Source organism: Trachypithecus francoisi, unplaced genomic scaffold, assembly GCF_009764315.1.
Source record: "Trachypithecus francoisi isolate TF-2019V2 unplaced genomic scaffold, Tfra_2.0 Lachesis_group3, whole genome shotgun sequence".
Lineage (NCBI taxonomy): Eukaryota > Metazoa > Chordata > Mammalia > Primates > Cercopithecidae > Trachypithecus > Trachypithecus francoisi.
In genome coordinates, this window is record NW_022681468.1 from 102,189,789 (window position 1) to 102,311,684 (window position 121,896).

At 37.4% G+C, this 121,896-nt stretch overlaps 1 long non-coding RNA gene across 1 annotated transcript; it reads left to right on the forward strand.

Annotated features, from left to right (window-relative positions):
* Nucleotides 1–57,750: 57,750 nt before the first annotated feature.
* Nucleotides 57,751–112,774, forward strand: LOC117070257. The gene is made up of 3 exons (XR_004431846.1): nucleotides 57,751–57,835; nucleotides 111,814–111,928; nucleotides 112,481–112,774. It is a non-coding gene; the product is annotated as an uncharacterized LOC117070257 (long non-coding RNA).
* Nucleotides 112,775–121,896: the final 9,122 nt, after the last annotated feature.

The window sequence follows — 121,896 nt, forward strand, 5'->3', positions numbered from 1 at the left end:
GGAACAGCCATTGCAAACTCCTGGGCATGTCCAAGGCCCAGTGAGAAGGTGCATTTGGAAACACAAGAGAGAAAGGTTTCATGGCTAGCCAGCCAGGTTAAATCAGAGACCGCTGAGGAGACTTCTGGTAACATGTGTTGCAGCTAGACCATCTTTTGTATCATTGATATAACAAGCACTCTCAACCTTCTTATAGGACAAAAACTTCTAATTTGAAGCTTCTTAAGTGTGGGTTTGTGTGCGTGTGTGTTTAAGCCATTCATATATATTTTTATATATACGCACACATACACATATATAGGAAGCTTGCCAAACCCTAACTGTTACTATTTGTAGACATCTTATTACACCTATTTGATACAGCATCTATCATACTGAGAACATGGAGCTACCTGGGCAAAAACATTACATGCATATGGGGTATAGCATAGCCACATCTAAGCAAGTACTTCTGTAGAGCAGTCCATCATAATTAAGTGAGTTGTCTTCGAGTCTGAGAAGGCATGTGGTTTCTTTGACCAGAGATTCAGGGAGACCTTTCTCAAGAAGTAAGCTTTATCAAGCTATTCAATATTCCATGAAACATTGCGTTCTAGTCAAAGTGCCCAGTGTCCCTCGACCACCTCATTTCCTTTCCCATGAGGTCTACTCTGCCCAGAATGCTTTTCCTCTGGCCTTTCTTTCCTTATCACAAAGACTACCTGGGAAGTATCTGTTCATCCTCCAGGAAGAAGTTCTTATCATCTATTCTGCAGCAAGCACAGCCTGTGGCTTCTTTCTCTTTGCTCCTTCAGCATTCTGCTCCCGGCCTCCTTTGTAGCACAAGTGATATTTCATCATTGCTGTGTATATTTGCACAGGTCTTTGCCTTTTACCGCATTGTGAGCTCCTTAAGGACACATAATGACAGTTGATTTATTTCTGCATCTACAGACTGGACCCAGTATCTAATGCACAGTAGACTCTTAATAAATGTACATTTAACATATGTGTGAATGAGTTCTACGAGTTCAAATCTATTATGTTGGTACACATGCGAACTAACATTTAGAACATCTATGGACAAAATTTCCATGTTGAAAATCAAGAAGCTGAACTCTGATATCAGTAACACTTTATGTGAAGTTTTTCATTGGGATTAAAAACATATATCATTTTATGGTGCTTCACTTTATTGTTCTTCACAGATGCTGTTTTTTTCATTTTTACCAACTGAAGATTTGTGGCAACCTCACATCAAGCAACTCTGTCGACACCATTTTTCCAACAGCACGAGTTCACTTCTTGTCTGTGTCATATTTTGATAATTCTTGCAATATTTCAAACTTATTATTATTATTACTATTATAACTGTTGTAGTGGTCTGTGATCAGTGATCTCTGCTATTATTATTATGGTTTGGGGCACCATCAATCATGCCCACATAAGATGTCAGACTTAATCGATTAATGTTGAGTGTATTCTGATAGCTCCACCAACCAGTCATTTCCCCTTCTCTCTCCCTCCACCAGCAAAAAGATTACAACTTGCTGAAAGCTTAGATAATCTTTAGCATTTTTCAGCAATAAAGTATTGTTAATTAAGAAATGTACATTATTTAGGTATAATGCTATTGCACACTTAATAGGCTACATTTATATGTACTGGGAAACCAAAAAGTTCCTGTGACTTGCTTCATTACCATATTCACTTTATTGCGGTTTTCTGGAAACAAACCCACAATATCTCAAAAGTATGCCCGTATATATAAAGCAAACCTTCCTGGGTCTCACCCAACATGAACTGGATTTGCACTGAACCATTTTTTATTATGCAGGTAACAGGTCCTGGTAACAAAAATAATCATTCCCATTCAGAAGATGAGATTTCTATATCCGTGAAATAAAGTACCTTAACAAAGATGCACCCATTCCTTTAATTATTCCACACATGTTTACTGAGCTTCAGGCACTGTTAGATACATCAGTGAAATAAAAGACCAAAACCTCTGTCCTTATAGAGCTTGCATTCCATTAGTAGTTGACAAAAAATAATTCATTGATTTAGCAATACAGCAGAAACAGCAGGATCAGTGATACAAGGGATTCTGGAGCAGGTTTGAGTATTAATAGGGTTGTCTGGGTGGGCCTAATTAAGAGAGGTAAGCTTTGAACAAAGATTTAAAGGAGTAGAGACCTCATAAGAGACCTCAGCCCAGCAGGATCACCTCTGAACTGGAATCTCCTGTAGCAAGGACCCCAGGAAATCAACCTGAATAGCTGAGCAAACCCAACAAACATTCCTGGCACCGTTTGTTAAGTTCTAGCACCAGTAGCCTGCAGAAATGGCATCCATAAAATATTCTAATAGGATAGTCATCTCTAAGATGAATCTGGTCTATGCATTTTAAAGATAAAATGTTTCCATCACCATGGTGCTTTGAAATTATTTTTAAAGAGCAAGGAAATGGGCCAATTTGGATGTGTTTAAAATGGAACATGTTTACATCACCTTATATGTTACCTACCCTTTAACAGTGTATTCTGTGCCTATACCAGGGGTACAGTTGTGTCCCCACCACCTTGTGGAATAAATGGGCTGAATAAATGCTACTGGTAAAAGGCTCAGTGATGATAGATTCATGGCAAGTTCCCTGGAGGTAGCTGTGCTTAATATTGGCTGATGTTTCCTTACTTTGCCAGTGCCTATCAGACTTTGCCATTTGAAGAAAATTGACTTGGGCAGAGCTATCATTATTATTAATATTATTTTATTCTTGCCAGAAACTGCCATTTCAAAGTGTGTTCTTTTCTGGACTGAAAAACAAAATAATGAGCCTGTATTTTTATTTCCTGGGAGGCCACATTCATTTGCATTCATTTACAGTTTAGACTCTCCAGGTCCTATAATTTGCACAATGCTTCTAGAGCCAGGCATATGATCACAGAAGGGAAGAAGCGAGTCCCCAGATTGCAAGATGCCTAGGTTGTGCTTATGTTGGCTCAGGGGTCCTAGTGCTTTCAGCACCATATCCATGTATGTATGGGTTGAGACATTTTATAGAGAGAGATTTGCGTCCTAGCTATTGTGCTAAATCTCTGATGGGTCTGAGCCTGTCTGCTGATAAGTCTGTTTGCACAGGCCAAGCACCATAAATGCTCTCTGTTGAAGAATCAATCAGGTCCCTGACTTGTCATTTTTTTTCTTTTGTGGTTGTAACACCAATTTGCATGTATACAGCACTGTTAGATAAGTGGTCCCCGGGACAAACCTGATTAGTGATAAAGAGTGACTTTGTGACAAGACACTATTTCTAGTGTTTGACTCCATCTACTCTTAAGCATCCGGACCTCTAGCCCACCTAACTCTAGGAACCTGCAAGGAAATCTCATAGATATTTCCAGCCTTCCAGCTGCTGTGTCTCATGTTGTTCCCTTCTCTGCTATTTCCTGTCATGATTTATATCAGCTGCTTAAACCATCAGAGCATCCACAACAGACAGGGCTGGTTTCTGTTCTGGTTTCCTATTGCTACCTAACAAACACACTAAAACTTAGTGGCTTAAAACAAGGACCATTTTATTTGCCCATGATTCTAGTTTGTGAGCTGGGCTCAGCTGGTCTTGCCAGTGATCACTCCTGTGACTGCATTCAGCTGGCAGGTCGTTTGGGAGCTGGGATGCCAGTAAGGCTGGGCATCTTCTTCTGTTCCTCTAATCTCAGAGCTTCTCCCATTCCATATGAAGTGTCCACTTTGTATCTCCATGTGCTCTCAACAGTAGTATGACTGGACTTCTTAGAAGACTCAAGATTCCCAAGAGCACAAAATAGTGGCTTCTAGGCATTCATAAGACTTAGACCCAGGACTAGCACAGCGTCATTTCCAACACATTCTATTTGTTAAAACAAATCGCAGGCTGAGAACAGATTCCAGAGAAGGGTCAGGATTAGGGTGAGGCAAATAAGGTGCCTTGGACACATCTCTAAGTGGATCCGTGTATGTGGATCTCACTTATATTCTGTGCCATAGGCACCTAGCTGGTCTTACTCTAGTCCAGGTCCTGCCGAAGAAAAAGCGACAAGGGCATGAATCTCAGCAGCCAGGATTTACTGGGGACCATCAGGGTGACAATATAACATAATCTGGTTTATAATGATTCCTATTCTTTCCAGATGAACAATATTCTCACTCCCTACCCCACAAAAGCTGAAAAGTATGACCCTATTTTAACGTTATGCTTGGGCTTGAGGTCTAGGATATTGTCTTCTAAATCAGAATCAGCGTGGATGAGGTTCATTGTCTGTTTTTCCTCAGGGTCAACCAAATGAGTATACATCTTCTCAATCTAAGGGCCTGTAAAGTTATCTTACACACCCCAGGGTATAACACAGAAGTAGACATAGAAGTAGAATAACTGCAATGGACATGAACATGCAAAAAGTAGTTTAAAAAATAAAAAAAAGATGCATTTCAGTCACTGGTTTGCAGAAATTCTGTAATCTACCAGGGCACATAGCATCAATTTTTTATTCCAGGTCAAAAAATATTCCTTGATTAAGGCTCAATTTTAGTCCTTGGAAAATGTGTGTGTGTGTGTGTGTGTGTGGTGTGTGTGTGTGTGTGTGTGTGTGTGTGTTGGCTCTGCTCTTTGCATCATCCTTTTAAAATCAAATTGGCATGTGTTTTGTACCTAAGTGGTTTTCTCATCCTACTGCCTGTCTGTAGGTGTCCAGAAACCTGTTATTATTTTGAACTGTCCTTGGTCTTTTTAGTTCAAGCTGCTAGTGCTTCCATCAATATAATTATATTTACAAACTTTGTAAGTTTTCTATGAGTCATATCGCTGTTTACTTCATCAGACAAAAACCACACCTTCAATTATCTTCAAGAGAAGTCACACTCTACTTGGGGCTGCTGTGATATAATGCCCTTCAGATTCTTAGAAGTCTTTTGGCCTGAATTCATAAGGCACCCCATTAAACTCTTCTGAGGTCCTATCACAGGATTTACAGTTGCTTTCTCATTTCATATTGACCTGACCCTGAGGCCGTCTTTTACTGACAGAACCCTAGATTTGGTCCTTGCCCTGAGGCTAATTCTTATTTTGAGAATCTTTATTTGCTGGAGAAGCTGGGTATGAGAAAGTGTTTAATTTTCCATACTATCAAATTCAAATTTGGGTTTTCTTTTCTCCAGCTTCTAATAATACTTGAAAACTGAACAGCTTATCTCTTAGTTCATCTCTATCTGTATATTATGAAACAGACAAACACAACTGGTGCTCATACCATTCAGCCTAGACATCTCCTTAGCTAGAGGTACAAACTCACTGAGTAAATTTTCTGTTTTCTAAGTCCATGGTTCTCAACCTTTTTGGCACCAGGGACTGATTTCATGAAAGACAACTTTTCCATGGACGGGGTGGTGGCGAGGATGTAGTTTTGAGGTGAAACTGTTCTACCTCAGATTCTTACACAGTAGATTCTCATAAGAAGCTTGCAACCTGGATCCCTCGCATGTGCAGTTCACAATAGACTTTGTGCTCCTATGAGAATCTAATGCCCTGGCTGATTTGATAGGAGACAGAGCTCAGGCAGGAATGCTTGCTTGCCCTCTGCTCACCTCCTGCTGTGTGGCCCAGTTCCTAACAGGCCACAGATCAGTACCAGTCCACAGCCTGGGGGTCAGGGATCCCTGTTCTAAGTCACCTAAGATGACAGTGTTTCCAAATATTCTGCCATTACGTAACATGAATCATCTTTTCTCCAACCTTTATTTACAATTTTGTACTAGTTCATTTTCTGTTACTTATAACAGAATACCTGAAACTGGGTAATATGCAAAGAAAATAAATATATTTCTTATACTTACAGAGGCTGAGAATTCTGAGACTGAGAGACTGCATCGAGTGAGAGTCTTCTTGTTGATCGGGACTGTCTGAAGAATCCAAAGGCAGCACAGGATGTCACATGATGGGGGGCTGAGTGTACTATCTCAGGTCTCTCTTTCTCTTCTTATGAAGCTACCAGTTTGTCTCCCATGATAACCCATTAATCCATAAGTGGATTGATGAGGTCAGGACCCTCATGATACAACCACATCTTAAAAGATTCCACTTTTCAATACAGCCACATTGGGGATTAAGCTTCCAACACAGGAAATCTGGGAGACACATTCAAACCATAGCAAATTTACTAATGCCTTTCTAGCACCCAGTCACAAGCTTCTTATTGCCCTTTAGGTACCTATTCTCCACTCAATCCCAATGGCAATGTCACATATATTCGATATTTGTTATGGCAGCACCTCATGTACAGGTACCAATTTAAGTTTTAGATATCTATTACTGCATAACAGAGAACTCCAAAACATAGTGACTTAAAACAACGGTAGTTTATTTTCTCATACCCTGTGCATCAGCAATTTTCACAGGGTTCAGTTTGGCAATTCTATTATTTTATAAGGTTTTGGCTTGAGTCATTCACTTGACTACAGTCAGCTAGTGTCTGGGCTAGTGTAAAGATACAAGAAGGCATTTGGATAGCTAATTTCTCCAGCACCATGTTTGATTCTATTCTCTATCTAATTGCATTGACACCTTTGTCACACTCAATAAACTATATTGTCTTATTGATCTAAGTGTTTATATATATAATATATATATATATATATTTTTTTTTTTTTTTTTTTTTTTTTTTTTTGAGACGGAGTCTCGCTCTGTCGCCCAGGCTGGAGTGCAGTGGCCGGATCTCAGCTCACTGCAAGCTCCGCCTCCCGGGTTTACGCCATTCTCCTGCCTCAGCCTCCCGAGTAGCCAGGACTACAGGCGCCCGCCACCTCGCCCGGCTAGTTTTTTGTATTTTTTAGTAGAGACGGGTTTTCACCATGTTAGCCAGGATGGTCTCGATCTCCTGACCTCGTGATCCGCCCGTCTCGGCCTCTCAAAGTGCTGGGATTACAGGCTTGAGCCACCGCGCCCGGCCTAAGTGTTTATATTTTAACAATACCATACTGTTAAAGTTGGTTTCTTATAGACAGCACTATAGCAGTGACTTTTTCATATCTAGTCTGATAATCTCAATATTTTGATTAAAGTGTTTAAACTCTTTACATTTAATGTAAATATTAATATGACCAGATTTCAATTGGTTATCATGCTATTTCTTTTTTATTCTCTCATCATTTATAATATAGTCCTTTTCTCCTCTTGTATTGAATAATTTTGTGTTACTTGAATATATTTTTCTATTCCAACTTATGTCCACTCTTGGCTTATTATATTTATCTGATTTTTAATTTAATTTTATAGTTATTGCTCTATGATTTAAAATGTCCATTTTTAACTTATTGCATGCTACCTGTAAAAATATTATACAACATCCTATAGCGTGTAAGAAACATACGACAGTATGCTTCCATATTTCCCACCTGACCTTTGTGCTATTGTTAGCATACCTTTCATTTCTATATGTTAGGAACCTCATGATACATAGTTATTATTTTTACTTTAGATGTTAAAATATTATTTAAATAAAGTTTGTAAACGTGAAATAGACTTTTATGTCGACCCACATACTATCATTTCTAACACTCTATTGTTTTCTATATCCAAGTTTTCATGTGGTATAATTTTTCTTTGGTATGAAGAACTGCTCTAAACATTTCTTGACTACAGGACTGCTAGTAATGCTTATTGTCAGAAAAAATCATCATTTCATGTTCATTTTTGAAGAATATTTTCATTATCTACAGAATTTTATCTTTGCAATTACTTTTCCTTCCAATACCTAAAGGCTGCTGGTCCTTTATCATCTGGCTTGCTTTGTTTCTGACAAGATGCCTACATTCATTTTTATTTTTGTTTTCCTACACATAATATGGCATTTCCCCCTCCTAGCTGTTTTTATTTTCTTTTTATTACTGACTTAAGACATTTGGTAATGATTTGCTTTGGTGTCACATTTTTTTTTTTTTTCATTTTTCTTCCTCAGGATTTGTCAGGCTTCTTGAATAAAGAAATACATACTTTTCACAGATTTGAAATTTTTAAATAATTTCTCTAATATTTTCCTGTTCATTCTGCTTCTTTTCTAAGAATCCAATTAAGCATGTTAGACCTCAATAATGTCTGCAGTTCACTGCTGTTGTGTCCAGTTTTTCAGTGTTTCTTCCCTCTGTGCACTTCAATTTCCTCTGTTCTGTTTTCAAGTAGACTGGTCTTTTTCTCTGCCGTGTTTATTTTTTGCTAATTCCATCTCTTGCTGAACTTTTAATTTCAGATAACATATTTTTGAGTTCTGGAGTTTTAACAAAAATGTTGTTCACTTGTTTACTCAAAATTTCCTTCTTATTCTCCTCTTAATTTTTGAACGTATAACAGCATTTTAAAAGTGCTTACATGCTATTTCAATCATCAGTTGTGTTTAAATCTGTTTCTGTTGACTGATTTTTCTTCTGATAATAATAGTTCACATTTTCCTGCCTCTTCACTTGTCCAATATTTTTTACTTGATCTACTATTATGAATGTTACATTGTTGAGTATTTGGATTTTGTTGTTTACCTTTGAAGAGCATTGCAGTTTGTTTTGACAGTTAAATTTCTTGTGGATCAGCTTGTCATTTCCAAGGCTTGTGTTTAACCTTTGTTAATGTGGATTTGGATTAGCCTTTGTTCCAAGGCTAGTTTAGCCTCACTGCTTCAGTAACCTACTTGGATCTCTACTGAATGTGTTCAGAATTCAATGTCTCTCACTGTATTCATCAGTTTTCAAACTGCTATAAAGAAATACCCAAGACTGGGTAATTTATAAAGGAAAGAGGTTTTAATTGACTCACAGTTTCACAGAGCTGTGGAGGTCTCAGGAAACTTACAACCATGGCAGAAGGCAAAAGGGCAGCAGGCACCTTCTTTACAAGGCAGCAGGAAAAGAGAGTGCAAGCAAAGGAGGAACTGCCAAACACTCATACACCCAACAGATCTCGTGAGAACTCACTGGCTGTCATGAGAACGAGCATGGAAGAATCTACCCCCATGATCTAGTCACCCCTCCCTCCCCTATCAGGTCCCTCAGCACAGTTTGGGAAGAGAGTTGGGTGGGGACACAGGGCCAACCCTTATCACTCACTGTGGCTATTAGGAACTTGAATGTCTCCCAGCCCTGTAAGAAATCTGGAAATTGTTCTTTTTAGGTTTCATAGAAGATTACTCTTTCCCTATAGAGAATAATATTTAGCCAGAGACTCAAAAGGGCCCCTGCAGTTTTCTGTACCTCTCCCTATGAGTAATCCCTTGCTCTCTGGTGCTTTACTTTCACCTATTCTAGTTACCCCCGGCTTCCCAAGATTTTTTCTCTGTCTTTTCTTGTCAGCAAAACCTTCAGACTCTGATTTAATTTCTTCTTCCTTTGCTATGGTCAAGAAATGGACTCTAGGCAGAAAACTGGGATAATTATTTAGACCTGCTCCTTAGTCTCCATTTTCTTAGGGATCACAGTTTTATCCTACCTGTTGTCCAATGTCTGAAAAATATATGTGTGTATAGATGCATGTATGTATGTATATGTATGCAGTATGCCATTTTAAGTTTTTTCTCATTGCCATCTGTGTGTATTTTAAAAGATATTTTCTGAGTGGTTTCAGTAGGAATTACAATTAACATCACAAATGTGCAACAAATTAATCTGAATGATACAAATATAGATTCAAAGTTTCAATAAAAACTATGCTTGTATACAGCTCCCCCTGCCCCCAATTTATGTTATTTTTGTGGCAAGTTGCATCTTTAAATAGGATGTATCCATTAACATAGATTTATATTGTTTTATGCATTTAAATCATATAAAAATGAAGTTATCAAAAACTAAAAATATAATAATGTCGGCTTTTATCCTTATGCGATTATCTTTACCAATATTTATCATTTATACATATAGCTTTGATTTTCTGTCTGATATTCTTTAATTTGAGCCAAAGTACTCTAATTAGGATTTCTTATAGGGCAGATCTACCAGCAATGAACTCCTTTAGCTTTTGTTTATCTGATTATAAGATTTTTGAATGTGTAGATAGTCTTTTATCAAATTTTAGAGTTTCTTCAAATATTCTTTTCTCTCCTATTTCCCTTTCATCTCCTTCTGGAATTCTCATTATGTGTATGTTTTTATGCCTAATGGTATCCACAAAATCCTTAGGCTCTGTTCATTTTTCTTCATTTCTATTTTTCTTCTGTTCCTCAGACTGAGTATTTTAAATTGTTCTACCCTCATTTTCTCTGATTATCTTTTCTGTTTGCTCTAATCTGCTATTAGTATCCTTTAGTGAGTTTTTACTTCAGTTATTATATCTTCAGCTTTAAAATTTCTGTTTTTTTATAATTTCTATCTCTTGGTATTTTTTATTTATTCGTATATAATTATTCTGGTTTCCTGTAGCTCTTTAAGGTGTTGAATTACAGTTATTTTTCTAGTAAATTAATGACCACTTTCTCAGAATCATTCCTATAAATTTCTTCTGTGAATAGACCACACTTTCTTGTTTCATGCTTCGTCATTTTTGTTGAAAACAGACATTTTTAATATTAGAGTGTGATAACTCTGGAAATCAGACTTTTCCCCTTCCTCTGCAATTGTATTAGTTTCTTGTTGTAGGCTGTAGCCACTTGTTTAGTAATTTTGCTGAACTAATTTTGTATTGTATATTCTTCTTCATGTGTGATCTCCAAAGTCTCCATTCATTTAGTTTGTATTCAGTAAGTGTTTTGGCAGATACTTCCTTACATGCCAGGAACGTCAACCTCCAAAATAAGAAAATAATTGACAAAAAAAAGAGGAGGAAATATAAATTTTGATAATAATAATACATTTATCCCGGCCTTTGCAAGATAGGAACAGCTCAGCCTTCCAACATCAGATTAATTTCACTTTATTCTGCAAAAAGAATGTACTATTCTCCGACCTCTGTCTTCCATGTTTTGAAGCTTATGTTTGAAGCTATTACTTTGTGTTAATGATTCTTAGTTCACAATCTTAAAAACAAAACGGACTGCAAATCTGTGTCTTTTATGGCAAAGAAAGAAACAGGTGGTGTTATATTTATTACCCCTTCAAAAGGAATAGCCAATGTATTATTTGCAGATTGGCTATGTGCCGGGTCACTCCTTCGATGTTTAGCCTTAGTTTTCACTTCCTGCTTGTTTCAAGCCTAGTGATCAGCCCTCAGTGAAAGTTTAGGGTTTTCCCAGGTCTTTTCTGAGCATGTATCATGTCGTTGACATATGTGTACCTTTCTAAATCCTTCAGTATACACAGGTGTCTTTGAGTAGCTTACCTTCACAAAGAATCTCTCTTCTGAGGTTTTTCACTCATGCTTTGGGTATTCTCCTGTATGCTTCAGGCATAATCTTTTGCCCCAGGTGACTGTGGCTTGTTCAGTTGATTTACAATGTTCTCAAGGATTGCATGCTGTTTTTCCACCCTGTGTGAGTTCCAGATTAGACAAAACAATCGCAAGCAACTTGTGTCAATTCTTCCAGCAGCCCCCAGACAGGTTAGAACAAACACAATTCTTTGCAAATGAGGTGTGTAATACTCCCTCCAGAATCAGGAAATGAGGTTCTGGGAAAGTGGGCTGCTGTCTTCAAAATCACTGCCAAACTGGAGAAGAGGTAGAGCAAGGGTAAGTAAAAATGCTATGTAACTTTACTACCATTTTTAAATGGCCTTTTTCTTGATTCAGCATTTGCTTGGTTATTGAAATTCTTTTATCGATTTCCAGGGTTCTGACAGTTAATTCTGACAATTTTGCTTGATTTTTCTGTTTCTGTTTGAAGAATGAATTGTTACAGTTGCCTACTCCCCCACTTTTGCTGACATCATCTCTATTTTTAATTATTTGTTTTCTGGACATTATAGTAGACAACAAAAGAGAAATAGAGATGAAATACAGAACAAAACCCCCTGCAATTCTTTCCTGATCCCGGAATGCACTTTGCAATGGGCAACAACATGAACTTTTACAAATTCAAATGTGAAATCCAGGTAAAGGTGTCCTGAAGGGATTTGTGGTCATGCTGTTGCTAGACTTGAATACTTTCGTTCCTTTTACATATCTCCATTCTAATGAGAAGACCCTACCTTTTCATTATTAGTGTGCCAATCTTAGCAACAGAAAGAAGACTAAAAATAATTTTGTCCCTGCAGTGTAGCAATGTGCCCAATAAATGTATTTGTTTGGATCCTCAGATAATTAATTTTGGCATTATGTGTTCATTATTCATCCATTGATTAATTTACTCAATATATAAACTCTCTCTCTCTCTCTCTCTATATATATATATATAATCTATATATATTTGTATATATGTATCTACATGTGACTAGGGGCTGTTGCATTGGACAGCATAGATCTAGCTGGTTTCTTGAGCTGTTATTTTGGGCATTACCAGTGGTACAGTGAGAAAAATTGATGTTTTATACTTAAAATAATTTGTTTCTATACTATACTACATATGATACAATCTATAGTGTAAACTGCACAGTTCTTGAACACACACATATATATGTGTGTGTGTTGTCATTTAAGTGTGTATCATTTTATTCATTAGTGGTATGCATAAATGAAAAAAAAAAAATCCCTGACCTCATGGAGCTTATATTTTAATGGTGGAAGAATTTTTAAAGTATGTAAATAAATAAATAAAAGTATGTTAATAAACGCATATTACAAATATATATTATATAATATGCAAATACAGGCTATATAGGATTTTAGTTTTTAAACCATACAGTAAGGTTAGAAGATTTTGGTAGTGATGCCAATGAGAAAGGGTTATAATTTTAAGAGAATGATGAGATTAGTCTTTATGGAGAGGTGATGTTTAAGAAATATATCAAATATGGTAAAGGAAGTAAGCAAAGAGTGGTTCAGATAAAGATTCAGTCAATGCAAAGGCTTCAAAGTGGGACTTGACATATACGAACCACAAGAAAGATATTGTGTGGAGTGAGCAAGGAGAGGCATAGTGAGAAATAATCAGAAGGATTTTTAGAAGCCAGATGCTGTTGGCCACTATGAGTCATTTTAAAGACATTAGCTATCTCACACTTTGGTTGAGTGATCTCTCACTCAGGAATCATTAGAATATTTTGAAAAGGGGAGTGATATGATTTGACTTAGATTTTAAAAGAATCGTTATGGCTACTGAGTCAAGAATAATCTCTGGGGTAAAAAGGACATAAACATGAATTTTCTGTATCTCCTTCCCACTAAATTATCCTGTCACCTTGTCCTGCTGCACCTTTCTGGAGTTTCTAAAGAGGAATTACATGCCGTGATATGACATCTTTAAGTTTTATATCCAATTCTCCTAAATTCTGATCAACAAATTCTACTGGTCTAGTTTTCAAGACAGTGAATATCAACGTCATTTTATGGCCTATTGTCTTCCCAGTCCAGCGTGGACAAGATTCATTGTCCTTTTCCTTGATGCAGTCTGATTCACAGTGTCTCTGCACTTCCAGTACCTATTTTCATTATTAGTTACGATTCTTTCACTTGCAAACAACTTAATAAAAATAAAGAATTATTTTATATTTACAGTCATATTTCACCAAAACCAAGGGCAGAAATGAAGCCAAGCTCTGGAGAGTGCTGGAATCAGAATCCGTAAAGCCACTGGGAATGCACCCAATCTTTTAAGAAAGTGAATATGATTGACCCAGCTTGGATCAGGTCTATCTTGATTAATCGTTTGTGTCCAACTGGACAGTCACATTGTACAAGGGTAGCCATAAGGGGCCCCCTTGTGGAAGGAGGTGAGATATTTTCAGAAAACATAAAATGGTTCAAGAACTGTGCAGTTTATACTATAGATTATATCATATATAGTATAGTATAGAAACAACTTATTTTAAGTATAAAATATTAATATTTCTGACTGTGCCACTTGGTGAATGCCCAAAACAACAGCTCAAGAAACCAGCTAGATCTGTGCTGTCCAATGCAATACTCCCTAGCCACATGTAGCTATTGAACACACTTGAGATGAGACTAGTCCAAATCAAGATGGACAATCAGTACAAAATACACATTTGATTATGAAGACCAAGCACAAAAACAGAACATAAAATGTCTCAATATTTTTTATTAAATACATGTCTGGATACACTGCATAAAATAAAATGTATCCTTGATATATATATAATTTTTTTACTTTTTTAATGTGACTACTAGAGCATTTAAAATTACATATTTTACTCACATTATATTTCCACTGGACAACACTGAGCTAGATTCATAGTACATTTTAACACTGAATGAACAGCATATAAAATATATGCGAATATGTTGAGATGTATACATGATATATAAGCCAATGTTCTTTTAAGTTTCCCTTGGAATCCTTTAATCATATTCATGCATTTGTCTCCAGCTTCTGTGAACTTTGCTTCTAATGACTTGTATCTGCAATGCTCTTCACATAACTGTCTCTTGGCTAGGAGAGCCACCTTTTCCTGCATACCTTAGAGCTCACACCCCTCCAGGGCAGATTGTAGCCAGTGGCTGACTTATAGATCAAGAATGCCCAGCTCCTGTGCTTTGAGTTTTGATGAACTGTGAGGTGCAAACTATACTCCAGAGTTCCCCACAGGATCAGCTAGAGATTAGACTTTGCCTGAAATTGCACCCTTGTTAACTTCTTCCCCTTCCCTGTCTTACTTTCTCCATTCTTTTACCACTTTATCCTGGGAGTGCTACCTTAAACTATTTAGGTTGGTGCAGAAATAATTGTGGCTTTTGCCACTAACAGTGAAGGCAAAACTCCAATTACTTTTGCAACAACCTAGTACTTGCACATGAATCTTTGTCTCAGGCTTTGCTTCTGGAGAACTAAAAAAGGCACTTGGTAATTTTCTTTAAGTGGCAGCTTGGACAGATTTTTGTGATAAGGCTATGATTCCTGATGAGCCATATTCTCTCCCATGCTGCAAAGAGTGTTTCCTCAGAGGCACAGAGTCCACAGAAATCTACAACTGCAGAGTTTTAATCAATATCTCAGTTTTCAAAGAAGGAAAAATAATAAATGGATATGGCACTGAAGGACAGTGTGTAATTGTGAAAGTCTTTTCTTTGGTTACTGATAAAAGTAATTTTATTCCAGAGAAGACCAAATTTATCTCAAAAATCTCCTTTGGCTCAGAGGAGAGTATGTTTGGATTGTTCCTTAAAAGTCATGTGGAGACATGTACAAGGCATGAGTGGTGTACAATGGTACATCTTTGAGCAATTAGCTAAGTACCCTAGGACTTGCCAGAACTATCTGTCAGATTAAATATGGAACAATGCCCAGCTTCAACTCTGGCAAAAATAAAACAAAGCCAAAAAAAAAAAGAAGTTAAAAACAATGTAATAAACCATGCTAAACTAAGTACAAAAAAATGGAAAGTATTGAAAAAGAATAAAGCTTTAGTAAAGAGGCTGAAGGGCAAAAAGAAAAAATACAACAAATATTAAAAGTCCATTTCTTTTCTCATGTTAAAGAAAATGTTATTTGACATGAAGATCACATTTTTTATTTGTACTTAACGCTGGTCTGTGTTATCTTAATACAATAAGGGAGCCACATATTTATTCCTATTTGCTGTAAATGTATATTTTCCATGAGAAATATCTCTCTAAAATTCTGTTAATATGTCTCCTTTTTCCGATTTTGTCATTGACTAATCTTCCATTTTGTAATTATGGTTACATCAGGGTATCAAAGATGTTGGTTTAAAAAACTGAGAGAAAAAATGAGACAAAATATCAGTGATTTCAGGATATGTTTGAAAAGTTGCCTTTTTCTATACACAAAGCTGACACATAAAAAGATAAGGGAAGGTTGAATTTGTTCTGGCTTACAGAAAGCCCAAGGTATTGTAGTCAGAACTGAAGAAGTAGGCAAATATGTTTGCCTAAAAATGAAAAATGCTTTTTTTAAATAACAGCAAATATTTGCCTTCAGCTGAGAGCAAATCGATGTCACTCGTCTCTGAAGTAGTGTTGGTTGTATCAGAAATATCAGGACCTATGATGCCACCTCTGTCATTCCTCAGCTCAGCAGCAACATCCTACCAGAGCGTAGACTTGTATGGACTGAGTGAGAGGCTGTGGCTTGTTTCAAGTAGAGTAATAGAGTTCAAATACACTGATAACTGGGAAAAACAGACCCAGTGAAGGAATTGGGATAGTTTTCCAATGGAGAAAAAAGTGGATTTTATTCATAAGGAAGTAGTAAATTGGTAAATTTGCCCAATATAGTTAGCAAGGCAATATCACAAATAAATTTATTTAGAAAAAGATGGGGGAAAGTGCTCAAGGAAGCTTAACATGTGTCCTTAAACCACCAGAAATAAATTTACTGGGCTTACTTGCAATTACATTGTTTTCTCTACTCTTTCCTTAGTTACTTGCTATGTTGGCAAAACTCACTTTGATTATTCTTATATGTTAAACATCAATGATATTGTTAGTGATGTAATCTACGGCCAAGCACAGAGTTGTAAATAGAATGAGAGAATAGAATAATAAAATCTGCTTTTATTACTACTTTTCAATAAGAAATACTTATCTGTTCAAGCTGCCCCAGTAGAAATAAAAATTATATCTAAGAATTTGGTTCTTATAACCATTGGGTATTTAAATATTGATATTTAGGCCGGGCGTGGTGGCTCAAGCCTGTAATCCTAGCACTTTGGGAGGCCGAGACGGGCGGATCACGAGGTCAGGAGATCGAGACCATCCTGACTAACACGGTGAAACCCCGTCTCTACTAAAAACTACAAAAAACTAGCCGGGCGAGGTGGCGGCGCCTGTAGTCCCAGCTACTCGGGAGGCTGAGGCAGGAGAATGGCGTGAACCCGGGAGGCGGAGCTTGCAGTGAGCTGAGATCCGGCCACAGCACTCCAGCCTGGGTGACAGCGCGAGACTCCGTCTCAAAAAAAATAAATAAATAAATAAATAAATAAATAAATAAATAAATAAATAAATATTGATATTTAAATTTGAGTTTCACTCAGGGTTAAGGATAGAATCGGCTGTTATTTATTGTTTTTAATCTCTTCTATTAATTAACCTTGTATGCATATGTCTACCATAAGATTTCTGAATCCTTGCATACTGTGCTAAAATGTCATGGGTGTACAGTAGACACATAAAGTAATAGGGGTAATAGTGACTTCAACTACAGCCATGAATGAGCTGTTCAGTATAAGCAATTTTTCCAGATACCTGAAGTTTAGTTCAAGTATCCAACATTTTAATTGTAATAATCCTGCTTAGATGTATTTCAAAAATATAGATATTTCTTTCATTTATCCTTAGGCAAAAAGAATCAATGAAATTTCACTTTTACTTCATTATTCAGAATTTTCTTTATATATCTTAATTAATATCCTAGTAGCCATCAAGGGATGAAGGGTTGTTTGCCTTTGCAACAAAATACCCAGAACTGTTATGCATTTTTGTTTTGTGGCTTTTGTATGTGCATGTGTTTGCATGTATACATGTGTGTGTGCATGTGCATCTTATACTATGTCTCCCTCCATTTATTAGCTATTGTGAGTTATGAAATCAGATATTTGAGGGCAAAGATTATATTCTAGAGAAATACAAACATAGAAAAACATTAAAATTCTTGTTTCCCTACAGATTATCTTTTTGACATTAAAAAATAAATATTCTCTAAACCTTAGTTTCCTCATTATAAAGTGGACATATAACTATAGTCATCTCATAGGGTTTGTAGGAGGACAAAATAAGAAATTATACATAAGTATCAAAGAAGGGGTAGTGGTCATTACTATTCCTAATGTTGCTGTCATTGTTGTTATTATTATTATTATTATTATATTATTATTATAAATAAAGTGCTGGTCCTTTGAAGGAGAATCTAAGAACAATGCAAAGAATAAAGTATTAGCATATCAAAGCATGCATGAACTAGGGACATTGTGCTTGGTGATTAGATTTACTTTCTTCTTGATTACTAGTTTTGGTCCATGTTTAAATTGATGGATGCTCCGGAAAGTGATCCCTGGATAAATGAATTGTATCAGTATTACGTAAAGGATATTGAGACCCTGATGCTAAAAAACCACTCACGGCTCTTTGAACCGAAAAAAGGAGGCACGATTTCAAATATGGAAGCTGCCTTGGTAAGAGACATTTTAATGCTTGAGTAGAAAACTACCTATGTGAAGTACCTTTGCGATTCTTTCATTCATTTAGTTAATGTATATTTACTGAGTGTTAGTTCTGTCCTGTTCTAGGTTCAGAGAACTATGAACCAAATAGGTGGAGTCTATCTTTATGAAGATTGTCTGTCCTTATGTTTTTTTATGGAGGGAGATATACTAGATAAGGGAGTGCAGGGATGATGAAGCAACATTTTCCATAAGACATGCACAACATCTTACAGGTTTCAGTTATTTCCTCACAGAGCCAGGAGGAACTGGGCACATGGCATGAACTTCAATACGTGCTCATTTGAAGGGAGCCTCTTCAAGTGTCTAAAACTCTGAGAAGGAATAAGAAGTATATTAATTATTATGCTTGAAGCTGTGTAACTTCTGGTTTGTGCCACATGTTTAGGAAATTGACCTTTTAGAGATATGAAATTCATTTTCCTCATCTATGGATTATAAACAATTATACTTAAATTTAGATTAGAGATGTAAGCGATATTCCTACTCTTCAACCAGAATGTGAGAATGTGAGGGCATGAATTCTTATTTACTGCTTTATTCCCATTACACTGAATAGGACCTGATACTTAGAAAATTCTCAATTTTTTTTAATGAATAGATGATTTAAAAATATAAAGTCGTTAGGTAAATTCCAAGAATTAATATTATTGATATTATCATTGCTACACTTAAAGTATTATTGTTTACACATGAAATTAATCTTTAAAAGTTCTATATGAAATTTTCCACTTGAATAAATTTAATTCAACTGACTTAGTAAGCACGTTTGAGTCTATACGGATCAGATATCCTATTTTGATACAGATACAAAAGCGAACAGGAAATACAATGCCTCTGCTTGCATTATAGTTATATTATAATAGAGCTTACAAAATATTTCCATTATTTTTCCAATAGAAAGACATTCTCATCGAGAAATCTCACAACTTACTGCATTGAATTTTATAAGGTTGATCAATAAGCAAATGGCACTGAGATTTCTCACTTTCCAGTTAATATTAAAACAGAAGTTATTAGAGAAAATGGAGACATTCCTCTTTTTTTTCTTTTGACCATCCATTTATATATTTTTTAATTTTTTTATTATTTTATTTTAAGTTTGGGGTGTGTGTGTGCGCAGGATGTGCAGGTTTGTTACATAGGTAAATGTGTGCCATGGTGGTTTGCTGCACAGATCATCCCATTACCTAGGGATTAAGCCCAGCAGCCTTAGTTATATTCTTCCTAGGGCTTGCCCTCCCAACCCCGAGAGGCCCCAGTGTGTGTTGTTCCCCCTGATGTATCTATGTGTTCTCAAAGTTCAACTCCCACTTGTAAGTGAGAACATGTGGTGTTTGACTTTCTGTTCCTGCATTAGTTTGCTGAGGATAATGGCTTCCAACTCCATTCGTGTCTGTGCAAATGACATAATCTCCTTCTATTTTATGGCTGCATAGTATTCCATGGTGTATATGTACCATATTTTCTTTCTCCAGTCTATCATCAGTGGGCATTTAGGTTGATTCCATGTCTTTGCTATTGTGAATAGTGCTGCCATGAACATAAACATGCATGTATCTTTACAATAGAAGGATGTATATAATACAGATACATCTATATAATGTATTATATAATACATAATACATCTATATAATAGAATGATTTATATGCCTCTGGGTAATGGGATTGCTTGGTCAAATGGTATTTCTGCCTCTGTCTTGGAGGAATCACCACATTGTCTTCCAAAGTGTTTTAACTAATTTACATTCCACCAACAGTGTAAAAGCACTTCTTTATTTTCTGCAATCTTGCCAGCATCTGTTGTTTTTTAACTTTTTAATAATACCCATTCTAACTGGTGTGAGATGATATCTCATTGTGGTTTTGACTTCCATTTCTCTAATGATCAGTGATGTTGAGCTATTTTTCATATGTTTATTAGCCACATGTATGTCTTTTTATTTACTTTTTTAAAATTTGTATATGTTATTGAGGAACAGGTGGTATTTGGTTACATGAGTAAGTTCTTTGGTGGTGATTTGTGAGATTTTGGTGCACCCATCACCCAAGCAGTATGTACTGTACCCTGTTTGTAGTCTTTTATCTCTCAACCCTTTCCCAGCTTTTTCCCCTGAGTCTCCAAAGTCCATTGTGTCATTCTTATGTTTTTGCATCCTCATAGCTTAACTTCCGCTTATGAATGTGAACATATGATGTTTGGTTTTCCATTCCTGAGTTACTTCACTTCGAAACATAGTCCCCAATCTCCTCCAGGTTGCTGTGAATACCATTAATTCATTCGTTTTTATGACTGAGTAGTATTCCATCATGTAGACCATTAGCAAGATTAACCCAGAAAACCACAGTTTCTTTATCCACTTATCAATTGATGGGCATTTGAGTTGGGTCCACATTTTTGCAATTGAAAATTGTGCTGCTATAAGCATGCATGTACAAGTATCTTTTTTGTATAATGACTTCTTTTCCTCTGGGTAGATTACCAGTAGTGGGATTGCTGGATCAAATGGTAGCTCTACTTTTAGTTCTTTAAGGAATTTTCACACTGTTTTTCATAGTGATTGTACTAGTTTACATTCCCACCAGCAGTGTAGAAGTGTTCCCTGTTGACCACATCCATGACAACATCTACTATTTTTTTGATTTTTTGATTATGACCATTCTTGCAGGAGTAAAGTGACATCGTATTGTGGTTTTGATTTGCACTTCCCTGATCATTAGTCATGTTGAGCATTTTTTCCTATTTGTTGGCCATTTGTATATCTTCTTTCAAGAATTGTCTATTCATGTTCTTAGCCCACATTTTGATGGGATTGTTTGTTTTTTTCTTGTTGATTTGTTTGAGTTCATTGTAGATTCTGGGTATTAGTCCTTTGCTGTAAGGACAGTTAGATGTACAGATCATGAAGATTTTTTCCTACTCTGTAGGTTGTCTGTTTACTCTGCTACTGTTCCTTTTGCCATGCAAAAGCTCTTTAGTTTAACTAAGTCCCAGCAATTTATCTTTGTTATTATTGCATTTGTGTTTGGGTTCTTGGTCATGAAATCCTTCCCTAAACCGATGTCTATAAGAGTTTTTCCAATGTTATCTTCTAGAATTTTAATTTTTAGGTCTTAGATTTAAGTCCTTAATCAATCTTGAGTTGATTTTTGTATAAGGTGACAGATGAGGATCCAGTTTTATTCTCCTACATGTGGCTAGCCAATTGTCCCAGCACCATTTGTTGAAAAGAGTGTCTTTCCCCATTTTATGTTTTTGTTTGCTTTGTTGATGACCAGTTAGTTGTAAGTATCTGGGTTCATTTCTGGGTTCTCTACTCTGTCTCATTAGTCTATGTGCCTATTTTTATACCAGTACCATGTTTTCTTGGTGACTATGGCCTTATTGTATAGTTTGAAATCAGGTAGTGGGATGCCTCCAGATTTGTTCTCTTTGCTTAGTCTTGCTTTGCTTGCTTTGGCTATTTGGACTCTTTTTTGGTTCCATATGAATTTTAAATTTTTTTTTACTAATTTTGTGAAGAATGATGGTGGTATCTTGATGGGTATTGCACTGAATTTGTAGATTGCTTTTGGTAGTATGGTCATTTTCACAATATTGATTCTACCCATCCATGAGAATGGGATGTGTTTCCATTTGTTTGTGTCATCTATGATTTATTTCAGCAATGTCTCGCAGTTTTCCTTGTAGAGGTCTTTGACTTCCTTGGTTAGGCATATTCCTAAGTTTTTTCATTTTTGTTTTTTGTTTTTGTTTTGCAACTATTATAAAGGGGGTTGAGTTCTTGATTTAATTTTCAGCTTGGTAACTGTTGGTGTATAGAAGAGCTACTGATTTGTGTACCTTAATTTTGTATCTGGAAACTTTGCTGAATTCTTTTATCAGTTCTAGGAGCTTTCTGGAGGAATCTTTAGAGTTTTCTAGGTAAACAATCATATCATCAGCAAACAGCAAAAGTTTGACTCCCTCTTTACCAGTTTGGATGCCCTTTATTTCTTTCTCTTATCTAATTTCTCTGGCTAGGATGTCCAGTACTATGTTGAAGAGGAGTGGTGAGAGTGGCCATCATTGACTTGTTCCAGTTCTCAGAGGGAATGCTTTCAACTTTTCCCCATTCAGCATTATATTGGCTGTGGGTTTGTCATAAATGGCTTTTGTTATATTGAGGTATGTCCCTCGTATGTCAATTTTGCTGAGAGTTTTAGTCATAAAGGGATGCTGGATTTTGTCAAATGCTTTTTCTGTATCTATCGAGATGATCATGTGCTTTTTGGTTTTATTTCTGTTTATGTGGTATATCACATTTATTGACTTGCCTATGTGAAACCATCCATGCATCCTTTGAATGAAACCCACTTGTCATGGTGAATTATCTTTTTGATATGTTGTTGGATTCAGTTAACTAGTATTTTGTTGAGGATTTTAGCATCTGTGTTCATCAGGGATATTGGTCTGTAGTTTTCTTTTTTGATTAGGTCCTGGTTTTGGTATTAGGGTGATACTGGCTTCATAGAATGATTTAGGGAAGGTTCTCTCTTTCTCTATCTTGTGGAATAGTGTCAATAGGATTGGTACCAATTATTCTTTGAATGTCTAGTAGAATTCTGCTGTGAATACGTCTGGGAATCTGTCTGGTAATTTTGCTGGTAATTTTTAAATTACAATTTCAATATTGCTGCTTGTTATTTGCCTGTTTAGGATATCTAATTTTTCCTGAGTTATGCTAGGAGTGTTGTATCTTTCCAGGAATTTATCCATTTCTTCTAGGTTTTCTAATTTATGCATGTAAAGATGTTCATAGTAGCTTTGAATGATCTTTTCTATTTCTGTGGTGTTGGTTGTAATAGCTCCTGTTTTGTTTCTTTTTGAACTAATTTGGATTTTCTCTCTTCTTTTCTGGGTTAATCTTGCTAATGGTCTATACATTTTATTTATCTTTTCAAAGAACCAAATTTTTGTTTCATTTGTCTTTTAAATTTTTGTTGTTTTTGTTTGTTTCATTTACTTCTGCTCTGATATTGATTATTTCCTTTCTTCTTCTAGGTTTGGGTTTGGTTTGTTCTTCTTTCAGTAGTTACTTGAGGTGTGAACTTAGATTGCCTGTTTGTGCTCTTTTAGACTTTTTGATGTAGGCATTTAGGGCTATGAAACTTCCTCTTAGAACCACCTTTGCTGTGTCCCAGAGGTTTTGATAGGTTGTGTCACTATTGCCGTTCAGTTCAAATAATTTTTTAATTTTCATTTTGATTTCATGTTTGACCCAATGATATTCAGGAGCAGGTTATTTAATATCCATGTATTTGCATGGTTTTAAAGGTTCCTTTTGGAGTTAATTTCCAGTTTTATTATGCTGTGGTCTGAGAGAGTGCTTGATATAATTTCAATTTTCTTAAATTTATTGAAGCTCATTTTGTGGTCTATCATATGGTCTATCTTGAAGGTCCATATGCTGTTTAATAGAATATATATTCTGTAGTTGTTGGATGGAATGTTCTATATACATATCTGTTAAGTCCATTTGTTCTAGGGTATAGATTAAATCCATTGTTTCTTTGTTGACTTTTGTCTTGATGACCTGACTAGTGATGTCAGTGGAGTATTAAAGTCCCCCACTATTATTGTGTTGCTATCTCATTTCTTAGGTCTATTAGTAATTGTTTCATAAATTTGGGAGCTCCAGTGTTAGGTGCATATAATTTAGAATTGAGATATTTCCCTGTTGGACAAGACCTTTTATCATTACATAATGTCCTCCTTTGTCTTTTTTAACCACTGTTGCTTTAAAGTTTGTTTTTTCTTAAATAACTATAGCTACTCCTACTCACTTTTGCTGTCCATTTGTATGATGTGTCTTTTTCTACCCCTTTACCTTAAGTGTGTGTGAGTCCTTATGTGTTAAATGAGTTTCTTGAGGGCAGCAGATAGTTGATTGGTGAATTCTTATTCATTCTGTAATTCTGTATCTTTAAGTAGAGCATTTAGGTAATTTACATTCAATGTTAATATTGGAATGTGAGGTACCATTCCATTCATCGTGCTATTTGTTGCCTGTGTACCTTGGTTTTTCATTCATCTTGTATAACCTGATGACAATGTGTCTAAATGATGATCTTTTTGTGATGAATTTCCCAGGTGTTCTTTGACTTCTTGTATTCGGATGTCTAGGTCTCTAGCAAGTCCAGAGAAGTTTTCTTCAATTATTTCCCCAAATATGTTTTCCAAACTTTTAGATATCTCTTCTTCCTCAGGAACACTGATTATTTTTAAGTTTGGTCATTTAATATAATCTCAGACTTCTTGGAAGCTTTGTTCGTATTTTCTTATTCTTTTTTCTTTGTCTTCGTTGGATTGGGTTAATTCAAAGACTTCTCTGATTAGCTTAATAACTAATGTCCTGAATTGTTTTTCAGGTAAATCAGGGAGTTCCTCTTGGTTTGGGTCCATTGCTGGTGAGCTAGTGTGATTTTTGGGGAATGTTAAATAACTTCGTGTTGTCATATTACCAGAGGTGGTTTTTTGGCTCCTTCTCATTTGGGTAGGCTCTGCCAGAGGGAAGGTCTAGGGCTGAACACTGTTGTTCAGATTCTTTTTGTCCCGTTCAGATTCTTTTGTCCCATGGGGTGTTCCCTTGATGTAGTACTCTCCCCCTTTTCCTATGGATGTGGCTTCCTGAGAGCCTAGCTGTAGTGATTGTTATCTTTCTTCTGGATCTAGCCACCCAGGAAGTCTACCAGGCTCTAGGCCTATACTGGGGGTTTTCTGCACAGAGTCCTGTGATGTGAACCATCTGTGGGTCTTTCAGCTGTGGTTACCAACACAGTATTTGGCATGTCTCCCAGGTCCTTCTGGAGCAATTTGTCTCCTTCATGGATCTGTGGGTCCTCTCAGGTTTCCTGATTTATTCCTGCAGTCATTCTGGAGCAGAAATTCGTAATGCAAGTCTCCATATGCTGCTCTGTCTGTCCAAGTTAGAGCTGCAATCTAGTCCTGCCTCCTGTCTGCCATTATTCCCTAGGAGTTGAAAACATATGTCTTCTTTTGAGAAGTGTCTGTTCATGTGCTTTGCTCATGTTTTAATGGAGTTGTATTTTTTTTCTGGTAAATTTGCTTAAGTTCCTTATACACTCTGGATATTAGGCCTTACCCACATGAATAGATTGCAAAAATTTTCTCCTATTTTGTAGGTTGTCTGTTCACTCTGATGAGAGTTTCTTTTGTTGTGCAGAAGTTCTTTAGTTTAGTTAGATTCCATATGTCAATTTTTGTTTCTGTTGCAATTGTATTTGTGCTTTTGTCATGAAATCTTTGCCCATGCCAATTCTTTAAACCATCTTGAGTTAATGTTTCTATATGGTGTAAGGAAGAGGTCCAGTTTTAATTTTCTGCATATGGCTAGTCAGTTCTTCCACCACCATTTATTAAATAGGGAATCCTTTCCCCATTGTTTGATTTGACAGGTTTGTCAAAGATCAGATGGTTGTAGGTCTTATTTCTGAGTTCTTCCATTAGTTTATATGTCTGGTCTTTTACCAGTACCATGCTGTTTTGGTTACTGTTTGGTTTGTAGTATAGTTTGAAGCCAGGCAGCAAAATGCCTTCAGCTTTGTTCTTTTTGCTTAGGATTGTCTTGGCTATGTGGCCTCTTTTTTGGTTTCATATGAATTTTAAAATAGTTTTTTTTTTTTTTTCCAATTCTGTGAAAAATGTCAATGGTAGTTTAATGGGAATAGCATTGAATCTATAAATTACTTTCGGCAATATGGCCATTTTCACAATATTGAGTCTTCTTATCCATGAGTATGGAATTTTTTTTGTTTATGTCCTCTCTGATTTCTTCAAGCAGTGGTTTGTAGTTCTCCTTAAAAAAATCTTTCACATCCCTTGTTAGCTGTATTCCCCAGTATTTTGTCCTTTTTGTGGCAATTGTGAATGAGAATTCATTCATGATTTGACTCTCTGCTTGCCTGTTTTTAGTGCATAGGAATGCTAGCAAGTTTTGCACATTTATTTTGTATCCCAAGACTTTGCTGAAGTTACTTATTAGCTTAAGAAGCTTGTGGGTGGAGACAATGGAGTTTTCTAGATATAAGATCATGATATCTGCAAACAAAGATAATTTGACTTCCTCTCTTCTTATTTAAATACTCTTTAGTTCTTTCTCTTGCCTGATTGCCCTGGCCAGAATATCCAGTACTGTGTTGAATAGGAGTGGTAAAAGAGGAAATCCTTTTCTTGTGCTGGTTTCCAGGGGAATGCTTTCAGCTTTTGCCTATTCAGTGTGCCTATTCAGTGTGATATTGGCTGTGGGTTTGCTATATATGGCTCTTATTATTTTGAGGCAAGTTCCTTCAATAACTAGTTTATTGAGAGTTTTTAACATGAGGGGATGTTGAATTTTATCAAAGGCTTTGTCTGCATCTAATGAAATAATCATGTGGTTTTTGTCTTTGGTTCTGTTTATGTGATCAATGACATTCAGTATAAATGATACCAGCTCTTCTTTGTACCTCTGGTAGAATTCAGCTGTAAATTCTTCTGGTCCTGGGCTTCTCTTGATTGGTAGGCTATCTATTACTCCCTCAATATCAGAACTTATTATTGGTCTCTTCAGGGATTCAATTTCTTCCTGTTTCAATCTTGGGTGGGTGGGTGTGTCCAGGAATTTATTCATTTTATCTAGATTTTCTAGTTTATATGCATAGAGGTGTTTATAGTATTCTCTGATGGCTGTTTGTATTTCTGTGGGGTCAGTGGTGATAACCTCCTTATCATTTCTGATTTCTTTGATTCTTCTCTTTTCTTCTTTATTAGTCTAGCTGGTGACATATCTATTTTATTACTTTTTTCAACAAACAGGCTCCTGAATTTGTTGATTTTTGAATTTTGAAGGTTTCTGTCTCCATCAGTTCAGCTCTGATCTTGGTTATTTATTGTCTTTTGTAAGGTTTGGGATTTGTTTGCTCTGGATCCTCTTGTTCTTTTAGTTCTGATGTTAGGTTGTTAACTCGAGACCTTTCTAGTTTTTTAATGTGGGCATTTAGTGCTATAAATTTCCCTCTTAGCATTGCTTTAGCTGCATCCCAGAGATTCTGGTACATTGGCTCTTTATTCTCATTAGTTTCAAAGAACTTCTTGATTTCTGCCTTAAGTTGATTGTTACCCAAGAGTCATTCAGGAGCAGGTTGTTCAATTTCCATGTAGTTACATAGTTTTGAGTGAATTTCTTAATCTTGCATTCTAATTTGATTGCATTGTGGTCTGACAGACTGTTTGTTATGACTTCAGTTCTTTTGCATTTGCTGAGGAGTGTTTTACTTCCAATTACTGATAAATTTTAGAGTAAGTGCAATGTGGAGATGAGAAGAATGTATATTCTGTTGTTTTGGGTGGAGAGTTCTGTTGATATCTATCGGGTCCACTTGATCCAGAGCTGAGTTCAGGTTCTGAGTATCTTTGTTAATTTTCTTCCTCGATGATCTGTCTAATAATGTCAGTGGGGTGTTAAAGTCAACCACTATTTTTGTGTGAAAGTCTAAGTCTTTTTGTAGGTCACTAAGGACTTGCTTTATGAATTTGGGTGCTCATGTATTGGGTGCATATAGATTTAGGATAGCTAGTTCTTGTTGAATTGAACCCTTTACCATTATGTAATGTCCTTATTTGTCTTTTTTTCTTTTTCTTTTTTTTATCTTTGTTGGTTTAAAGTCTCTTTTGTCGGAAACAAGGATTGCAATCACTGCTTTTCTCTGTTTTCCATTTGGTAAACTTTCCTCCATACCTTTATTCTGAGCCTATGTGTTTATTTTGCATGTGAGATGAGTCTCTTGAAGACAGCATACCAATGGGTCTTGCTTCATTATCCAGCTTGTGATTCTGTGTCTTTTAATTGGGACATTTTGACTATTTACATTTAATCTTTGTATTGTTATATGTGAATTTGATCTTGTCATCGTGATGCTAGCTAGTTATTTTACAGACTTGTTTATGTGGTTGCTTCATAGTGTCACTGATCTGTGTATTTCAGTGTACTTTTGTAATGACTGGTAACAGTTTTTGCTTTCCATATTTAGTGCTTCCTTCAGGAGCTCTTACAAGGCAGGCCAGGTAGTGATGAATTCCCCTGGCATTTGCTTGTCCAAAGCAGATCTTATACTTCCTTTTCTTATAAAGCTTAGTTTGACCAGATATAAAATTCTGGGTTGGAAATACTTTTTTAAAGAATGATGAATATTGGCCCCTAATATCTTCTGGCTTGTAGAATTTCTTCTGAGAAGTCCACTGTTAGTCTGATGGGCTTCCCTTTGTAGGTGACCTGGCATTTCTCTGGCTGCTCTTAATATTTTTTCTTTCATTTTGACCTTAGAGAATCTGATAATTATGCATCTTGGGGTTGATCTTCTCAGGGAATAACTTACTTGAGCTCTCTGCAAGTCCAGAATTTGAATGTTGGTCTGTCTTGCTAGGTTGAAGTAGTTCTGAATGATATCCTGAAGTATGTTTTCCAACTTGGTTTGATCCTACTCATCTCGTTCAGGTACCCCAATCCATTGTAGGTACAGTGTCTTCACATAACCCCCTTTTTCTCAGAGGTTTTGTTCATTCCTTTTCATTCTTTTTCTCTGTTCTTATCTGCCTGTCTTATTTTAGAATGATATTCAAGCTCTGAGATTCTGCTATTGATACTTGTGATTGCATTGTAAATTTCTTGTGTTATGTTTTTCAGCTCCATTAAGTTGGTTATATTCATCTGAAAACTGACTGTCCTGGCTATCAGCTTTTGTATTGTTTTATGATGATTCTTAGCTTCTTTACATTGGGTTACAATATGCTCCTTTAGCACAACAAAGTTCATTATTACCCACCTTCTGAAACCTACTTCTGTCAATTTAGCCATCTCAGCCTCAGTCCAGTTCTGTGCCCTTCCTGGAGAGATGTTGCAGTAATTTTGAGGAGATAAGGCACTCTGGCTTTTTGAGTTTTCAGGGTTTTTGTGTTGATTCTTTCTCATCTTTGTGGGGTTAACTACCTTCCATCTTTGAAGCTGCTGACCCTGGAATGGGGTTTTTGTGGGGTGGTTTTGTTGATGTTTTTGGTGTTTTCTGTCTGTTTTTCTTTTAACAGTCAAGCTACTCTTCTGTAGGACTGCTGCAGTTTGCTAGGCTTTCACTGCTGACCCTAGTTGCCTTGGTTTTTCGTGTACCTCGAAGTATTATCAGTGAAGGCTGCAAACCAGCAAAGATTGTAGCCTGCTTCTTCCTCTGGAAGCTCAGTCCCAGGGAAGTACTGACATGTTGCCAGCCCAAATTGTACCTAAAGGAGGTGGCTGGAGACCTCTGTTGAGGAGTCTCATCCAGTCTGGAGAAATGGAATCAGGGACCTGCTTTAAGAAGCTGTCTGGCTGTTTTTCGGTAGCAGAGCTGTGCTGTGTTGTGGGGGACCCTTCCTCATCTGGGCTGTCTGGACTCTCCAGAGCTGCCAGGCTGGAACAACTGAATCAACCAGACCACAGAATAGCAGCCACCCCTCTCACCAGGAACTTGGTCCTTCTCAGGCTGACTTCAGCCTATTGCCATTGGCTGGCTAGAATTCCAAGCCAGTGGGTCTTGTCTTGTGAGGTGTTTTGGAAGTGGGGCCTGCAGAATGATGCTGCTCAGCTCCCTGGATTTAGCTCTCCTCCTAGGGGTATGTAGGGATAGATCTCTCACCTTGCCAGAAATTCTGGGTCCAGAGTATAAAAAACTCCTGGGTCTTTGTATGTGCCCCAGCAGCTGCTCTGCAGGGACTTCACACAGCTCTCAAGGCCCTGGTGGTATGGACTTAGAAGGGGATCTCTGATCTGCTGGTTGCAAAGATCTGTGGTAGAAGTGTGATTTCCCAGGTGGGATCACACAATCACTCACCACTTCCCTTGGCTGGGGGTGGTGGTTCCTTTGGCACTGTGCCACTCCTACGTGGGCCATCACCCCATCCTGCTTTTTTTCATTCTCTGTGGGTTGAGATGTTTGCCTAATCAGTCCAATGTGAGAACCTGGATATTTCAGTTGAAGGTGCTGAATGCACTCACCATTAACATTTCTCTCCATGAGTGTTGCAGACTGTAGCTGCTTTTAACTGGCTGTCTTGGCCCAGTCCAAGGCTTTCTTTTATAATGTCCTCAGTTTATAGATGAGAAAATAAAAGCCTGAGAGATAACTATTTTGTTGAGACTTCCTTTGTTGGGAACACCTTTCCACCTCTTCTCAGCCTGGCAAGCCCCCACTCATTCTTCAAGGCACAGCTCAAATGTCCCTTTGTCTGAGAAGATCATCCCTAACTCTTCCAGGATAAGTCAGTTGCTAAGCCTGCACTTAATTCTTGTCTCTATTATAGCAATCAGAACAATGATCTGAAATATGGCTGAACATAAAAATCACCTGGGACACTTATTAAAAATCCTGATTCCTGGGCCTTGTCAGTCCTAATGGGTCAGATTCTCCTTAGGGTTACCTGAGAGTTTGTGTTTTAAATAAGAATCGGAGGGGACTCTCATGATCACGTGATATGGAAAGCATTAAATTAAACTAGCATTCAGCTAGGATGGTTCTGGCTGCAAGTAAGTAAAAATTTATTTCAGACTGGGTTAAGCAATGAAGTCATTTATTAGCTCAGATAACATTAAGTCCACAGGCAGAGCAAGAAGTCTTCAGTTTGCTTAAACCAGCTGCTTATTTGTATCACCTATGACACAGTATCCTTTCCATGCTCTACTCTGCAGTTGGCAGATTTAACATCATTCTAAGGTAGTTAGATTCTAAGTCATTCTAAGGTCATCTAACGGCATTAGATGACCTCTTCAGCCCAAGAGGACATTTTTCCCATAAGTGTTTAAAATTACTCCTAATGTTTTAATTTTCAATTTAGCTTAGACTAAAAGCTCGATCCCTGAATTCATCAATAGCAGGGGTCTGGGGTGGTGGAATGAAGGACAAAATAACTATAATTGGCTAAGAATAATCAACTATGGTAAATAAGCCATAAAATGCTTTAGGAGATAAACAGATTTATTTATGTACATCTGGTTCCCTCCACTAAACCAGTTTTAACTAAAGTCAAGAATCATGTTGTATATATTTTTATATCTGTAACTCCTAGCACAGTAGGCACTCAGTGTTTACTGAATGAATGTTGTAATGAATCACATAGCTTGGTGGAGCTGAACTGGTAGACCCAAGTGGTTTGACTCCCATATCCTTGTCCTTACCTATACACATGGTATATTAGTCAGGGTTTTCCATAGAATAAGCCAATAAGATAGATAGAAAAATAGGTAGATATATAGACAGACAGATTAGATAGATAGATAGATAGATAGATAGATAGATAGATAGATAGATAGATAATAGATAGATAGATAGATAATAGATAGATAGATAGATAGATAATAGATAGATAGATAGACAGAAAGAAAGAAAGATAAGAGACTTATTAGGGGAATTGGCTCCCATGATTATGGAGGCTAAGATGTCTCATCAAAGGCTGTCTGCAAGGTGGAGAACCAGAGAAGCCAGTAACAGGGCTTAGAATAAGTCCAAAGGCCTAAGAACTAAAGAAACTGATGGTGTAATTCTCAGTCCAAGACCAAAGACTTGAGAGGCCTGGGAGGCTAAGGGTGCAAGTTTCAGAGTTCAAAGCTTGAAGAACCTGGATTTCTGATGTCCAAGGACAGGAGAAGAAGAGTGTCCCTTTCCTGAAAAGAGAAAGAGAGAATTGATGCTTTTTCCACCTGTTTGTTCCATCAGGGCCCCAAGCTGATTGAATCATGTCCATTCACACTGAGCATAAATCTTCCCCACTCAGTCCACCAACTCACAAAACAATCTTCTCTTAAAATACCCTCAGAGATACACCCAGAAACAATGCTTCACCGGCCATCTAGGCAGCCCTCTATTCAGTGAAGTCTACACCTAACATTAATCATCAAGTATGGTTACAGAGAGGAGTTTCTTTAAGCAAGCTTCTAATGTAGGCGAAGGAGGGACATAGAAATAGTATTCAGGGCAGGCCTCCTTGTTCAGTTATTCCCCCACTAAGCCTGGCAGTACAAGTGATAAAAGAACTTCTCTGTTTAAAATGTTCAGGAATAAAATTCACTAAAATATCAGGGTACTCATCTGTACCTCTTCCTTCTGATTCTGCCTTTGTAATGGACTTTATAATCACGTATCTGTTAATCCGAACACTTCTTAAGAGGTAATCATAGTAACTCGTCTAGATCTAATGTTGTAGAGAAACATTTTATGGCCGTAGGATACATTTTCATCCAAGTTATTAAAGCCCAATTACATCATGTTTTCTTCCAAGGAATGCCAAGTACTTGAGGGACAATATTGCAGTCACTCTCACTTGTGTCTTGGAAATAATTACACAGATATAGCAGATAAAGTCCTCTGCACTTCCTCTCAATGAAATGGAAAATTGTACTTACTTGCCTAAGATCACACAATATAATTAAGAGATGGAAAAATTGGGATGATAATGCAATTTTTCTCTTTTGCGTTAGCTAATACACATAGCCTTCTTTATGAAAACATTAGACATATATATTGTGCTTTTGATTAAGAAACCATCATACTGCATGGTCAAGGGAGGTAATGAAACTTAAGACTTTCTAAATAACATTCCTGGGCTATATCATGATTCATATCACAATTGTCAGCCTTAAACCAAGCAGTGTGCTGGAATTAATACAAGCAATAATAATAATAGAGTTTATCATTTATTATTATTGATTATAATTTGGGTACATTAAAGGTATTTTTTGATAATTCATATCAACCCTATAAGTTGGACTCTATTTTGCTTTTTAGAGATCTGATACTCAGAGACTACTAAGATGTAGAAGGATGTACAGCTAGGAAAGGGTAGCTCCCAGCATCAAATCAAGTGTGTCTATGTTCAAAGCCCATGACTTCTCTGCTACCCCATGCTGCTCTGGAATAGTTGAGTTGGGAATTCAGCATAACTCCACTTTGTTAAATTTAAACAAGTCATTAATGTCTCACTGAGTGAACTTATTTAAACGAGTACAATATTTTCCCCTCCAAATTCTGCAGTCGGGTAACCTCATGTAACTCTTCTAGAAGGCATGTGTAAAATGAGGGGCAAGCACTTGTAACCAACTGGACCCAGATCAAGTGTCTAATAATTGTCACAAGATCACCTGCATGGGTCTTGGAACCCTTCCTACTTATTTATTCAACCAGAATAAATCTTCAGGAGTCTTGTAAAAAATAAAAAATTAAAATTAAAAAGAACTTCAAAAACAAAATAAAAAATAGTTTATTCTTTTGCTCTAATGAGGTTAAGTATTTTTAGCATTGTTAAAAAGATTTGAGCCACCTCCAAACAGCAGCAATTTCAGCTTTAGTTGCTGAAAATAAACCAGGACCCCAGTAAGCACACAGCTTTAAAGCTCCATAAAGCCCCAGACTTGGGATGTGCTCAATGCCAATGGAAAATTCAATGAAAAATAACAAAGAGACCAGGGCTGGCTTCGTTTCATCCAGCCTCCCTGTCTTGCCAGACCTTTCAGATAACAGAGCAGGCATATTTAAATTTGAAAGTTTTTTATGATTATTTAATAAAATGAGGATGAAGTAAGCAAATAACTGTTGAGAAGTAACATTTAATTTCCAAGAGTGCCCTGAGAGACATATCATGGAGTGAAGCCATTGCAATTACCTGGAAACTGATTGTCAGAAATGTTAAACTGATTCAGGCTACAGGAAAATACTCAACAGTATTATGAAGTAGATATCAGTAGCCCTGGTCAGAAAATAAGCATTGTTGTAACTGCATCCAGGACAAGGTTGAAGATTTGAAATTCCAAGTCAAAAACAAAATATTCAGCCAATTATCTCTCAACTCAGAAACTTACAGCATCAAAGTACAAAGCTGGAAAGAGATTTTTGAGATGCCCTCAAGGGCAATCATCTCTCTCTAGGTAAGGATATATCTCAGCCATACGGAACTGATGGGTTTTGATGGGTATTTAATTTCCGGTTTCACTTTTTATTTAGCTTCTAGCTCCCTATCTAGTTTGCTGTACTGCTCCAGATGCCAAAAATAATTTTTTTTTATTGACCACACTGGACATATTTAGGATAGGATTTAAAAGTGGCTCCTCCTCCATTTAGCACCAATACTATAATGGAGAAAAGGGCAGGATGCAGCCCAGATCACACTCAGTATTCCTTCCCTTACCACTCAGTTCCCCATCATTCTATTTGCATCAGTGGTACATAAGTTCCTCTCACCAGCTGACTGTGAACATTTCCTTCTAGTAAAATGATTGTGTCTTAGTTAATGTTGTATCTTTACCCTTTTCCCCACTAAACCATACATTCAGTAATTGAGGTTAAATATATTTTCTTAAACATTTACAAGTATAATCCTTTGTATTTTACCCTCCAATGTAGGCAAGTACCCCAGAAAAAAAATACAGAAATGAGAAAAATGAAGGAATTAGCTTTATGTTACTACATTCTTGGTTGGGTTTTTTTGTTTTTGTTTTTGTTTTTTTTTTACCTTGTTTGGGTGGAATAATGAGCAGATAAGCAAGTGTGTGTGTGTGTGTGTGTGTGTATAAATTTGTGTATACACACACACATATACACACAAAAGTACTATAAGAAACTAACACGAAGGGTCACCTTGATTTAGCACAGCATACCTGAGCCTATTCTCCTTCTTAGCATTTATATTTCTAAATAGTTATCTCTATTAAAAATTAGAGATAGTAGCCTCCTTTTATAAACCTCAACAGAGGAAAAATAAGTTGGCTATTTTTTTCTTAGGTTTCATGGTGAGATAGCTCTATGGAAAGTAAATGGAATACATACCAGCTTGTTCTCATCTTCAAAACTTTGATGACTCTTTTTATATATTTTCTGCAAAGTAATTAAAGTCCAATTAATTAGAAAAATATACACAATGGGCATTCTGAATATAATATATCCAATGGAAGCAACTTTTATTATCTTAAACAAGTAGCTAAGCCAATGTTGCAAGTTTAAATTTTGAGCTCCTAAGCAAATATCTCAGATAATACACTCTTGCACTTTGTTGACTACAAAATAAACTCCTCTCCAGTGGAGAGCTATCTCACCTCCTTTGGGAATCCATTACAGTGCAGTCAGTTTGGATAGCATGCTGGTATATCCCTTTTTCCTATAATGTCCATACCCACAAACATACTGAAAATGCAATATTTTTAAATGGACAGTAGAAGCTGACCACTGACAGGAATCCAAGGGGAATATTTTAGTGACATACAGAATTACCAAGTAATTTATCTGTTCTTTAAATTTGGACATTCACTTCCTAAGTGTACATAAATTTAGCCGTTGTTACATAATGTTCCCCCTTTCCCCCCATTCATATTCTACTTGTAAATAATGCTGGCCTCTATTACCATTTCATATTCTCAATGGATCAACACAGTGAAGGTTTATTTTCTATTCACTCCCTAGTCCAAATTTAGATAATGTGGGAGTGGGCCTCTTCTCTGTGCAACCATTCAGGGACTCAGGCTCCTCCCATGTGGTAATCTCCTTTAATACAGTTAGGGGTTGTCCTGACATCACCTAGCTGGCAGATGGGAAGAAGGGAGTGAAAAAAAAAAGGCAGGTTCTTATGTAACTTCTGCCACTGAACTGCAAGTGACAAATCACTTTCATTCATTATCTATGGCAAGAACGGCTGACATGGTCTCTCAAATATATGAGAGAAGTTCACAAAATTTAGTTTATCTGCACTTACAAGAAGAGAAAAAAATGGTTTGGTGAGCATTTAGCCAGACTCTGCTGCATTTTCTAGGCTTTGTCTCTGTTTGATCTTTTTATCTTTTGATAGATGTATTAGTCAGGATTTTCCAGAGACAGAATCAATAGGATAGATGGATAGATAGATGAACAGACAGGTAGGTGGGTAGGTAAGTAGGTAGGCAGACAGATAGATGACAGATAGATAGATTGATTGATAGGAGATTTATTAGGGGCTTGGCTTATGTCATTATGGAGGTTGAGGAGTCCCGTGATAGGCTATTTTCAAGCTGGAGAACCAGGGCAGCTGTAGCATAGCTTAGTCCAAGTCCCAAAGCCTCAGAACCAGGGAAGGCAATGGTGTAATTCTCAGTCTAAGGCTGAAGGCCTGAGAACCCAGGATGGGGAGCAGGAGGGTGGTGCAAGTTGTGAAGTTCAAAGGCCAGAGAACCTGTAGTTGTGTGGTCCAAGGGCAGGAGAAAAAGAGTGTCCCAGCTCCAGCAGAAAGAGTAAATTCACCTTTCTTTTGCCTTTTTCTTCTGCATGAGCCCTTAGCTGATTGAATGCACCCATCCATGTTGGGTGGTGTATTAGTTCATTTTCACCCTACTGATAAAGACATACCTGAGACTGGGCCATTCACAAAAGAGAGGGGTTTAATGGATTTACAGTTCCACATGGCTGGGGTGGCCTGACAATCATGGCAGAAGGCAAGGAGGAGCAAGTCACATCTTACATGGAAGGCAGTAGGTGAAGAGAGTTTGTGCAGGGAAACTCCTTATAAAACCATCAGGTCTCATGCAACTTATTCACTATCATGAGACCAGCAGGGGAAATACTTGCCCCCTTGATTCAATTGTCTCCCACTGGGTTCCTCCCACAGCACATACCAATTCATGATGAGATGTGGGTGGGGACACAGCCAAACCATATCATTCTGCCCCGGCACCTCCCAAATCTTATGTCCTCACATTTCAAAACTAATCATGCCTTCCCAACAGTCCCCCAAAGTCTTAACTCATTTCAGTATTAACTCAGTAGTGCACAGTCAAAGTTTCGTCCAAGACAAGGCAAGTCCCTTCTGCATATAAGCCTGTAAAATCAAAAGCAAATTAGTTATTTCCTAGATACAATAGGGGTGTAAGCATTGGGTAAATGAGAGAAATTGGCCAAAATGAAGGGGCTACAGGCCCCATGCAAGGCCAAAATCCAATGGGGCAGTCAAATCTTAAAGCTCTAGAATGAGCTCCTTTGACACCATGTCTCACATCTAGGTCACTCTGATGCAAGGAGTGGGCTCCCACTTCCTTGGGAAGCTCTGTCCCTGTGGCTTCACAGGGTAGAGCCTCCCTCCCAGCTGCTTTCATGGGCTGGCATTGAGTGTCTGTGGTTTTTCCAGGTGCACGGGGCAAGCTGTCAGTGTTTTTATCATTCTGGGGGCTGGAGTCTGGTGGGCCTCTTCTCACAGCTCCACTAGGCAGTACCCCAGTGAGGACTCTGTATGAGGACTCCGATCCCACATTTATCTTCTGCGCTGCCCTAGCAGAGGTTCTGCATGAGGCCCTGCCCCTGCAGCAAACTTCTGCCTGGGAATCCAGGCATTTCCATACATTATCTGAAATCTAGGCAGAGGTTCCCAAACCTCAATTCTTAACTTCTGTGCACCCACAGGCTCAAGACCATGTGAAAGCTGCCAAGGCCTGGGGCTTCCACCCTCTGCAGCAATAGCCTGAGCTGTACATTGGCCCCTTTTAGTCATGGCTGGAGTAGGTGGAATGCAGGGCACCGAGTCCCAAGACTGCACATAGCACAGGGACCCTGTACTGGGTCCATGAAACCATTTTTTCCTCCTAAAGTACCTCTGTACCTGTGATGGGAGGAGCTGCTCCAGAGGTCTCTGACATGCTCTGGAGACATTTTCCCCATTGTCTTGGTGATTAACATTCAGCTCCTTGTTACTTGTGCAAATTTCCATAGCTGGCTTGAGTTTTTCCTCAGAAAATAGCATTTTCTTTTCTATCACATTGTCAGGCTGCAAATTTTCCAAATTTTGTGCTGTTTCCCTTTTAAAACTGAATGCTTTTAACAGCACCCAAGTCATCTCTTGAATGCTTTCCTGCTTAGAAATTTCTTCTGCCAGATACCCTAAATCATCTCTTTGAAGTTATTGTTCCACAAATCTCTAGGGCAGGGGCAAAGTGCCATCAATCTCTTAGCTAAAACATAACAAAAGTCATCTTTGCTCCAGTTCCCATCAAGTTCCTCCTCCCCATCTGAGATCACCTCAGCCTGGATTTCATTGTCCATATCATTATCAGCATTTTGGTCGAAGCCATTCAACAAGTCTCCAGGGAGTTTAAACTTTCCCACATTTTTCTGTCCTCTTCTGAGCCCTCCAAACTGTTCCAACTCCTGCCTGTTACCAAGTTCCAAATTTGCTTCCAAATGTTGGGTATCTACAGCAGTGTTCCACTCTACTGGTACCAATTTATTGTATTAGTCCATATTCATACTGCTGATAACGTCATACCTGAGACTGGAAAGAAAAAAGTTTAATGGACTTACAGTTCCATATGGCTGGGGAAGCCTCACAATCATGGCAGGAGGCAAGGAGGAACAAGTCATGTCTTACATGGATGGTGGCAGTCAAAGAGAGCTTGAGCAGGGAAACTCCTTCTTATTAAACCATCAGGTCTCATAAGACATATTCATTGTCATGAGAACAGCGTGGGAAAGACCTGCCCCCATGATTCAATCACCTCCCACTGGGTCCCTCCCACAACACACGGGAATTCTAGAGGAGATCTGGGTAGGGACAGAGCCAAACCATATCAGGTAGAAGCAGATCTTCCTTACCCGGTCTACTAATTCAAATGCCAGTTTTTTCTGGAAGCACTCTCACAGACATACTTGGAAATAATGCTTTACCAGCTATCTGCATATTTCTTAATCCAGTCAAGTTGACACCTAAAATTAACCATCACACCTTCCCTCCTTCACTCACCAGACAAACCTAGCTTGAGCAATGAATAATCCAAATTTTCTTCTTTATGACTTCCATTATTTCTCCTTATAAAGGCTGCAGAGATTCAGTTTCAGATTCAACAAATATCATTCAGAGTCCACTATCATGGCAGGTTGTTACAAGGAATTGCCATATACATTAGGCTATTTAATATAGAAACAAGCATTGTAATGCCAGCGCTAAGATGAGAAATCTGAGGCCCAGGAACTGACTAAGCATACACAGAAGTAATCCGTAGAGTCAGCATTCCCATTTGCTCCTGTGATGGATTCACTTATATATCTAACTGAACTGATTTCTTCCACCAGCAAACATTTTATATCTTTTTGGTGCCCAATTATTTTCTTTTATTATTATTATTATTATTATTATTATTATTATACTTTAAGTTCTAGGATACATGTGCACAACGTGCAGGTTTGTTACATATGTATACATGTGCCATGTTGGTGTGCTGCGCCCATTAGCTGGTCACTTACATTAGGTGTATCTCCTAATGCTATCCCTTCCCCCTCTGCCCACTCCACGACAGGCCCCAGTGTGTGATGTTCCCCTTCCCAAGTCCAAGTGATCTCATTGTTCAGTTCCCACCTATGAGTGAGAACATGCGGTGTTTGGTTTTTTGTCCTTGTGATAGTTTGCTGAGAATGATGGTTTCCAACTTCATGTCCCTACAAAGGACATGAATGCATCCTTTTTTATGGCTGCATGGTATTCCATGGTGTATATGTGCCACGTTTTCTTAATTCAGTGTATCATTGATGGACATTGGGGTTGGTTCCAAGTCTTTGCTATTGTGAATAGTGCTGCAATACACATACATGTGCATGTGTCTTTATAGCAGCATGATTTATAATTCTTTGGGTATATACCCAGTAATGGGATGGCTGGGTCAAACGGTATTTCTAGTTCTAGGTCCTTGAGGAATGGCCACAGTGTCTTCCACAATGGTTGAACTAGTTTACAGTGCCACCAATAGTGTAAAAGTGTTCCTATTTCTCCACATCCTCTCCAGCACCTGTTGTTTTCTGATCTTTTAATGATCGCCATTCTAACTGGTGTGAGATGGTATATCATTTGTGGTTTTGACTTGCACTTCTCTGATGGCCAGTGATGATGAGCATTTTTTCATGTGTCTGTTGACTGCATAAATGTCTTCTTTTGAGAAATGTCTGTTCATATCCTTTGCCCACTTTTTGATGGGGTTGTTTGGTTTTCTTCTTGTAAATTTGTTTGAGTTCTTTATAGATTCTGGATATTAGCCCTTTGTCAGATGAGTAGATTGCAAAAATTTTCTCCCATTCTGTAGGTTGCCTGTTCACTCTGATGGTAGTTTTTTTTGCTGTGCAGAAGCCCTTTGGTTTAATTAGGTCCCATTTGTCAATTTTGGCTTTTGTTGCCATTGCTTTTGGTGTTTTAGACATGAAGTCCTTGCCCATGCCTATGTCCTGAATGGTATTACCTAGGTTTTCTTCTAGGGTTTTTATGGTTTTAGGTCTAACATTTAAGTCTTTAATCCACCTTGAATTAATTTTTGTATAAGTTGTAAGGAAGGGATCCAGTTTCAGCTTTCCACGTATGGCTAGCCAGTTTCCCAGCACCATATATTAAATAGGGAATCCTTTCCCCATTTCTTGTTTTTATCAGGGTTGTCAAAGATCAGATGATTGTAGATGTGTGGTATTATTTCTGAGGGCTCTGTTCTGTTCCATTGATCTATATCTCTGTTTTGTTACCAGTACCATGCTGTTTTGGTTACTGTAACCTTGTAGTATAGTTTGAAGTTAGGTAACGTGATGTCTTCAGCTTTGTTCTTTTGGCTTAGGATTGACTTGGCAATGTGGGCTCTTTTTTGGTTCCATATAAACTTTAAAGTAGTTTTTTCAAATTCTCTGAAGAAAGCTTGATGGGGATCGCATTGAATCTATAAATTACTTTGGGCAGTATGTCCATTTTCACGATATTGATTCTTCCTATCCATGAGCATGGAATGTTCTTCCATTTGTTTGTGTCCTCTTTTATTTCACTGAGCAGTGGTTCGTAGTTATCTTTGAAGAGGTCCTTCATATCCCTTGTAAGTTGGATTCCTAGGTATTTTCTTCTCTTTGTAGCAATTGTGAATGGGAGTTCACTCATGATTTGGCTCTGTGTTTGTTATTGGTGTATAAGAATGCTTGTGATTTTTACACATTGATTTTGTACCCTGAGACTTTGCTGAAGTTGCTTATCAGCTTAAGGAAATTTTGGGTTGAGATGATCAAGTTTTCTAAATATACAATCATGTCATCTGCAAACAGGAACAATTTGACTTCCTCTTTTCCTAACTGAATACCCTTTATTTCTTTCTTCTGCCTGATTGCCCTGGCCAGACCTTCCAACACTATGTTGAATAGGTGTGGTGAGAGAGGGCATCCCTGTCTTCTGCCAGTTTTCAAAGGGAATGTTTCCAGTTTTTGCCCCTTCAGTATGATATTGGCTATGGGTTTGTCATAAATAGCTCTTATTATTTTAAGATACATCCCATCAATACCGAATTTATTGAGAGTTTTTAGCATGAAGGGCTGTTGAATTTTGTCAAAGGCCTTTTTGGCATCTATTGAGATAACTGTGTGGTTTTTGTGTTTGGTTTTGTTTATATGCTGGATTATGTTTATTGATTTGCATACGTTGAACCAGCCTTGCATCCTAGGGATGAAGCTGACTTGATCATGGTGGATAAGCTTTTTGATGTGCTGCTGGATTTGGTTTGCCAGTATTTTATTGAAGATTTTTGCATCAATGTTCATCAGGGATATGATCTAAAATTCTCTTTTTTTATTATGTCTCTGCCAGGCTTTGGTATCAGGATGATGCTGGTCTCATAAAATGACTTAGGGAGGATTCTATCTTTATCTATTGATTGGAATAGTTTCAGAAGGAATGGTACCAGCTCCTCCTTGTACCTCTGGTAGAATTCTTCTGTGAATTCGTCTGGTCCTGGACTTTTTTTGGTTGGTAGGCTATTAATTATTGCCTCAATTTCTGAACCTGTTATTGGTCTGTTCAGGGATTCAACTTCTTCCTGGTTTAGTCTTGAGATGGTGTATGTGTCCAGGAACTTATCCATTTCTTCTAGATTTCTACTTTATTTCCATAGAGGTGTTTATAGTATTCTCTGATGGTAGGTTGTATTTCTGTGGGATCGGTGGTGATATCCCCTTTTTCATTTTTTATTGCATCTATTTGATTCTTCTCTCTTTTCTTCTTTACTAGTCTTGCTAGAGGTCCATCAATTTTGTTGATCTTTTCAAAAAACCAGGATTCATTGGATTTTTTTGAAGGGTTTTTTTGTGTCTCTATCTCCTTCAGTTCTGCTCTGATCTTAGTTATTTCTTGCCTTCTGCCAGCTTTTGAATGTGTTTGTTCTTGCTTCTCTAGTGCTTTTAATTGTGATGTTAGGGTATCAATTTTAGATCTTTCCTGCTTTCTCTTGTGGGTATTTAGTGCTATAAATTTCCCTCTACACTAACTGCTTGAAATGTCTCCCAGAGATTCTGGTATGTTGTGTCTTTGTTCTCATTGGTTTCAAAGAACATCTTTATTTCTGCCTTCATTTCATTATGTACCCAGTAGTCATTCTGGAGCAGATTGTTCAGTCTCCATGTAGTTGAGCAGTTTTGAGTAAGTTTCTTAATCCTGAGTTCTAGTTTGATTGCAATGTGGTCTGAGAGACAGTTTGTTATAATTTCTGTTCTTTTACATTTACTGAGGGGTGCTTTACTTCCAACTATGTGGTCAATTTTGGAATAAGTGCGATGTGGTGCTGAGAAGAATGTATATTCTGTTGATTTGGAGTGAAGAGTTCTGTAGATGTCTATTAGGTCCACTTGGTGCAGAGCTGAGTTCAATTCCTGGATATTCTTGTTAACTTTCTGTTTTGTTGATCTGTCTAATGTTGACAGTGGGGTGTTAAAGTCTCCCATTATTATTGTGTGAGAGTCTACGTCTCTTTGTAGGTCTCTAAGGACTTGTTTTATTATCTGGGTGCTCCTGTATTGGGTGCTTATATATTTAGGATAGTCTGCTCTTCTTGTTGAATTGATCCCTTTACCCTTATATAATGGCCTTCTTTGTCTCTTTTGATCTTTGTTGCTTTGAAGTCTGTTTTATCAGAGACTAGGATTGCAACCCCTGCCTTTTTTTGTTTCCATTTGATTGTTAGATCTTCCTCCATCCCTTTATTTTGAGCCTATGTGTGTCTCTGCATGTGAGGTGGGTCTCCTCAATACAGCACACTGATGGGTCTTGACTCTTTATCCAATTTTCCAGTCTGTGTCTTTGAATTGGAGCATTTAGCCCATTTACATTTAAGGTTAATATTGTTATGTGTGAATGTGATCCTGTCGTTATGATGTTAGCTGGTTATTTTGCTCGTTAGTTGACGCAGTTTCTTCCTACGATCGATGGTCTTTACAATTTGGCATGTTTTTGCAGTGGCTGCTACCGGTTGTTCCTTTCCATATTTAGTGCTTCCTTCAGGAGCTCTTGTAGAACAGGCCTGGTGGTGACAAAATCTCTCAGCATTTGCTTGTCTGTAAAGAATTTTATTTCTCCTTCACTTATGAAGCTTAGTTTGGCTGGATATGAAATTCCGGGTTGAAAATTCTTTTCTTTAAGAATGTTGAATATTGGCCTCCACTGTCTTCTGGCTTGTAGAGTTTCTGCCAGGAGATCCACTGTTAGTCTGATGGGCTTCCCTTTGTGGGTAACCCAACCTTCTTCTCAGCTGCCCTTGACATTTTTTCCTTCATTTCAGCTTTGGTGAATCTGACAATTATGTGTCTTGGAGTTGCTCTTCTCAAAGAGTATCTTTGTGGCATTCTCTGTATTTCCTGAATTTGAATGTTGGCCTGCCTCACTAGGTTGGGGAAGTTCTCCTGGATAATATCCTGCAGAGTGTTTTCCAACTTGGTTCCATTCTCCCTGTCACTTTCAGGTATACCAGTCAGACGTAGATTTGGTCTTTTCACATAGTCCCATATTTCTTGGAGGCATTGTTCATTTCTTTTTACTCTTTTTTCTGTAAACTTCTCATTTCATTTCAATCATTTGGTCTTCAATCACTGATACCCTTTCAGTTGATCGAATTGGCTACTAAAGCTTGTGCATTCATCACGTAGTTCTCGTGCCATAGTTTTCAGCTTCATCAGGTCATTTAAGGACTTCTCTGCACTGGTTATTCTAGTTAGCCATTCATCTAATCTTTTTTCAAGGATTTTAGCTTCTTCGCGATGGGTTCAAACTTCCTCGTTTAGCTTGGAGATGTTTGGTTGTCTGAAGCCTTCTTCTCTCAACTCGTCAAAGTCATTCTCTGTCCAGCTTTGTTCCATTGCTGGTGAGGAGCTGCATTCCTTTGGAGGGGGAGAGGCGCTCTGATTTTTCGAATTTTCATCTTTTCTGCTCTATTTTTTCCCTATCTGTGTGGTTTTATCTACCTTTGCTCTTTGATGATGGTGAAGTACAGATGAGGTTTTGGTGTGGATGTCCTTTCTGTTTGTTAGTTTTCCTCCTAACAGTCAGAACCCTCAGCTGCAGGTCTGTTGGAGTTTGCTGGAGGTCTACTTCAGACCCTGTTTGCCTGGGTATCAGCAGCGGAGCCTGCAGAACAGTGAATATTGCTGAACAGCAAATGTTGCTGCCTGATCGTTCCTCTGGAAGTTTCGTCTCAGAGGGGCACCCGGCCATGTGAGGTGTCAGTCTGCCCCTACTGGGGGGGTGCCTCTCAGTTAGGCTACTCAGGGGTCAGGAACCCACTTGAGGAGTCAGTCTGTCTGTTCTCAGATCTCAAACTCCATGCTGGGAGAACCACTACACTCTTCAAAGCTGTCTGCAGACATTTAAGTCTGCAGAGGTTTCTGCTGCCTTTTATTCAGCTATGCCTGGCCCCAGAAGTGGAGTCTACAGAGGCAGGCAGACCTCCTTGAGTTGCAGTGGGCTCCACCCAGTTCGAGCTTCCCAGATGCTTTATTTACCTACTCAAGCCTCAGCAATGGTGGGTGCCCCTGCTCCAGCCTTGCTGCCATGTTGCAGTTCGATCTCAGACTGCTGTGCTAGCAATGAGCGAGGCTCCGTGGGCATGGGACCCTCCGAGCCAGGTGTGGGATATAATCTCCTGTTGTGCTGTTTGCTAAGACCATTGGAAAAGCGCAGTATTAGGGTGAGAGTGACCCGATTTTCCAGGTGCCATCTGTCACAGCTTCCCTTGGCTAGGAAAGGGAATTCCCTGACCCCTTGTGCTTCCTGTGTGAGGTGATGCCTCGCCCTGCTTCGGCTCACACTCGGTGGGCTGCACCCACTGTCCTACACCCACTGTCCAACAAGACCCAGTGAGACGAACCCAGTACCTCAGTTGGAAATGCAGAAATCACCCATCTTCTGCATTGCTCACACTGTTCCTATTTGCCATCTTGGAACCATCCTGGTGCTGTTCCTATTCTGCCATCTTGGAACCATCCTGGTGCCCAGTTATTTTCTTAATTCCTTTCTCCTTTATATTCTCCCTCCCAACTTCTTATCTAGTTATCTCTCAACTGAAACACCTCATCCTTTCTGTGTTCTTATCCATGTCTATTATGAACAAGACTTATGCTAGCAATACATTTGTATCAAGGAAAAGTATGTTGCTTTGTAAAGAAATTAGAAATACCACCATTAAACTGGTGATGTCAATTTTAAAGGTCATACGAAAGTCCAGAGTACCCACAAATTTTCTATTAAAATTGATTTTCTTAAGGAAAGAGTTGAGCTAAAAGCAATGTATTTTTCCATCTTAGTGGGGTTTATTTTGCTGCTATATCTAATATGGATCATTTTAAGAGTCCAGTATTTTTTTAGTTTCATTACAAACATGTAGCATTTCAGCTGCATTATGGTTATATAAATATATGTGTGTGTATATATATATATGTGTTTGTATATATATGTGTATATATGTATGTGTATATATGTGTGTATGTGTGTATATATATATGTGTGTGTGTATGTGTATGTGTGTATATATATATATAGCTAGCATAAGTACCTGGTCTTGATGTAAAACATTTCTTTCCTGGGAAAAATGTACTATGTATTTTAAATGATTACCAAACAAGTTTTCTTCAGTGGTTTGTTTAAAAAGGCATAAGTCCTGTGATTCTTTTTTGAACACTTTCTATAACTTCACTTGATTTTTACCCAATACAAGAGAATTTAAACTAATTTTCTACCTTCTTTGGAGTATTATTAAGATAGAGCATGACTTAGTTTTTTCCTGCTTTGCTTTACTTTCTGCTGCATTTGGGGGATAGCAAAACCCATCCTACTTAAAGCTCAACCCCCTGTCTCACGCCTCACCCATGAAACAGGACCCATGTCAGATCCTTTCCTTTTCTCTCATTCCATTCTTCTCAGGTTGTAGTCCAGTTTTAAAATCTTGGCTTCATGTCACCATGGGCAGGTTGAGCTAACTAACTTGTCAGAAGAGTTTTTTCTGTATCTGTGCAATTTAGAGTCATGACTATATTGCAACCAAAGCCTTAGTTTGCAGAATGATTGTTACGACCAAATGAGATTCCGCATATCAGCTGCCCATTCCCTTGATGAGTACTGGGCATGCACTCCACAAGTGTGGCCTTTATTGCCATATAACAAATTAACAAACTTAGTGGAGAAAATAAGGTGTGATTATTATTTTCAATTTATCTAAGTCAGAGTCTAGGCATGACTTATCTGGGGCCTCTATATCAGAATCTAAGAAGCTACAATTGAGGTGTCAACCAGGGCTGCAGCCTCATGTAAGGCTCAGCTGGGAAAGTATCCACTCCCAATTGATGTGTCTGCTGGCAAAATTCAGTTCTTCAAGAACTGGTTGGATTGAAGGCCTCAGTTTCTAGATGGCTGCTGGCTAGCAGCTGCCCTCAATTTAATGCCCCTTGGGTCTCTCCAGATGGCAACTTGCCTTACTAAAACCATCAAACAAGAGAGTCAATTGAGAGAATCTACTTGAAATACAAATGTTACAGTCTTCGGTTACAATCACCAAAGTGGTATACTATCACCTTTGCTATATTTTATTACATAACAGCAAGTCACTAGACTAGATCATACTCAAGGGGAGGGAATTACACAAAGCAAATATATCAGGAGGGTGGAAATTCTTATGAGGTCATCATAGAAGCTGCCTGCCACAATCCCCAGTCCTATGTGTTCCTAAGACATCATAGAAGTTCAATCTACTATATATACATAGCTCAATGTGTTACATATCTAGTTCACTTACACAGACCATACAAAGTATAAGAAAGGAAATATGTAAAATACAAACATAGGCAAAATGTGTGTGTGTGTGTGTGTGTGTGTGTGTGTGGCTTCTACATGTTTGGTCAATATATTGGGTTTTTAGTATATAAGGAGTTATGAAATATGTCTTCTTCTCATGAAAGAATGCACAGTTCAGGTGTTTATATTAAGTTTTCCATTAAGTCTCTTTTTAAAAAGGAGCAGAAATATTAAGAATGTGGTCTTTACAAACACACTTAATGATAATTTCTGTGTAATTTAATAATCAGATGTTGGGAACCCAGCAGGAAAAAACAAAAAGAAATCTAGCAAGCCAATCAATCATAAAATCATAGACTCGAGGCCTAGAGGACACAGTCTATCAAGTCATCCATCAATATCTATTGTGCTTTTTTCTGTTTTCAAAGCCTATCCTAGTTGCCAAAGTCCAAAGTCTGAAGGGGGAAAGAGCCACAATTGAAAAGGAGCTTGATCAACCGAAGCTGAGAATTAATTTAGTCTTCAATTATTTTGACATGTAAACAAATGTTGAAGCAGTCTCCTTAGGGCCAGGGAAATTTGAAAGGATACTTCAGGGAGAGAGATGGAAAAAATGAAAACACAAAAGTGAAAGGATGCAGGGAAGAGAGGGCACTGCAGGAGGCCGCCAGGACCTGGTGGCTATAATTAGGGAAGTTGACCATGCATTTGGTTATCTCTGAGACACAATGTATGGAAATAAGAGACCAGCATGCACAGTTAGACTCTAGAGTGCCATGGGACCAGGAAATATGTTTAGACCACATACAAATCATTTAAGTTCAGAAGAAGGTTAGTAGATGAGGGACTAGATTTATTCAGAGATGCATAATTGAACAAATACAGATCAAAACAACAGGAAAGGAAAAAAATACTATTTAAGTCTCTCTTGTTTCTTTCTTATTTTTTGTTTTTAACTACAGCATTATAGAGATGGTTAAGATTCTAGAAAAATAAGTTTTATAATGGATATTTTCTGTGATGGTCTCTTAAGCAAATTTTAAAGCAAATATACATTGGAGTATTAAAAGGGAGCAAAACAAAATCTACGAGTTTTGTCATTGTTTTTAATGGTGATGAACTCAAAGTTTTCTCATTTTGGTTTAAATAAAAATTTTTAAAGTAAGCAATAGCATTGCTATTGAATTGTAAATGATTCTTATCAGTCAAAACCATGCTTTAGGCTTTCGAGTAAAAGATGGCAAACAGATCTAATGTGTTTATGTTTTGTTCATTCCAAAGCCTATTGAAATGACAGAGAATATGTAATAACAAAATAAATCAAAACCAGCAATTCTACTCCTAGGTATATGCTAGGTACATGCTTTGAGACAAGGTCTTGCTCTGTTGCCCAGGCTGGTGTACAGTGGCACCTTCCTGGCTCACTCCAGCTTTGACCTCCCGGGTTCAGGTGATCCTCCCACCTCATGAGAACAAATAAAGCATGGCTACATGCAAGAACATGGGTGAATCTCCAAACACAGATTAAAGAAGCAATGCACAAAGTGTATATACTGTAGAATCCTGCTTACATAAAGTGCAAAACAGGCAAATTCAATACGGTGCTAGAGGTCAGGATAGTTGACTTCCTTGGGAGGGGGGCTTAGTATCTGGAAAGGTGTAGTGGGTGGGTTTCTGGAATTCCTGGGAAGAATCTGCTGCTTGATCTGGGAGATAGTTACACAAGCATACTTTTTAAAAATTAATCAAGTTATAGTCTCACAATATGTTCACCTTTCTGTATGCATAGACTTCAATAAAAAGTTGGATATATGAACAAATGAGTAAATGAATAAAAATTCCATAGCAGGGCTAGGAGGCTGGGAGGGGTGTTATCAGCCCACATGATCATTACGGGGTTTGTGAAAAATGCAAAGCCAATGGGAACAGGGTAAATAGTGATAAAATACAATGAAGAAGCTGAGAAAATTGCAAACTCATCCAGGTGAAGAAGAGTATCTCTAAAAAGTGATTTTTTCCATTAGTGTTTTGAATAATTTCAGAATGATAGGCAGTGGTGTCATAAAATTAGAACCCAGAGGCTGGGGAAAATGTACTCTGTTGCAAAGACTGATCAATGCAGATTCTTATTTACAAATATGAAAAGACGACAAAAAATTCCCAAACGTTTGAGGCAATCCACCCTTGTGAGAAAAAGCATCAAATCAAACACAGAAAATTCAAATCCAGGAGGAAAAATTGTTAAAAACTGAAATGTTGATGTAACAGAGAATAATTAATATATCAGAGACATTCGTGGCAAAATGCTGCCTCTCAGGTCAGGTGAATTTTCTTTTTTTTTTTCTTTTTTTTTTTTTTTTTTGAGACGGAGTCTCGCTCTGTCACCCAGGCTGGAGTGCAGTGGCCAGATCTCAGCTCACTGCAAGCTCCGCCTCCCGGGTTCACGCCATTCTCCTGCCTCAGCCTCCCGAGTAGCTGGGACTACAGGCGCCGCCACCTCGCCCGGCTAGTTTTTTGTATTTTTAGTAGAGACGGGGTTTCACCGTGTCAGCCAGGGTGGTCTACGATCTCCTGACCTCGTGATCCGCCCGTCTCGGCCTCCCAAAGTGCTGGGATTACAGGCTTGAGCCACCGCGCCCGGCCCAGGTCAGGTGAATTTTCTACCACTGTATTTTCAAACATTTTCTTTTTTCTCCTCTGTGACTTCCTTCTGGAAATAACCTTCAGAGCTTTTTGAACTTTTGACACATTTGTATGTCTCCTAAAAGGCTTTCACCTCAGAAGTTTCGCTGGCGTAAAATTGTATCTATTTGAGAGCTGTGGGCTCTGTAACTTGGACAGGTTGGTTAACTTCTATGTGCCTTAGTACCCTTATGTTTGTTTGTTTATTTATTTATTTATTTATTTATGTTTGAGACAGGGCCTTGCTCTGTCACTCACCCTGGAGTACAGTAGTGCCAACCTGGCTCACTACAGCCTTGATCTCCCACGCTCAGGTGATCCTCAGACCTCAGCCTCCTAATAGTTGGGATTACAGGCATGAACCACCATGCTTGTCTAATTTTTAAATTTTTTGTAGAGATGGAGTCTCTCTATGTTGCCCAGGCTGGTCTCAAATTCCTGGGCTCAAGCGATCTTCCCACCTTGACCTCCCAAAATTCTGGGATTACAGGTGTGAGCCACTGTGCCCAGTCTAGTACCCTTATTTCAAAAGCACAATTTACTATAGGCACATCTACCACATAGGATTAGAGTATGGAGTAAAGGAAATAATGTAACACAGTCTCTATCATAGTGCCTGGCCAAAGAAACATAAAGCCAGCTCAGTACCAACATAGCTCTATGCTTGGTAAACACCAGGTTTAAAAAAATAGTTCATTATAGCCTCATATTTTACTGTATAGTTCAAAGATTTTACTTCACCCCACAGTATCTGTTTCTTTCGACCATTATAAGGTTGAGAAATAAAATGAAATTAAATCTTACGTATACTTTATATTCTAAAGTCAGCTTGTAAGATGACTAATTGGAATGTTTAAATTTACCCTTGGAAAGCCTTTTAATGGCTTATAAAATATAGAAGGGTATGTGTGATTTTTAAATACAACTTTGAAAGCAACATTTCTTTAAGCATTTTTTCCCCTCTGATCCTCAATGAATTCTTCAAGCCCTTTTATGATAAAGAAGAAAACTGATCTACTTGCCTAGAAATAAATGTATCACTTTTTCACTGTCTGGGAAATTTGTAAAATCATTAACCTATTTTCCATGACCACCAACCATTTCAGAATTGCCTCTTTCCATGGCTTGAGGGACAGTGGTATGGTGGAGAGTCTTTTAGTTATTTCCTCTTTTTTCTCTCTCTCTTTTCTAACTATTCATAATTGAATAGCTACCCAGTTGGCGTCTAACACTATGGACAGTCCATGGCCTGCTGTGCCCATCTGACCCCATTCTGAGACGTAGAGAGAGCACAGGCCAGGATATATATACAGATATTCCCTTGTTGTTTAGGCTTTTCAAAGTTGTTCAAGTGAAATTCAGTGCTCTAATTTCTGAGGGCCATCTCAATTCTAAGGCTGGGCTATCCATAAGCATTCCAATCTACTGCTTTGAATTTGAAAGACACATTTCCCACCAAAACTCACTTCCTGGTTACTTTCTTTCCTGCGAGAAGGTTCCTCATTCGGTGGTCTCCATGGGACTGAAGTTGAGTTCTTCTTCAGAACCTGTGTCATAGAATGAATGTAATGTCTAATGAAGCGTCGTGACGCCGAATGAAAATGTCACATCGGGGTTTGGCAGGATGGGAAAGGGTCGCCTGTAGAATTCAGATTTGGATCAATATCTCTAATTCCTCTTATCCCTACCCGTTGAGAGGAGTCCTGGCTTCCGCCAAGAGCTCTCAATAAAGAAGGGTCTAAAGAGCTATCCTTGCAAAGCAGGCCAGTGCTAATAAAATGACCAAAAGCATACTAAGAAGGGGATCTGACATTTGAAGTGGAGATTCATTGAAATCTGGCTTCAGGCAAAGGAAACTGTTGGATTTAGATAGATTTGTTTCTTTCCCTGCCCTTGGAGTGAGCTTTTATTGAAGAACAACATACATAAAGAAAAGTTCACATAGCACAAATCATAAGTGTGAAACTCACTGAACTTCAACCAATGGAGCATACTCATGTAACCAACCATGTGAGAAAAAGAACACCAACCCTGCCCCTCAGAAACCTCCCTCAGACTCCCTGCCAGTGACTACCTCACCCATAACTGCTTTCATGTTTGTGACAGCAGAAATAACAGGTATATTTGCTTTTGAAACTTTATTCAGCTGCCTATTCATAATACAGCCTAGGAAAACTGGGTTAACGTGTTGGTTTCCATATCAGCGGTGTGGGAGACATTAATTCTTATATTATTGCCTATCACAGTGTCTGGTGTGTAGCTGGCATTCAATAGAAGTTTCGAATATAGGGCTAAAATGAAAACAAGAGTTGGTGTACAAAATACCTTGGGAATAAACTGGGGTTCCAAGGAGAAAAGTAAGGATCCGGCTGCTTAGGACAGTATATGTTAAGTGAACTGTGTCTGATCAGTCACAAATTTAATTTGTAGCAGTTTATTATACTATCCTTTTATATTACAGTTAGAGGACAATGTTGATACTCTGAAACTATGTCAAATATTATATCACCTTTGCTTTTTATTTTGGGATAATAAAGGAGAAATGACAAATATTGGTCATAAATGGGAAGTGTTGATTCCAGTTAGATTGAGGACCTCTGCTCTATTCAAATTTCTCTTCCACACACTCACCACACTTGAGACATTTTGGGGATGCTCATGTCTCTTTGCATAGCTCAAATCATTCCTGCCATTTAAAACAGTCACCCACAAGGAAACTATGACTTGATAATGATAGCTTTGAAAAACCAAGCTAGGAACTGAAGTTATCTTTTAGTATGCACCAGATAGCCATTGTGTAATATTTAGCAGTTTAGGCATTGTTGATATTGAGCAGGCTTAGCATTAGGCATGGAGATGAAAATAATTACAAAAAAAAAAAAAAAATCCAGACTTCCTTGCAATCCTGGTTGGCAAGAAACACTCAGACTCAGGGAAACAGCAGCCCTGAACCCATGGCCATCTGTCCATTTATGGCAATGCACCCTGATGAGGGAGGTGACACTTAAGCTAAGTGCAGTGCCAATACCTAGCCAATAAGACTGCAATTGGGAAGGGATTCTGGTTCCAGGGAATAGCTGGTCACTGAGAAATAATTTTAGTAATGTATCTAGTATGGTGTTCAGTGCAATAGATCAAACTATGTGGCTTACTAGAGATGGAGAGAGCAATTCTAAAGACTTCAAGTTAAATGGGAATGTATTTTTGCATTAACTAAACATTTGCTAAGTATCTTATACAGTTTGGATGTTTCCCTCCAAACCTCATGTTGAAATGTAATCCCCAATGTTGGAGCAGAGGCTTGGTGGGAGGCATTTTTGTCATGGGGGCAGATTCCTCAGGAATGGCTTGGTGTCCTCCTGGCAGTAATGAGTGAGCTCTCACTCCGAGAGCACATGAGATCTGGTGGTTTAAAAGAGTGTGCCACATGCTCCATCCCCTTGTTCACTCTTGCCGTGTGACACGCCTTCTCCCACTACCCCTTCTGCCATGAGTAGAAGTTCCCTGAGGCTTCACCAGAAGCCAAGCAGAGGCCAGCACCATGTTTCCTGTACAGCCTGTAGAACTAGGAGCCAATCAAACTTCTTTTCCTTATAAACTGTCCAGCCTCAAGTATTCCTTTACAGCAGCACAAAAACAGAACAACAGTATCTACTATGTACCTGGTACAGGGAAGATACAGAGAAAGACTGTTGACAGCCTTAGTCTATCCCCAGCTAATACAACTTTTTCAGGAAAAGCTTGATTCCAAGTCCTTGGAAGAAGTAAAGCTGAGATTGAGATTTTGGGCGTCCTTGGTGATTACTGAGGGAATTTCTATTGACCAGAATGTGTGAGGAAACCATACACAGTGCTGTGGCCTAAAGGCAGAGAGAATTGACACAAGTGCTCGTAGGCAGGCATCCCTGTCCCTCTCTACCTGTGTATAACAGACAGTATTCACATCCAGGCTCAAATCCTAGTTCCTCCTCAGAGCCCTCCCTGGTCCCTCAGTCAAGTCATTCTCCTTTCTCTGAAATTATCTTATTGTCTAGATCATTCATATGGATTTTGTCCTGCATTGCTTTGGTTTATAATAACATGTAGGTATCTTATCACGCTATCTTTAATGTGAACTCCTGCAGAGCAAGGGGCATTTGTTATAACACTGTTTACTCCCTCACAACACAGCACCTGCCATTGTTCTCTACCCATGACAGGTGTTTTGTAAGTATTTGTATGTTGATTAATCTGAAGCACCAGTGCATGGATTTGTCTGTTTTATATTCTGACCTAGTCGTTTCTGAATACTTAGGCTTGATTTTTCAGCCTACCAACCAGTTATCTCTGGGTACCAAAAATCATAATTATACACCAAGATCCAGGGATCTGGCTCTCCAATATATGTTCTCTATGACTTTGAAAAATTCTTAATTTTGTATACAGCATGTATTTCATCATATATTAGAATATATAAAATCACATAAAATATGTGATATATGCAATTATATACATTAGAAATAGTAATAACATAAATATATGCACATATACACACATGTGTGCACACATATAGTATACTATATATGACATGAATATTTTTATGCATACATATATGTAAATATGTATGCATGAAGTTTTGTTAATGTACAGACACATAATATTTTCTTTTGTACTTTCTGCTTTCACTCGATCTCTCATACTTTGGTTTTCTAAGCAGTTTGCAAACCAAAACAAAAATGACTAAACATAAAACTGAAATGAATAAAAAGTATGTAAGGGACCTGAAGAACTTCACTTTTGGGGAAATGACGGAAATGGGCAAATGTATGTAAGCAGTTCAGATGCTGAGTGAATTTTAGAGACATATGGTTGACAGTTTTATGCAAGGAAAAATGAATTGGTGTTCTGTGCCATCACACTAAGAATGTGCAGAGCTTCATTTCAACAAACAAACAAATGAACAAAAAATAAGAAGAAAAAGACTTTTGTACCATTTAGCCAGAGAAAATTCAGATCCAGTATTAAGGACTGATCATGGGAGAAGATAGCAAGAATGCTAGACACTCTACTTCTTTCTCTTTTTTGTCTATTATAAAAAACTACGTTGCAGCTCTCAGGATCAGAGATCCTAGGTACTCTTTTAAAATGTAATGCTAACAGTAACAAAAGAATAAATTACGTAATCCTACCCCTCCTTCACTATTACCAATAACAGAATCCTCTTGTATCCATAGCCAGGGTGGAGATTTCTATCCTAAGAAACACACCCTAGAATCATAGCCAGGTAAAGCATTCATGCCATTCTAAAGTGAGGCCCCAGACAGCCTGTAAACCTCCCGCTTCTGAGTTTCCGTATGCCAAGGACTCTCCCTCCCTGTCCTTGCTCCTGGTGACCTTGAACCACCTTCAGAGGTAGACCTTGTTTGATGTTCCTGGCCTCCAATCTAACTCCCTGAGACTCTTCAAACATGTGCAGGTATTTTACCTCTCTGTACCTCAGTTTCTCCATATAAAATGGTGGTAATAATAGTATCTACCTGTTGAAGCTGTAAAATGGGTACATATTTATAAAACTCTTAGAAGAGTGCCTGGCAGATAGTAAGTGCTATAAAAGTATTTGTTGTCAGTATGGATATTCTCCATTTGTCCAGAATCCAAACCTTTTTTTTTGAGATGGAATCTCACTCCGTTGCCCAGGCTGGAGTGCAGTGGCGTGATCTTGGCTCACTGCAACCTCTGCCCCCCCAGGTTCAAGCAGTTCTCCTATCTTAGCCTCCCTTCCAGGTAGCTGGGACTACAGGCACCTGCAACCACGCCTGGCTAATTTTTCTATTTTTAGTAGAGACAGGGTTTCACCTTGTTGGTCAGGCTGGTCTCGAACTCCTGACCTCAGGTGAGCCACCTGCCTCGGCCTCCCAAAGTGCTGGTATTACAGGCATGAGCCATGGTTCCCGGCCCCAAACTTTTCTTACTTGACCAAGCCCCTATCCTCTCTCATCTGGAGTTACACAAGAGTCCTCTAACCATTAGTTTGCTTCTAATTTTGCTCTCTTATACTCTATCTTCCACAAATAAACCAGAGGACCCTATTAAAAAATGAGTCATGCTCTCCAGAGTTTTATCTGTTTCAGAATAAAACTCCAAAGTTCTAGCCATGGCCCCCAAGACCCTGGAATGAAGCATCTGATTATTTAGAACCTGTCTGGTCAGACATGCTGCTGTGTTTTTGACTTTATAGAACCCCACTTACACTGTTACTTGCCATCCCTTCACCATTCTGACCAACTTATTTTTGTCACAGGGCCTTTGCACTTGCCAATTCCATTGCCTGGAGAGTGCTTCCTGCATGTGTCCAGATAGCTCATTTTCTCACTTCCTTCTGATGCCTGCCTAAATGTCATTTTGATCAGATAGAACATTCTTAAACATATTCTTTAAAATAGTAGCTACCAATCTCTATCTTGTTCCATTTTTATTCAAAACATTGTCATATGTCATATTATTTATTTGCTTAGTTTTAAAAGATATAATAAAAACTTTATCACCATTCTTACTTTAATCATTGCTATATACTTCTCAGATGCTAGCAGAACACCTAGCACGAAGTGGGCAATTAATAAACAAATTTAATGTTGGCCTAATTTTAGAAAACATTTTAATCATTTCCCATCTTAGCAGATTAAAAAGGGGAATCCTTATTATCTCTTAAAGAGAAGGGGAAAAAAGCAGTTGAAAAAATTTAGCAATTATTTAATAATAATAATAAAACCCTTATACACAGACTAGAAGGAAAGTCTACTAACCTAATAAAGATGATCTACGAAAAATCCATCAGACTTTATAGTAAAAGCTTAGAAGCACTGATTTTAAAATCATAAATGAGGGCTGGGTGTGGTGGCTCATGCCTGTAATCCCAGCACTTTGGGAGGCTAAGTTAAGAGGATAACTTGAGGTCCAAAGCTGGAGACCTGCCCAGGCAACATAGTGAAACCCTATCTCTGTAAGAAATAAAAAGCTAGCTAGACTTGGTGGCAAACACCTGTAGTCCCAGCTACTTGATAGGCTGAAGCAGGAGGATCATTTGAAGCAGGAGGATCAAAGCTGTAGTTAGCATGCTCACACCATTGCAATCCAGCATGGGCAATAGAGCAAGACTCTGACTCAAAAATAAAAGGGAGGGGGAAGGAAATCAGAGATGAATGAGTATATTGGCAATCACCATTTTCACTCAATATTTTATTCAAGGTCCTAGCCATTAAAGTAAGAAAAATAAAATGAATAAATACTTGTAATAAATGGGACAAAAAAATACCCTGTCAATTCTGGGATGATATTAATATTCAAGTAAAAGAAGCATGGGAATCCATAATCAAACTACTAAAATTAATCATCAAAATGTATCACTTGGTTTCTAAACATAAGACCAAAATTTGAAATAAAGTGAGTTCTTATACACTAGCAATACACAGTTACAAAGTATAATTCGAACATACTATTTGCATTGCCAAAATATTAAGAACTGAATAACTTTGAGATAAATCTGACAACAGAAATACAAAGAGAAAGTGATAAATCCTTATGTAATAGCATTAAGAAAGGTAAAAGTAAATTGTTTTTTAATAGGTCTCCACACAATTATAAAAATGTACTTCTCAAATCTATAAAATGTAATATCATTGCAGTGTACCTCAAAATGATATGAATAGGTATTTTAAAGAATAGAAACAAGAATCAACAGCAGGCAAGACATTTACCAATGAAACCTTGGTGTGTATTTACCAACAAAACCACAAAGGGATCCACCAAACTGAGATCAACATCTACTGGCAGATGGTAAGTAGTGAATTGTATGCATACGGAACAACCAGTAAGCGTATTCATTTGTGTAAATGTAATTTGCTGCAACCAGTTTGGAAAAGAAGTTGGCATTGTCTTGCAAAGCTGAAGGGTAGGTTGTTTTTTTGTTGTTGGCCTGCAGGTTTACTTTCTCTTTGTCTAGTCCCAGGGTAGTCACATGCAGGGTACTTCATCTAGCAATCCCCACCCCCAGGAATGTACAATCAGGAAACTAACATACTCACTGGGAGACATGCAGAAGAAGGTTCATCTTGAAAAAGTTTGTAATGGCAAAAAAGTGGAAAGCAAACCAAATATGCTTTGACAGGAAATTGGATGATTTTAATCTGTAATGTTCACATAAGTAAATGGTACAGATTGGTGAAAATAAACCATAGTGTCACATATTATTACAGATGGATTTTAAAAACATTATTGAGTGGGAAAAACAAATTTTAATAAGATATATATAGTAGGATACCAGCAACATAAGGCCAGAAACATATAAATATTTGTAATATATTTCTTATTAAAATATACATAATGTATGGTAAAATATATGGTGGTCCAAGAATCTGAAAAAATTAAGAGTGATTATCATTGTCAGGAATGTGTGGTACCATAGTTATGAATAAAGGAGAGGAAGCATGATTATATCATTGGATGCAGAGAAAAAATTTGATAAATTCCGACACCTATTAAGAAAGAAACTATTAACAAAATAGTAAAAGAAATGGAAAGGAAACTTTCTCAACCTGATAAAACTATTTACAAACAACCAAATTTCACCACTTTTGTTTAATAATGTAAAAGGAGGACTTGACCAGTGCAGTAAGTCAAGCAAAGAAATAAAAGGCATATAATTTGGAAATAAACTGTCTTATTTGTAGTTGATAAATCATGAATACTGAAAATTCTAAAACATCTACCTAAAAGGTTTTTAGAAGTTTTTAGAACTATTAGGTACACTTACGTATGCAAAACAATATACAAAAATCAATTGTCTTTTTATATACTAGCAATAACAATTGTAAATTTAATGCAGCAACACCATTGACAATGAGGTCAACAAAACAGAAAACACTTCAATATAAATTTAACAAAATAGGTACAAGATTTGGACACTGCAAATTACCAAGCATTAATAAAATAAATTAAACACAAATAAATGAAGAGATGTACAATGTTCATCTGTTGAACATTCAATATTATTAAGGTATCTGTTCTCTCAAACTGATCTATAGATTCGACACAAGCCCAGTCTCAACCGCAGCAGATGTACTACTCCTCTACATCTTCCTCCCCTTTTTCCTCCTCCTTGTTCTTCTTTTTGCTATTGTTATTATTACTATCATTTTTGTAGAAATGGATAAGCTGATTCTAAGATGCATATGACATGAAAAGGCTATATAACGACTACAACAAGTTTGAAAAAGAAATAAGTTGAAAGACTATCTGATTTCAAAATGTATTATAAAGTAGTCAAGAAAGTACGGTAGTGTGTGTGTATATGTGTGTGTAAATATATATGTATATAGTTATAACAAGCTAGGAGTCCAGAAATAGATACCCACATATCAATTGTTTTTATAAATTTTACCTAGACAATAGAATAAATAAATGTTTTTTTTATTTGATTCTTTACAGATGGTACTCTAACAATTGATATCTTGGCCGGGTGCGGTGGCTCATGCCTGTAATCCTAGCACTTTGGGAGGCCAAAGCGGGTGGATCACCTGAGGTCAGGGTTTCGAGACGAGCCTGGCCAACATGGTGAAACCCCTTCTCTACCAAAAATACAAAAATTAGCTGGGTGTGGTGGTGGTTGCCTATAATCCCAGATACTTGGGAGTCTGAGACAAGAGAATGGCTTGAAACTGGGGGACAGAGGTTGTAGTGAGCCAGGATCCTGCCAGTTCACTCCTGCCTGGGCAAAAGAGGGAAACTCTGTCTCAAAAAAAAAAAAAAAAGATTGATATCCATATGAAAAAAAGATAAACTTTGACAATTCACATTGCATACAAAAGTGAACTCAAAATGGAACATGGGACTAAATACAAAAGCTAAAACTATAAAACTCTTAGAAATAAATATGGAAATATTTATAGTTTAGATACAACAGCAACAATATAAACGATAAAAGAAAATGTTGATAAGTTGGACTTCATTACATTAAAATCATTTTTCCTTTGAATACCACCACTGGGACAATGAGAAGGTAAGCCACAGAGTGGAAGAAAATATTGGCACAACACATATCTGATTAAAAAAAAAAAAAAAAAAAAACTGGAACAAAAAATTTTTACAAATCCTAAATGAGAACACACAATGCAAAATGGGTAAAATCTTGAATTGACACATCACCAAAGAAGTTTTAAGGATGGTAAATAAGCATATGAAAAGCTGCTTAGCAGCATTAGTCATCAGGGGAAAGCAAATTAAAACCATAATATGATGTCACTGCATACACATTACCATGCTAAAATTAAAAAAGCTGATGATGCCAAATGCTGATGAGATATAAAGCAACTGAAATTCTCATACATTGCTGGTAGGGGCATAAAATGATACAACTATGAGGAAATCATTAGGCAGTTCCTGATTAAGTTAAACATAACCTACCGTATGAACCAGACATTTCATTACCAGATATTTACCCAAGAGGAATGAAAATAGATGCCTGCACAAAGCATTGTACATGAATGTCCATAGAGGTTTTATTCACAATAAGCAAAAACCAGATATAATCCAAATTCCCATCACTAAGAGAATGGAAAAACACAATGTAGCATATCTACCCAATGTAATACTATTTTGCAATAAAATTAGGATACTACTAAAACATGCAACCGCATAGATGGATCTCCATGAATGAATCATTATGCTGAGTAAAAGAAGTCAAAAATAAAAACTTTATGTTTCAATTTATAAATTGAAAAACCTAGAAAATGCAAACTAACCTATTTTGACAGAAGGCAGATCATCAGTTGTCTGTGACCAGCCAGGAGTGAAGGCAGGGATGGAAGTATTTTGTATATATTGTGGTGACGGTTTAACTAGTGTTTGTATCTGTCAAAACTCATTGCATTGTGAACTGTAAATGGATTTTTTTTTTTAATGACACCATTAAAATATAAAAGCAAGCCACTAACTGGGAAAAGTATTGCACCTGTATGTGTAATAGAGAGGTCTTGTCTCCCAACTATATGAAGGACACTTTTAACTCAATCATAGAAAGAAAACAGACTGGGTGCGGTGGCTCACGCCTGTAATCCCAGCACTTTGGGAGGTTGAAGTGCATGGATCACGAGGTCAGGTGTTCAAGACCAGCCTGGCCAAGATGGTGAAACCCCATCTCTACTAAAAATACAAAAATTAGCTGGGTGCAGTGGCAGGCACCTGCAATCCCAGCTACTCAGGAGGCTGAGGCAGGAGAATCGCTCGAACCCTGGGGGCGGAGGTTGTAGTCAGCCGAGATCGTGGCACTGTACTCCAGCCTGGGTGACAGAGTGAGATTCCGTCTCAAAAAAAAAAAAAAAAAAGGGAAAAGAAAAAGAAATAAATATACTTTGAAAAAATTGACAAAATATGTCAACAGACACATTTCCACGTAGATATATGAATGACCAATAAGTACATAAAAGATATTCAATATCATTAGTCCTCAAGAAATGTCTATTTAAATAATAGTAGCTAAAATTAAAACTTTGAACTAAGTCTACCTAATGAATATGGATTATCTGAAACATCCCTACATTTCTGGTGGGAATGTACATGAGTACTAACACATTGGGAATGTTTTAAAGGTAAACATAGGACTTACCATACAACCCAACAATTTCTCCCCGGGTACTTACCCAAGAGAAATAAAATGATATGTGCATATAAAGCATATGCCTATATTTGTATACAAATATTTTAGGATCCAAATTAATATGAAATGATTCAATTGTCCAGCAACAGAAGAGTGGGTATGCAAACTGTTGCATACAGTGGAATACTAATCAGAACCCAAAAAGAACTACCTATGTACACAACAACATGGATAAATCTCAAAGCACTATATTGCACAAAACAAGCCAGAGACACCAAGTACTTTTGTATAATGTATGATTATATTTATATAACATTCTAGAACACTCAAGACTAACCTATATTGACAGCTGATACTGGTTGTTTGAGGCTGGGGATTAGGAAAGGGACTACTTGCAAAAGAACACATGGGAACTTTTTGGAGGTAACAAGCTGTGTTCTCTGTCTTGATTATGGGCATATATACTTGTCAAAAGATATCAAACCATATACTTAAAATGTATGCACTTATTGCGCATAATCACATCTGAGTAAAGCTGAGTTTTTAAAAATTCAAAAGAGGGGTTATCATAGTCAGGAAAAACAAAAGAACATCCAGAGACCTTCAGAGGTGTTGTGATATTTCATCACCAGGTAATAATGTAAGTATTTGGCATAAGGATTTTTGTTTTACTATATTTCAAGCCTTATATACTCATCATATATGTTCTTTGTGCAAATGAAATATTTCATAATAAGAAACAGATTAGCCATGGTCTGGGAGATGACAGTAGCCATGCATATAAGTGACAAGGATTAATATACTGATTATAATAGAAAATCCTGCAAATCAATAAGAAAAAATAAACACCGCAGTAAATACTAAGCAAGATATGTTAGTAAGCAATTTGAAGAAGAGGAAATATGAAGATCAATATACATACAAAAAGAAAGTCAACTCAATAGTAATCATGGAAATACTAATTAAAACCATAATAAGACACCAATTATCACAACCAAAACAAAACAAAAACAAAACAAAAAAAGGTGTGATAATAGTAAATTATGATGAAAAATGGAAATTTAAATGTGTAGAACCACTCTGAAAAGCAAATTCCAGTCAACTAAAAAATGGGCATATTCTGATCTAGACAAACTCTCTCACAGGTTCTCAAGAATATACAGCTGATCCTTGAACAACATGAAGATCAGGAGTGCCACTTCCCATTTGGTTAAAAATTCTTGTATAACTTTTAACTCCTCAGAAACTTAACTACTCATAGCCTACTGTTGACTGGAAGCCTTACCGATAGCAAAAACAGTTAACACTTATTTCATATTATATACTGTATCCTTACAATAAAGTAAGCTAGAAAAAGGAAAATGTTATTAAGAAAATCATCAGAAAGAGAAAATATGTTTACTGTTTACTAAGTGGAAGCAAATCATCATAAAGGTCTTCATTTTCATTTTCTTCACATTGAGTAGGCTGAGGAGGAAGAAGAGGAGGGATTGGTCTTGCTGTCTACGGGATGATGGAGGCAGACAAGGTAGAGGAGGTAGAAGAAAAGGCAGACACATTCAGTTTCATCTTTATTGAAAAGAATCCATGTATAAGTAAACCAGATCAAACTCATATTGTTCACAGGTCAACTGTATATAAAAATTCCTATCAGCTATGTTTATAATAGCAAAAAAAAAAAAAAGAACAACAGAAAAGAAAATAAGAATATACCACAAGCTAAATGTCCATCAACATTATACAATGTAATACTATAAAAGACTAAAATAGGTATCAACATGAGTGAATTTCAAAACATAATTATGGATGAAAATATATGCTCCCTGCTTAATGAAATTTGAAATGTGCATACTTGACAATTTTAAAACCATTCTGCATATTGTTTAGGATGATATAACTATATAATTAAATATAAAGAAATTCTTAGGGATAAGAAACTCTGAGGGCAGTAACTTTTTCTAGTTTGGGAGGGCATTAAGAAGAATGTGATCAGCGTGAGGTACCTAGGGCCTTCATCGTTGTGATGATCATTATTTCTTAAGCAGAATATTCATAACATAAGTGTTCATGATATCCTTACTCATATATTTGGTCTGTTGAAAATATTTTACATTATAATGTTTAAAGTATAGGAAGCAAAACAAATAAGGAAAATGAAGAATGAGAGGAATTTTCTGGTCCCAGGAGGCATGATTCTGCTGGATGAAGACCCGCTTACTCTCTGTGCCCTCTCATAACATTATCATCTCAGACGGCTTTTCAAAGTTGATGGTTTAGAATGATGATGAATCATGTTTTCCTGTTTTGTCCCAAGGCAACTTTCATTTTTCTGGGCCTAGAAGCTGGCTTAACAGGGAGATATTTTGGTCATAGGCATTCAAAGAAAAAACTATTTAAATCAAGCAAGGACCATCATTTCAAACTCAAAAAAGGGTGCAACTGTATTAAAAGTTTCAAAAGCATTCTGCATTTCTGTGATGAATAACAATCAAAATCTATGTCAAAGGTTTACACTAGAACTATATAAAAAACACAAGTCAAGGAGAGAAACCAAGCAGATACATGGACAAAGATCATGACTCATAGAATAGTGACAAAGAGCTGAGAAACATATAAAGACATTTCTTATAAGTAATTAACGAAATTCGAATTAAACAAAAATTAGCTTTTCTGTCCATCAAACAGGCAAAGTTTGAAAAACAATGACCATGGTGTTGCACAGACTGCAGTAAGAATGAGACTCTACGATGCAACTAATGAGAACGAAAATTGATAAATTATTTCTGAAAGCACATGCTTAAAATATACTAATAAATTTAAAATATTCATACATTCTGTTTAAATAATTAATATTGTGGAATATTCACTAAGGAGATAGTAAGAGATGTGAACAAAAGTACACTTATAAGAATGTCTTTGTAATCTCAGCACTTTGGCAGGCCGAAGTGGGTGTTATCACCTGAGGTCAGGAGTTCGAGACAAGCCTGACCAATATGGTGAAACCCCATTTCTACTGAAAATACAAAAGTTAGCTAGGCGTGGCGGCATGCACCTGTAATCCCAGCTACTCAGGAGTCTGAGACAAGAGAATTGCTTGGACCCCGGGCAGTCATGAGCCGAGATCACACCACTGCACTCCAGCCTGGGCGACAGAGCAAGACTCTGTCTCAAAAAAAAAAAAAAGGGTGTTTTTGAAGCACTATTCATAATATTTAGTAGCTAAAGCTTCAATGATCATGAAATTAATTATATTCATATAATCATTGTGGTTTTAAAATAATATATAATTTGAGCTTTTAAAATATTAAGAGAAATGAATGAGAACTCCATATTTAATGAAAAAACATGATGCAAGACTCTCTTTAGTATGATGTCATTATTGTGTGTGACTGGTGGAATCTATGTTTTTGTCCATTTATGAGACAAATGAAGGAGGCATATTTTCTCAGAAATTTCTCTAATATCTCTGCTGCAGCCCACAACGTAGAAGTTTATGATTTCCTTAGAGGAGGAATGGAAGTTACTTTTTAAGTATCATTGACAGAAGATTAGACTTCCCAGGGAAGATGCTTTCACAGAATTCTCTGAGCCATTTGCCACTCACGAATTTTGCAACCCCTTTGCAGTATGAATCTGACTCTGATATTCTTATACACAACAGCCAATGCTATTTTTTGTAATGCTCCCCCAGGTGGCAAAATCTCCCATTCAAATAGAACATTAAATATAGTTTAAAATCACAATAACATAGAAAAAAGCAATCAGCAGGCAGCTCTAACTTCTGGCCACTATCTGTAAACAGGTGGTGAAATTCTTATACCAACCAATTATTCAAAGAATATTGGATAAAATCAATGGCTTAAACTATACTTCTGATTTAAAACTAGGATCTGATTACTGAGTTCAGTTGCTCTAGGAGAGTGAAGAATTCGGGATTGAGGTTAAAATCAAATAAGATAACAAAGGTTTTTTTCTTTTAAGAAGCTCCTTCTTAGATTTCAATCCCAACAATTTCTCAGGCCATATTTGGAGATAAGGGCATTAGGGGACAGGAAGGGAAAAGAAAGTGAGAAATTGCTGTCACCTGTTAAAAAGTCTGTTAATGGATCCCAGTAAAAATCACTTGGTGGATTTCTCTCTGTTGGTATGGGATGGGAGAGGGAAGAAGTGAGATGTATATGGGATGGGGCCAAGCGGGGTCCTTCACTCTAATATTGTTTCAAGTTCTTCAAGAAAGTGCCTCTACATTGCTTTTAATTATTGGCTCACTTACTTGTGTGTTTTCAAATAATCATGAATATATAATGACTCTTAAATTGTCTCAGATATAGTAAGATAACTGTGATTTTAGGACATTGGAGGAAATAAATTTAAATTATAATTGTGGATAGTTATTGTATTTGAAATAAGGTACACCCGTATTTCTGTTTGCATTTTCAATATTGCCCTGTATTTCCCAAATTTTCATAATTGATTTTTCTTAAAGAACGGCTTATTCTTCATGATTTATATTTTAATTGCTCAGATACACACATTTTTAGCATTTTAATACTTTAAGGACAAGTGACCAAAATATATAGAAATAGTTAAGTTTTAATGACAGGTTAGATGAAAGCATCACCAAGCATTACAAGTAGGATTTACCTCTTCACACTGTGTCATGCCAATGAATAGGATAAAGGTTTTCTGAAGCCTGTGCCTGCACCAGTTCCAGAATGCTCAATACAGACATGTTAATGTCTCCTTCAGTTTGAGTGTGAATTTGAAAAGCAAGAACTCATTAAATGATTTCTGTCAGCTTTCTGCCTCAATTCTCCACCTCTTATGGGTTCCTCTGACTGGGTCCACTGGGCTATGTAAGTTCAGATTTATTTCCAAGGAGAAAATAGGCTGATGACAAGATGTAGTAAGAGGCTCCATATCTTGCCAGTCTGAGAGGCCTTAATATTATTTGTTCTTTTAGATGAACTGCAGTGACCTAGAGCTTATCTCCAAGTTCTTCCCTACTGCCCGGCTCACAACTTGACCCCAGAGGTGCTAATGTGACCTGATTCTGAGGGCTTCAGTAACCACATGTTCACTCCTTCACCTGCCATGCTTTTATGGGGTTAGGGTTCTGAGCTGGTTTATATTTTGGTCCTACATCAGTTTTCTGAGTCATTCATTTTCCGTTAAGGAGCACTACTTGTTTTAGCTTGCTGTAGGGACTGCACGAGTCCTTAAACCCCCAGCTTTGTAAGTCAGGCTCTGCAGCTCATAGACATTTCCCAGAAGCTATTTGTCTAAGTCTTCATTGCTAAATTCGGTCTGCCTCCTACTTTTAAAACTTGTGAATGTTTATGACCATCACTAATATGTGTGCCCTAACTGAAACGTACAATCAACTTTGTGCTCTCTATCTGGTCAATTCCATTGACCCTATTCCCCTAACCTAGGAAGATCTACTTTCATTCTCTGAACCTTACCGTATTTTTTTTTAGTCTTGTTGTAAGACTGTATATGGCATTTCAGATATGAAAATTTCAACTTAAGTGTGTGTTGACTTACATGTAAAGTAAACAGCCAATAGTGGTTTGGTAATAGTCTCTGAATTTGGCTGATGGAATTACTTATAGACGGTTTTAACTGTATTAGAAAAGTTAACATTAGTTCAAAATGATACTATTTTTATCCAAAAAAATTATTTATAAAGGACTACATGATAGTCTTAGAAACATGATAGCTTAGAAGATAATTTTGATAAAATTTAACATTTCTTTAAATATTTAATTTAAATATCCTTATTTTATTTTAAATATCCTTAGTAATTCAGGAATAGAATGATTATTCTGGGGCCCCCAAATCAACTAAATAAACAAGCTAAAGAGTTATTCCCCTTAAATTTGAAAATTAAGACAAATTTGCTTATTCATTAGTCACTATCGATCTAAAAGTTTTCAAGCAAGCAATAAGAAGATAAAATAGCATCAGAAATAATCATACAAAAGTAGGATGCAAATTCATAATCATTTGCAAGAAAATAAAATCTAGTAGACTTAAGTAATTAATTACATACTAAATTCACAAAACCCAGTAATTTTCCTATCATTGTAATAACAAGTCAGAAAAATGTAATGACAAGAAATAAATCTCATCTATAATTGCAATAATGGAAATATAATGCTTAGGAATGAACTTGACAAATATTAGATTGGAGTTAAGGAAAATAAACAGCTTTTTTACAGTATATAAAAAGATTTGAATAAAGACATAAATTAATCCCTAATTTTAATGTGCAATGACAGTCCAATGATATTTGATGAGTTCTTTTTATCTATAAAAATAAATGTATCAAAATAGCAAAAGAAAAAAGCTTTAATAAGGAAAAAGGAACAATAAGGAACTTACCATACATTACAATGTATTATAAAATTAATAAAGTAGTTTTCTATTAGCTTAGATGGTTAAAACTGCATACAAAATCCAATGCCAAAGTCAAATATATATAAGAATTGCTATATGTTATGAGTGGCATATAAAAAAATGAATTTTTATATAAGTGATATTTGACGGAACAACTGAAAATTTATTTGGAGAAAAAAATGGAAAATGTTACCTCATAACTTACAGCAACAGAAATATGAAATGTATATAAGATGTAAATTATATAAGATGTAAAACACACACACACAGAAGATAAAATACCTGAAGGGAACAATGAAAGAAGATGTAACTTTCACTATATTAAAATGTGTCACTTTACAGCAAAACGATGAGTCAAAATTAAAAGGCATCAACAAATTCAGAAAATATAACATGCTGCAAATGTAATATAAGTATCTTTGAAATATACATGAAGACATTTATAAATCACTAAGAAGTAAGACGAACATCTTGAGTGAGGACAGTAACAGATCCATACACGATATAAACAAAAAAGTTCTTTTTAAATTGGTGAATATGCGTATATACAAATAAATATATGAACATATCTATCTGTGTTTATGTATAAATTCAACTCTATTTGTAAGAAAAAGATACAAATTTTTAAAAACTACAAATTTTGTCTATCAACTTTGAGGAGTTTAAAAGGAGTATAGGAATAATATTGTTGAGATGAGTATTACATCTCACTAGTGCAAGAAAGCTTTAGAATTACATTCCTTTTAAAGACAATTTGACAGTATGAATCAAAATATTAGACTCAGCAATGCCACATTTAGAAATATATCCTAAGAAAAAGGCATGCAAAATTTAGCAAAACAGTTGTTTATTCTAGCATGTTTATAATAAAATATTTAAAATCGTCCAAATGCCAACAATAAGCTTAGTTAAATAAACTGGGGTACTTGAGACAGAAACAAACAAATGCAATGCTATTTAGCAATTAGAAATGATTTTGGTAAAGAACATCTAATGACTTGAAAATTTTTTTATGATATATTTCTAAGTTGTAATAAAAAACTTACAAACAATATATGCCTTACCATCCAAAATTACACATGGATACATATTCACATATACATACATATATACTACAGATATATAAGCATATATATTACTATAATAAATTATAATATCTTAAATAATATAATGTATTAATACATAAATAACTAAAATAATAAAAATATAAATGATTTTTCCTATGTGATAGATCTAAAATTTTTTATCCTATTCATACTTTTATTATTTTAAAACTTTCTGCAATGAATATGTGTAACTAATATAATAATTTTAAAGTATATGTTTTTTTGCTTGTTTACTCATTCATTCACATACTCAGCAATCATTACTGAGCAGCTGCAGACAGTTTATTAGGTATGAAGTTAAACTGCCTCTGCTGTCATGGGGCTTGCAGCCTAATGGGATAGCCAGGCCAAACAATCATGCAGAAACTCCATGATTTCAAACGTTTGGCTATCTAGGAAAAGAACTGACCAGGTGTTCTTGAGAATTTGTAACTGCAATAATATTTAGTTTGAAGACCCAGAGGATGCTTTCCTGCAAAATTGACATTTAAGCTGAAAGATACAGGTTGAGTGTGGGACAATTAAGCAAAAATAAGGAAAGAGGTTCTCAGACAGAAGGAGCATCATTTGCAAAAGTCCACTGTGTCAGGAGGGAGCCTGGAAACACTGTGCTTTAGAAACACTGCAAATATTTGCTGATGAGGTTGGAGCATGGAGAGCAATGGGAATTTTTGGAGACAGGGTCTTTAGTTGTAAAATAAGGGAAATACTTTGTATCTGATATGGCTTGACTGTGTCCCCACCCAATTCTCATCTTGAACTGCAGCTCCCATAATTACCATGTGTCGTGGGAGGGGCCCTTTGGGAGGTAATTGAATCATGGGGAGGGGTCTTTCTCATGCTCTTCTGGTGATAGTGAATAAGTCTCATGAGATCTGATAGTTTTATAAAGGAGAGTTCCCCTGTACATGCTCTCTTGCCTACCACCATGAAAGATGTGACTTTGCTCTTCCTTCACTTTCTGCCATGGTTGTGACGCCTCCCCAGCCATGTGGAACTGTGAGTCAATTAAACCTCAGTTCTTTATTAATTACCCAGCCACTGGTATGTCATTATTAGTGGCTTGAGAACAGACTAATACAGTATCCTTAGAGCAATGGGAAACCACTGTGCGACTTTTTATCTTATTGCTCCTCTCAAAATAGTTCCAGCAAGTTGGGGGAAGGATTACTTGGTCCTATCTCCAGAACCTCAGAGCTAATGAGAAATGAATACCAGGAGTCCTCCAAAACCACTTCTTTTAGAGACCTCTTAGCCCCTTCCCTAAAGTCCCTAACACCAAGAAAGAGCTCCAATAATCCCCCTGCAACATTATTCTGCTTTATATCTCCACTCAGGAGCTTCAAAATAATCACCCAGAAGTGTGGTTTCTCTGCTATCAATTCACTGCGTTGTTGCCTCTAGCCAACATAGAGTAAATTCCACCATATCCCCAACTAACTTGCTTGATATTATGTTTTAGATCTGGCCCAGAGTGGAAATTCAAAAACTAATAGCCATAATTAGCTAGTATCACTCACTCATGTCCTCTCTGTTCTGATCACTATTTTTTTACTCGCTGTTATTCCTTTTGATCTTTCTTCTCATCTTTTTTTTGCAGAAAAGTTTATATATATATCCGTGGCACATTACAAACTTTTTAAAGGATTAAGAATGCTGAGGGTAAGCAGATTTTATAATTCTGCTTTTCAATGAAGAAACATATTCAGAAATGTAAAATGCATTGCTGAAAGACAAATCTGGGGAAGCCTGGTCTCTTAGCACAAGAGAATGCTCCTTTCACCACAGCATACCACTTATTATTAAGCACAAAGATCCTTTCTCCTTCTGCCTGGAGAGTAGAAGTTGCTAGATTACTATGGCTATGTCTGTGTAACATACTTTGCACAGTAGTTAGCATAGCATTATACCCTTTTAGGTGCCGAAAATATGCTTTTGGATGATTGACAGCCAACCTGTGATTTTTTTCTGATCATGCAAGGCCAACCTGACATGAGAAGTCTTGGGAGGAATTCGTTCCCTGAAGAGGAGGTAGGCTGACACTGAGTGACTTGGAAATGACAGGAAGTCTGTTGAAATTGCTACTATAGTTAAAATGTCCTTTAAAGTAATTCTACATAAAATAGATTTCTCACCATCAAGAAGCTTCAACTGTTGATGGTGTAGCAATTTTAAGTCACAAAAGTAAGTTGAGGTCTCATGAGCATAAAATCATTAGGAACATGATACTATTCACATGTCACCATGCTCTTCATGTGGCAATTTAATGTCAGTGGAATTTTAAACAAGGAATAATAACAACTAACCGATACCAAGTGCTAACGAAGAGGACCCTGACCATATCTTTTCATCATTTCATATAATCTTCACAACAAGCTTACAGCATCACAAATACCTGCCAATACTACTCTTACACAAATGCCAAAACTGAGGCTTAAAGAGGTTTTGAGATTCACCAAAGGTCACACAACCAGAAGTTGCAAAAATCCAGTTTGTCTGATCCAAATTATTTGTTCTTAACCACCCAGCTATACTGCTTACACCAAGATTATAATAAAAGAAACAGATGGTTACTCAAAAAAGTTGATTCTGGGCAAAGTTTATTGAGACTCTGGGTCTACCATTGTCAGAAAAAAAATCAGAAAAATTACTTGTCAGATTGTGAAAAACTAAGTTTTAAGGGAATGAAAATTATCAGACTTGCAACAGATTAGCATACAATGAAAGAGAGAAATAGAGCTTTTGTAAAGCAGAATGGCCACATTAGCCTGATCAGTGCATTCTCCCCCTATAAGGAAATGAGAGCAAACAAATATGCAAATATGTGGTGATCATTAAATCAGAAATGCAAGTAAGTTTCGGAAGTCAAACATTTAATGGTATCTGGCCAAAAGCTCGGTGCATCTATGTAATATAAAGATAGCCTTGACAATAATGCCCATATGATAAAAGCACGATGGATAAGATTCCTATTTTCAAATCAGAAGTTATAAATTTAATAATTTCAGTAAATAAAAAAATGCTTTGTTTGAAATACATATCTTTATCTGCAATAGACCATTTATCATCCAAGCCTGGATGAAGTCTATGTCTTGGTCTGGAATGGCACCAAAAGGTGCCACCATTTCCTCAGACCTACTGGAATTTCATCTCTTAGTTGTATGTTGGGCAAATTGCAAGTCCTATTTCAGGAATGCCAAATATTATATCTGTGAAACTTCTTTCTCCTTCTCTACTCAGATCAACAATCTATGACAGAGTTGGCAACTAAGGCTCACAGAGTGATAATCATCTATTTGGCATGACTTTCTGACATACTGTGTTAAGATGGATTCTGAGGTCTTATCCAGGGTAAATGGAAAGAGGTTTAATTGACTCACAGTTCAGTATGACTGGGGAAGACTCAGGAAACTTAGAATCATGGCAGAAGGTGAAGGAGAAGCAGGTCCCTTCTTCACAAGGCAGCAGGAAGGGGAAGTGCCAAGCAAAGTGAAAAGAGCCCCTTATAAAACGGTTAGATCTCCAGAGAACTCACGTTCTCCATGAGAACGTCATGGGAGAAACTGCCTCCATGATTCAATTATTTTCACTTGACACATGGGGATTATGGGGATTATGAGGATTACAATTCAAGATGAGATCTGGGTGGGGACACAAACCCTAACCATATCAATTAGTTAATTCAACTGGCCAAAGAATGAAGAGAGGGAGCTGCAATGTTTCCAGATACCAAATTACCTAAGTTATTTAAGTTATGCAAATAAGAGAAGAAATCATATATTTTACTTAGTAACATACTAGATGCTAGAATAGCAGCCATTCCTCTTTTTTCTTTTACCTTTCTCATAGAGTTCAGTGTTTTGTGTTTTTGACTATTTAATTGAAAAGCACGTCCCCTCTCCCCATATCCACTTACTTGGGTTAGTAGAAATAGTATAAACAAGGCAGTATTTAGAATTAATATCAACTGGTTACCTTTATGAATAAGCCATCCTTTACTATAGTATGTTGTTTAGAACATGGTGCTAAGAAAACACATAGTAGATGGCAATTGGCCTCACCACATGTCACAAAATACAGCTCTTAATGGAAACATACTCACATAAGGGGATAAGAAACCTACTTCTCTCAGATTTGAAGATTCCTAGCATCTCTAGGTTTTGTCTACATCCAAGTATTACAGTACAGTTGTCCCAATTCATGCAAACAGGAAGAGCTAATAGGTGAAGTGAGCCATGCTCATCTTGGATACTTGAATTTCTAATTTGGTTGGAACTGTCCTGAAGTAGAGTCGTCCCTCAATATCCTTGCAGGATTTATTCCAAAAGCCCTGCAGATGCCAAAATTCATGAATGCACAAGTCTCTTATATAAAATGGCATACTATTTGCATATCATCTACACACATTCTCCCGTATACTTTAAATTATCTCTAGATTACTTGTAATACCTAACGCAGTGGAAGTGATATGCAAATTGTGGTTAAATGTGTTGAATTTGTTTGTACATTATTTTATTATGTTTTTTCCAAACATTTTAAAACCTCAGTTGGTTGAATCTGAAGACGGAGAACCCATAGATATGGAGGGCCAATTGTACACTGTTCTGCAGTTCAGATATCTAGGGGAAAGTTTCAGCTAACTTCCATCCGATATGCATATGGAAACTGAATGTGGTAGAAACATGCTGAATTTTGTAAGTTGCTTTGTAATGTTTTCCCTTGCTAGGATAAAGAGAAGAATTAGCTATCACATACTGCTTTTGCATTATCAAATCAAACCTAGGTACCATGATTGTAGTTTAGAAAACAAACTCTGAAAATAAAGACAATGTGTAACAGGCCTGCATTCAAATCATGGCTCCACCGCTGTGACTTTGAGCACACAGCTTAACGTCATTGAGCCTGAGTTTCTGCCTTAGTAAAACTGACTGATTAATATAGACTGCAGTCAGTTGTTATGAAAATAAATGTGAATGGAATCATATCTTTAATGCACATGGTAAAGTGCCTCATATACAATTGGCAATCCATAAATAACAACAGTAAGCAATAATGACTTCTAAAACTCTTTGAATGGTGCTTGGTCATAGTAAGTACCATATAAGTGTTTGCTACTATTATTAATATTCCTGTATTGAAATTGGGCTTTCTTTCTTTTTCCTGCCTCCCAGTATGTTGGGATCTCATTCAGAGGTTGTTCTGAGAGCTAGAAGGAAGGGATTAACCCAATATTTCCAATGCTGCCTTGGTCTAGGCTCCACTTCCTCCACAATTGAAAGGCAGAATAAGCTACTAGAGTTATTGGGTAGACTTTTGGTTTCCCCATGCCTTTATCTTTTACTCTTATTTTGCTTATTCTGGATACAACCCTTCCCTATAAAGCAGCTTCCCAATAAAGTGACCTACCACCCAACTTCCTTATAGTTATAAGGAAGCCCCATGTAGCTGGAGAAAATTCAACATGAAATCCAGAGTCCAAATAACTCTATTTTTGCTGATGTTTAAATTAATTTCAAATGTGTTCTTCCCACATTCCTCAGTGAGGTGACTGTACACCAGCTCCTGATTTGGTTAATAGCATGCTGTTTCCTTAAATTCCCACTGTAGGTTCAATGAGAGAGAATTTCATTCTATATCCATTATCTCCTTCTTCCCACTTCCACCCTGATGACACATATTCAGATATCTGTGCATATTCAACCAACTAACAAATATCTGTAGATATACATGTACATTTATCCTTATATCCACACCCACATGTGCCAACACATGAATACACAAACTAAAATGCACATATGCCCACTTACACATTCCCATGCAAATAGTCACATGCATGCATATGCTTGTGCAGAAACACCCACATGCAGACTGATGAATACACTTGCCTGTGTGCATACATGAAGGTGAATATGCACATACATATGCATGTATCCTCACTGACTGTGGTCTGGGACATGGCAGAGACTTAAGGTTTTTTACTTCCTGAACTTCGTTTCCTTGTATCCCCTGATTACTAGTTTCTAAAGGAGAGCAGGTAGTATCTTACAACAACTCAGGTTGGAGGGAAAACATGTCTGTTTTTTGAGTTAAGATAGGCCAGTGCTGAGGTCTGAATGTTTGTGCAATATGTTGTGGAAAGCACATAACTTGTTTGACTTCACAGGCCCACAGCTGCAGCAGAATTTGCTTGCAGAATTTGCTCTCAGAATGGGTTGTACCTTGAGTCTCACCCACACCTGATTTAGATGAGACTTTGGACTTTAAATTTTGAGTTGATGCTAGAACGGGTGAATACTTTTGATGCTATTGGAATGGAATTAATATAGTTTGCATATGAGAAGAACATAAATTTTGGGAGGCCAGGGCAGAATACTATTATTTGAATGTTTCTCCTCGAAATTTGTTCGTTGAACTCTAACCCGAAAGTGATGGTATTAAAAGGTGGGGCGTTTGTGTAGTGACTAGGTCATAAGGGCTCTGCCTTATGAATGGAATTAGTGCCTTTATAAAGGAGGCCTGAGGGAGCTTGCTTGCCTCTTCCACCATGTGAGAAAGCTACATGGAGTCTCCATCTGTGAGTAACAAGCCCTCACCAGACACCGAATCTCCTGGCATCCTGATCTTGGACTTTCCAGCCTCTAGAACTGTGAGCAATAAATATTTTGGCATATAAATTACTTAGTCTAAGCCATTTTGTTATGGTAGCCTGAAGAGACTAAGGCACAGAGATATTTAATCCATTATCATGGTATGGGATAAAGGAGGTGGCTGGAGAATTAATTGAGTCTGCTTTCTCTCATTTTTATGCCAGGGTTAGATGAAAATCAGACTAAATTTAGTTACATGGTGTAGGCATGGGGCCTAAGATTATTTTGCTTCCAAGAATCTTGTTTTTTTTTTTTTTTATTATACTTTAAGTTCTAGGGTACATGTGCATGACGTTTATATCATGTATAACTCCCCAATGCAATCCCTCCCTCCTCCCCCTCCCCCTGATAGGCCCCAGTGTGTGATGTTCCCCTTCCCGAGTCCAAGTGATCTCATGTTCAGTTCCCACCTATGGTGAGAACATGCGGTGTTGGTTTTCTCTTCTTGTGATAGTTTGCTAAGAATGATGGATTCCAGCTGCATCCATGTCCCTACAAAGGACGCAAACTCATCCTTTTTTATGGCTGCATAGATTCCATGGTGTATATGTGCCACATTTTCTTAATCCAGTCTGTCACAGATGGACATTGGGTTGATTCCAAGTCTTTGCTATTGTGAATAGTGCCGCAATAAACATACGTGTGCATGTATCTTTGTAGTAGAGTAATGTATAATCCTTGGGTATATACCCAGTAGTGGGATGGCTGGGTCATATGGTACATCTAGTTCTAGATCCTTGAGGAATCGCCATACTGTTTTCCATAATGGTTGAACTAGTTTACAATCCCACCAACAGTGTAAAAGTGTTCCTATTTCTCCACATCCTCTCCAACACCTGTTGTTTCCTGACTTCTTAATGATTGCCATTCTAACTGGTGTGAGATGGTATCTCATTGTGGTTTTGATTTGCATTTCTCTGATGGCGAGTGATGATGAGCATTTTTTCATGTGTCTGTTGGCTGTATGGATGTCTTCTTTTGAGAAATGTCTGTTCATATCCTTTCCCCACTTTTTGATGGGGTTGTTTGTTTTTTCTTGTATATTTGTTTGAGTTCTTTGTAGATTCTGGATATTAGCCCTTTGTCAGATGAGTAGGTTGCAAAAATTTTCTCCCATTCTGTAGGTTGCCTGTTCACTCTGATGGTAGTTTCTTTTGCTGTGCAGAAGCTCTTTAGTTTAATTAGATCCCATGTGTCAATTTTTGCTTTTGCTGCCGTTGCTTTTGGTTTTAGACATGAAGTCCTTGCCCATGCCTATGTCCTGAATGGTACTACCTAGGTTTTCTTCTAGGGTTTTTATGGTATTAGGTCTAACATTTAAGTCTCTGATCCATCTTGAATTGATTTTCGTATAAGGGGTAAGGAAAGGATCCAGTTTCAGCTTTCTACTTATGGCTAGCCATTTTCCCAGCACCATTTATTAAATAGGGAATCCTTCCCCATTTCTGTTTTGGTCAGGTTTGTCAAAGATCGGATGGCTGTAGATGTGTGGTATTATTTCTGAGGACTCTGTTCTGTTCCATTGGTCTATATCTGTTGTGGTACCAGTACCATGCTGTTTGGTTACTGTAGCCTTGTAGTATAGTTTGAAGTCAGGTAGCGTGATGCCTCCAGCTTTGTCCTTTTGACTTAGGATTTTCTTGGCAATGCGGGCTCTTTTTTGGTTCCATATGAACTTTAAAGCCGTTTTTTCCAATTCTGTGAAGAAAGTCATTGGTAGCTTGATGGGGATGGCATTGAATCTATAAATAACCTTGGGCAGTATGGCCATTTTCACGATATTGATTCTTCCTATCCATGAGCATGGTATGTTCTTCCATTTGTTTGTGTCCTCTTTGATTTCACTGAGCACTGGTTTGTAGTTCTCTTTGAAGAGGTCCTTTACATCCCTTGTAAGCTGGATTCCTAGGTATTTTATTCTCTTTGAAGCAATTGTGAATGGAAGTTCATTCCTGATTTGGCTCTCTGCTTGTCTGTTACTGGTGTATAAAAATGCTTGTGATTTTTGCACATTAATTTTGTATCCTGAGACTTTGCTGAAGTTGCTTATCAGCTTAAGCAGATTTTGGGCTGAGACAATGGGGTTTTCTAAATATACAATCATGTCATCTGCAAACAGGGACAATTTGACTTCTTCTTTTCCTAACTGGATACCCTGATTTCTTTCTCTTGCCTGATTGCCCTAGCCAGAACTTCCAACACGATGTTGAATAGGAGTGGTGAGAGAGGGCATCCCTGTCTTGTGCCAGTTTTCAAAGGGAATTTTTCCAGTTTTTGCCCATTCAGTATGATATTGGCTGTGGGTTTGTCATAAATAGCTCTTATTATTTTGAGGTACGTTCCATCAATACCGAATTTATTGAGCGTTTTTAGCATAAAGGGCTGTTGAATTTTGTCAAAAGCCTTTTCTGCATCTATTGAGATAATCATGTGGTTCTTGTCTTTGGTTCTGTTTATATGCTGGATTACGTTTATTGATTTGCGAATGTTGAACCAGCCTTGCATCCCAGGGATGAAGCCCACTTGATCATGGTGGATAAGCTTTTTGATGTGCTGCTGAATCCGGTTTGCCAGTATTTTATTGAGAATTTTTGCATCGATGTTCATCAGGGATATTGGTCTAAAATTTTCTTTTTTTGTTGTGTCTCTGCCAGGCTTTGGTATCAGGATGATGTTGGCCTCATAAAAAGAGTTAGGGAGGATTCCCTCTTTTTCTATTGATTGAAATAGTTTCAGAAGGAATGGTACCAGCTCCTCCTTGTACCTCTGGTAGAATTCAGCTGTGAATCCATCTGGTCCTGGACTTTTTTTGGTGGGTAGGCTATTAATTGTTGCCTCAATTTCAGAGCCTGCTATTGGTCTATTCAGGGTCAACTTCTTCCTGGTTTAGTCTTGGGAGAGTGTAAGTGTCCAGGAATTATCCATTTCTTCTAGATTTTCTAGTTGATGTGCGTAGAGGCATTTATAGTATTCTCTGATGGTTGTTTGTATTTCTGTGGGGTCGGTGGTGATATCCCCTTTATCATTTTTTATTGCGACTATTTGATTCCTCTCTCTTTTCTTCTTTATTAGTCTTGCTAGCGGTCTGTCAATTTTGTTGATCTTTTCAAAAAACAACTCCTGGATTCATTGATTTTTTGGAGGGTTTTTTGTGTCTCTATCTCCTTCAGTTCTGCTCTGATCTTAGTTATTTCTTGCCTTCTGCTAGCTTTTGAATGTGTTTGCTCTTGCCTCTCTAGTTCTTTTAATTGTGATGTTAGAGTGTCAATTTTAGATCTCTCCTGCTTTCTCTTGTGGGCATTTAGTGCTATAAATTTCCCTCTACACACTGCTTTAAATGTGTCCCAGAGATTCTGGTATGTTGTATATTTGTTCTCATTGGTTTCGAAGAACATCTTTATTTCTGCTTTCATTTCGTTATGTACCCAGTAGTCATTCAGGAGCAGGTTGTTCAGTTTCCATGTAGTGAGCGGTTTTGATTGAGTTTCTTAGTCCTGAGTTCTAGTTTGATTGCACTGTGGTCTGAGAGACAGTTTGTTATAATTTCTGTTCTTGTACATTTGCTGAGGAGTGCTTACTTCCAATTATGTGGTCAATTTTGGAATAAGTGCGATGTGGTGCTGAGAAGAATGTATATTCTGTTGATTTGGGGTGGAGAGTTCTATAGATGTCTATTAGGTCCGCTTGGTGCAGAGATGAGTTCAATTCCTGGATATCCTTGTTAACTTTCTGTCTCATTGATCTGTCTAATGTTGACAGTGGAGTGTTGAAGTCTCCCATTATTATTGTATGGGAGTCTAAGTCTCTTTGTAGGTCTCTAAGGACTTGCTTTATGAATCTGGGTGCTCCTGTATTGGGTGCATATATATTAGGAGAGTTAGCTCTTCCTGTTGAATTGATCCCTTTACCATTATGTAATGGCCTTCTTTGTCTCTTTTGATCTTTGATGGTTTAAAGTCTGTTTTATCAGAGACTAGGATTGCAACCCCTGCTTTTTTTTGTTCTCCATTTGCTTGGTAGATCTTCCTCCATCCCTTTATTTTGAGCCTATGTATGTCTCTGCATGTGAGATGGGTCTCCTGAATACAGAAGATGATGGGTCTTGAACTTTATCCAGTTTGCCAGTCTGGTCTTTTAATTGGAGCATTTAGTCCATTGACATTTAAGGTTAATATTGTTATGTGTGAACTTGATCCTGTCATTATGATATTAACTGGTTATTTTGCTCGGTTGATGCAATTTCTTCGTAGCCTCGATGTTCTTTACATTTGGCATGTTTTTGCAATGGCTGGTACCGGTTGTTCCTTTCCACGTTTAGGGCTTCCTTCAGGGTGTCTTGTAAGGCAGGCCTGGTGGTGACAAAATCTCTAAGCATTTGCTTATCTGTAAAGGATTTTTATTCTCCTTCACTGATGAAGCTTAGTTTGCCTGGATATGAAATTCTGGGTTGAAAATTCTTTTCTTTAAGAACGTTGAATATTGGCCCCCACTCTCTCTGGCTTGTAGAGTTTCTGACGAGAGTTCTGCTGTTAGTCTGAGGGCTTCCCTTTGTGGGTAACCCGACCTTTCTCTCTGGCTGCCCTTAAGATTTTTTCCTTCATTTCAACTTTGGTGAATCTGGCAATTATGTGTCTTGGAGTTGCTCTTCTGGAGGAGTATCTTTGTGGCGTTCTCTGTATTTCCTGAATTTGAATGTTGGCCTGCCCTACTAGGTTGGGGAAGTTCTCCTGGATGATCTCCTGAAGAGTGTTTTCCAACTTGGTTCCATTTTCCCCCTCACTTTCAGGCACCCAATCAGACGTAGATTTGGTCTTTTTACATAATCCCATACTTCTTGCAGGCTTTGTTCATTTCTTTTTCTTCTTTTTTCTTTTGGTTTCTCTTCTCGCTTCATTTCATTCATTTGATCCTCAATCGCTGACTCTTTCTTCCAGTTGATCGAGTCGGTTACTGAAGCTTGTGCATTTGTCACGTATTTCTCGTGTCATGGTTTTTTCTCTGTCATTTCGTTTATGATCTTCTCTGCATTAATTAGTCTAGCTGTCAATTCTTCCACTTTTTTTTCAAGGTTTTTAGTTTCTTGCGCTGGGTATGTAATTCCTCCTTTAGCTCTGAGAGGTTTGATGGACTGAAGCCTTCTTCTCTCATCTCGTCAAAGTCATTCTCTGACCAGCTTTGATCCGTTGCTGGCGATGGGCTGTGCTCCTTTGCAGGGGGAGATGTGCTCTTATTTTTTGAATTTCCAGCTTTTCTGCCCTGCTTCTTCCCCATCTTTGTGGTTTTATCTGTCTCTGGTCTTTGATGATGGTGACGTACTGATGGGGTTTTGGTATAGGTGTCCTTCCTGTTTGATAGTTTTCCGTCTGACAGTCAGAAGGACTGTCTGTTGGTCTGTTGGAGATTGCTTGAGGTCCACTCCAGACCCTGTTTTCCTGGGTGTCAGCAGCAGAGGTTGCCGAAGATAGAATATTGCTGAACAGCGAGTGTACCTGTCTGATTCTTTCTTTGGAAGTTTCCTCTCAGGGATGACTCCACCCTGTAGGTGTGGGGTGTCAGACTGCCCCTAGTGGGGGATGTCTCCCAGCTAGGCTACTCAGGGGTCAGGGACCCACCTGAGCAGGCAGTCTGTCCGTTCTCAGATCTCAACCTCCGCGTTAGGAGATCCACGGCTCTCCCCAAAGCTGTCAGACAGAGTCATTCGCGTCTGCAAAGGCCTCGCTCTTTCCCCTAATGGACTGCAGCTGTGCGCTGTCTGCGCGGTAGAGTCTACAGAGACAGGCAGGCTTCCTTTAGCTGCTGTGAGCTCCACCCAGTTCGAGCTTCCCAGAGGCTTTGTTTACCTACTTAAGCCTCAGCAATGGCGGGCGCCCCTCCCCCAGCCTCGCTGCTGCCTTGCGGATAGATCGCCGCAGACGGCTGTGTTAGCAGTGAGGGAGGCTCCGTGGGCGTGGGACCCTCCCGGCCAGGTATGGGATATTATTCTCCTGGTGTGCCTGTTTCCTTAAAGTGCAGTTGGGTGGGAGTTACCCGATTTTCCAGGTGTTGTGTGTCTCAGTTCCCCTGGCTAGGAAAAGGGATTCCCTTCCCCCTTGCGCTTCCAGGTGAGGCGATGCCTCGCCCTGCTTCAGCTCACGCTGGTCAGGCTGCAGCAGCTGACCACCACCGATTGTCCGGCACTCCCTAGAGAGATGACCCCAGTACCTCAGTTGAAAATGCAGAAATCACCGGTCTTCTGTGTCGCTCACGCTGGGAGTTGGAGACTGGAGCTGTTCCTATTCGGCCATCTTGCTCCGCCCCCCAAGAATCTTAATTTGATAGAAAATTTTGAGAGAGCATTGTGTTATTTTCCCATGGGATAATCCCATTGGCCATTTCTATCCATTGCAAAATGCAATGTAAGCAATTACATGTAAGTTTTGGAGCAATCAAAGCTTAATGTTTGTAGCCATATTTGTGCTTAGAAGTCTTTCTTTTTCCATCGAACATTCCATCTAATCATTACCTTAGCTCTATGAGATAGAGACTATTAATGCAATTATACAAATCTGAGGCTCAAATATGAAACTCAGAGACTATTGGCCTCTGGAAGGTCAAAGAGGTGGTAATCATTTGAGGAGGTAATCTAGGCCTTCTTTCTGACTCCAAATCCAATGTCATTTCCACTACCCCAAATGATTTTTGGTGACCCTCTTTCTGCATGTTTCAGAAGAGACTCTGCTCACCTTTGAAGTTGGGCAATATTACCAAGCCCCATTCTGCAAAATAAAAGAGAATTTGATATTTTGTTTGAAATGGTTCAATCCTGCACCTAAATTCAGACTGGCTCTTAAGCTCTGTTACAACTGTTTTCAAATTTTTGTTTTGTTTTGTTTTATATTATAAAATACTACAGAGTCCCTGATATCTTCGCCCTTTGTTGCTATTTTGAAATGGCATTTTCAGTAATATTTGTGAAACAAGATCCAGATGGGCAAAATTAAAGGCCTTTACTTATTGCCAGTGACCTCAAAAACAATTTGTCAAAGAAAACTTGTCCATTATTTCTTCTTTATTATTATTATACTTTAAGTTCTGGGGTACACGTGCAGAACGTACAGGTTTTGTTACATAGGTATACACGTGCCATGGTGGTTTGCTGCACCCATCAACCCATCATCTACATTAGATATTTCTCCTAATGCTATCCCTCCCCTAGCCACCCACCCCCTGACAGGCCCCAGTGTGTGATATTCCCTCCCTGTGTCCGTGTGTTCTCTTTGTTCAACTCCCACTTACGAGTGACAACATGCGGTGTTCGGTTTTCTGTTCTTATGTTTGCTGAGAATGATGGTTTTCCAGTTTCATCCATGTCCCTGCAAAGGACATGAACTCATCCTTTTTTATGGCTGCATAGTATTCCATGGTGTATATGTGCCACATTTTCTTTATCCAGTCTATCACTGATGGAAAGAAACTATCATCAGAGTGAACAGGATACCTACAGAATGGGAGAAAATTTTTGCAATCTTTCCATCTAACAAAAGGCTAATATCCATAATCTATAAAGAACTTAAACAAATTTACAAGAAAAAAAACCATCAAAAAGTGGGCAAAGGATATGAACAGATACTTCTCAAAAGAAAACATTTATACGGCCAACAAACATATGAAAAAAAAGCTCATCATCGCTGAGAGATGCAAACCAAAACCACAGTGAGATACCATCTCACACCAGTTAGAATGGTGATCATTAAAAAGTCAGGAAACAGCAGATGCTGGAGAGTATGTGGAGAAATAGAAACGCTTTTACACTGTTGGTGGGACTGTAAACTAGTTCAACCATTGGGGAAGACAGTGTGGTGATTCCTCAAGGATCTAGAACTAGAAATACCATTTGACCCAGCAATCCTATTACTGGGTATATACTCAAAGGATTATAAATCATTCTATAAAAACACATGCACATGTATGTTTGTTGCAGCACTGTTCACAATAGTAAAAACTTGGAAACAACCCAAATGTCTATCAGTGATAGACTGAATAAAGAAAATGTGTCACATATACACCGTGGAATACTATGCAGCCATAAAAAAGGATGAACTCATGGATGAGGGACATGGATGAAGCTGGAAGTCATCATTCTCAGCAAACTGTCACAGGAACAGAAAACCAAAATCTGCATGTTGTCACTCATAAGTGGGAGTTGAACAATGAGCACACATGGACACAGAGAGGGCAACATCACACACTGGGGCCTGTCGGGGGTGGGGGGCTAGGGGAGGGATAGCACTAGGAGAAATACCTAATGTAGATGACGGGTTGATGGGTACAGCAAAACACCATTGCATGTGTATACCTACGTAACAAACCTGCACATTCTGTGCAGGTATCGCAGAACTTGAAGTTTTTTTTTTTTTTTTTTTTTTTTTTTTAAGATTTCTATTTCTTTTAGAAGTAGAAGTGACTACAGGCAAGCCCACTAAGCCATCCACATTAATAAGGTTGTGTCAGTGGTTCATGTTCTGGAGGTGATTTACTGTAACATACCCACCTTAAGGATCCTACAGACCTATTATTAATAGAACAGTGGTTTCCAATCAGGGATGATTTTTCTCCCAGGAGATATGTGGCTATATTTGGACACATTTTTTGTTATCACAGTGGGGGTAGGGGTGGAGTAGATGTGTTTTTGACATCTAGTGGGTAGCAATCAGGGATGCTTCTAAACATTACACAATACATAGCATAACCCTCCACAACAAAGAATTATCCTACAATACATAGCATGACCCTCTGCAACAAAGAATTATCCTATAATACATAGCATGACCGTCCACAACAAAGAATTCTGCACTAAATGCCAATAGTACTGAGGTTATGAAACCCTGGAAGAGAGTGATTGAAGAGTCCTAGTTTTACAGTCAGGCAGAGCCAGGTTTGATTCCTAAATCCAGCACTGACTAGCTGTGAATTTAACCTCTCTGGGTATAACTTTCCTCAATTGTAAAATTAGTATAATAACACTGAGTCTTCCAAATTGTTTGAAGTCACACACACACACACCACACACACACACACACACACACACACACACACTTTCCTGGCTCAGATCTTCCATTAGTCTGATTGCTTGCAGAGCTGGCTTTCTATAATTAAATTATGCCAATGTATTACCCTTGAATCACTCATAATTTTTTCTTCAAGATCTCTTATCTCTGGCTTTACAAGTATGAACTCTGAGCCCAGCTCTGTACTAGGTAGTGCTGGGAAAAATCAGACACTCGTCCACTAGGAAGCTACTGCCTTCAGAGGACCATTGTTCAGAAAAATCATTGAACAGTGGTTCAATGAGAAAGGCAGTAACTCAAAAAGGACTGATACAGAGACTCTGGAAGAGAGGGAGTCTCCTACTCCACCCTCTAACCTACAGACTATACTAACTCTGAGTGATGTGATGTAAGGATACACAGATAAATAATGAGGTGGAGGTTTTTCCAGATCCTTAATCATATTCTGGCACCCAATATTTGTCATGTATGTTTCCTACTTGTGAAACTTCTTGCTGTAACTTTGTAATATGTGTGCTTTCAATATGGTAGATTGTTTATAATCCATCCAATATACTAGATGATGTGCCCTTTGATTGGAAAGTTTTATGTCTAACTGATCTGAGGACAGCACTAATTCAAAGAAAGCATTTGTGAAATGATATAATTAACCAGTGATAAATGAATGTTAAATAGATATTTTCAAACTATTAGAATATTTCTAAACTTGACATTTGGCACTATTAGAAGAGTGTGAGTAAATTGAGGATTCTGTATACTACGTGTCAGTGTAGCTGTGGTGCATGTATGCCATTAAATGTCTTTTTCTACTCAGTAGCAAATTGTAGTGTGTTAATCAAGCGAGAGTTGTGGTTTTATGCCAGGTTGTCCATGGCTTTTGTCATTCTCCTTATTTCCTAATATATGTGTATCCAGTTATTTGGATCTAGATCTGAAGCTGATATATATGAATTCAAACTGGTCACTTATTCAAGGTTTACATGATATTTTAATGTCATTGTTTATGCTTTGCAATTGGTTAATGCTCACATTTTAATCCTCATGTTTTAAAAGATAAGTGCAATTAACCTTAATTATATGTTTCTAGTTTGTGTGTTCTAATTTACATGCAGAAATGTGTGACATTCATATACTTGAGAAGTATGAGTCTTCTACAATAGACTTTCTCAAACTTTTTGTGCACAGGAATCACCTGGGGATGTTGCAGATAATGCAAGATTCTCATTCAATAGCACTGTGGTGGGACCAGAGTTTCCACATTTCTAACAAGATCCACAGTGATGCTAACCTTCCTTTTCCAAGAGCCATATTTTGAATAGCAAGGTCTTAAATAGACCTGCCTCAAAATATGTTTTATAAATGTTTTTGGCTTTTCATGGAAAGAAAATATCTTATGGTGTAACTCTTATATTCAATGGTATATCCTGCATAACCTGAAATTTATTTACTCTGCATGATCGTCTCTCTAGGAGAGCTTTATGAAACAAAAGTTCCAAGAAGTATTATTAATAAGAATTCTTTTAAAAAGTGTTTTGTGGTGAAATGAATATGTGGCATGATAGTAAACAAAGTAAAAAGAGATTTTTTTCTTCTAAAGACATATGATTTAAAAAAGATGTTTCTTTAAGAATTTTTGGAATCTTAGACACATTAATGCCTTGTGAATGGTAACAAAAATTTTGTCCTTCCTGGAGAATCATCTGGAAATGCTATCCCAGAAAACACACAAACCCAGGAGTCTCTTATGTCTCTCCACCAAAAATCCTCTCCCCCACTTCTGGCCCAATCTGAATCTAGAAACTGTCCATTTCAACTTTGCTGAGGCTTACATTGAAAACTTTTGTGTCTACAGGTGTATTTATAAATCCGAGTGCAACTTGTCTTTCTTTTCAAACACTGCTAAACTTATTGGTTGGCTGTCTCCAGAATAATTGAATTTGAGAATTGAATTTGCAATTTGTAATAGAAAATAGTAATATCATATGGCTGCAAATAAGAACCCGCCAATACATCACAAGAGATTTGTTTAGTGTTTTGTGGGGAGAAATGATTATTTATCCTCACATCCAGGCTTTTCGGACATTACTCTATAAAGTCAGTTTCAGGCCCTTCTATTTAGTAATCCTGGCTGTTCTACTGACTTCACTGCCCTCTTCAGGAATGCTGAATCAAGATTATCTTAGGTGATGGTAAATGCACCTGAGAGGCAGGAATACCCTAAGAATGGCCCTGTATGGCAGATGCACCTGAATGTGTGTTCTGAGCTAGGGAATCCAGGAGTGGCTAAACTAGAGATTCGTTCCTGTCTATGAAAAACATCTGAGCCCCCGACCTGACCCACAGAACATGGGAGATACAGAGGATCGAAGTCCCAAGTTTTGGGTTGAATGAATATTGCCAAATGGAGGTGGTCAGGGAAAGGGTTCTAAGTAAAAATATTGTATAAATTGCATGCATTTCCAAGTGGTGGCAGTTCTCCTGTCCAGCCCACCACCACTGGACCCTCTCCCCTGTTTGTAAGCCTCAGTGAAGTCCCAGGTCTCGTTTGCTGGCTCTGGGTCTCTTCTTCACATTCTTGAATCTGGTGCCCCCCCCCCCACTGAAGTCGATACAAGTGATAGGGTTGTCATTATACTGACCAATTTTTCAGAAATCCTACAGTAGAGCTGCAGAATGGACCCTCATTGGCTTTTTTTTGTTGTTGTTTTTTCTTTCCTAAAGCCTGGGTAGATTTTTTTTTTATAATTTTTTTTTATTATACTTTAAGTTCTAGGGTACATGTGCATAATGTGCAGGTTTGTTACATATGTATACTTGTGCCATGTTGGTGTGCTGCACCCATCAACTCGTCAGCACCCATCAATTCGTCATTTATATCAGGTATAACTCCCGATGCAATCCCTCCCCCCACGCCCCTCCCCATGATAGGCCCCAGTGTGTGATGTTCCCCTTCCCGAGTCCAAGTGATCTCATTGTTCAGTTCCCACCTATGAGTGAGAACATGCGGTGTTTGGTTTTCTCTTCTTGTGATAGTTAGCTAAGAATGATGGTTTCCAGCTGCATCCATGTCCCTACAAAGGACGCAAACTCATCCTTTTTTATGGCTGCATAATATCCATGGTGTATATGTGCCACATTTTCTTAATTCAGTCTGTCACAGATGGACATTTGGGTTGATTCCAAGTCTTTGCTATTGTGAATAGTGCCGCAATAAACATGTGTGTGCATGTGTCTTTATAGCAGCATGATTATAATCCTTTGGGTATATACCCAGTAGTGGGATGGCTGGGTCATATGGTACATCTAGATCTAGATCCTTGAGGAATCGCCATACTGTTTTCCATAATGGTTGAACTAGTTTACAATCCCACCAACAGTGTAAAAGTGTTCCTATTTCTCCACATCCTCTCCAGCAACTGTTGTTTCCTGACTTTTTAACAATTGCCATTCTAACTGGTGTGAGATGGTATCTCATTGTGGTTTTGATTTGCATTTCTCTGATGGCCAGTGATGATGAGCATTTTTTCATGTGTTTGTTGGCTGTATGAATGTCTTCTTTTGAGAAATGTCTGTTCATATCCTTTGCCCACTTTTTGATGGGGTTGTTTGTTTTTTTCTTGTAAATTTGTTTGAGTTCTTTGTAGATTCTGGATATTAGCCCTTTGTCAGATGAGTAGATTGCAAAAATTTTCTCCCATTCTGTAGGTTGCCTGTTAACTCTGATGGTAGTATCTTTTGCTGTGCAGAAGCTCTTTAGCTTAATCATATCCCATTTGTCAAGGCTGGCTTTTGCTGCCATTGCTTTTGGTGTTTTAGACATGAAGTCCTTGCCCATGCCTATGTCCTGAATGGTACTACCTAGGTTTTCTTCTAGGGTTTTTATGGTATTAGGTCTAATATTTAAGTCTCTAATCCATCTTGAATTAATTTTCGTATAAGGAGTAAGGAAAAGATCCAGTTTCAGCTTTCTACTTATGGCTAGCCAATTTTCCCAGCACCATTTATTAAATAGGGAATCCTTTCCCCATTTCTTGTTTTGGTCAGGTTTGTCAAAGATCAGATGGCTGTAGATGTGTGGTATTATTTCTGAGGACTCTGTTCTGTTCCATTGGTCTATATCTCTGTTTTGGTACCAGTACCATACTGTTTGGTTACTGTAGCCTTGTAGTATAGTTTGAAGTCAGGTAGCGTGATGCCTGCAGCTTTATTCTTATGACTTAGGATTGTCTTGGCAATGCGGGCTCTTTTTTGGTTCCATATGAACTTTAAAGCCGTTTTTTCCAATTCTGTGAAGAAACTCATTGGTAGCTTGATGGGGATGGCATTGAATCTATAAATTACTTTGGGCAGTATGGCCATTTTCACGATATTGATTCTTCCTATCCATGAGCATGGTATGTTCTTCCATTTGTTTGTGTCCTCTTTGATTTCACTGAGCAGTGGTTTGTAGTTCTCCTTGAAGAGGTCCTGCACATCTCTTGTAAGTTGGATTCCTAGGTATTTTATTCTCTTTGAAGCAATTGTGAATGGAAGTTCATTCATGATTTGGCTTTCTGTTTGTCTGTTACTGGTGTATAAGAATGCTTGTGATTTTTGCACATTACTTTTGTATCCTGAGACTTTGCTGAAGTTGCTTATCAGCTTAAGGAGATTTTGGGCTGAGACAATGGGGTTTTCTAAATATACAATCATGTCATCTGCAAACAGGGACAATTTGACTTCTTCTTTTCCTAACTGGATACCCTTGATTTCTTTCTCTTGCCTGATTGCCCTAGCCAGAACTTCCAACACGATGTTGAATAGGAGTGGTGAGAGAGGGCATCCCTGTCTTGTGCCAGTTTTCAAAGGGAATTTTTCCAGTTTTTGCCCATTCAGTATGATATTGGCTGTGGGTTTGTCATAAATAGCTCTTATTATTTTGAGGTACGTTCCATCAATACCGAATTTATTGAGCGTTTTTAGCATGAAGGGCTGTTGAATTTTGTCAAAAGCCTTTTCTGCATCTATTGAGATAATCATGTGGTTCTTGTCTTTGGTTCTGTTTATATGCTGGATTACGTTTATTGATTTGCGAATGTTGAACCAGCCTTGCATCCCAGGGATGAAGCCCACTTGATCATGGTGGATACGCTTTTTGATGTGCTGCTGAATCCGGTTTGCCAGTATTTTATTGAGGATTTTTGCATCAATGTTCATCAGGGATATTGGTCTAAAATTCTCTTTTTTTGTTGTGTCTCTGCCAGGCTTTGGTATCAGGATGATGTTGGCCTCATAAAATGAGTTAGGGAGGATTCCCTCTTTTTCTATTGATTGGAATAGTTTCAGAAGGAATGGTATCAGCTCCTCTTTGTACCTCTGGTAGAATTCAGCTGTAAATCCATCTGGTCCTGGACTTTTTTTGGTTGGTAGGCTATTAATTATTGCCTCAATTTCAGAGCCTGCTATTGGTCTATTCAGGGATTCAACTTCTTCCTGGTTTAGTCTTGGGAGAGTGTAAGTGTCCAGGAAATTATCCATTTCTTCTAGATTTTCTAGTTGATTTGCGTAGAGGGGTTTATAGTATTCTCTGATGATTGTTTGTATTTCTGTGGGGTCCGTGGTGATATCCCCTTTATCATTTTTTATTGCGTCTATTTGATTCTTCTCTCTTTTCTTCATTATTAGTTTTGCTAGTGGTCTGTCAATTTTGTTGATTTTTTCAAAAACCAACTCCTGGATTCATTGATTTTTTGGAGGGTTTTTTGTGTCTCTATCTCCTTCAGTTCTGCTCTGATCTTAGTTATTTCTTGCCTTCTGCTAGCTTTTGAATGTGTTTGCTCTTGCTTCTCCGGTTCTTTTAATTGTGATGTTAGATTGTCAATTTTAGATCTTTCCAGCTTTCTCTTGTGGGCATTTAGTGCTATAAATTTCCCTCTACACACTGCTTTAAATGTGTCCCAGAGATTCTGGTATGTTGTATCTTTGTTCTCATTGCTTTCAAAGAACATCTTTATTTCTGCCTTCATTTCGTTATGTACCCAGTAGTCATTCAGGAGCAGGTTGTTCAGTTTCCATGTAGTTGAGCGGTTTTGATTGAGTTTCTTAGTCCTGAGTTCCAGTTTGATTGCACTGTGGTCTGAGAGACAGTTTGTTATAATTTCTGTTCTTTTACATTTGCTAAGGAGTGCTTTACTTCCAATTATGTAGTCAATTTTGGAATAAGTGCGATGTGGTGCTGAGAAGAATGTATAGTCTGTTGATTTGGGGTGGAGAGTTCTATAGATGTCTATTAGGTCTGCTTGGTGCAGAGCTGAGTTCAATTCCTGGATATCCTTGTTAACTTTCTGTCTCTTTGATCTGTCTAATGTTGACAGTGGAGTGTTGAAGTCTCCCATTATTATTGTATGGAGTCTAAGTCTCTTTGTAAGTCTCTAAGGACTTGCTTTATGAATTTGGGTGCTCCTGTATTGGTGCATATATATTTAGGATAGTTAGCTCTTCCTATTGAATTGATCCCTTTACCATTATGTAATGGCCTTCTTTGTCTCTTTTGATCTTTGATGATTTAAAGTCTATTTTATCAGAGACTAGGATTGCAACCCCTGCTTTTTTATGTTCTCCATTTGCTTGGTAGATCTTCCTCCATCCCTTTATTTTGAGCCTATGTATGTCTCTTCATGTGAGATGGGTCTCCTGAATACAGCAGACTGATTGGTCTTGACTCTTTATCCAGTTTGCCAGTCTGTGTCTTTGAATTGGAGCATTTAGCCCATTAACATTTAAGGTTAATATTGTTATGTGTGAACTTGATCCTGCCATTATGATATTAACTGGTTATTTTGCTTGTTAGATGATGCAGTTTCTTCCTAGCCTCAATGATCTTTACATTTTGGCATGTTTTTGCAATGGCTGGTACCGGTTGTTCCTTTCCATGTTTAGGGCTTCCTTCAGAGTCTCTTGTAAGGCAGGCCTGGTGGTGACAAAATCTCTAAGCATTTGCTTATCTGTAAAGGATTTTATTTCTCCTTCACTTATGAAACTTAGTTTGGCTGGATATGAAATTCTGGGTTGAAAATTCTTTTCTTTAAGAATGTTGAATATTGGCCCCCACTCTCTTCTGGCTTGTAGAGTTTCTACCGAGAGATCTGCTGTTAGTCTGATGGGCTTCCCTTTGTGGGTAACCCGACCTTTCTCTCTGGCTGCCCTTAAGATTTTTTCCTTCATTTCAACTTTGGTGAATCTGGCAATTATGTGTCTTGGAGTTGCTCTTCTCGAGGAGTATCTTTGTGGTGTTCTCTGTATTTCCTGAAATTGAATGTTGGCCTGCCCTACTAGGTTGGGGAAGTTCTCCTGGATGATATCCTGAAGAGTGTTTTCCAACTTGGTTCCATTTTCCCCCTCACTTTCAGGCACCCCAGTCAGACGTAGATTTGGTCTTTTTACATAATCTCATACTTCTTGCTAGCCTGGGTAGACTTATAAGTACTCCCAACAGAGGTTGCAGCAATGACTCCTTTTTTTAAGCTTTATTAAATATTAGTGACAAAAATTATAAATATTTAAGCATGATGATTTGATAACACATATGTATTGTGAAATGATTACCACATTAAGCTAATTAACATATCTATTACCTCACATAGTTACCATCTGTCTGTGGGGGTGTGGGGGTAAGGACACTTGAAATCTACTTTTTTAGCAAATTTCTGGTGTACAATAGAGTATTATTAACTCTGGTCATCATACTTTACATTAAATCTCTAGAACTTAGTCATCTTATAACTGAAGTTTGGACCCCTTAACCAACCACTCCTCATCTCCCCCAACCTCCGGCACCCGGCAACAACCATTCTATTCGATGTTCCTATGAGTTTGATTGATTTAGGTTCTACATATACGTGAGATTATGCAGTGTTTTTCTGTCTGGCTTATTTCACTTAGCATAATGTTGTTCAGGTTCATCCATTTTTTCATACATGGTAGGATTCCTTTTTTATGGCTGAGTAATGGCTAAGTGTCCATTGATGGACCCTTAGATTGTTTTCATATCTTGGCTATTTTGAATAACGCTGCAATGTCCATGGGGGTGCAGATATCTCTTGGGGATGGTCATTTTCCTTCTTTTTGGGGGGGGAGGGGGATATATAGCCAGTATTAGGATTTCTGGATGATTTTCTAGTTCTATTTTTAATTTTTTGTGGAACCTCTATACTGTTATCCATAGTAGCTATACTAATTTACATCCTCACCAAATATATAAGGGTCCTGTTTTCTTCACATCTTTGACAACACTAATGTTTGGACTTTTTTATAATGAATTTCTCTTGTGTCAAGCTCTACTAGAATCTGATCCTTATCCTATGAAAATAAAACAAGAGTGGTGGGTTTGGCTCATTTCAACCACATAATTTATATTTCTTAATCATATGCAATTACCTGTAGTATATAGATATGAGCATAAGTTGTACAAGGAAAGAGAAGCTATAAAATAGAGTGATAAGAGCTTAAATGGGTATGAGATCTAGAAGTGGCTCCCTAATACAATAAAAACTAAGAGCCCTCAACTATCAACTCCAATCCTGTGTCTGCATCTTTTTAATGACTACAAAAGTGTTGAGTCAGACTTTGTGGAAAGCAAGATAAATAGTACCCTGTAATTTTTATTATGTTTTCTTTTGTTTTCAAGTCAACATAGAAAGGTTAAAGAAGCAAAAGGCCTTCAGTTGAATTATTTTAAAAATATTTTGAAATATTATGCACTGTATTTCTCCCAAACCTTAAAAGAGTTGGTGGGCATCTTTAGAGATGACACAATTGAAGAAGAGCTAATCCCATTTCCCCTGAACAAGACAAATGAACAGAACAATAAAGATCCAATGTGGCTGTGTAAACATCCAATCAATGATCCACTTGTTAAGCTAAATCTAACGTGGAAATAGAGAAGTGGAGAGAAACTCAGATAAGAATAATGTGCATCATTATTTTAGCTTTGGAAGAAAAAGATAAGGCTGGTGAAAGGGCATTGAAGCAAATGAGCACAGAGATGAATGTGTTGAGGATAGAAAAAGAAGGAAAGAGTAAGAAAGTAGAGAAAAAGAGAGAGAAGCTCATTAATAAACAGGAAAGAAAAACAGAGTTGATTTACCAGTTATCTGAAATAGGAAGCTTAGATTTTAATTCATCCCTGCTGACAAATAACAAAACGAAGAAAAGAAATAAGACTTTGAGTGTTTGTGTGTGTTGTAATGATGATCTCATAAGCAAACACTCTTCAAAGTAAAAAATAGAAAATGGAAAGTGCATATTGCAAGTCAGTCCATATTAGAAATGTGAAACCACTTCTGGTCAAACCAGAGAACACTGATCTCCGTGCAGGGACATTTTGTAGGAGAAGCATGGAAATGTAAGGCATGCATTTGGGTTCTTAGGTACAGAACTGGACAATGAACTACTCATTTTATTGTGTTTGTATAAGTAGACTTAATTTTATTACTAAATATTAAAATATCTTTAATCAATTGGACAAGCATAATACCATTTTTATGAACACACTTCCACATATAAAAATAGAGAGCAAAAAGGAGATTATTATGTTTGATGAACAAAGATTAATAAATACTAAACTATTGCTACATTAGCTTCAGAACTCTTGTTTGTTCTTATTACAGACTTAGGTACATCTGTAATTGAAATCTCACTTCATTCTTTTCTGTCCCTCCATTCCCAGGAAGGGAATATTTTCTCTCAGGATTCTGTGTACTTACTACATTTATAGGCAACTATAAACAGTATATATTATTGTTTTTGAGTGTTTTAACATTTTAAATATATGGTACCTTACTGTAAGTATACTTTGCAATTTGTTTCCTTCCTGCGGTATTCTATTTTTGAGGCTTATTCATATTGATATTTTTAAATCTAGCTAATTCATTTTAACAGACACATAGTATCCCATTGAATTAAACATAAAGTTTATTTATCTTAATAATGGAGAGTAAAATTGTTTTCATGCTTTTGATATTACAATCTGTGCCAAAATGAATATTTTCTGAACTATCTCTTTGAATACATTTGTGAAGCTTTTCTAATATCGATTTATAGAAAGTGCTGATAAAAAATTATATACTACTTTAGCTTTTCAACTGGGTCTTTACATTTAGTTTTTTAATCAATAGATTTATTTATGTGTATAGCACAGAAATCTATTTCATTAATCGTTTTCTAAAAACAGCTAATTGTTGCAGGACCTTCTACTAAACTTTTTCCTGTTAAATTTACTACATTGCATGTATGCCAAATATGCATGAACGTAGGTCTGATTCATGTTTCTTTTTCTTTATAATTATTTTTCTTGCTATAACTATGCTAAAATCAAATGGTTTTAATTAATTTAACTCTGTGGTTCTCAATGGAGGAGATTTTACCTCCAGAGGGCATTTGGCAATGTCTGGAGACATTTCAATCATCACACCTGTAGAGGCAGATGCCAGGGAAATTGCTGAATATTCCATTAATACAATGCAAAGGAGAGTCCTATTCTACCACAATTCGTATTGTTTTGTTTTGTTTTTGTTTTTTTTAAGAAACGAGATCTTGCTCTGTCACCCAGACTGGAGTGCAGTGGCACAACCATAGTTTAGTGCAGCCTCCAATTATTTGGTTCCAACAATTCTCCTGTCTCAGCTTCCCAAGTAGCTGGGACTGCAGGTGTATGACACACATTCAGCGACTTTTTTATGTTTATTTTTCAGTTATAAGGGTCTTGCCATGTGGCTCAGGCTGGTCTTGAACTCCTGGCCACAAGTGATCCTTCTGCCTTGACTTCTCAAAGTGCAGGGATTACAGGTGTGAGCCACCGTGCCCAGCCTCAAATATGTTTTTGTTCAGAATTATATTGATTGTACTAGGTTTTTTATTACTCCATATGAATTTTAGAGTTAAGCTCTTAAATCCTAAGAAAAAAACCTTTCAACATTTTTATTGAATTAACATTTAACTTATAGATTAATACAACAAGAATTGACAATTCATTATATTGATTCTTCTCATTTATTAAGGGATAGATTTACATTTGTTTTGAAATTGGAAAAGATTCTTTAACTAAATTTGATATTTCCAGGATGATTACCTGATTTCTTTCTTCTGTTTTACGTGTAATTGATTAAATTGTTTATCTTATTATTTGCTGCTGCTATATCGTAATGTGATTTTTATATATCGATATTTTATATTACATCATATTAATCTAACTTTTTTCCAAATTCTTAGTGTATCTAAATTTTGTAATGGATTCCCTTAGATTTTACTTTGTTGACATACCTCTATCTGAGAAAAATGAGAAGTTTTTAACTTTTTTCCAAATGTTACCTATCATATTGAAATTTCTTCTTCTGCGTTAGTGGCTATGCCCCTCACTACAATGTGATGATAGAAGTAATGGCCGAACTCAGCGTTAGAGAGTAAAATTTTGTGTAGGATTTTAGTAGATATATTTACCTATCTTTACTACATTCACTGAATGTCCTTTAATTTCAAAATATTAAAATATTGAATAAAATGTATAAAAATATATTATTTTTCAATGTGTTGAATTCAGATTTTACACTTGATTTCAGATCCCACATGCACAGAACTGAGACAATCATACTGCTTAGTTCCTAATTACTAGATTGATTGCCCTTATCATCAGACCATGTATAACACCTCTAATGTTTCACGTCATTTTTTTCTTTTTGTGCCCAATTGCCTTTATATTGTTCCTTTGAGACATCCACTTTATTTTCAACAATCTATACCATTTTAATTCATTCTGTATATACATATATGTGCATATATATGTTCAGTGTTATATGCTGCATGTGTTTAATTTATATAAATATTATTTGCTATTCCATTTAATTTCTTAATTATTTCACTAACATTTTTGAAATACGGCTAAATTGCTCTATGAAAAAGTAGCTCTTCTGATTGCTAAATAGTAATCTTTGGCATATGTGATGGTTAATTTTATGTGTCAACTTGGTTAAACAATGGTGACCAATTGTTTGGTCAAATACTAGCCTTGATGTTGCTGCAAAACTATTTTTTAATGTGTGACTAACATTCACATTTGTTGACTTTAAGTAAAACAGATTACTCTCTGTGACATGGATGGACTGCATCGGATCTGTTGAAGAGCAAGGACAGACGTTTCCCAAAGAAGGAATTCTGCCTCAAGTCTACAATAGAAATTTTGCCCGAATCTAGTTTTTACACTCAAATATGCAAGAACTCTTACTTGAACCTCCAGCTTGCTGCCTTGCCCTGTGGAATTTGGACTTGCCAGTTCCCACAACTATATGAGCCAATGTCTTATAATTTATCTCTTTCATTTCCTCTGCCTCTCTCACTCTCTTTTCATCTATCTATCTATCTATCATCTATCTATCATCTATCTATCTATCTACCTATCTATCTATCTATCATCTCTATCTAGCTAATCTATCTATGTGTCTATCAATCAATCAGTCTACCTACCTACCTACCTACCTACCTACCTACCTACCTATATCTAAATCCTACTGGTTCTGTTTCTCTAGAGAACTCTAATACAGAATTTATAACTTTTTCCTTATCTATTTTCCTAGTTAATGTACCCATTAATAGTCTATAATTTCTTGCTACTACAAACAATGTTGCTTGGGATAATTTTGTAACTTGTTTCTTATAAACTGTATAACTCTGTTTACCCAGATTTGATACAGCATGCACATGTATACTTAATTTGATTCCAAAATGCTAGACTATTTTATAAAACCATGGCTTCAGGTCTCACTCCCACTGGCAGGATATGACAGTACTTGTTTCTCCATGGTCACACTAACATATATACTATTGAATTTTTCATTTTTATATGTTTGATATAAAGTCATATCTCCTAAAACCTTTCTTCTATGGGGGAAAAGCCTTGGAATCCTATTTAAGTATATTAAAAATAGAGCCTAGTTGATTTTTATTTTTCTTCTTCATAATCCAGTTGTTTATTTTCAGAAATTAATTCATGTCATATAACTGTATGCCTTTAATCATGTATATTTCATAGCACCTTTCCAAGACTTTAAAAACCTCTGTTGATTTTATCACTATAGCTACTCTAATCTTTCTTTTCTCTTAATCATACTTGTCAGAAGTTTGTCTATCTTGTCTTTGTAAACCAAGCTGTAGTTTTCTTGTTACATTTTTTTATTTCTTTCTCTATTCTGTTCATTTTTGATTACATGTTCATCATTTGTGTCTGGTTCTTTTTTTAAAATTTACTAATTATTTCTATTTCTTCCATCTTGAGTTGAATTCTTGGCTTCTTTGTTTCAAAACTGATTTGTTTTCTGATAAGGGTAGCTAGGGCCATTGATTTGCTTTAAGTACTATTTTGTTAGCAACCCAGTCATTTTAACCTGTAGGGTTTTCATTGTGATTCTATGATTCAATTTTAAGTATTTGCTAATTATGCTTAAGAGTTTTAAAAAATTTTCATTACAATATTTAATAACATTTATTTTAACTTTAGATATATATGATATTAAAATTTTTATTTTTAGTAAATTTGTACTGGAGTAAGCATACATATAAATTTGCACAAATCTTAAATCCAAAATGATAATGAAATTGCAGGGTTTCTAAAATATGCAATAGTGAAATGTACGACAGCCATAGAACAAAGTTCTGGAGGGGACAAATGGAAGTATATTTTTGTAGGATTCTTATACTATATGAGAAGTTATGTAGTACCACTTGAACTTACACTCTTACAAGTTAAAGATACATAAGTAAAGATATGTGAACTCTAAAGCAACCACTAATGTAATAACATAACTTATCATGACTAATAAGTCAAAAAAGATATAACCATAAACTAATATTCAATTCAATTAAAATTCAGCTAGAACATTATTTTTAAATTTAAATGTTTGTGTTAGATATAGAGGATTCATGGGCGTGATTGTTACATGGGTATATTGCATGATGATGAGGTTGTGGAATGGATCCCATCACCCAGGTAGTGAGAATAGGACCCAAATAGGTAGTTTTTCTAGCCAGGCTCCCCTCTTCTTTCCCCACTTCTAGTAGTTCGCAGTGTCTATGTTCCCATGTTTATGTCCCTGTGTGCTCAATGTTTAACTCCCACTTAAAAGTGAGAACAGGTGGTATTTGGTCTTTTGTTCCCATATTAATTCACTTAGGATTATGGCATCCAGTTGCATCTATACTGCTGCAAAGGACACGATTTCAATCTTTCTATGGCTGCATAGTGTTCCATGGTGTATATGTATCACATTTTCCTCATCCAGTCAATCACTGATGGACACCTAGGTTGATAATTTGTCATTGTTATTGTGAATAGTGCAGTGATGAACATGCAAGTGTGAATGTCCTTTTGGTAGAATAGGATAATTTATTTTCCTCTGGATATATACACAGTAATGGGATTGCCAAATCAAAGGGTAGCTCTATTTTAAGCTCTTTGAGAAATCTCCCAACTGCTTTCTCTAGTGGTTGAACTAATTTCCATCCTCACCAACAGTTTATAAGTGTTCCCTTTTCTCTGCAGCCTCACCAGCATCTGTTGTTTTTTGACTTTTTAATAATAGTCATTCTGATTATTATTGTTTTGACTATTTAATAAAAGCCATTCTGAATTTTAGTAATAGCCAGACTGGTGTGAGATGGTAACTCATTATGGTTTTGGGTTGGCATTTTCCTGGTGAGTGATGAAGAGCATTTTTTCAAACGTTTGTTGGCTGCTTGTCCCTCTTCTGTTTTTAGCCAGAGTGATCCAGCAAGAAAAAGAAATAAAAGGCATCCAAATAGGAAGAGAAGAAATCAAACTATTTCTTTTTGCTGATTATATAATTATATACCCAGAAAACCCTAAAGACTCCTCCAAAAGGCTCCTAGAACTAATAAATGACTTCAGTAAAGTTTCCGGATACAAAATCAATGTACAAAAATCAGTAGCATTTGTACACACCAATAACATCTAGGCTGAAAGTCAAATCAAGAACACAATCCCTGGCCAGCCACGGTGGCTCACACCTGCAATCCCATTTCTTTGGGAGGCCGAGGTGGTTGGATTGCTTGAGCTCAGGAGTTTGAGACCAGCCTGGCCAACATGGTGAAACCCTGTCTCTATAAAAGATACAAAAATGAGCTAGGCATAGTGGCATGTACCTGTAGTCCCAGCTACTTAGGAGGCTGAGGTAGGAGGATTGCTTCAGTCCAGGAGGCAGAGGTTGCAGTAAGCCAATATCACACCACTGCACTCCAGCCTGGAGTGAGATGGTGTCAAAAAAAAAGAAAAATCCAAATACAGCTTACCAAGAAGGTGAAAGATCTCTACAAGAACTATAAAACGCTACTCAAAGAAATCAGAGACTACACAAATACAAGGAAAAAATATACCTTGCTTGTGGATAGGAAGAATCAATCAATATAGTTAAAATGGCCATACTGCCCAAAGCAATTTACAGAGTTAACACTATTCCTATCAAACTACCAATGTCATTTTTCACAGAATTGGAAAAATATCTAAAAATTACATGCAACCAGAAAACAGCTGAAATAGCCAAAGCAATTGTAAACAAAAAGAACAAAGCTGGAGGCATCAGACTACCCCACTTCAAACGATAAAAGTATAGTAACCAAATCAGCATGGTATAGTACAAAAACAGGCAGGCACATAGACCAATGGAACAGAAAAGAACAATCAAAAATAAAGCTGCACACCTATAACAATCTGATTCTTCAAAATGGCCAGCAAAAACACACAACGGGGAGAGGACTCCTTATTTAATGAATTATGCTTGCATAATTTACTAACTATATGCAGAATGAAACTGGACCCTTACCTTTCACTATATACAAAAATTAACTGAAAATAGATTAAAGATTTAAATGTGAGACCTCAAACTCTAAAAATTCTAGAAGAAAATCTAGGAAATATTCTTTTTTAACATGGGCCTTGGTAAATAATTTTTGGCTGAGTCCCCAAAAGCAATAGCAACAAATACAAAAAATTGACAAGTTGGACCTAATTAAATTAAGTAACTTCTCAGCAGATGAAACTGTCAAAAGGGTAAACAGACAATCTACAGGATGGGAGAAAATATTTGTAAAATCTATGCATCTGACAAAGTTCGAATATCCAGAATCTATAAGGAACTTAACAAGAAAGAAACAACCTCATTTAAAAAATGGACAAAGGATACAAATTTTTTACAAGTAACAAGATACCAGTTTTAATTACAGTTATATCAATAATCACATTGTGTCAATTATCTAAGCACTTAATTAAAAAGTAGAGATTGTTAGATTGGATAAGATTTCATGACCCTACTAGATATTGCCAACAAGAAGCATGTTTTAATATAAATGAGCAAATAGATGAAAAGTAAAATAATCAAATAATGAAATAATTTATGTGCTACTAACACTGACTAAAAGAAAATAGGAGTGACAAAAACAATTTTTTTTTTTTTTTTTTTTTTTTTTGAGACAGAGTTTCGCTCTTGTTGTCCAGGCTGGAGTGCAGCAGCGTGATCTCGGCTCACTGCAACCTCTGCCTGCTGCTTTCAAGTGATTCTCCTGCCTCAGCTTCCAGAGTAGCTGGGATTATAGGCACCTGCCACCATGCCCAACTAATTTTTGTATTTTTAATAGAGACGGGATTTCACCATGTTGACCAGGCTGGTCTTGGAACTCCTCCTGACCTTGTGATCTGCCTGCCTTGGCCTCCCAAAGTGCTGGGATTACAGACGTGAGCAACCACACCTGGCCAGGAGTGATTATATTAATAGCAGACAAAGTTGATTTCGTGGCAAACAATGTTACCATATATACAGTCATTTCATAATGACAAAATGGTTATGAAGAAGACATAGCAGTCCTAAACGTGTGTACACTTAACAACAGAGCTTCAAAATATGTAAGAAGCAATGAATAAAAATTGCCCAAATCGTAAGTGTGGAGCTCAATAAATTTTTACAATTTTTCAGATCAATAAATATGGTATTATTGGCATTCCAAAAGTTTCCCTTTGTGTCTCATCTTACTAACTCTTTTTCTCAAATAACCACTCTCCTGATTTCTAATCCCACAGACAAGTGCCTTTGTTAACATTAATATAAAGCAATTAATATGATATTTTGCATCTCCCTTCTTTTACTCAACATTAGATTTATGAGATTAACCATGATGTCATGTACAGTTGCACTTTGTTCACTTTTACTACCATATACAATTTTTTAAATTATTTTACTAAAATGTCTTTACAGTAATTTTTTTGAATCAACATTTGAATTGTTTTCTTGTGAGTGCTATCAGCAATTGGGCAGTCGTGAACATTCTTATATTTGACTTTTGATGAACATAAGTATGCATTTGTCTTGAATATAATAGCAAAGAATAGAACAGCTGAAAAATTAGGTTATGTGGGTACACATTTAGTAGAATATGCCAACATATTTATCAGGTGGTTGTGCCAGTTAATACTTCCACTAGCTTCTTATCCTCACCAACACTTAACATTAGATCCAGGAGTACAATGAGGCAGGTGAGGCAATAAAGGTAGAAAAATTTAAAAAGTGCACACACTCATTGACTTTTGAACCTAGCATGACTTGCATGAATCTAAGAGGGTGTCTCTCTAAAAATTAGATGCCTCAGACACAAAATTTAAGAAGGCACTCAGTTTGAGGATTTCGTAGAACTCTGCATTTGAGCAAACTTGAGTGTAAGTGCCTTCTTAAATTCTGTACCATAGATACACTTCATTTATCTCACTCTGCCTTCAGCCTTGCTTGATATAGTGTTTTTATTTTATTTTATTTTATTTTATTATTTATCTAAGGGGAATGTAGTGTTATTACACTGTTATTTTTACTTACATTTCATTGGTGATTAATGATGTTGAGAACATTTTAATGTATTGATTAACCATTTCGAAGTCCCCTTTTGTGAGTTGCCTCTTCAAATCTTTTGTCCAATTTTAATTGGATTAGCTGTGTTTTTTATTAATTATTTGACATTCTTTTTATATATTCTTCATGAATCCTTTATTGGATTTTTGTATTGCAAGTACATTTCACTCTGACTTTCCATTCCCTCCTCCAGTGGTTTCTAATAGTAAATAAAATATCTTAATTTTAATAGAGTTAACTTATAAATAAATATATATATATTTTTCTTTTTGGTTACCGCTTTTCTGTCCTACTTATGAAATCATCTTTCTTATTTTCTTTTTGTATATGTAAAATCTATGATTATGTCTCTTTTACTGTTCTTGATATGAGTATTTTTTTAACTCTTGGTTGAATTCTATAAATCTAATTAGTCTTTCCCAAATGTAAATTTGATTTTACTTATGTTGTTTATTTTACATTTGTTTTTTATTCCATTAGTCTATCCTATTTTTTATTATTTTCTTGTTTTAACTTTATTTGGGTTTAACTGATTATTCTTTCCTTAGCTTCTTGAGCCGGTTATATAAGTTACTGTTTTTTGAGAATTTATTTTTTAAGTTACATTTATTTAAAATTATCTTTCCTTTAGGTAATTTCTCCTCTAAACAGGCTTAACATAGGGTATATTTTTATTGTCATTTAATTCAAAATATTTTCTAATTTCCAGGTTGATTTCTTTGACTCCTGTCTTATTTACAAGTATATCTTAGTTTCCAAACAGCTAATAATTTACTTTTTGTTACTGATTTATAGCTTGATTCCACTGTGATCAGAGAATATACTCTGCGTACAATCATTCCTTAGAAATTTGTTGAGCTCACTTAAAGGCCCAGTATATTATTAATGATAAGTGTCCTATGTCCAATGAAAAAATATGCATTTTGCTATCATTGAGTATTGTGAGGTTCTATACGTGTTCATATACAAGGCTCATAAATTACTGTCATTGCAAATTTGTCTATTTCTCATTTTAATTTTTTAATTTTTACTTTACATATTTCAAAACTTTTTTAGTCTTTCTTCTAGGTTCTAGAATGGAGAAGGATCAAAGCATTATCATACACATAAAACATTAGCAGTTTTATATGATCTTTGTGGATTCACCCTTTTGTTATTATGTAACCCCTTTCTTTTTCTTTAGCAGTATTTTTTGTCTCAGAGTCTACTTTATTATTAATATATTTAAGTCAACTGTCTTTTGATTATTTGACAGCCTGAAATATCTATGTTATCCTCTCTATTCTAGGAGTTTTGATTTTTTTGTCTAATTTATTTATATCGTAACAGTGGCCTTCTTCCTGAATTGGCTCCAAAAGTTTGAAAATTTCTTGAAGGATGGAGCAGTTACAGAACATGGGCATACCTCTCTACAGTCTCTCCTTTATGGGATCTTGGTTCCTTGATTCTAGGAAAACTTCTGCCTGTTTCTGACGGTCTTCAAACAGATTTTAAATATCATCTTGATTTTGTAAGTTTTTCCTAATAGGAACATTGGTCTGCTGCAATCTGTTCCATCAAAAAGAGAAACAAAAATCTTAATGGGTCATTGATTTTCTATTTTTTCCATTTAAGAAAAGTATCTGCCATTATTCTCTACAGTATTTCTTTTTTTCTTCTAAATTATCTCCTGTTGGAACTTTTACATGACTTTTTTGGTAGTTTTTGTTCTCTCCATTTCTTTATTACGGCAGACATTTTCTGTAGGCTGTATGGACCACACAGTTCCTGTCACTACTATTCAGTTCTACTATTGTAGCACAAGAGCAGTAAGAGGTGTTACATAAATGAATGTCTGTGGCTGTATTCCAGGATACTTTATTTACAAAAAGTGATATCCAGGGCCTATAGGCCTTAGTTTACCAATCCCTGGGCTAGGTTATGCTAGTGTATTAAACATTCTCAAAATCTCACTGCTCCAAGATATCAAATATATCAAATAGTTATTTTATTTTTCTCTTCTTCATGCTACATGTTAATTTGAGATATATCAAGGGGACTCTGCTTGTTGTAGTTTTTCAGGGATCCTAGCTAAGGGATCTTGTTGGCATTCAAACAGAAAAGAATGTTCTGGCAATTAAATATTTACTTTGGAAGAGATACTCAGCACACACATTCAATCACTCATTAGCTAGAAATATGATGGACCGTGCATAATCCTGTAAGTGTATAAAGTGAAGAGGAAGGGTAATCTTATGGCAATCAAAAAACAGACAAATCAAATGAGTGGCTCTAGTGTCCACTTATGTGAGTTTTAACCTTTTTTTTTTTTTTTAACAGTTTCATTTCCTTTTCCTTCTGATATTAATATTCTTATATTTATTTTCTAATTTACCAATTCTTGTTCCAGATGTGTCTACGTTTTAATTTTAAATGTCCATTTAAATTTTAATTCTAAAGACTACTTTTTATTTTTTAAAATGCTATATGTTCTTTTTAAAATCTGTCATTTATATATATTGTTTTGTATTTGCTTTGGTGTTTTCTAGGTGCTCATTGGTGTATTTCATCACTTTAACAGTCTGCAGCTTATTGCCTGGGTGTGTATTTGGCGGTGTTTGGTCTAAATTCACCTACTGTCCCCGAGTCAGGGAGCCTCAGTGCCATTGTACATGCTAATTCATGGGGCTCTTGATTCTTTTTTTGCTTCTGTCACTCCGGAAAATGTTAAACCAGTATTGTAGAATTGCAGAATTGAAAGGCCCTGTTTCATCTTTTGAGGTAGATGACAACATTAACATCATGTTAATGGGGGAAATTTATTTGGATAATGTAGAGAAAAACTTCAGCTAAAGCAGATAATTACATGTTTCTCCTAATGTCCATTATCATCAGTATAGCAGATTCAATACTATATTTTTAATGTAAAATCTAAAGGCAAAAACAATGTCAGATAATCTGTATGAATTATTTTATATACTAATCACAACAACTTCACAAATTTGGTATTTTTAAAATGGGTAATAAAATAAGAAATGTAAGGCTAACTTGCCCTCAGTCATTCAGCTGCTACATGGTGAAGCCAGGATTTGAACCCTGGATCTCACTCAATGCCTGTACCTTTCGACCGTTTCATGCACATTTTCTTCCTTCAGTGTAGTAAAACAATCATATAATTTACAATTTGATAACAAAATTACAACAAAGTTTGACATTTTCAAAATAAATTAATAAAAAAATTTGCTGGAATTGGCTCAGCAATCCTTTCTGTTTTCACCCTGAAGGCATGATCAGGCAAACATTTCAAAGTTCCACAATTTATCTGCAAATGATTGAGTCATAGAACAACATAAAATATGAAATATCTGACATAAAACCTACCTAAAGCAATTTATGAAATACCTGAAGGAATACTAAATTTTAAAAACCAACAATATAAATTTAGGTCAGGTCAGTAAGACAAGTTTGCCAGGTTTCAGGACTAGAAATTACACTCATGTGAGTAACTGTCCCTCAATTCTGGTATCATTCAAAACAATTACTAAAATATGAAATTAAATGGCTGATCAAATCCAAGCATATCCTTAGTCAACAGGAGCCGGGCAGCTTTCATTATTCATTATTCATTAAGATAAACATAATTCCCACGACCCTTCTCAAATTTAGCATTTAATTTTCAGAGAAGCAGCAGAGATGATCTTCGAGTTTCTAGCTGATTAAGTCGGTAGTCCCTGGATAGGTTTGTGTGCTTGCAGGGAGTATTGCCACATCCTTAAAAGGTTCCTTGAAGAACTTAAAGCCCAAATGAAAAGATGCCACACAGACTTCTGAGTAATGGTCAGGGGACATTCGAAGGAAGAATCAATTCTCAGCTCCCAACACTCCTCCCTATAGTATTTCTCTTTCTTTCTTTCTTTTTTTTTTTTTTTTTTTGACTGAGTTTCACTCCTGTTGCCCAGGCTGGAGTGCAATGGCATGATCTCAGCTCACTGCAACCTCCACCTCCTGGGTTCAAGTAATTCTCCTGCCTCAGCCTCCCAAGTAGCTGGGGTTACAGGCATGTGCCACCACCCCTGGCTAATTTTGTATTTTTAGTAGATGGGTTTTCTCCATGTTGGTCAGGCTGGTCTCGAACTCCCAACCTCAGGTGATCTGCCCGCCTTAGCTTCCCAAAGTGTTGGGATTACAGGCTTGAGCCCCTGCGCCCAACCTCTTCATAGTATTTCTTACCATCCCCCATTGGACACCTCAACAGAAATAATCATAGTGAGTCTATTAATAAATGAATAAAAGGTTTATGGACTCGTGTTCATTTGTGGAAAGGATAAATTAAGTAGATTACATATACTATATAAACTAGCACTGGAATAAATTCCACTACAAAAAAAGAATCCTAAATGTTGTATCCTTAAACTCAGTGAAGTATTCAAATAGCAGAATGGGAGTTTGAATTTGTATTAATTTCAGTGTTGTTTTAATTTTCTGGCCATCAGGCAAGATCCAGTCTGCTCAGCACATCACTTGTGCACATGACTCTTCAACAACTTTTCCAGAGGCTTCTTAAAACCAAATAGTAGCCCCTTAACACTGTCTGTAATAAAATATTGCATCATGATTAGTGATCCGGGATGAACCTAGGATGCTATCTTTGAAAGAAATTTGAACTTAGAGTTGGGAGATGTGAGTTATAAATCTCACCCCACCTTAAAATATCTGTTTGACTTTGGGCAATTAAGTTAATCTTTCAGAAATTCTGATTCTGAAACTGTAAAATGAGAATTATAATACCTGTCTTCTGTTGAGTAGATGAAATCAGATAATGTACATGAAGGCACTTTAATGTGAAAGTGCTATACATTTGGGAAGAATTATTATTCTTTGACTCTGAGCTGTCCTTCAGCTGAATCTACCTGTAAAAACTTTGGTGAGGTCCAAAAGTATCTTTTTAAAGTGCCGTATCCCCAGACTGCTGACTAATAATAATGAATCAAACTAGAAAACATACACACACGCACACACATATGTGCACACATATCATTCTACTTTTCAATGAGTCAAACAATTTTAACAAGTTGTAACAGTTTTTTACTTTTTTTTGTTTGAGATGGGGTCTCACTCTGTTGTCCACACTGAAGTGCAGTGGCACCATCTCAGCTCACTGCAACCTCTGCCTTCCAGGCTCAAGTGATCCTCCCACCTCAGCTTCCCGAGTAGCTGGGACTACAGGTGCGTGACACCATGCCTTTAGTCAGAATAGGACTCTTCAATTGTATAAATAGGACTCTTCAATTTGTATCAGACTTAGGTTAACTGAGAAATAATCCTTAAGTTATTTTAAGTACCTGAAATTTTAAAGCTTTTGTACTTTAACCACACATGTTAACTATCCTGACTTACAGGAATCTTGGTTCCAAAAGTAGGGTAATGACATTACCAAAACCTAATTCATGTGGCATTGAATAAGGAGTTAAGCAGTAAACAGTGAGGCTAAGAAGATGATGATCCATTTTTTACAGTGAAAACATTGAGAACAGGTGCAATATGCCTGCAATGCTAAAAAAGAATAATACAAAATTTAAAAGGCAGTTGTTACTAGTGAGATATTAGCAACTACTGGTGGATTGAAAAGGTATTACAAGAAAGACAGGAACTCAGTAATTCATTAGCCTCCTTATAAGCAGAAATGAACTGGAGTGAAATAGAGTGCAGAAAATTGGGTCCTTGCAGGGTTGGAAAAGCCAACTCTTTCTAAAGCCCAAACTGTAAGAGAAGGGATTAGAAAAGGCTTTGAGTGACAAATGCTCAGTAAGATAAAGTGATTCCAGGCAAAGATCAGATTGAGTTTTAAGGTATTTTAATTAAGTTGAGAGAGAGAGGTGTGAGAGAAAAAATGAAAAGTAATAAAGTGGCTCTAAAATCTATGTTTCTTCAGATGTCTACGTGTGGTTGCTGGTACCTGGAACTGAGTGAGAGTCCGTGAATCAGAATCTGATTAACTTTTTGAGACAATGAATAACCTAAGAAGCCACAAGCTCAGAATTTAAAAATATCTTTTACTGAAGCAATTCTAAAACCCTCAGAAGAAACTTCCAGACAGTAGAGCCAGGGAATCTAGAAGAAATGTCAAATGAGCCCTTCCAACAGTAGAATTATGACTTCCTCTTGAGTCCCCCTCCACCTTAGGGGATGAAAACTTCACAGTCCTTCCAGCAATTGCTATGGCTGGTGCTTGTTGCTGTCTCCATCACATTCCTTTTTTAAAATGGGTGTGTTCACAACAGTTATCCTATTCTGATTACACCACTGTGTACTGAATGTTTTGTGTATGTGTGTTTTTGTGTGTGTAGGTTTACGAGGGACGCAGTTAAGGAGAAAAGGAACATCTTAGTTCCCAACTCTCTGGATCAAGAGTTGACTCTTCTGTCCTAATGGAGAGATTACTGTATATTGCCTGGTTTGAGTTGTATGCCTGTGCTATTCATCCGTTGCCTCTCGCTTCCAATATCACCCTTTTACTGCCTTGTTTAAATAAATCTGCAATCTTAACTCTTTTTCTTCCACCAGCTAGCACTAATTCAGTACAAGGCACTGGAGAGAGATTCCAGCAGCGAAGAATTTTGCCTCCTGCTTCTGGCATGTTCCCTAGGCCTGCTCCTGCAGTGTGCATGGTTCTCCTGCATCAGGCTCTGCATTGCATGGTGGACAGCAGCTCCCAGTGGCTGGCACTTTGCCTGGCAGCTCTTCTTTGAGCACTTTGTAGTAGAGTGCCTCCAGTAAGAAAGATGCCTCCTGGTGAAAAGCTTTCCTGGAGGGCAGTTTTCCAGCAAATTCCAAAGGGCCTATTTCCAGCAAGGTCGCTTCTCTGCATATATTATCTCTATATACAGTGACTTCTCTGCCATCAATGAGCCACAGAGTGGCCTCTCCAGCCAGGCTGGATCTCAGCTTTGCATGGGGAATGGCCACTGCAGAGGGCTCTTCCTTGCGTGTGATGTCTCGGTTCCATAGCTGTGACTTTTCCTCATATTTGCTATTTCTATGTTCTTTAGAGTTCTCTTGACTTCCAATGACCTAATCCCTGATTACTCCAATTCCCTATTAGAATAGTTATTTATGTTACCATAACTCTGTTGAAGTACTGTGTAGTTTTTCTCCTGACTAGACCAGACATTACAATGTCCTGTTGGTTTGAGCTTTAGGTTTTCTTCCTGGGGGAAGGGTGAATACATTTCAAATGTGGAGAAAAAGAGCCTCAGAATATTTAATAACAAAAAGCCAAAGAATTTGTGCTCTTCAAATATCCATTCCTCTTGTATATGTTACAGTCTCCTTTGCAAGTAGATTCCATGTTACTTAGCACCATTTTTTTTACTTCGTATCACAGCACGTATAGCATCAAAAAGTGTGGTTTATCTACTGATTTCTCTTGCCAAAAGACAATATTACAAGAATTTCATTTAAAGATCTAAGTTGGCTTTATTTGAGGTTCTAGAATTGGGCAACACTTCATTTCATAAAATGGAATAAGTTCCAGTGAGCTGAGCGGTGGACATTGGTTTTATAGGCAGAGCAGGGCTGAAGAAAACACAAACAAAGAACAGGAAGTGATTGGTCCTTTCAAATTTATATTTCTTGTAAGGTAGGAAAAGGGAAACAAAACAATAGAAAACTGATTGGTTAACATCAAGTTACTTCAGGTTATTTTTTGTTTAAGAGTTAAAGGCAGAGGGAACTTCATTACCATGCCAATTGAACTGACCTGTTTGGGAAATTTGCCTATCTCTCCCTCCAGATTTCTCAAGTTAGATAACTCAGTTTTGGTTTGGTGATATGGAGCCTCAGCATAAGTGATTCCATTTTGACTTTTAGTTTGTTCTGTTGGGCCCTTGTGTGTGCACTTAGTTTGTAACAATTTCCTTCTATAATTTTTAGTCAACACTCTTATAAGTTTCCTGAAGGTAGGGACCATGGCTTGGTGGTCAACATTATATGCCAGGTATTCAGCATATAACCAGTACTTAATGAGTATTTGTGATAAAATGAGTGAACACCTGATCACTCGGAGAGGTTAAGTTTCTTGAACACTTACCGTGTGCTGGCAATCTTCTAAATAATTTGATAAATTTTCTTTTCTTTTTTTTTTTTTTTGAGACGGAGTTTCGCTCTTTTTGCCCAGGCTGGAGTGCAATGGCGCAGTCTCAGCTCACCGCAACCTCCGCCTCCCGGGTTCAAGTGATTCTCCTGCCTCAGCCTCTCGAGTAGCTGGGATTACAGGCATGCGCCACCATGCCTGGCTAATTTTTGTATTTTTAGTAGAGATGGGGTTTCTCCATGTTGGTCAGGCTGGTCTTGAACTCCCGACCTCAGGTGATCCACCCGCCTCGGCCTCCCAAAGTGCTGGGATTACAGGTGTGAGCCACCGCACCCGGCCAGTTTGATAAATTTTCTCAGCTGAAACAGCAACTGTATGAGGTCTATATTATTATTTTCTCCATTTTACAGATCAACAAATTAAGAAGTTAAGTTTTTCTAAAAGAAAGTGTGTTTCAAACAAGACATACCAAATCAAAGGGCTCCATTAGAAACAGTGCACTTGGCCGGGCACAGGCTCCTGTCTGTAAGCACTTTGAGAGGCCAAGGAAGGTGGAGCACTTGAGCACAGAAGTTCAAGCCCAGCCTGGGCAACATAGAGAAACCCTGCCTCTACAAAAAAAAAAAAAAAAAAAAAAAAAAAAGAACTACAAAAATTAGCTGAGTGTGTTGGTACGTGCCTGTAGTCCCAGCTACTAAGGAGGCTGAGGTGGGAGGAGTGCTTGATTGAGCCCAGGAGGTCGAGGCTGTGATGAACCAATAATGGTGCCACCCTGGGCAACAGAGTAAGACCCTATCAAAAAAAAAAATACATATATGTATTTTTTTTTAATAAAAATAAAAAAAGAAACAGTGTACTCCATTCTCTCCCACGGTTATCAAAATTCTGCCCAAATTACTGGTGCATTTGGCTGACTTTCTTCCTTATTCCAGTCTTCTGCTTGTTTGCCACTCAGGTGATCAGCAAAAACTCAGGAAGAGTGGTACTGACAGAGAGGATAAATGCTTACCCAAAGTCACATAAGTTGGCATATCTGCAGGGAAACATCACATTAGCCTTTGAGGAGAGAGGTAAGTTCTTAGGCTGTATTAGGATTCTCTATTGGGACAGGAATAATAGATGTATATATGAAGGGGAGTTTATTAAGGGGTATTGACCCACACGATCTCAAGGTGAAGTCCCACAATAGGCCATCTGCAAGCCTAGGAGCGAGGAAGCCAGTCCGAGCCCCAAAACCTCAAGAGTAGGGAAGCCGACAGTACAGCCTTCAGTTTGTGAAGGAAGGCCTGAGGGCCCCTGGGAAATCACTGGTGTAAATCCAAGAGTCCAAAAGCTGAAGATCTCAGAGTCTGATGTTCAAGGGCAGGAAGCATCCAGCATGGAAGAAAGGTGACGGTCAGAAAACTCAGCGAGTCTGCTCTTTCCATCTTCTGCCTGCTTTATTTTAGCCTTGCTGGCAGCTGATTAGATGGTGCCCATCCAGATTGAGAGTGGGTTTACTTCTAGCAGTTCATTGACTCAAATGTTAATCTCCTTTGGCAACGCCCTCAAAGACACACCCAGGAACAATACTTTGCACCTTCAATCGATCAAGTTGACACTCAATATTAACCATCACACAGGCTATGCAGGGATCCAAACAAGAAAATGTGTAACAATTTCAGAAGTGGCAAGAAGCAACAACAAGATGGAAAAAGATGTGAAGGATGTGACAGTGAACTTGTGTCACCCCCAAGGCTCTTTATAGCAAGACAACACTGGAGCTCCTCTTTTGCATGAGACTGATTTATGCTGCAAGGTCCTGAAGGAAGACAGATGTTTTTTGTTTTGTTTTGTTTTAGTGCAATTCTCCAGTAAAAATAAAACCCAGGCGGTGAATAAATTCAGTTTTCTCCTTTGGGAGAAGTTCACTTCTACTGGGGCCAGAATCTGCTTTTACATACCCTGAACTAGATGGTCAGAGTATTCTCAAAAGGCTTTCGTGGTACTTCAACTCCAATATCCACCCATCCTTAGAACTACGGCTGCTGCTCCAAAACCTCATACCTTGCTTTCTCCAACCCCCTAGAGAGAGATATTGGCTTGGGTTAGTCTCAGTTTTGTTATGCATCCTGGACTAGGTGCTTGGAATGGCTGAGTGTCCCTCCAAGCAGATGAAACAGCCCCCATGCCATTCTTCCATATTAGTAAGAAATACGTTCAGCTGCCTGAATTAGAAAATCCCATGACAGAGGCATTAGGGAACAAAGCTTTGTTTTTCTCCAAAACAAGAGTAGGGAGGTAGGCAATTACTATGATTGTTTTAGTGGCTCCACCATATTAGGTCCAAAGTCTCTTCCATTTTTGTGGCCTTCCTCTCCTGGTCACAGCGAGGCTGCTGCCACTCAAGCCATCATATCTGTGTCCCGTACAAGATGGGAAGAATATAAAAGGGGAAAGGGCTCTTGGAGGCCATTCTATTTTCTACAATCAGGAAAGCAAATATTTTCATAACTTATCTCTGCACACCCACTTCCCAGCAGACTTCCATGGGCAGCAAGTCTTCCCACAGAAGCAAGGGAAGCTGGAAAATTAGGGACCACGTTTATCAGAAGTGTCCCTGCACAATCACGCCTTGGAGTAGATATGTTGCTGCACCCCAAAAAAGTAGTGTGTCTCAAAACAAGAAACAATAAGAGACTAAACACTTGATGGGCAACCAACTGTATTGGCCATTTCTTCTATTTAATTTAATACATCAGACCTTACTCTGCTTCCCTTAGCTATATGGTCTCACCCCTTGCAATTTTACTTTGAGGTCCCTGCATGCTTTATGTTTATGTCCAGACTGTAGAAAGATTGAGCCTGCTGAGGCTATGCAACAGGGTAGTACGTAGCATGTGATATTTTATAGGTTGAAAGAAACTTTTTTAAACTTTTATTTTAGTTTTGGAGATACATGCGAAGGTTTGTTACATAGGTAAACTCATGTCATGGGGGTTTGTTGCACAGATTATTTCATCAACCAGGTATTAAGCCCAGTATCCAATAGTTATCTTTTCTGCTCTTCTCCCTCCTTCTGTCCTCCATCCACAAGTAGAAGTCAATGTCTATTGTTTTCTTCTTTGTGTTTATAAATTCTCATCATTTAACTCCCACTTTTAAGTGAGAACATGTGATATTTGGTTTTCTGTTCCTATTTTAATTTTCTGATAATAATGGCCTCTATCCATGTTCCTGCAAAGGACACTATTTCATTCTTTTTCATCGCTGCATAGTATTCTATGGGGAGTATATGTATTACATTTATCCAGTCTGCCACTGATGGTAATTTAGGTTGATTCCATGTCTTTGCTATTGTGACTAGTGCTGCAATTAACATTTGTGTGCTTGCATCTTTATGGTAAAATGATTTATATTCCTCTGGGTATATGCCCAGTAATGAGATTGCTGGGTTTAATGATAGTTCTGCTTTTAGCTCTTTGAGGAATCACCATACTGCTTTCCACAATTGTTGAACTAATTTACATTCTCACTAACAGTGAATAAGTGTTCCCGTTTCTCCACAACCTCACTAGCATCTGTTACTTTTAGGTTACTTTTAGACTTTTTTATAATAGCATTCTTACAGGTGTGAGATGATATCTCATTGTGGTTTCCATTTGCATTTCTCTAATCATCAGTGATATTGAGCTTTTCTTCATATGCTTGTTGGCTGTATGTATGTCTTCTTTTGAAAGGTGGCTGTTCATGTCCTTTGCCTACTTTTTAATGGGGTTGTATGTTTCCTTTCATAAATTTATATAAGTTCCTTATGGATGCTGGATATGAGACCTTTGTCAGATGCATAGTTGGCAAATATTTTCTCCAATTTTGTAGGTTGTCTGTTTACTATGTTAATTCTTTTTCTGTGCAGAAGCTCTTAAGTTTAATTATATCCCATTTGTCAATTTTTGCTTTTACTGTGATTGTTTTTGGTGTCTTTGTTATGAAAACTTTGTTTGTTCCTATGTCTAGCATGGTATTGCCTAGGTTGTCTTCCAGGATTTTTTACAGTTTTGGGTTTTATAGTTAAGTCTTTAATTTGTCTTGAGTTGATTTTTGTTCATGGTATAAGGAAGAGGTCCAGCTTCAATCTTCTGCATATGACTAGCCAGTTATCCAAGCACCATTTATTGACTAGGGAGACTTTTCCCCATTACTTGTTTTTGTCAGAAAAGAAACATTTTAATAGTCCCGATAACATTCCCCTATCTTGTATGTCCTGCTAACATTCTCCTATCTACAAAGCATAGCACCTGGGGTGGTGTTGAGTCTGGATTCCTTTGATGTGTCAATATACACCAGATAATGGCCAGTTTTCCACAAGAATATAGATGACTAGAGCTTCCTGTCACAATATCTGGCACAGTGAGTAATTTACTTTGGTTTTTTCGCTTGTTTGGTTTATCTGTTGTTCTCTCTCTTTCTCTTTCTCTCTCTGTCACACACACACTGCTGTTTACAATTTGGCAATGCATTTGTTGTCCATTTGAAAGCACTCGTTGACAAAGCTGGGCTCCCTCGAGTGTGGCTGAGATGCTGTGCACTTAGTGGCACTGCAGAACCCCAAGGCTTGGGTACCAGGGCTGCACCTGTGGAGCAGCCTGCCTGTGATTCCCATCCTCACCCGCTCTGTTGCTCAGTGGTGGCCCCTGCCTTGCCTGCTGGAGCAGGGCTCTTCAGTCAGAAAGGACAGGGCAAGTCGCTCCTTTATTCAAGTCTTTCACTGAGCTCCCAGAGCGGCAGTTGCAAATCTTTTGTTTATATTTGTAAACTAAGTGAATTTGACATGGAAGTCACCAAAGGGGAATACATTTGGAACATTGAAATGCCATTTTTACAGGCACATATCTAATCATAGCTGCCCTTTAAAACCCACATAAAATTGTCGCTTTGAGTTCCCCTGTTTTCCAGCCTCAGTGCGGCTCTCTTTGCAAATCCCACAGCATGACAACAACAAGACTTCATTTTTAGTCAGACTTGACACTGGCTAAACACTAATGTGGGCTCTTTATGTTTCCATAAACTCTCCTCACAGAGCCACCAGTAGAGCATGGGAAACTGGAAAATAAGTTCCAATTAGAGACTGTGTTGGCACGCTCAGGGTGATATGGTTCCCAGTGTTTTTAGAGAGGGAAAGAGCATAAAAGAAGTAGACTGTGTGCCCCAGCTTGCCCCTGGAGGAGCTGTGCCCACTATGGTGGCATGGGGAAATGTCACTCATTAGCTGGCTTGCCTGCTAGCCTAGAATTTGCTCTTACCTTCTCTGCCTTCTCCTAAGCCATCCATTTCTCTGAGCAAATCCAATGCCTTATAGCGCCGCCAATGTATTCAAGTGTACAATTTTAATGTCACATGTACAATCATACCTCCCTGTAGTGACTCACAGTGCCCACATTATCCTCTTTGCCAAGTAAATGGTAAAACACTGAACGACCCTCTAATTGATCTCTGGGGTCACACAAGACCTGACAACGGGGCTCATCAGGCACAAGGACATGATGGAGAAGTCTGAAAAGTGAAAAGGGAGAGGAACCGGGGAGAAAACCAGCTGGGTTCACTTTCACTCACATAATGAAAAGAAATCTGGTTCAGCCTGGAGGATTACAAAATAGGGCAAGACCAAGGTGATCCCAGCTGCAGTGTAAATTTATTCTATGCTTTTCACATTTTACTTAAATTCTACATTTGTCCCATTTATTATGGCACAAGGTTGGAAAACATGGTGTGATATCAAAAGGAGAATGGATTCAGAATATCTGGAGTATGTCTTATTGTCTACCCACAATTTCCCCAAAATCAGTGTTTAAAAAATATTTATCAATATATGTAGAGTTTATTTTGGCAGTCCATGGAAAAAGGGAACTTTTATTATTTTCCTCACTGTGTATCTGGTACCCAGAAGTAACCGCAATAATAAATAACTACACTATTAAAAGGCAACATTTATTGTGTGCTTACTTTGAGCCAGATACTGCTTTACGTACTGTATTAACCAGGTCCAGGGTCTATAATCTTAATCATGACATTTTATTGACCCCCTAACTTATAAATATAGCATAGTAAGCAGTTAATAAATATTTATTTTAGCCATCTCCAAGAACTTTGGGAGATAGTTTTGTTTTGCTATTTATTATTATTTTTTTAACCTATATAAGGTTTGAAATGGAGAAATAAGATAATAGCAAAGAGGAGGTCTGTAAGCACAGAACATACTGGCTTGTTTATTCTGCCTCTCTTTGGTTCAGCTGTGGGAATATAGTTGAAGAGGCACACATTCTGGTCTATTGTTCTAAATGGATGATCCCAAAATTTATTTATTCTTGGCCAATAGGGAGCTGTTAGACCTTTTTCTTGCTTTAACAGCTTTCTGGACACTTACAGAGATAAAATAAGGAATAAATCATTTGATGCCCCTACTTTGCCACTGGAAACATTTGGTTAACAGCACTCACAGGCTGCAGAACAAGTCTCCTTGGAGGGGTGAATTCACTTACTCCTCTCCCCAGCTCACAGTAGCTTTTAGCTGTTTATCATAATTCTGACCTCTGAACATAAATTTGAAGAGATAATGGATGAAAAAACACTCTTAAAAATATAGTGCAGGAAACCAGTGCTCTCTGATGACTTTATTATTTTGTTTCTATAACTGAGATTCATCATAGAATCCACAGACAGAGAACATTAGAGATGATCTTGCCCAACTTGTTCAATTTTTAGATGGAGGAATTGAAGATGGAGAAACTTAATAGGGCCACAGAGCTTGTATTGGGCAGTGTTAGAACCTCAACCAAGATCTCCTGACATCCAAACTAGAGTTTTTTTCCAAACATGGCAATCCCTCCGGCAAGGGAGCCTACATTACGTGCATTGCATAAGACACTGGGGAATACAAAGAGATGGGTGTAAGAGAGGACTTGTGGTTAGAATAGAGCTATTCTTTGAGGGAACCAGATACACAGAAAGTGGGTAGAGTGAAATAAAACACAGGTAGGCAGATAAAACGTGATCATTGTGGAGGGGATGTACTCACCCAGCAGGTTCTTCCTGCCTACTGCACAGACAAATCCAATTCCCTGTTACTGTGGTACTGCAGTCAAGAAATGAGTTTAACTGATGCAAGGCCAGTCCCACAGGATAACTGGAGTTGATCTCAAGAGATCAATCTTAGGTTCTACAATAGAGATGAGATCTATGGGAGCAACTGAGGAAGTCACAAATCTTGTGACCTCTGGCCACATGACTCCTGAGCTGTAAAGAGTTATAGAAATTATGCCTATATTTGAGCAGAATTCAGGCCCCTTCCATATCCCTTATTTTGTGGCCTTTCAGTTTCATCCCCCAAACAAGGAGGGGATCAGTTGTAGGGAGGAACTATTATCATCCTTGCTTCAAAGTTAAACTATAAACTAAATTCCTCCCACGGTTATCTTGGCCTCTGCCCAGGAATGAGCAAGGACAGCCAGCCTGTAAGGCTAGAAGCAGGATGGAGTCAGCCACGTTAGATTTCTCTCACTTTCACAATCTTTGCAACGGTGGTTTCAGAAAAACTGTTAAGGTCATGTTTAGAGACCAGTTTGAAGACTAGTTATAGACTAGTGTGTGAAAAGTCTCAAACACCAGAATTAAAGGCAGTCTATCTTGTTGATAATTCTATTATTATTTATTCAACTGCATATTCACAAATTATGCCTCAATATTTAGAAGATTGACTTACACTTGACCTTAAAAAATCACCATGGAGACGACAGCTGACTAACAATTCTGTTTCCACCAGGAAGGCTCTCATAGGCAGTCAAGATCAGAACATGTTTTCAAACACTTAAAACATTGGTTAAAGTCTTCTCATCAGAAAGAAAATCAGTCCAGATTCATGTAACTAGACTTAATGGGATAAAACTTCCTTAAAACATTAATTTCTGCCTTCAGCAAAACATTCATAATGGGCCATTATATGGTAAGCAGTGAAGCAGGAGAATGGGGAGTGAGCCATAGTTGATGTCATTGCAAAGCGATTTTGGAAAAAAAATACAAGACTCAGGACCAACACCTGTCCTTGCTTCATGGGGTTGATTAAATGTGACCTAACTGATTGTCTCTGAAGACTGGTGATTTGATTTATTCTCAGCAATTCTCTTTCCAAACAATTCTCTGGCTTCAACACCCATGCAAAGCTCTTACACATAGCAAGAAGGGAAGGAAAGAGTTTCCATGCACCCTTTGAAACAGGTCCTATACTATCAAATCAGCTTATCCACACAGCAATCCATTTTAGAACCTGAAAGATCTGAACGGTTGGCATTAATCAAATGACTTGAGTAATGCCTGAACACCCCTTCTCCATTTTTAAATGTGTTGACAGAGCCTAAAGTTAATGGTCAGATCTATCCTTGCAGTAATATGTTTAGAAATTACTTTGTTGTTTATATGCACTTAGGGAATTTTACATTATACATTAACAATAGTTGATATAACAGGGTTCTTCAAGGGGAGGGTGTTGGAAGGAGTCTTGTGTTAGGTCTTGGGAAACCTGGGTTTGAGTCCTGTCTTTCCTAGCTGAGTGACCTCAGGAACGATTTTTTAGCCTCACTTCCTCCATGAGTAACCCGTACAAGCTAGATAAAATAAATTTAAAATTTCTTACAGCTTTATAACTCTATGATTCCACAATTACATTCATTTTGTCCTTCAGAATACCAAACAGAACCACAAGTAGGCATTTAACAAACATTGCTAGATAGCATCACACTTGAATTTTTTTGTTTTTACTGCTTGCATGTCTTCCCCTAAACCATTCAAGAATTTTAAAGTATTCAAATAAAGATTCTTCAAATTGTACATTTCATTTTGCTTATATATTTAGGCAACCATGATGCCTTCAGGGTTATGGTTATAAATGATGGCATTGGCTTGTTTTAAGAAGCAAATCAAATAACTCTACGAAAATGTATCCCAATAGAATTCAGAGTGTTTCTACCTAAGGTTCCCCCCCACCTCACACCACATACATGCCTTAAAATTTCAGAAGTGTATCAAATGAAAAAGACTTGTTAGCATGGAATTGATCAATACAACAACCAGCAGCAGCAGCAGCAGCAGCAGCAAAAACACCACTATTAATTTGGTTGCTGTAATTTGTCAGTGAAAGAATGTATTTTTTTTTTATGTAGATTCCCATTGTTACCTAACTGAACTGGGGCCCACTTGCCCGGCATGGTAAGGCCAAACATTCTTACCCAGGTTCTGCAGCAGGAGAAAGGTGGGTGTTTATCTGCAAGGTGCCAAGCAAGGAGAATCGGGTACCTCACTCTGAAGCCTGACCTCTCTGATAGCTTACAAACAAGTGTTGTTAAACACAGGGGTAAATTTCAAGGAAGCGGAAGTTACGGGCAAAATTGTAAATCAATACATGGAGGTTATCCTTTGGTTTGGCCTATAAAGGTGAAATATCTTGAAGCAAAGGATAATACGTCATAAGTAGATTCAAAGATTTTCTGATTTGCAATTGGTTAAGGAAAGGAAGCATTGGGTAAAGACTTGGGGTCAACAGAAAAGGACTGCTAGCTTTGGCTGCTGAACATGACTCTTTCCAGGCCTCCGAGGAATAAATTTGGAGTAAAAGACGACAGGCAGTCAGAGTCTAGTCCTCAGCTCCTCCTTATCTGAGGTCTACATGCCAGCAGATCTGTTTGGTGGGGGTCTGGGTTTCTGAAAAACAACTAAGGGACTTATGTTAAGATGTTATCTTTAGTTTCTATAGAGAATCAAACATCTCGCAACTCTAACTTCCTTGACTATAGTTTTAAGCCACTATTACCTTTTTGCTTATCAAGTTGCTCATTTACTTCTATGTGCCTGGAATTACCCTTGAAAAAACTCAAGATTTTCCTTTATATTCATGGTTCAGGGGCTGGCAGGATCCTAAGAGCCTGATCTATTTCACTATGAAAATAATTGAATTATTCTGAGTATTTTCTTTTTTATCATTTTTTTCATAGACCGTTAAATCCTATAATGAACAGCTAGCACATAACAGATAAATGTATTTTCTTTCACTCATATGCTGAAAATAATTGTTTATTTTTAAGGGAGCTATATACAACCAGAGAAAATATTTGTTAAACAACAGTCAAATTGAAATGACAACCTCTAAGTAAGCATCTCAGAGGTCTCCCTTGCTTATTGTTAATTGCAGAATAAACAGATCTACCGAAGCAGTGCCCCCAACAAAATAGACCTCCTCTTACCACTGGCAACTGCTATCCCTCGCCTGTCCCTCCCTGCCTCAGGCTGACCCCTTATATTTATATAGCAGTGATAAATATGTTGTCACATGCATCACTTCATCCTGTACATAGTTGCCCTAAGTGGAAAGTAGTACAGGATTTTTATTTTCATTCTGGAGGGTTTTTCAGAGTTGGTGACTTGCCTGAAGTCACCCTATCAGCAGTTAACTGGAACAAGGATATAGGTCTCCTAATCCTCATTCCAGTGATATTCATTATATTTTGCGGCATGGGGAGGAATGAGTCATTGACGATAATATTCATCATTTATTTGTACCCTTTTAAGTAGTATCTGGGGGAAGACAAATACCATGATTTATGGTATGTTTCCTTGGGCAAGCAAGCATGGGTTGTTGGAATGCATGATAGTCAATTTATATACACCTATCTATCTGCTTATCAAAATATTAGCCAGCCAAAGGGCATTTATAAATGAGAACTGGAATAAAATTGGGGAAAGGCAGGTAGGCAATCTCCATGGAGAGGCATCTTCTAGTTTACCCAGTTTAGAGATCATGCCCTGTTCATCTGTGAATATGATATATAGGACTTCAGTTGGATGCCAGTAATGAATGTCAATGATCATAAAGCTATTACTGAAAGTTTTTCAGTTATAGTCAAAGCCAAAACATGCTGGCTGTCTGGAAAGCCTGAATTCCTCTGAAGATCACCAGGCTGGTTGGTAGTGCAGTCCTCATATTTTGAAAACTGGATGTTGAATTGTGTATCTG